We start from the raw sequence: 116,544 nt of genomic DNA on the forward strand, positions 1-116,544 counted from the left end.
CCAGCCCATGTGATCCTTAAAGGGTGTGGGGCTTGGCCACACCTCCTGTTCTGCAGTGATCTCTCTCTCTCTCTCTTTCTCTCTCTCTCTCTCTCTCTCTCTCTCTCTCTCTCTCTCTCTCTCTCTCTCTCTCTCTCTCTTTCTCTTTTACCACACCCCCCCGGTTCTGCAGGGCTCGTGCTCTGTGTGTGTGTGTGTGTGTGTGTGTGTGTGTCGCCACACCTTCCTGTTCTGCAGTGCTCCTCTCTTTTCTCTCTCTCCACACCTCCCTGTTCTGCAGTGAGCTCTCTCTCGCTCTCTCTCTCTCGCTCGCTCGCTCTCTCGCTCTCTCTCTTTCTGGCTCTGTGTGTTGTGGTGTGTGTGTGTGTGTGTGTGTGTGTGTGTCTCACCACACCTCCCTGCTCTGAAGAGCTCTCTGTACCCCTTACCTCACTTGAAGAGGTGACTGGAAAGCAGGATTTAGCCAAGGGGATTTGTTCGGGGCATAACTTCCCTTCATCTTGGCAGAGAAAAAAGTTAAGATGTCCTGGTGGTTTGAGCGATGACACCCAGACCTCAGCCCTGTGTCAGACGCCTCAGCCACACGGCTCCTGCTCTGGAAAAAGGGTTTGCGGAGTTGTTTGCTGTTTCTGTGGCAGGAGTATGTTGTTGCTGTTGTCCCCACTTTCCCATAAGTCAGAGATGGTTTTTATTGTTTTGTTTTTTGGCTGGTGGATCAGTTGGCTTGCTTGTCATTGTTGGTTTGGTTTGGTCTTTGACCCACCATCTCCCTGTGCAGCCCAGGCTAGCCATGAGAACTCGCTGTGTTACTCAGACTAGCCTCTGTCTTCCTGCACGCTGGGGTTGAGGCAAGTGTTGGGATCATAGCATTGCGTTACCGTGTACGTTCAGAATTTATTCTTGACTAATGTGCTAATAGCTTCTGTCATGATTTAGCTTCTGGCAGAAATGAAGATGGAAAAAGATTTCTTTCCTGTTGGAAGAGAAGTTGCTGGAATTGTATTAGATGGTAAGTATCATGTATATTTTCTATAGTAAAAGAAATTAATAATAACTATAAAGTTACCAATACATAAAATAATGTCTTATAATTTATTTTGTTTTGTTTTTTGAGACAGGGTTTCTCTGTGTAGCCTGGCTGTCCTGGAACTCTCTCTGTAGACCAGAGATCTTTTTGATCACCCAAAGTATTTTTTTAAGTAAATAATGATTTTTAGCATATAGAACAGGAACCGTAAGTCTCTGAAAACTTTATTTCTAGAACTAGCCAATATTCACTGACAGGTATTCATGATCAATGTGTGTCTGCCCTTAGTGCACATACATACATGACTGGTGTATGTCTACTCTTAGTGCACATACATACATGACTGGTATGTGTCTACTCTTAGCGCACATACATACATGATCGGTGTGTGTCTACTCTTAGTGCATATACATACATGATCGGTGTGTGTCTACTCTTAGTGCACATACATACATGACTGGTGTGTGTCTGTCCTTGAACTCACAGAGATCCACCTGCCTCTGCCACCTGAGTGCTGGGATCAATGGTGTGTGCCACCATGCCTAGCTATAAATTTATTGAAATTTATTTTTAAAATCAAAACGGGTTTGAGCTTATAATTAAAAAACTTATACTTCAGAAAATATTTAGTTATTAATTCATATGTAATTATATTGACTAAAATGACCAATTTTGTCCTTTTTGTTTTTGTGGTGTGGCAGCTAAATCCCAGAGCCTGGCTTTCCTTAGAGCATTTATCATGATCTACTTACTTTTTGTTTCTGTTTTTCTTATTGATAACTCTGAGGACAGACATTGTCTTATTAAATGTATAATGGGTAAATACATGCTTACTAAGCAGTGAATGAATTTAATGGTCATCTAATTAGACTTTTTCCTACAGTCTGTGTAGATTAAAGGAGGATAAAATGATCATTCAGACAAGTGAAAGAGTATCATTTGTATTATAATTAAAATCATAAGTAGAATTCAAGGATGGCTGACCCCATATTTGTTAACATTCTTAGTATATGCACTAAGAGTAGACACACAACGATCATGTATGTATGTGCACTAAGAGTAGACACACACCGATTATGTATGTATGTTCACTAAGAGTAGACACACACCAATCATGTATGTATGTTCACTAAGAGTAGACACATGTCATGTATGTATATTCACTAAGAGTAGACACACACTAGTCATGTATGTATGTGCGCTAAGAGTAGACACACACTAGTCATCTATGCATGTGCACTAAGAGTAGACACACACCAGTCATGTATGTATATGCACTAAGAGTAGACACACACTAGTCATGTATGTATGTGCACTAAGAGTAGACACACACTAGTCATGTATGTATGTGCACTAAGAGTAGACACACACCGATCATATATGTATATGCACTAAGAGTAGACACATACTAGTCATGTATGTATTGCACTAAGAGTAGACACACACTAGTCATGTATGTATGTGCACTAAGAGTAGATACACACTAGTCATGTATGTATGTGCACTAAGGGCAGACACACACTGATCGTGAATACCTGTCAGTGAATATTGGCTAGTTCTAGAAATAAAGTTTTCAGATACTTAGGGTTCCTGTTCTATATGCTAAAAATCATTATTTACTTAAAAAAATACTTTAGGGTGATCAAAAAGGTCTCACTGGTTACTTCTCCTTGAAACAACAGTTCTGGTTTTAGATGAATGAACCACTCCACTGTTAAATGCCTGACATAAAGCAAACTTGGAAAACTTCATTTAACGTGGTTGCTGATGTTGTGTACATTTTGGTCTACAGCTGACTCACATCGTAAGTTGGACTTGTTTATAAACACTATACAAAGGGATAGTGTTGGGGCTGAGTGTGTAGCTCGGTGGGAAAGTGCTTGCCTAGCATGCTCAAGGCCATGGGTTCTGCCCTTACAGCTGGCAGAAAAATAAAAGGAAAAGTATTCTTCAAATAGAAGAGAATAAAAGATAGTGAACAAAGAATGAATGAACACAGACTTGTTCTCAGAAAGGAAACAAACAGAAGGGTTGACCAAAGCCAACAAGACTCTGGTGTGCATTACAAACGAGGACTGTTAGGGTGGCTGTTAGAGAGTAGATTCAAGGCAAACCTGTTCCTGACAAGAGGACTGGCAGGGTCGTAGACCAGCACACGAGAGTAACAGTGCCCATAAGCTGGGCAGTGAGGGCAGAGCAGAGGGACTGACCGAGGAAAATTGAGGAAATGAAGTCAGCAGGCATTAATAGTTGACCGGCCGTGGGGAATGATAAGAGGCGAGGAGCTGTGGGCGACATCATCGTGATGAGTTCAGGCCTGCCACTGGTTGAGTTCCAGAAAGGAGAATGGTTTTTCAGTTGTCATGTCTAGTAGACAGCTGCTAGGGTTAGCAGTGCTGTGCAGGAAGTGTGTAGAGAAACAGAACACAACCAGAGCTGACGAGCCAGGGAGCCTGTAGACCTAAGAAGGAACCTCTGGAATACCCATGTTCGAGGGATAGTGGAATGAAGAGTGTGAAAGAAGCCAGGAGAAGCAGCTAGGTAATCCCAGGAGAACATAAACCACCCGGAAACAGGAGGAAAAGCTCAGAGAGTCGGAGCCAGAACTGGAGGTAATGGCACAGGAGGGTCCCCAGAGAAAGCAAGCAAGAGGGAGAACAGATTGCATACTTAGAGTTACTTGCTGAGTACCAAAAGATGAGATCTGGGGCCACATATATGTAAGATATTCTGTAAGGTATATTATAAATATACTGTGAGGTGTGCTATAAATATACTGTAAGGTGTACTATAAACATGCTGTAAGGTGTACTATACATATACTATAAGGAGTACTATAAATATACTATAAGGTGTATTATTCATATACTGTAAGGAATAGTATAAATATACTGTAAGGTGTAATATTCATATACTATAAGGAGTACTATAAATATACTATAAGGTATATTATTCATATACTATAAGGAATACTATAAATATATTGTAATGTATATTATTCATATACTATAAGGAATACTATAAATATGCTATAAGGTGTATTATTCGTATACTGTAAGAAATGCTATAAATATACTGTAAGGTGTATTATTCGTATACTATAAAAAAATGCTATAAATATACTATAAGGTGTATTATTCATATACTCTAAGGAATAGTATAAATATACTATAAGGTGTATTATATACTGTAAGGAATGCTATAAATATACTGTAAGGTGTATTCATATACTGTAAGGAATGCTATAAATATACTGTAAGGTGTATTATTCATATACTATAAGGAATGCTATAAATATACTATAAGGTGTATTATTCATATACTGTAAGGAATGCTATAAATATACTGTAAGGTGTATTATTCATATACTATAAGGAATGCTATAAGTATACTGTAAGGTGTTTTATTCATATACTATAAGGAATAGTATAAATATACTATAAGGTGTATTATTCATATACTATAAGGAATGCTAAAAATATAAGGTTACTATAAAGCTTTACAGGAAGACTGAGCACAAGGCAGTCATCAGCATTGGACTGTTTTCTTCCTACTTCATTTTATAGCTCTTAGAAAAAAAAATACTCAGGTGGTGGCGCACACCTTTAATTCCAGCACTCGGGAGGCAGAGGCAGGTGGATCTCTTTTGAGCAGCTGACTTTTGGCAGATGAGCTTGTATGTGTCTGTGTGTGTATACAATATGTATGTGCACACACACACACATCTGGGGCTGGAGATAGAAATAGAATCATATCACCAAAGTTCCAAGTTCCTAGAACGAGGCCAGAGAGGTGGGTCAGCCAGTAAGAGTACTGTACCACACAAGCCTGATGACCCAAGTCCATTCCCTCCCAAAAGTTGTCCTCTGACCACCATGTTTGTCATGACATATACTCATGTATGCACAAAATAATGATAGCAGTAATAAAATGAAAAATAAAGTTGCAGAAACTTTCTGGATGCCAACCAGAACTTATTTACCAAGTCGGAGCAATTTTTTGTTGTTTTTTTTTTTTTATTTACAAAACTATTTGTGTGTGTGTGTGTGTGTGTGTGTGTGTGTGTGTGTGTGTATGTGCATGTATGTGCACTGTGTATGGGCCTGCATGAATGTGTATGTACCCTTAGAAGACAGAGTGAACAGCAGATCCCCTCAGACTGGAGTTACAGACAGTGTGAGCCATCTTGTGGGACTGGGAACCTGATCCAATCCTCTGCAAGAACAGCAAGTGCTCCTAACTGCTGAGCCATCTCTCCTGCCCCATCAAAGTAACACGTGGCTCCCAACAGGAATTCCCCATTGTGGCTGAGATGACAGATGTGCCTAGCACAAGGGGTGGGGTGTAGAGAACAGCCATCAGAAGCCACAGAAGGTATTGGTTCTCTTTGCGCCTGTCTCCTGAAAGTCAGCCACATTGGCAGTGGTACAGAAAGTGTCAGCACCCATGTGACTCAGGTTGTCAAGAGAAACGAGATTGGAAGTGCTCTACCTTACACAAGTTCTTCACCCTTTGACTGAGTGGATTTTTACAATCTTGTGGATGATTTCATTGTCTGGCTTTTCCCTTTGTCTTAATAGCTAAATAAAAATTAAATTTAGGGGGCTGGAGAATTGGCTCAGTTGTTGAGAGCACTGGTTGCCCTTCCGGAGGACCCAGGTTGATTCCCAGCGTCCACATGGTGACTCACAACTGTCTGTAACACTGTTCCAGGAAATCTAATGCCCTCTCTGGCTTCCATGGGCACCAAGCATGCACAAGGTACACAGATATACACAAGGCCAAAATACCCATACACGCAGTAAAATAAAGAGGTTTAATTAGATCAAGTAGTTATATTTAGTAATTTTGTGATGTAATGCTTCCCTTTCTCTGCTCCTCAGTTGGCACCAAGGTATCATTCTTCCGCCCGGATGATGAGGTGGTCGGTAAGCTGCAGCTCACGGGTCCTGTCCCCGCCCTGTGTTTCACTGTCATCTCATCTTTCTTCTGTGTCATTATTAATGTTCATTATGACCTTACTTCATATAAAAATGCTTTCCTTTGGCTGGGGGTATGGCATGTACAGGCCTAAGGTTCAATCCTAACACTCCAAAAATAAAAATATTTTCTTGGCTTTTGAAATTTGCTCTCAAATTATCATTGCTGAAGAAAACTGAGAGCCTGCATGTATCTAGCTATCAAAGTTAGTTTACATAGATAGAAATATGGCCAGACCTCACGCTCACCCTGATGCTCGACTTTACTGCTTGGTCCCTCCTGTTTGGCCAGACTGAAATTTCTAGTCACGAGCCAAGGCTTGAGGATTGCTGATGGAGTGGACCATGTAGAACCTCTGTTCTCCACCCCAGTTTGAACCCGAGAGAGCTCTCTGCTTCTCTTGTAAAACTGAAAATTAACTTGAAGCAGTATGCTTGGTTTTAAAGATTTACTTATTCATATATTTTATGTATATGAATGGTCTGTCTTCATAAACACCAGAAGAGGGCATCAAATCCCATTACAAATGGTTATGAGTCACCATGTGGATGCTGGGAATTGAGCTCAAGGCCTCTAGAAGAGCAGTCAAGTTCTCTTAACCACTGAGCCATCTCTCCAGCCCTGCAGTTTGTTAATCCATAATTATTGAAAGAATGTTATAAACACCTGTTCATGCTCGTGTCCCAGAGTCATGAGAAATATGTAGAATGTCACTTTTGTAATTGCTGTTCCTCATCTTCACGGACAGTGTCCTTCTGAGCCTCGGAGAATGCCATTAAAGATTAGATATGTGAGACGGTGTCTTCGGCTTTCACGGGGCCTCTGACCTGCATTTTCAAGAAGAACTGCTGATTTTATTCCTTTACTTTTCCATCCAAGAAATCAGTAACACTCTGTATTGCTCAAGTTCCTTTTGTAAGAGAGCAGAGTTAGAACCTTTCCAGCCTCCAGGAGCACGGGCCTTTATTGAAGTCACACCAGGGCAACCTGTGAAACAAAACTATGAAGGGCATCAGGGGCCCCGACACTGCAGACTTGAAGTAGGACAGAGGATATGGTCTTTGCTGTCACTGGGGTCCCAGTGCTCATGACAAGACAGGTGTCACAACATCTCTCCCTTCCCTGTGACTTGACGGACAGAATTTACGTGGACACAGTGCATGGGGAATGAATTCCTTTGGGGCGTTTTCCCCCCTTAAACTTCTCATTCTAATTTTTAGGAATTTTGCCCTTGGATTCAGAAGACCCTGGACTCTGTGAAGTTATTCGAGTACATGAGCATTACTTAGGTATGTAGCCGTCCAGTCATCTGAACTTTATCAGTCTTATTTCACTGACCTGTAGTATAATTGCTATACGTGTAGCTTACGTTATTTATAAAATTAATGTTTAGACTAAGCATGTGTGTAAACCTGCGAGGTTTACTAACACTGCCCATGGCTCTGAAATTTTATTCATAATCAGAATCTGAAAATGTCTTGCCCTTGGTTTATCTGAATGTGTGCGTGTGTATGTGTCTCTGTGTCTCTGTGTGTCTGTGTATGTATCTGTTTATGTGTGTGTGTTTGTGTGTGTATGTTTGTATATGTATGTGTCCATGTGTATTGTATCTGTGTGTGTGTGTGTGTTGTGTCTCGTGTGTGTGTATCTCTGTGTTTGTGTTGCTAGAGATGGAAGTTAGGGCCTCCAACCTACTAAGGAAGTGCTATATCACTGAACTCTTCTTTATTAACTAAAACAAAAAAAATGTACAAAATCAGACAGTACTTGTCAAAACTGAGGCAGAAAAGAATTAAGAAAGCCTCTATTTGGTTTCTGTTGCTAATAAACTTTGACATCAATATTCCATTTTATTTTTCATGAGAAACTATATTTTGAGTATTTCCTAAATACGTACACACTTCCTGAAAATAATGACAAGATACTTCATCACCTAAGCAGTTAGAGGAGATGAAGAACACTTAGGAGCTAGGACTGTTAAGGACAATGCTTGCTATAGAAGCTGAAGTGTAGCAGGGCAGTGGTGGCGCACGCCTTTAATCCCAGTACTCAGAAGACAGAAAGAGGCAGATCTCTGAGTTTGAGGCCAGCCTGGTCTATAAGAGCTAGTTCCAGGACAGTCTCCAAAGTTGCAGAGAAACCTTGTCTCAAAAAACCAAAAAAATAAAAAGTAAAGAAGCTGAAGTGTAAAGAGTGGCAGTCGCACAGCTCTGAGGACCTGCACTCAGAACTCCAGAAGCCACACAGAACCCACAGGCAGTGGTGCACACCTGCTGTCAGGAACCACCTTTGTGGGGTGACTTCTGCCGCCATCCTAGCTGCCATCCTAGCTGCAGTGGGTTTGTATCTTCCAGCATAGGAGCGTAAGGATTAGAAATGTTAGGCAGGAAGAACAAAGAGAGAAACACAGACACATGATAGTACCAGGAGGGCAACTCAGTGCATCTCCATACTGAGTTCAGCCACGTTTTTGTTTTCGTACACTTTTATACCCTAATACAAAAGGGGGTTATGTTGACAGGCTGCTCATTCATTTCCTGGCTACTCAGACCCAAAATAATCACACAGAAGCTGTATTAATTACAACACTGCCTGGCCTATAGCTTAGGCATATTCCTGGCTAACTCTTATATTTTAAGTTAACCCATTTCTATTAATCTGTGTATCGCCACATGGTTGCAGCCTACTGGTAAGGTTCTGTTCGGTATCTGTCTCCTGCAGCAGCTACGTGGCATCTCCCTAACTCTGCCTCCTTTCTGCCTCTATCTGCTTGGAATTCCTGCCTTACTTTATTCTGCCCTGCTATAGGCCAAAGCAGTTTTATTCATTAACCAATGAAAGCAACACATATACAGAAGGACTTCCCTCACCAAGGGAAGAAGGCAAAAGACTGCGTTAACACAATACAGAGGACAACTAGAAGTTACTTGCTCCAACACTTAAGATGTGAAGCCATTATTTCCTGATATTTGGGCAGTGAACCCACCAAGTATCCTGAAGGCAGCCACTCCCTAGGTCAAACCTCCTATTTCAAAAGAAGGAGCAGAAATATGCTTAAATTCTTTGACCTTTGGTCAGGGTGGAGTGGATCTACCTCTATGGACTTTCTTAAAGTCCAAAACATTAAGTAACCACACCCTAGGTCAGGGTGTGTAGCCACACTTTTTAACTTTGAGAGAGCAAAATCAGCTCAAACTCTCTGACCTTTAGACTAGGTGGAATAGATTCACGTTTTTGGGTCCTGACAACCCATAACCTCAGTGCTGAGGGAGGCAGGGACAGGAGGATCCCTATGGCTTGCTGACCAGCCAGCCTAACCAATCAGAGAGCACCCAAGTTCAATGAGCGATCCTATCTCAGAAAATAGGATGGAGAATGATTGAGGAAGGCAACCAACATGTAACTCTGGCCTTCTTATCTGCTTGTGCACGGGTATGTCCACCCAAATATACATGAGCACACGTACACAACCAAATGGCTTAACAAAAAATAAACGGCAACAAGACAAAGCCCTGCTGGGCATCAGTCAGCAGTGAAAGGTTCTGTTTGCCTGTTGTAAGGTGCTGGAGATGGAAGCCAGAGGCCTGATGCATGCCAGGCAAGCACTGCCACCGTCCACATCCCAGCTAGCACTGAAGAATGCCAGCACAGATCAGAAGGAAGGAAACAAGGATCCTAACTCTAGAGTTTACCATCCAAATGTCTCTCTTACAGGTTTTATGTCTAAAGCAGAAAGATGGGTTACAGTCTAGAAGTGTACCAAAGTATGTAGGGTAACAACTGCAGACTTCCTGTGTGGAAGAAGCCAGGATCTGATGTTTCCTGGGGAGTCCTTTAATCAAACCAGGTGTGGTAGAACTTGGCCGCAACCTAGCATTTAGGCTGGAGACAGAGGATTTACAGTTCAAGACCTGAGCTAAAAAGTGAGGGCCGATCTCAAAACAGTCCAAGTCCTATAAGAAAGATCGCCATGGGGCTAAAGAGGTGGCTCAGGGTTGAGAACACTCGCTCCTGGCTGCCATGGACATGCACACACGTGGCACACACACACATAGTCAAGGACACATGCATATATAGTTCTTTAAAATATTGACAAATGACCACCAACAGTGTGACCTTTAGGTGAGAATCCTGGTCACATTCACTGTGCACTAATGAGGAGACTCAGCTAGGAAACCATGTTCTGTTTGAAGCTCCACTATTTTATGGGCAGAAGATGACTTCAGTGCGTTCCATGAGACTTTGCATTGGGAAATGTCAGATTCAGCTTGAGTTTCTGTTCATGCTTAGCCTGGTGCCTATTTAACGAGAACTTGGCATTCAGTCGCTTTCAGTTCAAGTAAGTTCTTTCACCAAACCCAAGAATGAGGCTCCACGTTACCTCCCAAATGTGGATAGTCTCACTGCACACTCCTCCCAGCTAGTTTAGCTATTTGTGCTTCTGCTCCCTTTTTAAACATTTAGCTACTTATTGGGAACACAGGTCACCAGACTTGATGGCAAGTGCATTTTAGCACTGAGCTATCTCCCGAGCCCCAATGCTTTGCATTCTGACAAACTTAAAAATAATTTTTATTTTTTTCATTCAAAACTGGACATACGTTTTCATCTGTCTCTAGCTTTTTTTCTGTGCCAAAACTAAAAAGAAATATGTTAATTTTTACTGTTTGTGTAGCTGTTATTGATCCATATTTATTTGTTTATAACATAACGAGCAGCAAGCATCTAATGCAGGCGCTAGACTGGAGCAGGCAGTGGAACCTCGGTTCTGCAGCTGAGAGCACTCTCTGTTCTATCATGGGACCGGGTTCGGATCCCAAAGCCCCATACCTATCACTACAGCCTACAGGTTCCTATCACTCCAGCAACACGGAGTACCTCGCCCTCTTCATGCCTCCTATGGTACATGATGTGTGTGCACACATACATAAATTATAAAAGTAAATCTTAAAGAAAAACCAATTTTTAGAATCTTAAATATAGTTTTATTGCCCTTTATGTTTTTTGAAAGACTGCACGAATGGTGTATACATATGCGTGTGTGGTTAGAATTATATATGTGCACCTTTTACATTTCCTTCAAGTCTTCCTTTTTTTTCTTTTCAGACAAGACTCACTGTGTATCCTAAACTTGTCTCAGATTCTTAATTCTCTTACTACTTCAGCCTTCCAAATGTTGGGATTATGTCAGTTGATAAAATATGCCAGACTAAAATGTTTTGGGGAAATAATACTCAACCTTATTACCTATGAGGCTTTAGGCAAACCAATTATTATTCTAATTTCATAATCAACAAAATTGGATTCTCTCTCTCTCTCTCTCTCTCTCTCTCTCTCTCTCTCTCTCTCTCTCTCTCTCATTTCTTCCTCCTCGATGTGGGGCAGGACCCCTACTAGAATGGAGGTCTTCATATCTGCTACCAGGAAAGGCGTGTCAGAGTTTTATAGGCAGGCCAACTCCAAGACCAAAACAGCAATAGAGTCAAGTGTATAAAGTCAGGGGGACTTTGCTTTCTGGAGTTTGCTTCTGAACTGACATACCCCAGCAATATAAAAGCCATTTTTTTCCTGCATTGATCAGGCAACCAAGGACAAAAGTTCCAAATACTTTAATGAAAGATACACTTATAGTCATTTAGAAAATAAAATGGACAGTGGGAGTTGTGACCAGGAACCAAGGATGAAAGCATATATATAAATCATACTTGTCCTGAAGAGTTTCAGAAAGAAATACTCTATATAGTACTTAGTGTGTTCTTTCTCCGTTCATTCCCAGCTCATTGTTTGGGAATTCTCAGGGTGCCCACTAGGTGGCACTAGTCTGTTGTTAATGCACTGCTGCTTGCTCTGACCAGGTCACAGGAAAAGTGTGACTCACAAAGGGAGGTCAAATCAGAAAGGATTGCTTGTAGGGGTAACAATACCACACTTATTTGAACACAAGAATCAGTCAAAATCTGAAGGAACAGTTTGATGGGAGATAATACACAACTTTTATTTTTATTTTAGTTTATCATCCCATTTTGAGGGGTTTGGGGGAAGGTTTTTTTGTTTAATTTTGAGACAGGGGTTCACTTTGTAGCCCTAGATTGTCTGGAATTCACTCTGTAGACCAGGTTGGTCTCAAACTCACGGAGATCTGCCTGCCTCTGCCCCACCCCCATTCTGGGATTAAATGTGTGTAGATACCCAGGTAACCCAGGTATGTATATACATGCATATATATATATATGAATGTATGTAAACATGTACACACACACATTTGGGTTTTTGTTTGTTCGTTTTTCAGGACAGGGTTTCTCTGAGTAGCTTTGGAGCCTGTCTTGGAACTGACTTTGCAGACCAGGCTGGTCTTGAACTCACAGAGATCTGCCAGACTTTGCCTCTCAAGTGTTGGAAGTAAAGGCATGCGTCGCCATCACCTGGCTACCCAGGCATATTTCATGCTTTATAAACTATATCAGGAGTTTACATTTTCCCCAAGTGCAATGGAAAGGCATTATTGGGATTTTAAGAAAAGGAATGCTAGAATATTATTTATATGTTGTTTGGTTTTGCTTTTACATGTAGTTTGTACATACATGTGTATGCATGCCATGGTCCAGGTGAGATGATGTCAGAGGAGATCTTGCTGAAGTCAGTTCTCTCCTTCCACCATGTGGTCTCTGGGGGATTGAATTCAGGTCATCAGGACCTGAGGAGTGGCAGCATACGCCTTCACCTGCTGAGCCATCTCGCCAGCCCGTTTGGCTTTGAGTCAGGGTCTTGCTATGTAGCTCAGGCTGGTCGTTCACTCATAACCCTGTACAGCTTCCCAGAACTCTGATCGTAGTGCAGTGCCCGGTCCAGCTGCTCTCAGTGTCACCCAGCACTGCTTTCTTCAAGACATTACCAGAGGGCTTGAAAGGCAGAGCAATCAAGTTGAAACGTTGAACAGCTATAGTCTGAAATAAAAAATACTCTAATCTCTAAAACTTGGGAGTACCAGCTTAATGCCACAAGTCAGAAATTCCACACCAAGCTGCATATTACAGGTTACAGACAAAATGAAGGCCCTCTAAAAATACTGAATAAATTACTTTCAAAGACGTGGTCCTGAAGTTAATAGCACTGGCTGCTCTTTTGAAGGACCTGGGTTTGGTTCCCAGCACCTGTGTGGCACTCACAACTGTTTGTAACTCCAGTTTCATGTGACCCAGCGCCCTCTTCTGCCCTCTGTGGGCACTGCACACAAGTGGTGTACAGACGTATGTGGAGACACACCTATACTCACAAAATCGAAATAAATTAATCTTTAAGAGTAAAATAAAGCCGGGCGGTGGTGGCGCATGCCTTTAATCCCAGCACTCGGGAGGCAGAGGCAGGCGGATCTCTGTGAGTTCGAGACCAGCCTGGTCTACAAGAGCTAGTTCCAGGACAGGCTCCAAAGCCACAGAGAAACCCTGTCTCGAAAAACCAAAAAAAAAAAAAAAAAAAAAAGTAAAATAAAATTATTTTCAAGCTATATACATAAAATATATATAAAACAAATAAATTTTCTATTGGGAATTTTGTCCTGTCTGCAACATAGGTCACTGTTTGTATGCAAATATTCTGAAATTCAAAACAACGTCTTGTCTCAAGCAATCTGCAGGATACTCAGCTTATTTATTATTATTTTTATTATTATTCAGGATACTCAGAATATTTGTAGCATATAAACAGATGACTCATCTGAAATACGTTAGAAATTCCCATAAGACAATAATTAAGAAAGTAGGAAGTTTGTCCCAGATGTCTACAATCACTTCATAAGAGGACTCTGAAGGCCGGCAGACACAAGGGGAGAGGTGGTCAGGAAAGCAAATGATGTCACAGTCAGAGCCAGCACCTGAGCTGACATGTGTGACTCTGACAGCGGTGATGGCCGCAGACTCTTCCAGCAGCAGGTGCTTTGCGGGCCTGGTTCTCTCTCTCCAGAGGCAATGCCCTGACATCCTTAGCAGTGCCATTGGAAGCAAGTGTTCATCAGCGAACACGTGGATAAACTAGCAGAGACTTCCACATGGCCCACTCAAGAGTGAAAGCGCCACTGTGGCCTCCCTGTGAGGACAAGGAAATCCCTGTCTAAAATCCAACGCGGAGCTGAGGGAGTCGCCCTTCACAGATGCACTGTGTCACATACATACCTACACAGTGTGTGGCTCTGCATAGCTCACGTTCAGAATCGGGCAGAACTGGGAACTGCAGAGGAACGTAGACATGATGAACTCTGAAGGAGGTGACAAACTGGGTGAGAGCTGCCCAGCACAGCTGGAACACTGACTGCTAACCAGACAGGTCCTGGAGCTGTGCCTTATGTGCTTTCTGGGTGTGTTTATCTCATAACAGAACGGCTTCTCCGTGCAGAATAAAAACGGAAACGCAAGCGATAGAGGAGATTGGAGCAGGGTCATGGCGGTAGAGCTGAGTCTGACTGGATCTAAGAGCTGGCACTAATGAATTGTTTCTTCTTCCCTGTGATAGTTCATAAACCAGAAAAGGTTTCCTGGACGGAAGCCGCTGGAGTCGTTCGGGATGGCGTCCGAGCCTGCACCGCTCTGTATTATCTTTCTCATCTCTCGCCCAGAAAGTCCGTGCTGATCATGGATGGAGCAAGTGTAAGTCCACTTGATTCTTTTTAAGAAAAAAATTTTAGGCCAATACACTGTGAACACAGGACCTGCAGGAAAGCTGTGTTTGCAGATTCCCTTCTGTGTCGTTCAACTGTTGGATTTCATTTCCAGCCTCTCACTTACCCTTATAGGCAGCTTTTATCAACAGCACATTGGAGCTGGGCTTAGTGTGCCAGCTTCTAACTACTCTAGTCCACTGGTGAATTAAAAAGCAAGGCAAGACCTTGGTTTCTCCCTTCTTTTTTGCAGTGGTGGTGACCAACCCAAGGCTTGGTGCATGCTGGGCAAGTGCTCCACCAGTAGGCTATGTCCCAGCCAAACCTTTTTACCCATTTCTATTGGACAGAGTCCGAAATAGCTCATGGGTCTTGGAGTCACTCTAGACATCCCCACCAACTCTGAACTATAGCCCAATGCTTGCTTAGCTATAAGGGTGTTGGCATTTATCAGGTGGGTCATATACAAGCCTAAACTGTGCTCATGTTAAGTGTAATACATGTGGCACCAAAAATACCCATAGGATGCTACTTGATCCATTTTTTAAAAAAGGTGCAGCCAAACGGCGGTGCCTTTATGGGCTACTGTTCCCATGGCCATGTTTCTGAGCACAGACCTCCATCCTTGGACTTCCATGTGTGGTTACAGTCTGACCTTGCAGTTCTGAAGGAATATATCAGATGCTTGCCCTGCTAAGCTTAAGTATATTATTTCTTTGTTCTATTATGTAACATTTTAAAATATATTAAAGCAATGCCAAAGGATTATACATGTTAAGTGGTCTGTGAAGTATATTAGGTATGTCTTCTCACCTGTATCTATGAACCCACTGAAACGTATTTCCACACAGGCATTTGGCACAATAGCCATTCAGTTAGCACACCATAGAGGAGCCAAGGTGATTTCAACAGCATGCAGCCTGGAAGACAAGCAACATCTCGAAAGGATTAGGCCTCCTATAGGTGCGTGTCCTGTTATATTACTCAGTATAGACCATTTAAAACACGAAATTTTGCAGGGAATGCAAAACCAGTAGCCAGGTATGGTGTCTCTTGCCTGGAACCCCAACACTAAGTGGAGCGAGAATCATGAGTTCAAAGCCAACCTGAGCTACCCACTGAGATCCTGTCTCAAAAAGAAAAAATAAAACAACTTATGCTGGTAAAAACAAAGTATAGAATCCAAACTAAAAATAAGTCTTAAAATGTTCTTAGCGTATGTTTCCTAAGCCCAGATTTACTTAACTAATACACTTTTCTCCTGAAGTTTCTTAGGACTGGTATTTGTGTATTTGGCTTACATGGTGCTGGTGATCAAACCCAGACCTCATGCATGCCCGGCAGTGCGCTGTTTAAGGTTCTAAACCTACAGCCTTGTACATCTGTTTTTCTTCTTTGTCCTTTGGTTATCAACTTAACCAACCCTGAATTAAATAAGCTTTGATACAATTTAGAAACACCAGTTGTGTCTCCTATTTCAGCCAGCCAGTCAATGCATTCCTCATCACTTTGTGCATTTCTCAGCCTCTAACACTGCAGTCTTCTGTAAGATGCTGAGAAACAGGTGACCCGTATCCATAGAAACACATCCGATCAGCAGGAGATGCCCAGGCCATGGGTGGAGGATGGCAATCTCTCCACAGATCAAACCTGTCTAAACTGAAGGAAAAGATGGAACTGGAGGAAAGTGGGAAAAAGAATAGGTAGAGGCTGGAGTGGAGACAGCGATGGATGAGAAGCAAAAACAAGCAGAGAGAGAGGAAAGAGCAGTCTGGGAAAAGCCGTGTTAGATACAGCGCTCCTTCTTCATGTCCTTGGAACCTCACTGCACAGCCAGTAAGTAGCTTCCAAAGAGCCGAACTAATTCCTCCAAGAGACAGACAGGACAAAATACTGGAACAAGATTTTAGTCCAGCCCCATGTGACACTACAGCCAAGCTAGCTCCATTGTTACATTTTGCATCTGACAAAGATAAACAAAAATAGAAGGAAGGTAATGAAGAGCTGAAGAAGGAGAAAGGGATGGAGAGTGAAGATTTGAAAACAGAATTGGGACAAGGGAGATGGCACAGTGGTTAAAGCAATTGCCACTCAAACTGGAAGATGAGATTTAGATCCTCAGAATCCTTGTACCTGTAATCAGCACTCAGGAGGCAGAGACCGGATAGGATCTCTGGGGAAGCTGGCTAGCTAACGTAGGTCAAGTCACGAGCCACAGATTCTATGGGAAACCCTCTTTCGATAAACACAGGCGTAGATGGACCAGTGAGATGGCGCAGGGGCAGAGGCGCTTGCCACCAAGTCCTTCCCTGGGGCCCACACCGTGGGAAGAGGAAAATGATCCCCACAAGTTGTCCTCTGAGCTCCACATGTGCTGTGGCACACACATGCACATGTGCACGCAATAAATGTAATGCAAAATAGGTGGGGGTTGTTTGATTTGTTTAATGGGGAACAGTTGAGGAGCATTTCCAGTGTGGACTTTCGGCCTCCACACTAAAGTTCATATATGTGCATGTACAACACCTACATACATCAAGAGATGGTCATCCACACAAAGAGAAAAGAGAATGGAGGTCTCAGCTGTAGCTCACTAAGAACCCTATCTATCGTGTAAGGAACACATTGAATCTCCAGCACAGCTAGATGGGGAGAGGAACTAGAATGGAGGAAGAGCTCTAAGACTGCGTTCTTGGAAATGTTTCCTATTGGCTAATTCTGCCCTTCCTGGATGGCTTCAGTGCCCTTTTTTAGAAGGATTTTAAGATTTACTTATATTTGTGTGTATGTATGTCACCTGTGTGTGCTGCTGCTGGCAGAGTGTAAAATGGTATCAGATGCCCTAGAGCTGGGCTTTGAAGCCATTATTAGTTTTCTGATGGGTGCTGGGAACCTGGAATGCATCTCAGGTGCTCTGGAAGAGCAGTGACTGCCGTAACTTCTGAGCTCCCCGCCTCCGCCTCTGCCTCTGCCCTCCCAGTCCCTGCTCTCCACTCTTGCCTGCCTCACCCCTGAGAGAGTCACAGACTGCAGTTAGAGTGGACATCCAACCTGCACAGCTCAGAAATATAATTATATCCTCATTGGTTCAAATTCTGAGAAACTTTTTTCAACTCTGTTCTGTTGTATATTAACATAATTCATTTTTCTATTGCTATAATTCTTTGAGGAGCTAAAGACACTGCTCAGTAGTAGACTGCTTTCTTGTCAGCCATAGGGCCAGGGTTTGTCCACACCCTCACCTAGCACCACAAAAGAAGTGTGTTTATGTGGATGTCTGTATACTTAATTAATGCAACCAATTAAAATTAGCTTGGTTTTCCCTAACTCTGCCCAAACCAGTCATATTCCTTTTCCTTACTTTCAGGATTGGTCTGTTTTGGGTGAGGGGTCCATGAATAAGAAAGGATGACAAGCTTCTGAGGGAGTGCCGTAGTAACAAGCACACAACACAGCTCTGCATACTATGAAATCTCAAGCATCTTAAGAAAGTGTCTGCTCTCACTGGTCCTGGTGTGTGTGCTGTGTCTGGGCCTGGCCATCTAGCCTGTGCTCATGGACAGCCGGCCTCTGTCAACAGAACAGACTTGGCTCAGTGTCCTCGTGCTCATTTTACTGACTATGTCACCCTCTCCTTTAGACTGATACTTTTCAGTCAATACTGAATCCCTTGAGGAAAAGTTTAAGCAGAATTGACAGTTTCCTTTAAATGTATTAATTGTTGAAGCTGTTTGAGAAGACAGACACTTACTGGCTTTTCTTTCCTTCCTCCTGACTTGTTATGTTCATCACATAGAGAACAGTACAATTGCCTGACTTCCTGTCCTTTACAGCCCGTGTGATTGATGTCTCTAATGGGAAAGGCCATGTGGCTGAAAGCTGTCTGGAGGAAACAGGTGGCCTGGGAGTAGATATTGTCATAGATGCAGGAGGTAGGTACCTATGCAGTGAGCTTTTAGTTGATGATGTGATGCTTTTAGTTGGATGAATTGCAGACAAGGCATAACTGGAACTAATTATTACTGCATTCATAAAATTGGAAGTCTCATTTAAGGGTTTGTTTTTAATTAAAACCTCATCTATTTAAAGTGTATTTCCTTCACTTGATTGCCAACCTCAATGTCCTTAGAAGAGGGAGCTTGCCTTTTCAGCCTTAGGCACTGAAGCTTAAACAGCAAAAGGTGAATGTCACCATGATCAGCATACTCTTCTGGTCCCCATAATACACACCTGCCCCCCATTTCAGAGCCACTTGTAGTGCGTGGCCAATCTTGTTGGATGGGCGACTTCTGTACCCTCTGTTTTCTTGGACGTTTTTAATTTAACTTGGACTTGTCTCACAGCTGTCTGTGCACATCTGGGCAGCACCGCTACTCCCGAAGGGTAGTGCTGAGCCGCACAGCTGTGTTTGTGTTTACTGTGGGTCCGTGTCTCACAGCTGTCTGTGCACATCTGGGCGGCACTGCTACTCCCGAGCCGCACAGCTGTGTTTGTGTTTACTGTGGGTCCGCTGTAGCCATCGTGTGTTTCTTTCTCATGTGTTTTCCATATTTGAAATGGACTCAAAAATCGTCAGTGGAAGTGAATAGTACTTTAGTGTGGTCACTTTTTAGTGTGTGTTTCAGTGTGTGTGACTCGGTGTTTTAAAGAGACAGCCGTTCTCCCACTGTATGAAGCTATGGTTGTTAGAATTAGCATAAGACATAGCTGTGTAGTACATTACCTTGCATGCTTCCAAATCAAAATTTATTTTGTTTGCAATTAATTTTAATTAAGTCTAGAGTACATTTGCTGTAGCTTAAATTAACTTAGTTTGCCTTTTACTAAGAAAAATGTTTCTTGCTATATAAAAAAGACTGATATGCAAAATAAATTTTGTCAGACTTTTATAAAGTATACCTTTTCTCTCTTTTTTAACTATTCACTTGTAAGTGAGATTATATAGTAAAGATGATGAACCAGCTGTAAAATCCCAACTACCACATAAGCACGACATCGTCACACTTCTTGGTGTTGGAGGCCATTGGGTAACAACAGAAGAAAACCTGCAGGTATTGTCAGAAATAATAAAACCTTGCTATTATTAGCAAAGAACAGTTATAAGTTATGTTTAAAGGAATGTAGCGTCTTTTCTATGTTAAGTGCATATTGGTCAAATTCTATTGGGCAGGGAAGTCCATTCAGTTAGAATGAGTTACAATTGTATTTAGTTCATTGTTCACAGTGGCCTCTGGATTTTTAACTGTATTTCAAATTATACTTTTATCTGTGGATACAAGGGAGGCCAGAGATGAATGAATCTCCCTCTGTCATTCTCCACGTTTCCTTCTGAAAGAGGATCTCTCGTTGTGTCTGGGAGCTTGCCAGTTTGGTTAGACTGACTGGCATCAAGACCCAAATGTCCTCCTGTCTCTGCGTTTCCAGCAGTGAGATTACAGATGCGCACTGCTGCATGGTCTTTTGCATGCGTACTGGTATTCAAACTCGGGTCCCTATGTTTGTGCAGCAAGCACATTGGCAACTTGAGCCATCTCTGGGGCCCTAAAAATTTGGGTAACTTAGTAATTGTAATATTTATAAATAATATCATAATTTAATAACCCAAATTGATATTACTGTGTGTGTATAAATGAATCACCTCCCAAGTTTATATTTTAACAGACTTCTAATTGAGTATATGTATCATATTTAATATACAAATACAAATATATACAAATATTTAATATACAAATAATTTAACATACCAGTCTAGACTTTGCAACATACAAAGGTAGCCAGAAGCCACACCATTTTATCCCCGGATTCCAAATGACCCTGCATCTGCCGTGTCCTAGCTCTCTCGTCATGACATAGGAAGGAAACGTTAGCAGTTAATAAACGGCTCTTAAGCTTGTAGCTGAGTTTGTGGCTTCTACAATGTTTAATTTGCATTAAAGGTTTTCTGGTGTGAGCACCTTTATACTGTTCAACTTAATAGTAGTTGTTTTGTCTGTGTTTCCTCTGCCAAAGCTGGACCCTCCAGACAGCCATTGCCTTTTCCTCAAGGGGGCAACGCTGGCTTTCCTTAATGATGAAGTTTGGAATTTGTCAAATGTACAACAGGGAAAATATCTTTATATCCTTTTTCCTACTGACTTGAATTGCTGGCTTGGCCTCTACACACAAGCTCTCCCACTGCGGCGGTGAGAGCACAGCCAGCTGTGGTCTTTCCCGGAGCGTCTGACAGAATGACAGGTACCTACTACATTTATTGAAGCATTAAGTCTTTGAGGTCTGAGTAAAGTAGCTCCATTTCACAGATGGAAAGACTGTGAGAAGGGTACCTGTAGCAAGAGACAGCATCACAATCACACCCCAGGGTCTAACTCCTTCTGAATGGGAGGTAATGAGACAGGCAGAATATTTTCTTTTGTTTTAACCTGGCATTGTATGGCACATTAACTCTTATTATACTTCAATTTTACAAATACAAGTACTGGAAAATTGATTTTTTATATTTTTTTTTTTTTGCCTAATGTGTATATGTCTGTAGATGAGTCAATGCCTGCATGTTGCCTGTGCATCTGGTGCCCAAGGAAACCAGGGTGTCAGGTCCCCTGAAATTCAAGTTACAGACACTTGTGAGTTGCCACGTGAGTGCTGGGAACCGAACCTGGGTCCTCTGCAAACACAGCAGGTGACCTTACAAATGAGCCATCTCTCTAGATTTTTCTTGTTTCTTTTTAGTTTTTCTTCATATGGATATTATTTTGATGGCTGATAGCATAGTATATTAGTGACTTTTCTGTTCCTATGAATAAAACCATGATCAAAAGCAACTTATAGAAGGAAGAGCTTGTTTTGGCTTACAGTTCCAGGGAGAGTCCATAAGGACTGGGAGGCGTGTCTTGACCGCAGGAGCATGCACCTGGGTTAACAAGAGAACCGGAAGCAGAGATGAGGCCATAAAACCATCAAAGCCCACACCCCTCAAAAATACTTCCAACTAAAGGTTCCTTAACTTCCAGACTACAACCAACTAGGCACCAAGAACCAATGGGAGACATTTTTCATTCAAACTACCATAAATAGATACATATTAATTAGCTTTTCTCCATACTTTTTGAAACAAATTTTGAAATAAATTTATGCAAAATAATTTGACCTGATATCAACAAATTAACTGGTATATGTTTACTCCTGTAAGAGATGTAAGTGCTGAAGACCACGCATAATGCAAGAATGAAAGCCATGTATTACTCCATGAACCGTCCCTGGAGGATAGAGTTTCGGTCACTGTTTACTGCCGTTTGCTGCTCTCAACACTTGTCTTTAGAAGCTTGTGCTCCTATAACTCCTCAGTCTCTGAGATCTTTCCTTTGTTTTAGAAGTGACTGACAGTTTCTAGTTGCTGTAATACCACTTTGAATTTCAAAGTACAGAACTTTTTTTAAAAAAGAAAAATAAAAGCGAGGGGGCCAGCACCCTGTGTTTGCCAGATGACTTATTAGTCCCCTCTCTGATAGCTGCCACCTTAACATCCCTCCAGTTACGCATCTTAAGAGACGTGATGGAGAAGTTATCCGCCGGTATTTTCAGGTATGCAGGGGAAAAAAAAAAACTAAATCATTGTTCTTTTCTGTTCTCAAGAAGTAGCCATGTGTTTTACTCCAGTTCTGTGGTATGCCTAGTGCCGCTGTTGTGATTCACGTTGGATAAACAGCTGCCCTTTCACACTGAGCAGTGTGTCTGGTTGTGCACCGGTGTCCCACGGATTTCTACCTTGTGCCTTCTCTCTACAGTTCTAGTCGGTATCTCCATCTCCCTTTCCTTCAGCCCTCTTGCCAGACAATTTGAAATCATTCATGGCTTGACAAGTGGAAAAAGTACCATGTTTGTTTAAATTGGGTTTGGTGTCACTTTAAAGTGAAGAGATAAAATAGTATATTTATCTTTCCAAACTTAAATGTTTTAACCCATTGTTGTGGAACATACCTGTAGTCACAGCCCTGGAGGGCTAAGGCAGGGATCAGAAGTTCTCTCTAACAGGCCAAATCCTGTCTTAAATAAATAAATAAACAGACCCAGGTGTGGTGGCAAACGCCTTTAATGTCAGCACTTCAGAGGCAGAAACAGGTGGCTCTCTGTGAGTTCAAGGCCTGCCTAGTGAGCTCCAAGTCTCCAAAACCCACAGCACGAAGGAAGGAGGGAGGGAGGGAAGTAGAGAGGGAGGGAAGGAGGAAGGAAGGGATTCTTTCGAACCATAAAAATATTAATGGATAAGTTTGTAATTTTGTTTGGATTTCTCTTTTTTTAATTTTCATTTATTTATTTTGATGGCTGACTTACTCAGGCTGATCTGGAACTCAGATTCATCTGTCTCTGCCTCTCCAGTACTGGACTAAAGGCACACACTACCACCAAGCTGTGTGGGTTATTTAGAGTACAGTCAGACTCTAGCCAAATGTGTGATCTGCTGCCTCTTCTGTATTCTGCCCGCCTATGCCTGACATTTCTAATGTCATTCTTCCTCCTCAGACCGCTACTTGATGAACCCATTCCACTGTATGAGGCAAAAGCTTCCATGGAAGTTGTTCAGAAAAATCAAGAAAGAAAAAAGCAAGTTGTTCAATTTTAATTTTCTTTCCCAGATCTCAGTTGGATGCACCCATACCAGCATATGAAGCCAGTTTTCTTTGGAAATTGTTGAGAAAAATCAAGGAAGATCAAACAAGTTTTTCTATTTTTAAGCCTGTTTTCCTGCCATAATAAGATGTTTGGTTATTTGACATATTTGAAAAATACTTGCAAAATTAATGTGCAAACAATCCAGGTATTTTTTAACATCTGAAAGGGATGTGCCAAAAACCATTGTTATTGTAGCTATACATTTGCCTCTGCTATAAAATTCTTTCCATAAAGAAAACTGCTTTCAGCAAAAGCCACACTATCCTGTCAGTACATCCTCACAAGCTTTTGCTAGACCATGAAAATGTTGTTTGATTTTGTATCAACTCCATTCTCAACACCTTTCTTAACAAGCCTTTCCTGCCATTATTTTAGCATTTGAGTGTATTTTCCGATTTCAGAGTAATCATTGGCATGTAGAATTTGTTTTTAAATACTCATTCACTCTGGATTTCTCCAGGATCATACAGAATCATAGTACCTGGTCCTGTTACAGTGGCATAGCATTTGCATAGAGGGCTGGGGTGGCCGGGCACGGGGGACAAGGACGGAAGAGTTGGCTTGAGTCTAGCTTGAAGCTCTGTGGGTGCTCAGAGCAGTGGGGTGCAGCAAGGCCTCGGCCCTCACCGCCTCTCTCAGATTGACACTGCCGCGTCTCTCGGAGAGGCGCTGCCCATCACCACAGTTCAAGTGTGCTGTTTGATTGCACTCGGGCTCCGTAGCCTGGGCTTTCGCCGTCCTCGCTGCAGACTAAAGCAGTGGGACCCCTTTCCGTGCCCTCCGGGGTGATGCGCGCTGGTGACGTTTTCCCGGCTCCACCCCGCCTCGCGGCAGAACTGCTGGGGGTGCGCTCCCGGCCGGAAGCGGCCACCGACAAATCAGTTGGGCGGAGGGGGCGGCCGAGCGCGCATGCTCCAACGGGGCGGGCCCGCGGCGGGGCGGGGCCTTGGGGCCATCCAGTCCGCGAGCAGCGCGGGGCCGGGGCGGGGCTGGGGCGCGCGGGAAGCGCCGGCAGGGCTGCGGGGACTCCGCGCTGCGCCATGGCCGTGTCCGTTCCCGGCTACTCGCCCAGCTTCAAGAGGCCGCCGGAGATTTTGCGGCTCCGCCGGAAAAGGTCTCGGAACCACGGTGCCGCCGTGCCTTCTGCACTTCCGGAGCCCACGCCTCGCCGCGCGGCGCTGGCGGCCGGGCTGCCCCTGCGCTCCTTCCCGAGCTCGGGCGGGAGAGGCGGCGCCGCGACCGTCGCCCGCAGGAACCCTTTCGCCCGCCTGGACAACCGGCCGCGGGTCGCCGACGAGGCTCGCGAGCAGCCGTCTCGGGGTCCGCAGGGAGCTCCGGGCTCGGTGAGTCTCCGCGCCGGGCAGCCGGTGGTCTGGGGTGGGAATGGGCGCGAACAGCTGCCGCAGCCCGGTGTCCTGGGGGGAGGAGGGGGCGGGGGCTGCCCTGGAAGCCACACGGGAAGATAGCTCGAAAAGTCCTCAGAACACCATCCTGCAAGGCAGCTCGCATGGGCAGGCACAAGAATCTGCCTTCTTACCTTTCTTCAGGTCCTCCTTTTTCTCGAGCACTAATAAATGTGGACATGGAGGACTGTTGCGGATGAATCGGGTCAGAATTTACAAGCGTTGATCTCTTTTGGTCTAAGATTAATGAATTATCGGTTATTAAATATGTCGGTCTGTCCCTTCCCCCTGACTTGGAAAAAAAAAAAAAAAACGTTGGTAGTATATGGATTTGAGTCCCCACTCTCAGAGACTGGGGTGCCCGGTGAGGCCTTCTGTTTGTAAAGCAAGTTCCCTCATCGCTTAAATTTTAAAGACAGCTTATTTTTTTAACCTCAGCTTTTAGATTCTAATGGAGAAAATAATTTGCCGTGGGAGGAAGCGTCTCATGAAAGAACTGTCACCGAACTGTCCCAGGTACTTTTTAAAAAAGCTGCGTTTGTTGTGTGTGCCGCAGTTGTGTGTTTGGAGGGCAGCCCTTCCTCTGCACGGGGTACCTGGGTTGAGCTCAGAGCAAGTGCCTCTACCTGCCGAGCCATCTTGATGACCTAGCCCAGGTACTACTTCTTAAATATGATTGAAGTGTCTGTTCTAGGAAACACACTTCTCAATGGCATTTTGCTTGGAAACTTAGTTTCAGTAACAAACCTGAAGTCTGAGACTATACCTTGGTCTGCAAAATGCTTGCCCAGCATGCAGGAACCTCTCAGGGTTGGAGCCCCTGCCTCACATAAATGTGGGACAGGATGGCAGTGAAAGCAAGACTGTCAAAAGTTTGAGATCATGCTCAGCTACACAGACAGTTGAGGCCTGGAACACAGGAGACTCTGGTTCCAAATCAAAAACAGAAATTGGAGAGATCGTTTCCATACTAGTGTTGTGATAATAAGTATGGGCTGTGGTGGCCAAAGCCTGCTTTGTGCGAGGATCAAACCCAGTACGTCCTACATGTTGAGCAAGAGTCTGCGCTCCATTGGTGGCTCCCACGTGTTATAGTCTGTCCTGATGGGAACAGGCTGAAAGAGCTCACAGAATCCATTCCGGCTTTCACACAGCCTTCCAGAGACAACCCCCCTGGTAGGGTGTTTTATTAGGCTGCTCCCTGAGGGGATCCTTAGCATGTGGAGCATATGGACTTGAACAGCGGGTTGTCTGTGCTTTTCTTCCTTCCTTCCTTCTTTTTTTTTTTTTTTTTTTTAATACTTCAGGAGATGTTTTTTAAACCCTTTTTAGCTCTACCAAGGTTGCTTAACCCTTGGTCCTAGTCACTGTGATTCATACTTGTTAAATCCTGGAACATTTCTCCTTCGTGTCTGTAGTACAAGATAGAACTGTAAAACTAAAAAGCGAGATGTGACCCCTCCTCCCCAGCTTCTTGTTTACCTGGTGAGATGTGATCTCCTTCCAGCTCAGATGCTCAGACTGTGGCAGGCGCCATTACCGGGGAGTCATCTCCCTGGCCGGGGTCCTCTCTTAGTAGCTTGGTTTACTTCCTTTCAGAGTTCACAGGTGGAATATATTTTTAATGTTAGACCATCCCTAAATTTTGATATTTAGTGATCAAGAGTAGAATAACTAGGATCTTTGTATTAAGAGAATTTTCTGGAAATTCTAATTTTTGTGTTCATTGTCTTCTAAGAGTCAACATGTACCATTCTCTGAATCAGATACGACTTCTTCAGAAGGTGCTGAGTTACCTGCGGACTGGAGTATTAAAACCCGACTCCTTTTCACCTCTTCTCAACCCTTTTCCTGGGCAGATCATTTGAAAGCACAGGAAGAAGCCCAAGGTCTTGTCCAGCATTGTCGGGCCACAGAAGTCACTCTACCCCAGAGTGTAGAGGTAAAGTCTGAAGTGAAGTAGCCCGGGTGGGAAGGAGTGTGAGTGCATGATCACTCAGGCAGATATCTGCACAAAGGCCAAAGGCGATAGTCCTGTGTCTTCTTCTCTCTTTGGGGCAGGTTTCTATGAGTCTGGAACTCAAATTTTTTAGCTAGCCTGATGACCATCAAGCCCAAGTGCTCCTGTCTCTACTGTCCTCAGTGCTACGGTTAAAGGCATTCACAGAAAAATCCCAACTTGTCGTATGGGTGTCGGGTTCTTTTAACCTCTGAGCGCATTAGTCTATGTTGGTGTTTCAGGCTAAGTGTAGAAGGAGCTATCCTTAAAATCCACACTGCTTTCTGTTCACACGCCCCTTGTCCCATCATCTGAATGCCTCAGGAAAGGCAGAGACAGGATGCCCCATCTGTGCGGATATGCATCTGTCCAGAAAGCAAAGATAGACTACATTTTAACCTCCATGACAGTTGCTAATGCTTCCCCATAAAAAGCATTAAAAATTCTTAGACTGGGCTGAAAAGATGGCTCAGTGGTTAAGGGAATATACTTTCCAGAGAGCCTGTGTTCAAACTGCAGGCACACATACAGTTAAAAATAAAAATCATAGGCGGCAGAGGCAGGCGGATCTCTGAGTTCAAGGCCAGCCTGGTCTGCAGAGTGAGTTCCGGGACAACCAGAGCTGTTACACAGAGAAACACTTGTCTCGAAAAACCAAAAATAAAAATATTTTTTGTGGGGAGGGGGTGTTTAAGACAAGGTCTCCACATAGCCCTGGCTTTTCTGGGGCTCACTGTAGACCAGGCTGGCCTCACAGAGATCTGCCTGAACACCTATTAATGGTGTTTAGACACTACTCCCAGCTAATCTTTTAAAATTAGATTGAATGATATATCAGTGTCTCTCATGAACTTTTATTTTTCTGATGAGTAACAATGCCTACTCTCTGCACTGGAATCTAGGATCCCAAGCTCTCCACTGAGCTCCGTTGTGCCTTCCAGCAAAGCCTTGTCTACTGGCTTCACCCTGCCTTTTCATGGCTGCCACTTTTCCCTCGAATTGGAGCTGATAAGAAGATGTCTGGAAAGCCCAGTCCATGGTCAAATGATGAAACTCTGCAGCAAACTCTAATGAGTGACTGGTAAGACCGGAAGTGTGCATTCCAGAGGTGATGTGCAGTAGCAGGATTCTCTAGTATGACTAGTGGCTCTGTATGCTTCTGGACTTTTATCAGGAGCTGTTAATGACCAGGGCGTACTGCTTTTTTCCCCAGCTTTACCCCTGTCAAAATGTCTAACGTCTGTATCGGATAAGTAGATAGACAGGTCTAAGCCTTCAGTGCTACTCCCTGTCTGTTGATGCTTTTTCCATCAGAAGTAGCTAGGAGTCTGCAGGCAGTTAGGAGTTTTGCTCGAATGAACCTGTGCTCCACCCACCCACACAGTTCTGAGAGTCAGCAGCAGCACCCGCGCCCATGCCGGTTGCAGTCCTCAAACAAGTCTCACGCAGCTGCAGAAGCTCCATTCAGTACTCAGAAAATTTATGTTGGGTTTTTATCTACTTGTCAGAATTAAGTTTAAAATGTTTTAACACGTAAAAGCCTTATTTTGCTTTATAGGTCTGTGAGCTTCACTTCTTTGTATAATCTGCTGAAGACGAAGCTCTGCCCCTTTTTCTACGTCTGCACCTATCAGTTTACTGTCCTGTTCCGGGCTGCGGGATTAGCAGGAAGTGACGCCATCACGGCGCTCATCTCTCCTACAACCAGAGGGCTAAGAGAAGCCATGAAAAGTGAAGGTAACCGTTTAGATTTAAAGTTGGGGTCCCTCTTGACCCAAATGCTGAACTTTGGGGGCTGGAGAGAGAGCTAGGCTCTGGGTTTGAATTTCAGTTCCAGGAGGTCCAGTGCCCTCTGGCCTCTAGGCACCAGACACACAATAGGTACACAGTCATAAGCACCCGGACACAGAAGAGGTTTTTAAAAAACAAAAAAACACTTTTTGTCCTTTACAAACTCTGGTTATCAATATTATTTTAAGAGATATAGTTCATTTTTTTCAGAGTTTTTCTTTTCTGTCCTATTGGTAAAGCTGACTCTTAAATGTAACTGGAAGTCAATTGTGCTGCTTTTTCTGATCTCTGAAGTAATGCACATAATAGGTCCCCAGAGTCATTGTCTTATTGAATTGATTTTGCTTTTTTAAACATTTTTACATGTATTTATTTTGTGTGCATATGTGTTTCTGTGGGTACACACATACTGTGGCACACATGTGGAGGTTAGGACAGCTCATAAGAGTCACACCATGTGAGTGCTAGACAGTGAACTCCACCCACGAAACCATCTCACCCGCTCTCCATTCTCTGACATTTCCAATTAACCTTCCTCTTTAATAATTTTAAAACTGGGTTAGCCCATCCATTATGGATCAGGAAAGGGAGGGAAGGATAAAGAGGAGTCCTGTTTAATAGAGAGCCACATCTGTGTCCCCAGCAGTAGGACACTCGTGGGTGGATTGAAGAAAACTGAGTTGCGCTTAACTTTCCCGACGCAGGTGTTGAATTCTCTCTGCCTTTGCTAGAAGAAAGTGGTCGCAAGAAGAAAGGACGAGAAGCAAACCTGGAGTCTGAAGAGTATGTGCTTATGTAGGCTTTCCACAGTCCCCAATTTCTGAGGGAGCTGTCAAAGCGCCCATTCTGTAAATATATGCTTCTAACCAGCAGTCTCCTAGGGAGCCAGTGGCCAGCGATGAAGATGAAGAGGAAAGCTTTTCTTGGCTGGAAGAGATAGGTGTGCAAGATCAAATTAAAAAGCCAGACATGATCTCTGTCAAGCTGTATCCTTTCTGATGTTACCGAGTTAATGGCTTACCACTGATTTAAGTAAAGACAGTCCACGTTGGTCATGTGCAAAGTTTTTGTTGGCTTCTATCTACCATATTCAAATGGTCAGCATTTCATTCAGACTTGTGAGATGAGACGGGAGCCTCAAACATGGAATCAAGGCAGCTTGATGTGGGATTTTTGTTGTTTTTTTTCGTGTATTTTTTTGTCTTTTTGGTTTTTTTGCTCTTTCCTTGATTGTCGTTTTCAGACTTAGAGAAAAAAATGAAGTACAAATGGACCACAGGCCTGAGTCTGTTGTACTGGTGAAAGGACTCAGCACTTTCACGTTGCTCAACTTTTTGATCAACTGCAAGAGCTTAGTTGCTACCTCCGGTGCACAGGCAGGCCTCCCTCCAACCCTTTTATCCCCAGTGGCCTTCCGAGGGGCTTCAATGCAAATGCTTAAGGTAAGCGCGGGTGTCCTTTGCCTGCAAGCGGTTCTTAGTACAGGGTTTCATTCCTATGTCGCCCTGACTGCCCTGGAACTGCCTCCATAGACCACTCTGTCTCCTGAGTCCTGGGACTGAAGGCATGCGCCACTATGCCTAGCTCAAATTCCCAATTTTGAAAAAGTAATCCTAGGGACTAGGGAGATAGATGGCTCAGTATTTAAGAGCATTTGCTGCTTTTGCAGAAGACCCAACTTGAGTTCCCAGCACCAACATGACCATGGCTCACAGCCATCAGTAAGTCTAGTTCCAAGGGGTCTGATGCCCACTTACCCCCACAGGTACCAGGCACAATGTGGTGGCCACACCTTTAATCCCAGCACTTGAGAGGCAGAGGCAAGCAGATCTCAGTGAGTTCGGGAAAAGCCAGGGCTACATAGTGAGACACACACACCCTGCCTAAAATTTATACTTGGGAATTTTTTAAATTGTTCTAGTATGCTTTGCACTTTGTTTTTTCAGTACTAAGACTGAGCCAGGGTTGGGGGCATATGCTGACCTACATTCCCAGCAGTTTAGCTTTTTGCTTTCCCCATTAGAAATAAATGTTATTTAAGAGCTCGTGTGGTGGAAGGATGATCACCTAGGCTACCTGAGACCCTCTCTCAGAATATGTGTATTTTATATGTATACATGAAAACATGGATTAAGCAGATCTCCTTTATTTGCATCTATCCTATGACTTTATCATATGACATAATCCAGTCTAGCCTCACACTCACTGTAGCAGAGGGTGACCCTGAGTTCTGACCCTCTGCTACCAAGTGCCAGAATTACAGGCCTAAACCACTGTGCTCGCTGAATTTTGGTTTTCTCCCTCCCCCCGCCCCCGTACTGGATAAATTATAATTGGTAACATTTTGGTGTTCCCTTCATTTGTCATTTAAGTCGTCTAATCCCGTTTTATGTATGTACCAATGCAATCACATGCCCAAAAGTAGTTACAGATCTCAAAAACAGGGAAAGTGAAGCAACATGTTAAGTATTATGTAGCCATCTCAGGAAACAAAAGTAGTTCCTGTTTCCTATCAGAAGAAACCCTGAATAAAAATGCACTGGCCACATCTTCAGCTAAGGAACAGATTGGGAAATGATCCTAATTGCCTTTTTCTTTCAATTTTCTGAAGGCACGAAGCATTAATGTAAAGACACAAGATCTTTCTGGGTACAGAGACAAGTTTAGTTTGGAGATCACAGGTCCCATTATGCCTCATGCTCTGCACTCTGTGATCATGCTACTCAGATCTTCACAGAGAGGGTCATTTTCTGCTGGAATGTATGCACATGAGCCAACTGCTGCATTCAATGCCTGCCTGCCACTGGAGAAGGAACCGCCTAGAGTAAGTAGTCTCAATTGTAGCTTGTGTCCTCTTGCTGGGAGAAATGCCACTTATGATAGTTCAGATTTGTATCAAGTTAGAAAGCAAATTATGAATTAAGGAATATCCACATGTACATCATAAAATTTGTGAAATCCGGCAATCCTAAAACTTGCCAAACCTAAAAAGTACTTACTGCCCTCACAACTGGTTTAGTAATGCCTGATTTCTTTGTAGTTTATGGGAATGCAATTTACTAGAGCTATCTTTTCCCTGTTTTTCATGTATGTGCATGTATGTGCAGTTTTGTATGTGCTTTAGGCACAGCAGTGGGGACTGCTCGTAAACACCTGGAACCTGGAACTGTTGGCTCAAGCTATATTTCTTTTCTCCCTTATTAAGGCAGGGCCTTTTCAAAACCAAAATTCACTGACATGCCTAGTCTCAATAGCTAGCTTCCTTCAAGTTCCATCTTCAGAGGTTAGAGTTACAGGTGCACCACCATGTCTGCCCAGCATTTCTGTGGGTTCTGGATACCCCAACTCTGTCTCCCCATCCTACTTAACTGATCTCCTTTGAATTTTAACCATCTTTGGACTTTAACAACACTCCTTAATGGACCTGGTACCTGTCACATTTGAAGGTCTTTTAACCATGATTAAGTGACTTTTACTCACCAGTTTGTATGGTGATTAGTAAAAGCTCAGTGTTGAAGAACTAATGTGTTTATGGATGTGTACTTGTATTTCTGCAGAAAGACGCTCCTAAGAACCTTGCTAACTGTGGGCTGCACCCCAAAACCCTGCAGCAGCTCAGTCAAATACCACTACTGGGGAAGTCATCCTTAAGGAATGTGGAAATGAATGACTACATTTTTAATTGGAGATCCTGAACACCAAAGTAAGCCTAAAGGGAAACTGAGGAAAAGCTTCCTAGCAAGGAAGGAAATTGATGATTCTTAGGTCTCTGGCTCTTTAAAGTTCATTTTGGAAGACTATGTTTTAAAATACTGAAATGTCTTTAAACATTGACTTTTTATATGAACTTTTATTATTAAATGCATTAGTTTTAGGTTTAAAATCAACATTTTGCTTTTGTTATTTTCATACATTTTCAGTTCAGGAGATGCAAGCTGTTTCCTTAAACCTCAAATAACTTGATTGTAAAAGTGTTTCATTACAGATGAGGAATTGAGATTACCTGTATGTATGTATGTATATATATATATATATGTGTGTGTGTGTGTGTACACACATATATACTTATATATATACAGCACTTATTCCATTGAGACTAATGGTCCCAAAAGCATCTACTATGCCTTAGACTAGTAGTGGGTTCTTTGGTGACTTGGGAAATGTAGACACAGCTGCAGCCTTGTCATTAATGACTCCCCCAGTGTGCACTCACACTTGTTCTTCTGTCGAGTCAGACAGAAGTGTTGGGTGGTACTCATTGTGCTTACAGGTAGTCTGTGTGTTTGCATGTGTGTGTAAAATTCAGCATTTCAAATAAACGTGCATAGAAGTCACAAGTATTGGGTAACAAATAATAGTACTTAGTTATATGTGTTCCATAAAGCCAGAAAATAAGACACCACATTTATTCCAGAGAAGGTTGTATTTGGGCCTTAAGCTTTTGAAAATAAAGTTTAGAGACATAGCATATGAATACCACTGTAATACACATGAATATTCTATCAGACCCTAAAAAATTAACATCAACTTAAACTTTCTCATATTCAACAAAATAGTGGCTGATTGCCAATTTTTATTAGATAAGTTGGTTACAGCATTTTTATTTACGTCTATCTAGGTGTAGCTGAAATTCAAAATGCACATCAAAGTAAAACTATATCACAACTCAAGCCATACTAAATATGTACTTGGCCTCTGAAGTAAAATTCTAGTTGGACTTCCATTTACTCCCTTCTAATGATCCAAGTGGCTTTAATGGGAATGCAGGACTTAGTGCTGATCATGTGACACAACAGATCACTTTCTTTTCATAACCTCTACAAAAAATTTAAGGGGGGGATGGTGGCATTAGCCCTGTGGAACAGATCTTGCTTCATTACTTTAATAACACTGGCCCAGTATCTGTCCAGCAGAACCCATTGTGAAATAGTACAAGGTGCACAGCCCTTCACTGATTACAGGCAAGTGTTACAGTAGCCTAGCCATAAGGAAGGGGAGTTACATCATAGTACAAAATACAGTATAAAAGCGTTATTTAACATTCCACACTGAATATTACTGATGCCTTCAAACAATTGTTTTGATGTTAGCCACTTAAACAAATACATCACTAAGGTAAACAATATAAACATACCAAAACCCTGTATGGTTAAATACAATTTCCATGGTACAAAAACCAAAGCCTGGAGATGTTTGTACAGATTGCTTTTTACACAATGTCTTAAATTGTGAAATATTTACAACATTGAGGAGGAAATACATTGTGATGCAGAGTAAAATTATCTGAAATGATTAATATAAAACCTCAATCTATCTACGTGAGGCACTCCTGAAGCAAGTGGCATTAGCCATGAGGTCCTTTGGTACAAGGCCCATTGCTTGAAGAACCACAGTAGCTGCTGTGGCTTTAGCATGCTTCTTATTAGGGCTGGCAAAGCTGGGCTGGTAAGCGCTTCCATTAATCAATACCTATTCAAGAAAAACATACAATTGGGCTGGTAAGGGCTTCCATTTCTCAATACCTATTCAAGAAAAACATACAATAAGAACAGCATCAAACTTTAATATCTATTAGCTTTGTACTTTTTCACTAAATTCTAAAAATAATTTACAAATTATAAACCCCAAATTAAAATTAATCTCAGCCCAGAAGCAGTAAATGATTTTAAAAAGGAAGCTGCAAAATAAGTGCAGGTCTCCGCATCATTTCAAAAGTACTTATTACCCCCCCCCATTCCCCTAGAAAATATCAAATGTTAACCAGATTTTGCCTATACCCCCCATTTAATTTTCTAATTCTTAATTATACATTAAAGTACCCCTCCAAGTTAAAAAACCCACTCTTCCCACATATATGCACATCTGTAACCCGCCCACAGTACATTAACACTGGTTGTATGTACCACACCTATCCCTTAGCCCTCTAATACTGATAATTAGTATATAAGTTCATATTTACCCTAAAGAGAAAATGTTTGCGATGATCTGGGCCACTATCATGGACCAATAGAAATTCAGGTGGTTGCCACCTTCTTTTATTACAGATTTCCATCAAGGCAGACACAGGATGTTTGCCTGTAGAGAGAAAAACAAGTATTATAAATATATCCACCAACTTTGCAACAACTTATGATTTCATGGTATGAGTAAGGGTTTTGTTCTCACCTGATAAGTCTTTCATTGCAGCAGAGAAGTTCCCAGACCTCTTCTGTGCTCTCTCTCCTACTGCAACAAGACCTATAAAAAGGAAGCCAAAATTTACAAGATTAGTATTTTTAAATTATAATAGATGGAAAAAATACCTCCTCCTACTAAAATCAAAATACTCATGCCTTCAAATAAAATACTCAGTAGATTTATATCAAAATGGACTTTAGCTTGGTCACAAAGCACTGTCACAGAGATCTGAGTCTAAACCCCATCAACAAATTCTGAAAAGCCAGCTGTGTTGGAACACACTTGTAATCTCCGCACTTGGGTGGGTCCCTAGGGCTTTCTGCCATCCTGCATACCATCTGGTGGGCTCCAGGCAAGTGAGACCCTGTTTCCAAAGTCAAGGTGGATGGTGCCAGACATCTACCATGGGATATTGATCTCTAACCTCCATGGAAGTGCACACAAGCACACTCAGAGAAGGGCCATTTCACTGCCAGCATCTTTTTTCCTACAAGTTTAAAAAGTGGAAACCACTAACTGCAAGTAACTTTACAAATTCATCTTTTAAAACAGGTTGAAGTTAAAAGTATGGTCCCTGCAAAACAAAGGTACACACAGTGAAAAAGGAAGTGTCCCAAAAATGAGACCCTGCATCTTTAACAAATGCAAGCCCCTCCCTACATACCAAGCAGTGCAATTTCCCACTTTTTGTCTTTAAAAAGCAAACTTTTCAGCCACTCTATTGTTGGAATATAAATCTTCCTCTGTCTAAAAGTTCACACATTATGTTGAATAATTTCAATGTGGATACTCCCTAGAATTATACAAAACCGACTGGAATATGAGCTACCAACCAACATTCAATGCCACTAGCTAGCTGTTAACTTTAGTTACTGTGTGCATATTTCTAAAACAGCTAACAGAAATAGTAATTCCGAGGTAATGAAGAACTATACTGCTGACTGCAGCTCATCTGTAATTTCACCCACAACACAAATACTAAGCTTTAAAAATCAAGTAGAAACTCAAGTAATTAAGAAACTAAAGTGTCTAAGAAAAAAATATCACACCTTAGAAATAAAGCAAACAAATGAACCAAGGACCGTGGTGACACAGGCCTGTAATTCTAGCTCTCAGGAGAGGAGGCAAGAAGATCACTGCAAGTTCAAGGCCACTCAAGACCCAGCAGAGACAGGCAGAAATACAGACTGTCTCAAAAGACAGAGATGGTTCAACAGTTGAGAGCACTGGTCTTCCATGCATCCCTGCAGCTCACAACCATCTCTAATTTTAGTCCCAGGATCCAATGCCCTCTTCTGGGCTTAATGGACACCGGTATATGTTACAAAAACATACACGTAGAAAAAGCAGACCCCTATATATAAATCATTTTAAAAAAATAAAATAGACAACCAAATAATGGACCAAGAGGATGTTTCCACAACAAGGGTGCTTGCCAGTCATGTCTGCACAATAAATAAATGTAGCAAGAATAAAAAGGAAACAACCAACCCAAAAAACCTGGCAAGCGTACCTGGTTATCTCCATTAAGAGCAAAAGAAAAATTTTATTAAATTTAAATATTCAAAATGCACACAGATTTTCATAATAACTACCACAATGCAAGTTATCAAAATAGTATCTTCATCAACAGAAAGAAACTGCTATGTGTGAAAAATGTGTTAAAGGTTTCTCTAGCAAAGAGCTGTTCATTATTTGTCTCCAGTCCATGGTCACTAGGACCAAAATAAGATAAAAACAAAAGAAAATGGGACTCAAAATATTTCAAAAGAACTTACCTTTCCGGTCTGTCTTAAAATCAACGAGGATGGGTTCCTTATTTCCTTCTTTGTTCTTTCCTAACCCTTCTCCTTCTCTCCAGCCCATTTTTCTCATCAAGACAGCACCCATTCCTCCAGTTACTGGGGCTGCTCTTAAAAACTGATCCTATTCAAAGAAAAAAAGGGAAAAGGCCCCCATTTTACAGTTAGAACTGAACTACAACGTTAAATCTTCCTTTACTTCTAGATCAGTAGCATTAAAACTCTACTATGCTTAGTACATTCTGTAGCTTATGTTCTAGTAATAATTACCAACACTTGAAAGTCAAATGGCAATTTTAACAGTTGCCCCTCGGTGCCCCCCTCCAAAAAAAAAACAACAACAAAAAGAGCACTCCTGTTTTCGTCCACTATTTAGGTTCACTGGTATCTCTTCTTAGCTTGTAAAATAAAAAGAAGGCAATGTTAAAACAGTCAATAATATTATCTCAGGTATACCTAGTTTATGAATAAAGCCTAGAAATTATTTTAAAATAGTTTGGACACTGAAGAAGCATACAGTTGTCATCCAGTTTTCTTCCCCATTCTACTATAAAGCAAGTATCAAATTTTTACTTAGAAAATCCCTATAAACGGAATAAATTTACATGTAGTAAGTTATAAGCACATCAGATACCCTGAGTATACCAAATCTGAATTCTTCTAAAACCTGGCTTGATGTTAAGAGACTTAAAAAACTCCTTAAATGTTTACATACCTAGGCCTCGGTAGCAGCAGTGTTGTGAATAGTACGGCTGGCACTGACCGGGGCAAGAAGACAGCTACAAGGATTTGGCCCTGAAACAAGTTTCCATACAGAGGGGTGAAAGTTCACAGGTTATTCTGTGAACAATCATCTCTCTCGTATCCAACCCACTGAACCATAATTTCCATCAAAGCAGCAAACCACTTAATGTCCTGAGCTGCACAACTATGTGCATTAGCAAGGTCAGCAGTCTTGGATCTTCCAGCTGAGAAATGGCCAGTGCCTCTTGAAATAGGTGTCAATGCACATTCTATCAGCAATGAATTCTGTTGCTGATCTATGTGGGGTTTTTTCCTTTTTAATTGAAGCATCTCTAAACGTTTTATTTCAGATTATTATAACATTTTACATTAATGTTCTCTGCCAAATATATACTAAGTCATTACAGAGTCAAATGTTTGGTAGCTCAGCAAGCAGGAATGCATTCTTTTTCCTTCTACCAAGTAAGCTGATACTTAAAAGTTATATTTTTTACACTGCAGTAAAATATATAAGCTTTGTTTCCCAGCTTTATAATTAAATGTTGGGGAGAAAATATGCCAAGGACATGTGACTAGACATTAAGTTCAACAAGGTGCTCTGATGGAAGGAGGCAGCTGTGGAGGTAAAAACATACCCCTGGTTCAGTTCCTTATTTGGTGCAGGCCATGCATTGTGGATGTATAAAGAGAAAAGTTAGCTGATGCTTGGGTTTCCACTGCCTTGATGCTACACACCTAGAATGACTATACTTACTTCAGGTTCATCTCCCCTCTTTTCCAGGTAACACTCCTAAAAAAAAGGGCAACTGTACAGACAGAGTACAATATAAATCCCCACGTAGCCCAGTTTTCCACTTCTGTTTGATATTATATTAGCACCTGCCTCTTTACCCAGTGTAAAAAGCTGTCTTGGTCTAATGAGACCACAATAACCAACATTATTATGAAATTAAAACCCAAATAATTTGAGTACATAAAGGTCCCTTAAAATTAATGAAGTTTTAAATGTCTTTCTGATAAATGAGAATATAAATGAAATATTTCTCTCAATCTAAAAGTATTCTAAAACAAAATAAAGAACACAGGGTATTAGTTGGTATTCCCTATGGTTTTTAATACGTGACAGTGCTGGGCCAAGAAAAGCCAAATGGCCATTTCAACATTTCCTAAACACAATTAATGGGTGTAGAAAGAACGTTTGAAAAATGCCAATGAAATTTTAGTTGCTCATGACTCGTAAACGCACTGCCTGTTTTAATAAAATAATGCTCCTCCAGTTCCCATCCAACAGACACTCTGCCCAGTAATTCACAATACGATCATTTTCCTGTGATCCTTGATTCCTTCTATAATGTAAGAATTTGCTTCCCAGATTATATCCTATATAAAATGTAAAGCTAAATCATTTTCAAGGTTCTAGTAAACAATAACTACTTACAAGCTGAAAAACAGCACAAATCTATTTGTGAGACGGAGTTAGGGAGCCACTTAAGTGCAAACTCACCTTGGAAATTCACTTATGTTTATCTGCTCTTTACACATACACAGAGAGCAGCACATTTCACAATGGAAAACCTTCCAGAAGCTTCTACCTGGCAATGCACATGAACTATTACAAGCATAAATACTCACAAATACCAAACACTGAGCTTCAGGACCAAATAAATAAAGCATGACTGAACGTGTGACTTTCGAAAGCTTGCTTAGTTACTACCTAAAACTGAGGGCCCCGGTTTTAAAGCCCAATGTCAAAAAAAAAGTAAACAATTCCTCCCCACTAAAATGAAATTTACTTTTCAACTATCAACTTCTATAATTTATATGAAGTATTAGTATATAAAATTCATCTAATCATTAAAAATATTGCTAGATTATCCCTTTTTCCCCCAAAACCAATGCCTAGGTATATATATGCGTGCAACTTTCTTAATAGGGGAAATGCAAGCACAATGAAGATGTGTAATACCTTATATTAATTAATAATTAGTTAATAAAACCACAGGGAATGCTAATTATAAAACTGTTATGATATTAAATGTCCAAAGCAACCAAAATTTTCTTTTTTAAAAACTTCAGCTCATCCAATTCTACAAGTAATAAGGTACCCATTTGTTGGAAACATTGATAAGAACCTGTCTCCCACCACTTGACACTTGGGAGACAAAAATTCCAAGGAATTACTTGCCCACGATCACACAAGGAGTCAGGAGTACAGCAGGACAAAGAAACCTTCCCAATCCAAGAGACCACGCAGCCTCCCAGTTTCAGCACTGCTGTTGCCAGTACTCCTGAAACAAATTTCTCATCACCCATCCAACCAAACCACAGCCCGTCACCAAGCGTCATTTTTTCAGAATACCCCCTTTTAACCACCTAAGACTCCCCCAACAATGAGGTAGCCGTAGGTAGCGTTGACAAATCTCATTGCAGGAATCTGAGATCAGGTGCACCTACATCTTCGTAGCATGAGATGTCCGTCCTCTCCCTTGATTTTAGGTCTTACATATCCTGTTTTTTCATGAAGTCAGTGGGTCTCAAATTGAGTCTGTGGATCACCAGAGGCCACCAGGACCTAAATGGTGGTCCACAGATAGTTATCTCCAGCCCAACCCACCCTCTTACCCCCCTTCACAACTGCCCACCCCACATTCCACAGCCATCCTCCTCCCACCTTTCAGTCCCATGGCAAGTTTACCACATGCAGTATTAATTAGGGCCTCCCAACCACTTAATTAGATCTAATAGTTGACCACCATATAGGGACCTGGGGCTAGAAGTCATAACAGGAAGGTAGGAGCAAAGGTATTTATAAGCGGGTGCAGGCACTAATGAGAGGACAAGGATAGAGGAATGGAGTATTAGGGTGGCAAAGGGCTCTTGGGGGTAGTGATCCACCAAAACTAAACCTGTAATAAAGTATCCCGTGATGAAAATGTTTGAGCACACTGCTCTGAAATGATTAGGTTAGTAGTCCAACAGGAACTGCGGAGGATTCTGAACAGCACCTGGTACAGTTAGCATTCAAAACAGTTAAGTAGAACCACCCCCACTAAAACCAACTGCAAAGTCATGAAAAACAACCACCTCCAGATATAAAGTGAGTGGCTCTCGAGCCATATGTGTGCATTTGGCATTGTGTCAGGATTTCAGCCCATCTTCAGTGTCCATCCTGGAGCATATACACATAGTAAACTTACTCAGGAACTTAGGTTAGTCACGTGCCTCTCCATTTTTAAGGTATGATTATCAAAAAAAACAACAACAAAAAACTCAGCTTCTTATTTTTTGATAGTCCGTGTACCTTTTTAATCCAGGCTTGGGCACCAGTATTGGCCAGCTGTTCCTGTGTTAGGACTTGCACTCCTGTACTTCCTGTGAACTGCCCAGGGATAGAGTTCAACTGAGCCCAGGCATCAATCTGAAGAAAAAGAAGCCACCATCTTCATTAAGTAAAAGTACTAATCTGATGAAAGCGCCAAACTGGTAGTTTAATTCACTTAGGAAAAATGGTTTGGTTCCTAAAGTAGCCAAATAATAATAATATATTTAAAGTTCAAGTAAGTTTTACAGCATTCATTGAAATCTATTAATGCAAAAGAAGGTATGAGGTTCGAGATGAAAACTGTAGTTCTTATGGCCAAAGATCTCTGCCTTTGTCATTTGACGTATCATACAAATGCATCCAAATAATTGCCATGATCATCTAAATCTTTTGCGAATCCTGCGAGATAATAACTATTATCTACCCATGGCATAGTACAGAAAAGGCTCAAAAGCAGAAAAAGTAGAGCACATCGCTCACCAACACCTACTATGCTGCAGAATCAGGTATCTTTCGTGTTGCATTTAACGCATACCTGTATTACCAGCAATGTTACTTACTTCCTACCTAAACTGTTCCCATATAGATTTAGCATAAAATGAAAAGCTATTTCCTTCCTGTGCAAAGTAGACTCTGATTCATTATTATTTGGGTAATGAACCCCACTTCTACTTACAAGTTGTGGGTATCAGCTGACTACTGTTTAGCTCAGTTTGCTTAGCTGAAACAAGGAGAGTAATAGTAATACCTCATGGAGTTGTTCTGGGCACTTATGTGCATATCAGACTGTAATCTCTTGAGGGATTTATTTTCTATTTTGTTCTCAAATAGTTCTTGCCATGGTATGCAATAAATATTTTCTTAGTCTAATTAGGTCTAAGTCATTTTTATTTAAAATAAGTCAGCAATTAAGACAGAACAAAGTATAATGAGTATCAAATATAAAACAGCATATGTAGATTGAGTCCAGTAACACACACCTGAAAACAGTAATGGTTTCTCACAACTACTGTTGTAATGAGTCGGATATCTAGATAGTGAAATTCTCATTGAAACATTAAAAAAGTCACATACCCGTTCTTGAGCTCGATTTAACATACTCATGGCTTCAAGGTCAAAAGCATTCTCACTGAGTCTCTTCTGAGCAAGTGCCCGTTCACTCATTGCTGTTGAGATGTCCACAGGCTAAGAAAGAAAACATAGATAATTATCCAAAATTACCACAGTCCCCTAATTCTCTTGGGTGCTTCTATGTCTTTAGATGCTACATGTAAAAAAATAAACCATAGTCTATATATTAAGATTCTTGGAAAATGAGAAGATTCAAAAGGCAAAGAGGACACTCCTGGAAAATAGAAGACAATTAAGGTAAGTTAGTTGTCAAGTAGTATTCAGAGGCAGAACTCAGTCTAAATTCTGATTTCATCAGCATGTTTTCTATAATATCAAACTAGAACCATTGAGTTTCATTATGAACCCATTATCGGTAGCCTTTACTAACAAGCCACTTAAATGGTATCAGTTTTTTACTTGTTTGTTTTTTTTGGGGGGAGGGTGGGGGTTCGAGATAGGGTTTCTCTGTGGCTTTGGAGCCTGTCCTGGAACTAGCTCTTGTAGACCAGGCTGGCCTCGTAGGTTTTTAAAATGGTTATAAATGTTAAACTATTATGATATTCTCTATCAGTTCATCTTATTCTAGTTGATTATTAGTGTAACTTCAGTCCGTGGATAAGCAGCAGAACACCACTACAGTCAATATAACTCTACTCATAGCAGGGTTCCCGGGAGCACAGACAGGAATGGATATGCTTTGATCCTAAGAACCCAGGAGCTTAAAAACTTCTAGTCAGTATGTAGTTATTTTGAAGTACATACATTTATTACCATAATCTAGAAATAACATTGATTTTTAAAAGTGTTTAAGTCTTCCCCCAAAATCTTGTCATCTACCTTTGAAAACTTAGGCTAAGGCTCATGGGGCATAGTTGAATGGTTAGGTAGGTCACCACCATCACAGATCTCTTATATACAATGAAAGCATAGCTTCCTGTGCTAAGCAGGTGACAGATTTAAGGGCTTACCCACTTTATGATGAAAACAAATTGAGTTTTATGAACTCAATATTCTCTTTCAATATCATTTAACATGCTATTATTTTTCCAGTAATTTCACATGATAATTTTTTATAATGTGTTTAATACAAGGGCTTACTGTTTTCACATACATAGGTACTGCATGGATACTGCAAATGAAAGTCAGTGAAGCAGCTTTAAAAAAAATAGAAGCTAGCAATAATCTCACTGTGTACTGTGTATAATTCTTACAAAAGTAAATCTATATACCAAAGTAAGGACCAGGTATCCTTTTCCCAACTTCAAATTTGCTTACGTATCATTCATTCTAAGTTATCTTGACTGAAATTGTCTAAGACTCCTTTCACTAACAAAGTATACTTTTCTGGCTTAAAATGAAAATGAAAATAAATAAATAAATAAACAAACAAACAAACAAACATAATTGATGTCCATTAGACTGTTGTAAATGAAAGCTCTTGCTTAGTTAACAGTATTATCCATGCTTAATATTTAGTTTTAAGGTCTACAAAAATGAAGACAACCTATGTAAAGTCACAACAAAATACTATACTCATTTACTGTGAGTTAATTCCTGGGACTCAAATCTGTTCCAGGTAATTCCTGAGTCTTTCAATGTGAATATAGTTATTTCAGACCAAAATTTATTATTTCTTAGGCCTACCTTAGATGTAAAGTTACCTGAACTGTCAAGTAGAATTATCTTGTAGATATTTTTGTCTGTGCAGACCCACCAAACAACCAAATGAGACACATGCCATTGCATTAGTCTTCATAAACTTACTTTGGTTTCAGAGCAATTTGCAAACCTAAGTGATGGGTGCTAAGTCATAGTATCTTGAAAGACACTGGGGAAAATGTCTACTCATTCCAATCAGAACCTTTCAATATCCAACATAAAGTTCCAGCTTTATAGCCATAAAATACACTGAGCTCTAACTAAATCTAAGTAAAACAAAAAAATTTACCTATGAATTTGTCCTTTACTGGCCTGTTTACCTTACATTTTTCTTGTAAACTTGATTGAGAAATAACTAAAATACTCCTTTTAGAGCCCAAAAGAAACTCCTTTAAGCCTCAGTATTATTTCATATTAAATACTTCATATTAAATTTATATCTCATTATAAAAGGCATGTTTAATATACCAACCTTGATGTTTAAATAAGTGACAACTATTTCCTAATCAACTGCATTTATTTTTTCAAAGGCTTAGCAAATCATTAAGTTTATATTAAAAAAATTCACTTATTTCCTATTTTTATGTTGAAATACATCAAAAATTGAGACAATCTAGATTACCTTGGGTTGGGAATATAGCCCAGCTGTAGAGCACTTGCCTAGCATGTACAGAACTATGAGTTTCATCTCTAGTTTCACAAAAGAAGGGAGGGGGTTTAACATCTACAAGAGTTTTATCCAGCTTTTCAAGGTAATTCATATTATATGCTAAGACGTAAAGCACTAACTAAACTGCAGTCCCCAAAGCATTAATAGTCAAGTATTTGATAAAATGTTACACAGTCTCATTAAAACACATAAACTACAACAGCTAGCTGAGCACAGTGGTACGCAGTTTTATTTCCAGCACTTAGGAGGCAGAGGCACATGGATCTAGGTTCAAGGCCAGCCTGGTCTACATGAGAGAGTTCAGGCAAGCCAGAGCTCTGTAGAGAAAGCCTGTCTTAAGAAAACAACACACACACAGTTAGCACTTGGAATTTGGGAACTTTAGTGCCTAGTGACTGCTACATTAAAAAAATGTTTTATATTCTTAACCAGTCTTTAATGTTGTTCAAAAATAAGAAATATGAGAAAGGTTCCAGGTTTCCCTCTACAAACTAAAAAGAGATATTTGTAAAGTCTGTAAAGCTACTGTCAAATTAACATGTCATTTCTTCTATAAGTAACTGTGGCCACTGCTCTGGGTACTAGAGCAGAAATGCTGAATTTCTTTGCCTAAAATAAAGAAAATCTATATAGTGTCCTGAATTACAATTCTCACATTTCTTTAACTCCTTATCTAGAGCAGACTGCAGCTGCCCTTCAGTCTGGACATGAGGTCACCACCACAATCACACACAGACATTAAAGTTCACTCACTCTCCCTCTGGGAAGCCAAGCAGTTTCTATAAACAACAACAAAAACTTAAAAATTTCACAGAAATTCAGTGACTGATAGGAAAGAGCTTCAGGTGAGTGCGCAGGGCTAAATTGGATTATTTTCTACACAGGTGACTGCAGGTTATCTCAAAAGGCATGCAGCAAACTCTAATAACAGCTAAAGAAAAACATCCAGCCTAAAAACATTTACAGTACTTAACAAAAATGATAAAAATGCATCAGTTCATATGAAATAACAGTAAACTCCAAAAAGGAGAGGCACATCAACATACAGCATCCCTAAGTCACTTTTTTATATGAATTATGAATATTATTTTTATTATACAAAATTCTATACCATAATTGAGTTATAAGGGAATTAATTAATATTTTTCTCCTTCTAAGTTAAGTGCTTCAGAGAAATTCGGGGTCACCAGCCTATAAAGGTCTAGTGAAAAAGGAGTAAGTAACAAGGCTGAATTCACGTCTAGCAATGTTATAATTCAAGAACTATGCTTTAACTAAGCCTAGTTACAATTTTCATCCTTTTCCAAAAAATGAGCTTTGATAAACTTAGTTTCCAATTTCAAGAGAATCTTAGCTACAAGGATGTAGACAGGATCTAATACAAACCTAACACACTGCTTGAGACAAATGCATTAGCAGCGACTACGCTCATCACACCACTTGTGCATGTGTCCTACCTCTAATCTACAGTAAGCCTTTGCTGACCTTATTAAAGAACTGTCCTTGGTGACTGCTTTTCTAACATGAGTTTTCCAACTTTCTTTGTTTATAAATCAGATTCACACAAATATCGTGAAAATTCTGTAGTCACTCCTTTTGAGGATGAAGCTGGCTGGTTTCTGGGAGGAAGACGATGCTATGGCAGAGGGGAACACCATCTTGATGAGTTGTTTTCCATACACATGGATTTATGCAGTTTCGTGCATGTCAGCACACTCACGTGCAAGACAGTGTGGGAGTAGGAATAACAAGGATAATTCAGCCCTTGTGAAGATAAAATTCTGTCATCTTTGCTAAAATGTTTTGTGGTCAAGACTGAAGATCCGTAAACTTCAATTATACTTATTAAAACAAAAAAGACTGATTTTAAAAAATATTACCTTGCCACTTAGAAAAAAATTTTGCATTACTCTTAAAATTTAAAAAAAAAAAACAAAACATTTGGAACCCTACTGAAATCAGGTTAGTGCTCCTCTGGTAGAAAGAACACCAGCTCTACAAATAAAGGAAACTTAGATGGTAAGTAAGTAACAAGTTGAGTATTATCTATTGTCAGCTTTTCTTAGGTGTCTTTAACATTGCTACAGAAATAGATAAATGAAAGCAAAGCAGTCCTGTCCCTTCCTAAAGTTTGGAATTCTTTTCATTGCACCGGAAATGACCTTCTACCTCTGCACCTAGATCTTTGTATAAGTAGCTCCGCTCTCACACTGCATCCCCTTCCCACAGACATCATGATTTATTCACCTGCTCCACTGGCAGAGCCTTCCTTCGGTCTCAGTGATTCTGTCCTCTCCTCAACACTGCCCCCTTAATTAGACTCTAACCTTTGATGGGAGACAAGGCTAGAGCATCACTTCCAATGTTGAGACTGAAAATGGCAGTCATAAATTTCAATAAACTTTCTCATTCAAAGAGCATAATCAACATGCACTAAGCACTTTCCCCATGACTCAACAGAAGCTAAAATTTATCATCATTTTCTCAAGAAAATGTCAGATTTCTACAAAATGTTTAAGTCTTTGCTACAATGGAGATTCTCTCTGGCTGTTCTTCCCAACTGTTTAAAATAATAATCTGAAATAAATTACTAAAAGTGTATGTGTGTATGTATGTATGTGTATATATATATAATATATATATATATTATATAATATGACATCTAATTTTGTACAACCCTCACCTGGTTTATATTCAGCTACTACAAAAAGATTAAATTAGCTGCAGATGTCAGTTAGCTTTCCCTCCTAAGATGTGGCAGTAGCCCGCCCAGTTTGGAGATTAGTAAATGAGCACTAAACTTGTTTCAACTTAAGTCCAAACCAGATACCCTTCTCCTCACTGATGATGTTTTGATTTACTTCAGTTGTTGAACTCTGTGTGACTACAGACCATCACCTTTAACTGTAAATAAGTTAACTACACTAGCCAGTTACGTTCATCAGCATTACTGTTTAGAACTGTTCCCATTCAAAATGCCGCAGGTCAAAAAAACACAGTGAAAATGTCGCCTGTGAATATCTCTGGGAAAAAGTACTACATGAAAAAGTTTCTGATTTGAGTTCTATTTACTTTGACTTTATAAACAAGATTTATTTGTAGAATTGGAAGTGTCTACTGGAAAATGTTTATGGCCAATGTAGGGAACCTCAAGTGAAGAGACGAGGTCTCTCAGACCTACATATCCCAGAACTGCAAGAAAAAGGAGTCCATAAGGGCATCAGGTATCTAAGTCCAATCTTTGGACGAACGTCAAGGCTTTGGAAACCAAGGGCAAGGTGACGACTGTTAGTCTCTAACTCCCACCTCCCCTAGTCAAGTCTCCACCCTCCCAGATCCCCAAGCGTGATTTTGCACAACAAGTTAAATAAAAGTAAACTGTTTATTAAAAGACACAGCAAAGATACAGATACAGAGATACATACAAAGATACAGATATATATATATTTACATATATATACAGTTTTGCTGTTCTCATGTGCACTGTACTTAGCAGCACATTACTTAATCAGGCGGCATTTTAATGGGGTTGTTTTGACATTTGGCATTGTTACTGCGTCATTTTGACAAGATACAACTATTGCCTTGAGAAATTTCAATGTATAAATTTCACTCCTCCAACTTTTAATAGTAGCAAAGAGGGGAAAGAGTAGGGAATGGAGAACCAAGGCTGAACACTAGGTTAAACACAAGAATTCAAAAGGGCTAAGGTAGCACAAGGAAGGGAATATTATTGAAATCAAAGGCTATCTGAAAACCCAGAGAAATATTAAGAAACCATCACTTAAGGGCAATGGGCTATGTACCCACGATGTTCACATCAACCTACAATGACTTTTTCAATCCAGTTCTTGTGTTGAACCTGAGGATCTGCCTTCTCTCCCCTGAATGCCTCCACCCAACATACTTGCTACCACCAAAATCTAGAGCTATAGAGCCTAGAAGCAAAACGGGAAGCTAAATAGTTGTACCTTGGGCTCCCTTCCCACAAGTGCATGGAGGGCCCAATGTTGGGTAGGGATGTGATAACACTTTTCTCTGCAATTCGATGCTTTTCACTTTGTGGCTTCGTTCCACAAAGTGAATTGCATCGAGTTACTGTCAAATGAGAAGCTGCGGGTTGTTTCATCTGTCGTTTAACCCGGCCCTGCCGTTTAACCCGGCCCTAAGAGTGAAACAGAATCCAAATCAGATATAAAGTAACAATAAAATGGGAGATTAGACATAAAAACAAACACATATATTCCTACTACTTACCTCTGAGGGCAAACTGCTGCTGAAAACATTATCGTCATCCTTGTTTTCTTCACCATCTTTCTCCACAGGAACCCATTCTCCATAAACACTATCGGCTTCTTTTTTCCGATGCTGAGATCCAGATGACACGGGAAATTCCTTTGTTAATGTTACTTGGCTTTTTGGTGGAGTTGGTTTTGCTGCAGCAATCTAAAATACAGTATTTATTTAGAATGCATTATAACAGATACCATAAATGGTTTCTAAAAATCTCAATAAAATCTAAAGGAAACGTTTACTTTTTTTTTTTTTTTTGCAGTGCCAGGAATTGAACCTAAGAGTCTCACACATCCTAGGCCCCCACACTACCAGAGCCCTACTCTGAGAAGAGTCGCAGTCACTATTCATCACAGCATGCACACACTCAGTAGACTAAACCCACAAGGGTCTCATCAGTCTGCACGCACTTGACTAATACTCACATTCAGATTGAAAAAGATAGGCTTGGGTTCACTGAGTTTAAAGGGATGGTGATAAAAAGGAGGTTCTTCTTCCTCTTCATCCGAAACATGAGGTTTATTCACTATTACATCATCATCTTCTTTACTCTGTGCAATCTGTTTGCATTTCTTTAAAGTAAAAACAAACAAAAGATGAATATGGCTTACACAAAATAGCATGTAATTTTTTTTTTAAAAAAATCACATAAGATCAATTTCAAATAATCAACATTTATGATAGCTTAAAGACCCATAATTTAGCTTACTAGATATATTATTTAAACACACACTGGCTGCTCAGTCAACAACATTTATTGAGCACCTACTATGTGCAGAGCACTGAACTGGGCACTGTCTTAAGAAAAATACAAAAAAAAGGAAAAAAGAAAAGAGAAAAGAAATAAAGAGAAAGAAATAGGTAAAGACGTGGTCCCTGCTCCAAGGGAGCTTACAATCTAATACAAGACAAGGGTACATATACAAGAAGTAATTGAAGAACCTTTTTACAGAACAACACAATAACAAGTGCAAACTGATATAATACAAACAGGGTACATAAGTGCTAAGAGAACAAAGGCTTAAGAGAGAATATTCAGGCAGGGTTTGGAAATCAAAGAATATTTCTTCAAGAGTTCTAAGCGCAATTTCCATAGTAAAGAAGAATTGGGAAGGAAAAGAAAGTCATCTTGGTCAGGTGGTGGTGAACAAGTCAGGAGAGACTTGTCAGACAGGGCAAGAGCGCTGAAGATGAGACCAACAACAGCAGAACACTAAGTGTTCGGAGACTTTTACATAAAAGCTTGCATTTGGTAAGTAAGCAAGAGGGTTTTTGCTAGGTCTTTCTTTTCTAAGTTATAACTCAAACTATAATGAATCTAAGCAAGGAAACAAGAAACTTTATAATTCCCAAATGTATGGTAAAAGATGTTAAACATTTGTGGCAGGGTAAATAGTAACATGTCTCTCCATGAATGTTTTTTAAAATTTATTTAAGGATTGTAACTTAAGAATGTAAAATAAGGCATGATGGAGAGGGTGCAATTGATGCAGTCCAACATATAAAGTCAATTCCTTCCTCAGAAGCAAAAGGAACATATTCCGTTTATAAAAAGGTTAAGAGTAAATTTTAGTAGACCTGTCTATACAAGCGGAACTTGTCACATCTATTATCAATTGAAAATATTACAATAGAATTAAAAAGCTCAATTAGCCAAAAACACAAGAGTGTATCAAGCATGTAACCAATGAGAACAGAATATGTTGACAGTGGCAGGCTGGCATAAGGCTAGCCAATAACAGGTTTCAGTATATGAAACAGTGTGTTATTCCTGGATCCTAGCAGCAATATTTCAGCGTCTCCCCCCCCACACACACACACAAAAAAAAATTAAAGTAAAACAAAGCTTCCCCAAAAAGCCTTAATTTTAAAAGATCAATTTTTTTTAAAAACAAAAATAAGTATATTTAAAATATGTTACTGCCAAAACCCGAACCGCAGGAAGAACTGATAATGGCCGGCCATTATCGCCAATGGCTGGTACCAAACAGCCAAAACCCGAAATGTTGATGCGAAAGAAGTTCCTTTCAGGCAATGGCCAGCTATTCTCATTAATTTCCAAGCTCCGGTGGCAAAAGATCATTTCTGAAGATTGTCTGTGTCTTTGCGTATATGCAGTACACTCTTGGCGATCAGTGAACACGTCGTGAATGGAAACGAAACTGTAGGCGAGCTTCTGCGTGTTGCTCACTCAACACCTCCTCCATTCAAACGAACCGTTCCACTCCTCAGTCAGTTTGGCTTCTAAAACTGGAAAGCAAAAGTAATGGGAAGTAACTTTTTAGCTAGCGGAGCTTAGCCATCCCGGATAATGGCCTGCTAAACAGAGCTTCTGCCGCTGCCACATCTGTATTTCGGGTTTTGGGCACTCGGTGCCAGCCATTATCAGTTCAGCCCACAATTCAGGTTTTGGCACGCTCCAGAAGTCAACATCCATGGAATAATCCATTTAAGAATGGAAACAAAGTCTGTCTAGCTTACCTCCGTTAGTTCTTCTATGGTAGCTCCTCCAGACTTTTTAGCAACTTTCTCTTCTATTGTAGGTGGAGGGGCAGGCTTTAGGTTTGGTGGTAAAGGAACACCAGCCTTAGCACACATGGCAGCTGCATTAGCTTTGGCTATCTCAAGTAATTGAGCCTTATCTGTAAGAGAAAAAATACAAGAAGCAGTTTTCCTAAATGCTGTATGTTTTTGTTCTGTCTAAATTATCATAGACAATAAAATTAAAGGCATCAGTATTGTGCCCTAAGTTACGGCCACGATCAAGGTGAATGGACCCTTTTCAACAATTAACACTATTCTGTTTCCAATGCAAATACTACACACGATAGCTTACTATGACTCTGTGATCACCTAGCCATAAATTATAGAAGAACAAGTCTACCAAAGGAAACATTATTTCCTAGAATTAACATGACCATAAACCATTCTCATTTTTGTGCTAGGGATGCCGCTTAGTTAAAATGTTTACTGAGCATGTACAGACCCTGTGGTTCAAAGCCCAGTATTCCATAAAACTGGTCACAGAAAACTGCAATCCCAAACAAGCACTGGGGAAGCGGAGGCAGTGGTAGAAGTTCAGGTCAACCTCAACTACATAGTGGGCTAACAAGTTAGTCTCTGTCTCTCTCAGACAAATCTCATTCTAATCTAACAGTACTTAATCCCTTATTAAGTTCCAAGTCCATCTCTTTCAAGAAGCCTTCAACTGAGCAAGAATGAACATTCCTCTCCATTGTGCAAAATGTGCCCCTGCACCATTACTAGGGCAATTACACCTTCTACTCTTTTTAAGTTTTGACCCTTGGTAAAAGTAGTACATTCTAGCAACTTCCTTCACTAATTTACAATCACTGAGAATTACCTACCGTTCCTCAGTTATAAGAAAATGAAATATCAGAAAACTTTTAGTAAACAAAATATCAATTCTGCTGTCTTGTCTTTTTCTTTAGACTGCCCTAACCAAAAAATTACCCACCATGTAAGCATACTTCAAGTTTTAATAAGAAAGAGGTTTTGTTTTTTGTTTTTGTTTTCTGGTTTTTTGAGACAGGATTTCTCTGTGTAGCCCTGGCTGTCTTGGAACTCACTCTGTAGACCAGGCTGGCCTCAAACTCAGATATCCACTTGCCTCTGCCTCCCAAGTGCAGGGATTAAAGGTGTGTGCCATCTCTACACAGCTAGAAAAATATTATTTTTAAAGACAACAGAATATAAAGTGATAATCACTTCACTAAATAAACTGCATCCTCAATCCAGCTCACTCTCAGAACAAGCTTTCCTAAATTCAATAACCTGTTATATTACACAGAGTAACTTTTCCATCTAACAATCCTAGGTCGCCATTTTAAGATATTATAGCTAAGTCTGGCATGGTGGCTTAGCCTGTAATCCCAGTCAACAGGAGCTCGAGGATAACACAGCCACTTGGGCTCGCCACATAGTAAATTCCATGCCAACATGCACTACAGACTAAGACTCTGTCTCAAAAAAAAAAAAAAAAGGAAAGAAAACAATTAAATGAAAATTTTCAAATTCTGCTCATCTGCAAAGCCATGTGCTGAAATATATCCAGCACATAACAATTAATCTGAGTTGTAACAAGGCTTCTCAAGCTACTACTCTTTCAATTAAGGTGAAATAACAAGTCCAGATACATCATGGCTCTGCACACTGCCCACAGGTGGTCTTTTTATCTTTCAAGTGCACTAACTTCCCCTTCATTCTCTAAACACAACTGATTATCTAAACCACACCCCAAAATACCCTTGACTCAGGCTTAGAAATCAAGCTTAACTCATATCTATTACAATATAAAATATGACTTACCCAAATCTGTTAGACGTTTGGGTGATCTGCCTCTTTCAGAAGACCTGGATCTTTTACGACGAAGGGGAGATCTACTAAACCTTCTTCTCAAAGGTGTTCTTGATCGCCTCAATCTGACTGGTGATATACTGAAGCTTCGTCTTCTTACCACAGACCTTGATCTTCTCCTGCGGCTAGGGGTGCGGCTCCTGCGGCTGGGGGTTCGGCTCCTGCGGCTGGGGGTTCGGCTCCTGCGGCTGGGGGTGCGACTCCTGCGGCTGGGGGTTCTGCTCCTGCGGCTGGGGGTGCGGCTCCTGCGGCTGGGGGAAATGCTGAAGCTCCTCCTTCTACCAACAGATCTAGACCTTCTCCGACGACTAGGAGTGTGGCTCCGACTGCGACGACTGGGAGTTCGACTCCTAGCCCGAACTGTTTTGCGGTTGTCCCGGGAGCTTGATCTTTTCCTTTTCCTTTCCCTCGACTTGGACCTGTGCTTTGGAGATCTCTTGCGTTTCTCTTTTGATACAGACCGCCTTCCTCTAGACTTAGATCTTGATCTGCTACTCCTCCTCCTGCGTCTTGAACGTGATCGTGAACGTGTTTGAGAACGATGAGACTTGGACTTAGATGACCTCTTCCTTGCTCTAGAACGAGACTCACTGGTGCGCTTGCGTGACTTATGTTCAGAAGACTTGGAGCGCTTACTCCGAGACCTTAATGAAGAGTCCCTTTTCTTCTCTTTTTCACCTTTGTCACGGTTTTTATTTTTCTTGCTTTTTTCATGTGTGTCCTTAACTTTGACAAAAATTTCATAGTCATCCTTTTCCTCTGAAGATGACTCTGAGGCTCTTTCTGGTATACTAATTACAACTGGACTGGCAGCCAATCTGTCCCGTTCAACTTCACTTGCAAGTAAAGGTCCTTCAATGCCAGCTCTAAGGCTTGTAAGACGTTCCATGTCCTTAGGAAGTAACGGTCTCACTAAGTCAGCTTCGTTAATCTCATCAATGCTGGCAGGATATCCTGAATCAGGAACTGTTTCTTTATTGGGAGGAGGTACTTCTTTATCTTCACTGCTTTCTTTAGGACTAAGAGCAACTGCTACTGTCTGGTCACTCTCTTTTATGGGAAATGAGTCTTCTGTATCCTTACAAACAAGATTTGCTGATGGTAAATCAAGATGAATGTCCTTAGCAGGCAAAGGTCCCTCTATGTCAGCTTCACTGCCACCACTAGGGCTGGTGGAAATTACCATGTCATGTTCAGTATCTTGAGTGGTTAAAGATACATCACCATCATATTTACTATCTAAACTGGGAACAGATGCTGTAACAAATTCCAACCCCTTACTAGTTCCCGTTGTATCTGGTTCCAGAACTAGTTGAGAAGATAGGCTTCTTCCCGCATCAGCTTCACTGACAGCAGGACAGGTATCCAATTCTGTGACTTCCTTAGCCTCAACAGGCATGATTCTCTCTTCACTTGTTTCACCAACAGGACCAATGGCAGCAGAACACACTGTATCATCTTTAGCAATTGAATGACTGTTTACAGTAAGGTTTGTGTTTCTGTCATATTCATTTTCATACAAGTCACTTTTCAAGTGCCCTCCATCATGTGGCTCTTCACCTGAATGCAACAGAATCTCCTGCATGCCAACCTCTTGACCAAAACTTTGATCACCAGAAAGTAAATTCCTTTCTTTGATAACATGTGATGGAAAAACACTGGACTCCACTATTGGTGGTGAAGGCTCTAAAGCCATCTCCGAGGATATTACTTGACTATGCTCTGAAACTGTGACAGCAGGTTCTGAAATGGCCACAGTAGGTTCCTGGACAGGAACACATGGTTCTGAAACAACCATAACAGGTTGAACGACTGATACTGCTGGTTCCAAGATAGGCACAGAAGGCTCCAGGGAAGAAACACCTGACCCTGCAGTTGTAGCATGCTCTGGGTCAGCCAAAGCTGGAACCTCTGGGACAACCACAGGAGGTTCTAAGACAGGCATGGAGGAAAGTTCTGGAGCAGTCATAGCAGAAGGGTCTGGGGCAGTCACAGCAGGAGGTTCTGAGACAGCCACAGTGGGGGTTTCTGGAACAACCATAATGGGAAGTTCTTGGTTGGCCACAGCAGAAAGTTCTGGGACGGCAACAGCAGGAGATTCTGGGGTAGTCATAGTGGGAGGTGCTGGGACAGCCATGGACGGAAGCTCCAGACTGCTCTCTGCTGGCTGTGAAATAGTTACTGCTGGCTCCAAGAGGGACATAGATACCTCTGAAATAGCATGTCCTGATGGTCTCATGGAATCGTATGTTTCCGATGTCTCCGACATAACAGAAGGCTCTGATAGCACAGTTTGTTCAGCTGATATGGTAGTCTCAGAAACCATGTAAGTCACTGGTCTCTCTGTCACCATTTCATGCTCTGCTACAACTGCAGACTCAACTGGTGTTGCTATGACTGAAGACTCTGGGTCCTGTGCAGGTTCTGGAACAGTCATAATAGCCTCTGATGCTAACATTGAAGTCTCAGATTCTGATACTGAATAATTAGCAGGTACTGCCAAAGGCTCTGAAATCTCACTTTGACTCACAGGAGGCTCAGGCTGTGATACAGATTCTTCAGTAGGTAATGTCACCTCTGTAGACCAAGTATTCTCAGCTGTTAATACCGACTGTTCACCGGATAATGCCGGACCCTCTGGTGGTTCCTCAGGAGGCAATGGTGGCGTCATTGGTGGTTCCTCAGGTGGTAATGGTGGCATTGTTGGGGGTTCTTCAGGAGGCAAAGGAGGCACCATATATGCCTCTGTATAGGAATCAGCGTAAGAATCAGTGTAAGAATCAGCTGCCATAGACATCATTGATCGATCAGTGTAAGATGACATCATAGATCGGTCAGCTGCAGAGTAGGATGACATCATAGATCGGTCGGCTGCAGAGTACGATGACATCATGGACCGGTCGGCACCCATGGACATCATAGATCGATCAGCCATAGGGGACATCATGGAGCGTTCGTAAGCTGACATCATAGAGCGTTCATAAGCTGACATCATAGAGCGCTCAGCCATAGGTGACATCATGGAGCGCTCATAAGCTGACATCATAGAGCGCTCATAGGCTGACATCATAGAGCGCTCAGCCATGGGGGACATCATGGAGCGTTCGTAAGACATCATAGAGCGCTCATAAGATGACATCATGGAACGTTCTGCAGCATAGGACATCATCATAGAACGTCTAGATGCTAACATCAAGGGTCTGGGTGCTAATCTGTATGGCCTAGGTGCTATTCTATAGGACCTGGGTGCTATTCTGTATGGTCTGGGTGACATCCTATAGGGATCAGGAGTTAGTCTGTAGGGATCATGGCCTAACCTATAGGGGTCCTGTCCTAACCTGTAAGCATCATGCCCTAACCTATAGGGGTCATGACCCAACCTATAGGGATCCTGAGCTAATCTGTAAGGATCCTGAGCTAACCTATAAGGATCAGGAGATTTTGAACCCATCATAGCAGAATCTTGGGTACTAGATGCTAACATTTGGGCATCCATAGTACCAGATGCTAACATCTGAGCATCCATGGTGCCAGAAGCTAGCATTTGAGAATCCATAGCACCAGATGCTAACATTTGGGAGTCCATGGAACTGGTTGCTAACATCTGGGAGTCCATACTGCTGGTCGCTAACATCTGGGAGTCCATACTGCTGGTCGCTAACATCTGGGAGTCCATACTGCTGGTCGCTAACATCTGGGAGTCCATGGAGCTGGTTGCTAACATCTGGGAGTCCATACTGCTGGTTGCTAACATCTGGGAGTCCATGGAACTGGTTGCTAACATCTGGGAGTCCATACTGCTGGTTGCTAACATCTGGGAGTCCATGGAGCTAGTTGCTAACATCTGGGAGTCCATTGTGCTAGAGGCTAACATCTGGGAGTCCATGGTGCTAGATGCTAACATCTGTGAATCCATGGTATTAGATGCTAGCATCTGAGAATCCATAGTGTTGGATGCTAGCATTTGGGAGTCCATGGTGTTGGATGCTAACATATGGGTATCCATGGTGTTAGAAGCTAACATATGGGATTCTTGGGCCATCAAGGGATCCACTCCTACTGTTACAGAAGTCTCCCCCACCAATGTAGAAGGCAGCTCCTGTGCTACCGTATTATAGGATTCCAGCGCTGTCGTCGAGGGCACCTCCAGAGACTGCGACACGGTCATCGTTGACAGCTCCGATGTTGTCACCACAGACTGAACAGAGATCTCCAGCGCCACAGTTGCCACAGGCTGCCCAGGCAACTCTGGCGCCCCAGGCTGCCCTGGTAACTCCAGCACCCCTGTTGCCAGGGGCTGCCCCAAAAGCTCCAGTGCTCCAGCTGCCCCAGACTGCCCTGAGAACTCCAGTGCCCCAGTTGCCATGAGCTGCCCAGGCAACTCCAGTGCCCCAGTTGCCACAGGCTGCCCTGACAACTCCAGTGCCCTAGTTGCCGAAGGCAGCCCCGACAACTCTGGCACCCCAGTCACTGAAGGCTGCCCAGACAACTCCAGACCTGTGGTTGCCACTGGTTGTCCTGGCAACTCCAGCACCATCGTCTCCGGCTGCCCCAGCAACCCTGTTGCTGTTGTCACCTCAGGATGCCCAGGATGTTCCACCGATGTCATCGCCACGGGCTGCTCGAACTCTGTCGTCGTCACAGGCTGTTCGGTCAACTCCATTGCTACTGTTACTGCAGGCTGCCCTGTCAATTCCATTGCCGCTGACACTGCAGGCACCCCTGGCAACTCCTGTGCCATCACAGGCGGCTCTGGTACCTCCTGTGGTGGCTCCAACCCCAAGGATGGTGCTGGAGGCCCGGGCAATTCCTGCAACAACTGTGGCACTGGTGTCACAGAGGGCCCCGGCAACTCAGGCACTACTGTCGCAGGGGGCCCTGGCAACTCAGGCACTGGGGTGGAAAGGGGCCCTGACAACTCTGCCACCGGGGTGGCAGAGGGCCCAGGCAACTCCAGCACTGGAGTCACAGGGGGCCCCTGCAACTCCAGCATGGAGGTCGCAGGTGGCCCCGGCAACTCCAGGGCTGAGGCCACCAACGACTCCTGCAGATCCACCGCTGTGGTCTTAGGCAGCTCCACTGACTCCTGAGGTCTTGTCACGGATGAATCCGCAATCTCCGATGGTGCTTCTACAGGCTGCTCTGGCAATCTTAGTGCATCAGTTGTAGATGACTCTGGAAAATCCATTGTTGATGGGCTTGGTTCAGGGTGCACCTCAGTAGGTATCTCTGATACTATCATGAGGGTTTCTGGTGGCTCAAGCACTTTTGCTACTATGGGAAGCTCTACCAGCGTGGTCTTTGATATCTCTGGAGGCGCAGTCTCCAAAGATTTCAGCACAGACTTCTGATACTCCACTGACATTGTTACAACGGGCTCAGGTGACTTCAGCACTGCTGTTGACATAGGCACTGGTGCTGCTGCAAAGGAATCCAGACTCTTGGTCGTTGAGGGTTCCATTGTAACTGACACAGGCTGTTCAGGCTGCTCTGAGATTACTGATGTAGATCCAACAGACAGTTCTGCAGTTTTTGTAGGAGGCTTCAGAGTCTCTAAAGCATGTGACTCCTGAGCCTCCACTGATCCTACTGGAGGTTCTAGCACTAAAGGGGTTTCACGGGCCTCAGATAAGCCAAATACTCTTACAGGATGTTCCAGTGCCACTGCTGCTGAAGGTTCAGAATCAAACTTTAAAAAGGAATCAGACTCTAGATCAACATTCCTGTCATGATGAGATTTCAACTTGGACTCAGCTTCTTCTGGTTGATTTTTATATTTTTTTTCCTTTTCTTTCTTCTTTTTCTTCTTTTTGTTTTTGTGCTTTTTATGTTTCTTTGACTTTTTGGTAGGAACTTCATCAGTAGGATCTGTTTGTACAGATACACATCTACTTTTTCTGGAGGCCTCCTTCAAGTCTGAAAGTAATGAAAACTTGTGAGTCATTCCCCAATGTAGATTCATACAAATTGCCACTATTTTCATTTACATGTAGAAATCACTATATAATTAATCATACTGTAAATAAAAATTTACAAAATAACCTATTATCTCTTGACCAATAAGCCTGAAGGCTGCCATTTCTCCAGGATTCATAAAACTAAAGTCTTCAAGATAAATTCTTAGTCTAACACAAAAACCTATTTAGAAGGAAATTATGTTTTAAGGCAGGACATAGCCCCAGGTCAGAGTATTTGCTAAACATGTGCAGAGCCCTGGCTTCAATTTTCACCCTGGTGGGGGAGAATGGGACAGTATTTCACTAAAAATCTAAGGTTAATTTTTTTCCCCTCAGGGTCAATGAGACAGCTCAGCGTGTAAAAATGTTTGCAGGCAAACCTGATGGCCCATATGGCAGAAGAAAATCAACTCCACAAATTAAGTGATTTCCACAAATAAGACAGTCTGCATATACATACATGAGTATACGCAGGGATAGCTATCCAGAAATACACAATATTTTGAAAATCACTCTTTTCTTAGGTTGGGTATGACAATGCATGCCTCTAATACCAACATTCTGTAGACAGAAGCTGGCAGTTCTCTGTGAGTTCAAGGCCAGTTCGGTTTACAAAACTCTAGGCCAGTCAGAATTACAAAGTGAGGCCCTGTCTCAAAATACAATCCCTGCCCCCCAAAAAACTTTGTTCTCAAATTATAGAAGTTTTTACAACTATGTCAATGAGTTTACTTCAAATTTAGTTTCAATTCCTATTTAAGATTAAAAAAAAACTCCAATTACAGAACTACTAAAAGACTAACGTCCAAAGATAAAAATGCTCTCATTCAAATAACTTCTACTAACATTTTATTAGCCATCATTTATACAGGTGATATAGCACCTGCTCACCTTAAAATTTGACAAATCTTAAGAAAATGTTAGTCAAATATACCAGGGATTCCTAGCACAGAAGGAAAAAATACCAACACCAGACACCATATGAAAAGAAAATTAATTTCCTATTATTTCACATAACCATAAAATCGTAGTTTTTACCTAAAATAACAAGATTACCAAGACTATCTATGATCTAAGCAAGACTTGCTATTCTAATGTCTACCAGAGAGAACCATACCACACACCCAATTCCTGTACTTCTGTGGTTAATCACAAATTCTTTTTTTAATTTATTTTTATTTTATTGGTGTTTTTCTGTATGTATATCTGTGAGAGGGAGTAGGACCCTGGAGTTACAGACAGTAGTGAGCTGCCGCGTGGTTGTTGGGAATTGAACCCAGGACTTCTGGAAGAACAGTCATTGCTCTAAATGCTAAGCTACCTCTCCAGCCCCAAATTCATTTTAATCACCCATTATTTAATCAGTTCCAAAAAGGAAATACTATGCAATGACTATGTTTCAACTTGCTTTGTATAAACAAGTCAACTTCTTTTTTGTTTTGTTTTTCGAGACATAGTTTCTCTGTGTACCCTAGGCTGTCCTGGAAAATCCTTCTGCAGAGCAGGCTGGCCTTGAACTCAGATCAGCCTGCCTCTACCTCCCTAGTGTTGGGATTAAAGGGATGCACTACCACCCACCTGGCACAAGTCAACTTCTAAGCATGTGATTTAAACCAAAATCTGGTGTCTTAAAAACCACTAGAAATTTAGTTCAGGCTCTAGCACCTTACAAAATTGACACTTGGGAACTAGAACAATGTGTTTAAGAGAGTGCAAAGGATCCTGATCAGTTCTCAGCAGCCACTTGGCGGCTCACAGCTGTCTAAACTCCAATTACATAGGCTCTAATACCCTCTCCTCTTGCCTTCCTCAGGCACCAGCCACACACAAGCTACACATCCATACACTCCACCATTCATACATGCAAAACAAAAATTAAAAAGAGACACCAAAAGCTACATTAAAAAGAGCTGATATTAATACAATACTTCAAAGACACACAAAAAATCCTGCATTTAGTCACAACAAAACTGAAATAGATATTAAAAACCTTATTTTCCCAGTAAATCAAGGAAGTACTCCAGTGTTCATGCTTGAATATAACTGTTTTCAAAGGAGTTCAAAACACCATGAAAAAAATTAACCTAAAGACAGTGCTGTGGACATCTGAAATGCTTAAAAAGACTTTTGACATAGTTATCCTCAACTTACCTGTTTTATATCGTAGTTCTGTGTCTAAGACCCCAGAAAGGACTTCCTCTATCTTCTGGACTATTTCTTCATTTGGGAGACTCCTTGCAGAGGCAGCTGGGTCACCTGTCTGGCTTCCTTCAATGGGTGCATTTGTTTCACCATTCAGCTGGCCTTCACTCCTTCCGCTTGACAAGAAAAATTTTCAATCTTCATTAATACTTGTATCACACCATGATAAGTAATTCAACATTAATAACCTAATTAACATAGCCTTATATTCATTACATTGCCCACACATCTCAGTGTTCTAGTTCATATGTTTGCCTTTAACATTATACACTCAGATGGAGTGCTTTTATTTTTACACAAAGTTTTCAGAACTATGATAAAGAAATTCCTTAAAATCTAATTTCAAAGGGAGTTTAAAAAATAAACTTAAAGCTTTCAGTTACCAAAGGTCTTTTGGGGGGGGGGGGGAGCAGTGCTTTTTTATTTTCAAGACAAGAATTTTTACAGTTCTAACTGTCATGGAGCTAGTTTTTGTAGACCAGGCTGGCCTCGAACTCACAGAGATCTGCCTGCCTCTGCCTCCTGAGTGTTGGAATTAAAGGTGTGCACCACCACTGCCTGGCTCCAGTTACTTAAATGTTAATGAGCCAATACACAAGGAAAAATAGATGATTCAACATTATGGTAGAAAGTGTGGCCACAAGAGACCCACTCCTGTGCACTGACCACAACCAGCCAAGGCAGACAATGGGTAGAGGTTACTTGTAGCCTCTCCTCAGCTTCAGACTTCGAGTGAAATGCCTTTAAATTTAAAAAGAAAATTGCATCTAGTAATTTATACCTATTAAAAATTCTGTACCTAAACAACTTCTGGAATTCAAGAAATTTACAAAGAACAAATTTATACTACCAGTAAAATGGTATTTGGCTCAACCTATTCCCAGATCACGGGGCCAAAATAATGTTATTATAGATAAAACAAGGTCATTCATGTAAACATTTTTTTTTTACTATTTTTGTGTAAACTTGCAAAAAAATTAATTCAGTTTCAACTGGAGTTTTACTAACTGAATACACATAAAACAACTACCTGCTAACAATTTCATTAAAGAAACAAAAGACTTTAGTGAGGAATGACTGGTTTTCAAACACAGTAAACCTGGCTAGTCTTAATAAAAAAACATTTATAATTACTAACAAGTGCCATTTTTTGTTATTTTGTTTTTAAGACAAAGGTCTCACTATGTAGCCCTGACCTTGCCCACCTCTGTCTAACTGCTGGAACTGAGGGCATGCACCACATCTGGCCTGCCACATATTTTTTTTAAAAACCAAATAATTTTATTAAAACTCTACAATCTGGACTGTTATTGTTACTAAAAATGGAAGAAATATATCTTTATACAATAAATTGTGTTCTTTAGCCATCTAAATGTTAGGCTTACTATCTATACTGATGAATATATAAGCATTTGGAGGAAAAATAGCTTACTGAATTGGCAAAGCAAAAAGAAAATGTCTTAGACTGATCATGCCCTAAAAAGCATGCTGTTTTTCTAATGCTCACTGCGGACTTTATAAAACAATTACTTTACACCTTCTCTGGGCATTTATACATACTTATCTTGTTTGTTATTATTTGAAGGCTGGGTCTTCTGTCTGGCCTGGAACTCGCTAGTTTAGACCAACTCACAAGGATCTTTCTGACTCTGCCTCCACAGCACTAGGATTAAAGGGCTGTTCATTGTGGCAACTCAGCCACTGTGAGTCGGAGGAAGGTGGGTCTGTTGGAAAAAGGGCCCTCCACCTAATATTGTTTTTCAAGACAGGGTTTCTCTGTATAGTCCTAGCTGTCCTACAACTAGCTCTGTAGACCAGGATGGCCTCAAACCGAGAGATCTGCCTGCCTCTGCCTCCCAAGCGCTGGGATTAAAGGTGGTACCACTACCGCCCAGGCAATTTCTTCTGAAAGCTACCTGCGTGTTAATTACATTTATTGAAAAGCGATTAGAATTTCAAACCACTTTGCTCTCCAACGTGTCCTAAAAGGAATTTACAGTTATGAAAAATGTTCAAATTATCAAGGCTTCAAAGGACATATGTCTAAAACACACAAGACAAAATGATCACATTAAGAGATGTGTAGTGGGGGTGGCACAAACCTTTAATCCCAGCACTTGGGAGAAGAGGCAGGTGAATCCCTGTAAATTCAAAGCCATCCTGATCTACAGAATGAGTTCTGGATCAGCCAGAGCTACATATTATGACCCTCAAAACAGCAAGAAGTTTCCAGGAAAATTATATTCCCTTAGTTTATGTTTCAACTCATAAAAAAAACAAAAAACAAAAAAAAAACACCACCACAACAACAAAAAAACCTTGCCTATGCCTGTTAAAAAAAAAAAAAAAAGCCAGGCAGTGCTGGCACACATCTTTAATGCCAGCACTTAGGAGGCAGAGGCAGGTGAATCTCTGAGTTCAAGGCCAACCTGGTCTACAGGGCAAGTTCCAGGACAGCAATCTACACAGAGAAACCCTGTCCCCCCCCCAAAAAAAGAAAACAAAAATAAATAAATAAATAAAATCCAGGCACGTGGTCGTCGCTCAAGCCTGTGATCCCACCCATCACTTGGGAGGTGATGAGTGGGAAGCCAGTTTCAACTACATGACATGACAAGGCTGTAAGCAGTGACATTCGAGCCTGTCCACAAGAGAAAAAAACGACAAAAATTATAAATATCACAACATGAAAAATGAAAATACTAGCAATAAAATAACCCTAGATGCACCAATAACCCTAGCTAATTTGGGGATATAATTTACAACTGCTTATCAGTTGATTTTCTAATTCACATATTCCTGTTCTCAACTTACACCATTCCTAGGAACATTTTTAACTCGGGACATTCAGTTTTCAAAAATTCTTTCTTACGGTATTTTAAAGAAATGGTTATCTTATACAAAACAAACTACTAAATGAAAGCCATTTAACAAAACCCGCACTCTTTTCCGGAGTAAACAACTTCGGGAATTTCTTACACTTGAAATTTTGGGAACCAAGGCTAATCTCTTAAGTTTACTAGCAGTGACGAAAACAGCTCGATGTTCTTCAAATCTGTTCACACAGTCCACATCCTACTTAATAAAATTGAGCAATCACTAGTTTCAAAGCCCCCCTCCAATACTTTGTCGAGTATTTTCTCATGTGTCTTATACTGAACTGAGATGTTTTAGTTTACAACTCTTAAAAGAGTGCTATCCGACCCAAAGCACAGAGCACTAACTGGGGCCCGAATAGTCTAATAAATAGACTCCGGTCGCCAAACGATCTGAAGCGTACAATAATAAAGAAGTTTTAAGATTACCCAAGGAGCGGCCGTTAGAGACCCTTTCCGGCCGTAGACACCGGCCGGCGAAATGCGCGGAGGCGGGGAGGGGGAGGGGAAAGGCGGCGGCGGAGGAGGAGCTGGGGAAAGAACTAGGCCCGTCCCTGGTGAACACTGGGCCTCCGAGTAGCTCAAGGGTAGGGGGTGTCCAACCCAGAGAAAGGTGGATGTCTGAACTCGAAGAAAGAAATGGCGTGTGAGAACACCGCGGGAGGGGCGATCTTCCCCGAAAGGAACGAACGGAAGATCGGGGGGATGGCCCGGAAAATGGATCCCAGGCCCAGGCGGGGCCTGAGCCGAGAAACGACGGCGTCTCCGGGAAAGAGGCCACGGGAGGATGGACGAGGCCCTAACAGCCTGCGAGGACCAGAAAAGTCGGGGGAGAGTTTACCTGGAAAGCTCCTGTTGTATTTCCCGGAATTTACTGACCACGAAAGACCTAAAAACCTGCTCGATGTCGGCCGCCATGGCGTCCGCTCCGTTCTCTCAACTCCTCCTCGCTAGTCCTCCAGGCTCCCAGCATGCATCTGGAGGAGGCGCAGCGGCCAATTCCTTTTATCCCTTTCCTTATTGGCTGGCAGGGGAGCGTCCGTCCGGGCACGCTCCACCCACGAGCCAATCAGCGAGCGCGGCCCCGCTCTCCTCCGCTGTTTCTGAGCCGCTGGGGTAGAGGTGCTGACGTTTGCGCCGCGCACGAACTAGTCCGCCATGTTAGTGTTTGACGCAGGCGCCATTACAGGAGAAGTCGCTCCCGAGACGACCGTGCCAGCTTCAGCAGTTGGTCCCCCTCAGCCCGCGGGGACTTTCCTGAGAGGCTCCCTGTAGCGAGTAAATGCCCGAGATTAGAGGCCATAAAGACAAGGAACCGAAACAATAAAAACAAGGGAGGGGCGGGTGTCGGCACGGAGCTTTAACGCGTTTGGTGCAAGCGCCAAGTTTACTTTGGTCGGGAAGACGAGCATGAGAAAGGAATCCTCATCCCGGGCCCCACGGGGAGCGGCTAGGGACAGTGCCCAGGCTACCTCGTTACCTCCTAGACCCGGCCTCACGGACTGTTTAGCAAAGGCCGGGGCGTCAGCGAGCTGCGTTCTAAGCTGGGCGCCCTGGGGCTCGTCCGGAGCCCGGCCCCGCCGTCCGCCCCGGCGCCCGGCTAGCAGCAGCCACGAGTAGGCGGCCGGGGCTCCGTCCCCAGAGCAGGAGGCCCCGGGGGAGACCTGGCGACCTTACGTGGCACCCCCAGACAAGTGTCAGCCAGAAGCGTGGTACCGGGGACGGTAAAGCCGGCGGGGCAGCGGGCTCGGACCGCACCCTAGGGCGGGAGGAACCCCGCGATGGCCTCGCGGGCGGAGACCGAGGACGGCCGGCCAATGGGCGGCGGAGCCCGCCGGGGGCGGGGCAGAGGCCGGCTCGCGCCGGATTCCCCGGGCCAGCTTCCGGCGGGTGCGTGCGGCGGCAGCGTGGCGGGGCTTGCAGGTGCGTGAACCCCTCTGTTTTTTAGACGGTGCGTGGCCTGCGTTTAGGCTTTGGCTTGTGGATTTAACCTCAGCGAGTGGTGCTGCTATCGAGACTGGTTAGCTAGCGGAAAGAGTCATGTGGTCTGCACGGCCTGGAGCGAGGTCGGCCTTGATCTCATTTCCCGCTTTCTGGTTCTGAGATGAGGCCAGGTTTCCGTGTATCTTTGCCTTTTAAAGACAGATGGGTTTTTATCTTTGTCAATAACGGTTTAGCTAGACCGCTATAGTGTTTGGTTTCTACTTTTCTGACAAATCTTTGGGAATGATTTTACCCGGTTCTTCTGTTCTCTCTTTACCTGACTCTTATTTTCACCATAAGCTGCCTACTAATTAACGCCAAAACAGCCCCTCCTGATGTAGAGAGCAGTACTGTTTCACAGATTATGATATGTATGCTATATTTATATTATATATATAGTCTTCTGCTATTTCTAAGACACAGAGTTGAACTAAAAGCCTTCTTTTACATGTATAAGTCTTTCCCATGCCCCACGTGCTTGCAGTGACCCAAGAAGCCGGAAGAAGGCGTTCCATCTGTGGAACCAGAGTTAGGACGATTGTGAGTCACCATGTAGGTGATGGAGATTAAACCCCAGTCTTTTGCGAGAGTGCCAAATTCTCTTAACTGATGAGCCACTCACCAGACTGTTTGATTTTACTTTAATTTTGCAATCCCAAACTATAGTATATTTAGAATTTACAAACAACAGTTTCCTTTTTCCAGTAACCATCTTCTGCTTAGGTAAATGCCTTGATAATTTCTTTGCACACACACCGTGTTTGGTGCTAGAATTTGAACACAAGACTTTTTTTTTTTTTTTTTTGAGACAGGGATTATCTGTGTGGCCTGGCTGTCCACGAACTCCCAGAGATAGACCTGCCTCTGCCTCCGGAGTGCTGGGATTAAAGGTGTGACTACTGCTGGGTTCTAAGCAACAACTTTTTTGCTAAACGCCACTTCCCGTCTTTGTTATTGTTGCTTCTGTTTGTACAATGACTTGATAAATTGTTTATACCTAAGGTATCAATTTAGGTAAGCAAAGTCGTATAACAAATTAGCATTTCCTATTTCTGGGTACTTTGTTGTATACGATATTTTAATGTTATCTTGGTTCTTTTTTTTAAACAATCTTTTCTCATTTTACATACCAATCCCAGTTCTCATTCCTTCCTCTCCTCCCACTTTCTCTTAGAAAATTAGGAATCAATCTCCGTCAGGACCCAGCAATACCATTCTTGGGCATATACCTAGAGGATACACACTCATAGCACAAAGACATTTGCTCAGCTGTGTTCATAGCAGCATTATTTGGAAACAGCTTAGGTTCATGAGACATGGCATGCATGCTTGCATTTGTTTGATCTCTGTTCCTCTTATACAAAAAACAAAGCAAAAAAATCTTCGGACTCACTCCAGAGGCAGCAGTAGCAATGTGTCTGAATTGTGGGTCACCAGGACTCCATAGTGAAACACTATCTTAAAAACCTTCTTCCATTTAATCATGGGTGCTCCACCCTAGTGCCCTTACCTAAACCTAGTCATTCCCCAGGAGCACATCTCTAAATACATTAGTTCATTGTTTCCACTAATACCTCACAATATGTATTAAGTACAGCACATGAAGCAGGAGGGCGCTCAGCCTAGCAAGAGCTGAATTGCCATTCTTTCCTGAACCTAACTATAAGCATGTCTGCCTCATTATGGTCGTTTCTTTCCAAGTCTAACCTCCAAGTTTCGAGGGCTTTGGTTTTGGTTTTGTTGGGTGTTTAACCTACATGCTTGTTTACCACATGTGTACCTTGTGCCCAAGGAGGCCAGTGAAAGCTGTCGGGTCCCGCCTTCTGTACTGTCTGGAAGTACAGATGTTTGTTAGCCACCTTGTATATGCTAGGAATTGGACCCAGGTCCTCTGGAAGAGCAGCCTGGGCCATCTCTCTAGCTCTTGTTTGGTTCACTGAGGCAGGGTCTTACTGTGCATCCCTGGCTGGCCAGGAACAGTCATCTGACTGCCTCTGCCGCCTGAGTACTGGAAGTAAGTATGAGCCACCATGTCCTGCCATAAATCCCAGTTTCTAAATAATGGACCTCTGGGTGAAAATGTGACTTGTATGAAAACATGATTATGTTAAAATGTTATAAAGTATGATTTCTATAGCCAGGTGTGATAGTACCTGCCTGAATTCCCAACACTTGGAAGATGTCTTAGACCAAAGGTTTACCATGAGTTTGAGGTTAGCTTGAGCAACATAGTGTGACTTTCTCAAAAACAAAAAGAATGACTGACGGCACGGCTCAGCAGTTAAGAGCCTTGCTACTCTTGCAGAAGACGGGTTCAATTACCAGCATCCACATAGTGGTTCACGGCCACCCAAATACCAGTACGAGGGCATCCAACAACTCCTTCTGGCCTGTGTGGACACCAGGCACACCTGTAATACACAGACATACGTACATGGTGACACACAACCTTAATCCTAGAATTTGGAAAGCCAGGCAGATGGATCTCTGTGAGTTCAAAGGCCATTCTGGGCTGTATAAGATCAGTGCAGAAACATTGGTGGATTAAACACCTTTAATCCCAGATATACAGGAAATATAAAATGGGAGGAGACAGAGGCTTAATTTGTGATAGCCCAGCCTTGGCAGAAGTAAGACTTCTCATAGTGGCTTGTCTGCATTGCTTTTCTGGTTGAACCCCAATTTATGTTTCTGGTTTGCATTATTCATGCTACACATGCAGGCAAAACCCTGGCACACAGAAAAGATAACAAAATAAAACAACACCAAAAAAGAAAATTTGTAGTGAGGAGCAGACGGGCTGCTTCCAGCCACTCGGCTCCTGGTCACCCGACTAGCTTTACCCCGAAATAACAACACACCAATTGTATTCTTTTAAACACTGCCTGGCCCTTAGTTTCACACTCTTACTCACATCTTGACTAACCCATATCTAATAATCTGTGTAACACCACGAGTCGTGTCTTACCGGGAAAGATTCAGCACATCTGACCTGGTGGCTGGCTTCATCGCATCTCTCTCCCTGAGGAGAGGCACGGCAGTCTGACTAACTTAGGAGAGGTGTGTCATCTGACTGAGCCATCTACCTCACTTCCTTCTTCCTGTTCTGTCTACTCCACCCACCTAAGGGCTGGCCCATTAAATGAGCCAGGCAGTTTGTTTATTAGCCAATGAGAATCCTCCATCAAAAAATTGTGTTTTCTAAAATATATGCATTTTAAAATGTCAACTGTGGTTTTCTTTCTGCAGGTTTTATTTTGCTCCTGAATCCCTGCTTTGCAGACAGCAATGGCAGCCCGAGTTCTTGTGATTGGCAGTGGAGGAAGGGAACATACTCTGGCCTGGAAACTTGCACAATCTCTTCATGTCAAACAAGTGTTGGTTGCCCCAGGAAATGCAGGCACTGCCTGTTCTGGAAAGATCTCAAATGCTGGTAATTATGTTTCAGAATAGGAGGTGGTGGTTAATATTTATTGATAATAAGTGATAGCTCACATACAGCCTATAATAAGGAAGATTTCTGTTTAAAATGTAACATGAATTGTACCTATGTGTAGTAAATATAGTGTATTTTAAGCCTTATGGACCACTGTGACTGAAAAGATAGCAAGTGCCCCATGTAGGCTTAAGGCATTTTATGTGTTACGTTTGAAAGAGTTCCTGAATACATTCTCTGGGTTTGTCTGTTTACTGTGTAATCAACACTGGTGACAAGAACAGTCACATTGTTGGTGTGGAGGAGTCACTGAACTGGTTGCAGTGATGGTAGGCTACTGAACTTTGTTTAACCTAATGCATTTTTGTAATATCTCATGGTGAAAATTACTCACTGTACCCACAAAAGCAAAACCAATAATTTTAGTTTTTAATTTCTTTACTAAGAATGGTACTTTTTGGGAGCTGGAGAGCTGGCTCAGAGGATAAGAGCACTAGCTGCTCTTCCAGAGGTCCTGAGTTCAATTCCCAGCAACCACATGGTGGCTCACAACCATCTGTAATGAGACCTGGTGCCTTCCTTGCCAGCAGCACATTGTTTGCTTAATAAATAAATCTTTAAAAAAAAAAAAAAAAAAAGAATGGTGCTTGTTTTATTTGGTTAGCTGAAGATATTTCTGCACGTGTGGGTTTATGTTTTCTGTTCACAGCTGTCTCAGTTGATGATCACGCTGTCCTTGCTCAGTTCTGCAAAGATGAAAAGATTGAGTTTGTGGTGGTTGGACCAGAGGCCCCTCTGGCTGCAGGTAAAGTTCATGTCTCAGGGTTACAACATGCTCACTGCTATTAGAAGTTCAGAGAGCATTGGATCAAGGTGTGGGTAGGGATTCGTAATAGCACAATAGAGGAGGATCTTTCAGCCCCTGAAAGTTGGTGGGTTCCAGGTTTTGGTTTTACCCCCAGCCTTCAATAATAAAATGAAATAGGGATCAAATCCTGTATTTCTTCTACTCTATCCTGGTGTCTTTAGTAATCTATATTCAATAGGACAAATCCAGATATTCACATAGAACAATTCACTTTTTGCTAGGTCTTTTTTGTTTGTCTGGATGTTTTGTTTTTTGAAATGAGGTCTAGTTATAGTAATCAAGTTGATCTGCTGTTTGTGGGCTACTACCTTATCCTCTTTGTTAGCTGGGGCTCTGATGCCACATTGCACTGCACTTTTTGCATGCCTAGACTCAATCTTAGTGATATTCTGCTAGAAAATAAAGACGGCATGAAAATCTTAAGCTATTATAACTACTAGTTCGCCTGCTCCTTGACTATAGATTTAATTTAATCATAATTCATATTCAGTATAAATCCCTAGACAGACCGTGAATCACCTGGATTTGTTTGCTTCTGTAGGGATTGTTGGGGACCTGACCTGTGCAGGAGTACGATGCTTTGGCCCCACAGCACAAGCAGCTCAGTTAGAGTCCAGTAAAAAGTTTGCCAAAGAATTTATGGACCGGCATGGAATCCCAACTGCACGGTGGAGAGCATTCACCAAACCTGAAGATGCCTGCAGCTTTATTATGAGGTGGGTGGAAGGGCAGCCTTTGAAGGACAGGTACTTTTCTTGTTTGGTTTGGTTTTGTTTGTTTAGGTTGGGTTTTTGGTGGTGGTAGTGGTTTTTTTCACTGTGTAGCCATGGCTGTCCTAGCACTTGCTCTGTAGACCAGGCTGGCCTCAAACTCACAGAGTTCTACCTGCCTCTGTCTGCTAGGCAGTGGTGACACCCACCTTTAATCCCACTACACAGGAGGCAGAGGCGGGCAAATCTCTGAGTTTGAGGCAAGCCAGGACTATAGGGTTTAGTAAAAGAGAAAAAGATAAAAAGAAAACACAAAGTTAGTTCTTAGGCTTTTACATTGAATCTGTTATGGAAATGATAACGCTCAATAAAAAATAGCTTCTTTTTTCAACACCACAATAAGATGGGGTTCTCTAGCACTTGGGAAACAGGCGCTGAAGGATCAGTTCCAGTCTCAAGCCGAAAGGAAACCAAAGCCTAGGATTCTGTACATGCTTCCCTTAAATAATCTTGTAGATTATTTGCTGCTGTCTTGATACATACTGCCCTGCAACTGACAAGCAATGATACGTTATTACAGCAATAAGATCTTAAACTGATTCCTGCTTCAGCTTCCCAAGTGCTGGGATAACAGGTGTGAGACACCATACCCAGCAGAGTTACTGAATTTCTAAATGGTTTTTTAGATTTATTTGTTATTTTATGTATATGGGTGTTTCACCTTCACGAATGGTCTGGTGTCCAAAAAAAAACTTAGAAGAGGGCTTAGATCCCCTGGGACTGGAGTTACAGACAATTCTGAGCTGCCATGTAGGTGCTGGGAATCGAACCTGGGTATTTTCTCTTCTACATGTGGAAAACGTTTAACCTCTCATTTATTGTGTGTGTCCGACTTGACACATACACAGAATCAGAAGACAACTTGTACAAATCAGTTCTCTCCACCATATGGGTTCTTGGAATCAAACTCAGGTCAGCCACCTTGCTGGCCCAAGTTCATTCTTTGCTCATTCTTCATCCCACAGGGTTTATTAAACACTGAATATTATTATTATCCTAGTAGCCAGATGCCTTGGGTGAGTGACAGCTCTGTTACTTACTTGGTTAACCCTCCTTCCAGATCTCCAATCTTACTTCATTGTTTTGTGTATTTCTGGAAACATTCTGGGGTATCTGCCTGTGTTAGTCTCAAATGGCAGTATCTTTTACTTAAGTGAGACTCTCAGATGCATATCTTACAGATTATTTCATATCTGCTCTGTAAATCTGCTTGCTTTTTTAAAGATTATTGCTTATTTGACCTCACTATATGTGACAAAAGCGAAATTGTATGATCAAAAAATGCTGTACGATCACAGTTATAAAGGGATATATAACTTGGCAAGAAAGACATTAAATGATACTGGGGTAATATTTTTTTCTGTATACCTTTCAATTTTGCTGAAACATACTATTACAAATCACAAAAATATTTAAATGTTTGCATTGTGGGGGTTTTATTGAATGATTAAAAACTGCCCTATCTTTACAGCGCAAACTTTCCTGCTTTGGTTGTGAAGGCCAGTGGCCTTGCAGCTGGGAAAGGGGTGATTGTTGCAAAGAACAAAGAGGAGGCCTGCAAAGCTGTACGTGAGATCATGCAGGTAGGTGGTGCTTCTGAAGGGTTCGCTCTTCGTGTAAATAAGTGTTGTAAGTTCACAAAGTGGGGTCCCACTGTCCCAACACACTGGAAAGTTGGTTTTCATTGTACTGTGTGTTATCCGTTTCTAGAAAATGGCTAGTGCAGAGCTATGCCAATTCCTGGTTCATTCTTTTGAAGTAAGTTCTAACATCCTAGTGTCTGCTACAGAATGATGGAAAGTCTCCGCGCATCCATAACAAGAGGGCATTTGTCCTACGTGTCCCAAGTTCTAACAAAAGTAGCGCAGTGCATGAATACAGTGTCTCTTTCATAATCCATATCAATGATTATGACTTAACCTCTTAGAAAAATCTATTTTCACATACATGGTTTTGTATAATTTTTGTAAACCAAACCATACATGGTTATAACCAGGAATAAAGAGTAAATAGTGATTATGAAAGTTTCGGGAATGTGAGTTCTACCTGCTAGCTAGCACATCAAAGACTAGAACAATTCATACATTAAGTCTTCAGAAAGAAGTTACAGTGCTCGTGTATTTCCTGTCTCAAATAGGGCAGTTCTATACAAGTAATCGGGTAAATGTCAAAAGCTTTAAGATTTATAAAGCCTTTTCTTTCAACTACAATTAGGAAAAGTCTTTTGGAGCAGCTGGAGAAACGGTGGTTGTGGAAGAGTTCCTGGACGGGGAAGAAGTGTCTGTACGTACAGCCGTCTCCTTGTCTTTAACATGCCCCAAAGCAGACTCCACTTCCTCTGTTAGCATCATCTGAGAACAGGAGCGATTTTAAAAGAATTTGTACTCGCTTAGGATTCAGATGCGGAAATGTGTTCTATCTTAATCATCACTCAGACCAGTGGCTCTCAACCTTCCACACGCTGTGACCCTTTAATACAGTTCCTCATGTTATGGTGAACCCCAGCCATAAAGTTATTTTCATTACTACTTCATAACTGTAATTTTGCTTCTTTTATGAGTCATAATGTAAATATTTGTATTTTGCAATGGTCTTAGGAGATCCTGTGGAAGGGCCTTTCGCTCCCTCATCCCATCATCCCTGGGTTCACTTGTTGAGAACCACTGCCCTAGACATTAGTTAGAATGCTTGGACTTATACTGTGGAGCTTCTATACACTCAGGTTTCACATACAGCCTATTACACAGGAAGTGCTAAAATAGCATTGCCTTGTATAAAGTGTGAGTACCTGGCAGTCTCAGCAATAGAACGGTTGGTCTTTGCCCAGGGTAGAAACCCGGATTCTCCCTAGGTTGCTATAAATGACAGCTCCTATACCAGCTGAATATCCAAGATCTGGTTCCTGCCATGTAATGAGGAATTATTATTCAAGTTTTCTTCAGAAATGAGAGCTTTTCCTGAGTCCTGTTTGACTTTTAACATTTAACCTAAGTAATCTACTTTCTCCACAGTGTCTGTGTTTCACTGATGGGAAGACAGTGGCCCCAATGCCTCCAGCCCAGGACCATAAGCGATTGCTGGATGGAGATGAGGGCCCCAATACAGGGGGAATGGGAGCCTATTGCCCAACACCTCAGGTACTTTAGACCATCACTAATGAGCAGTCTGGATGTCTTCCAAGTGAAAAGTCACCTCTTCGGGTCTCTAATAAGCACTTCTGAAAACCTTTGAGGAGCTAACAGCCAGTCTAAGAAATAGGAACTACAATGAGGTCTGACTATATCCTCTCCCAGCTTGTGTGCCCCTGTATTTAATCCCTGAGACCTAGAATTATTCTCTTCCTCTCTGGATCCAGGGCCCAGCACATAAAACAGATAGGTATGTGTAACAAATTGAGATCTAGGACAGGCCAAAATTGCAGTCTCTGTGCATGAAACTGACAGGCGCTGTTCCAAACTCTGGGTGATTTTGTGTGACAAAACCTGCATTGGCCAGATGTAGTGCTGCACGCCTTTAATCCCAGTGCTTGGGAGGCAGAGGCAGGAGAATCTAAGAAAAGAAAACTCCATCGTTGAAGTAGAGTGGATTAGCTCTGTAGAAATCATTTTTATTTGTTCTAGGACAGCCTGGGCTATGTGGTGAGACCCTGTCTCGAGAAAAAGCAAAGCATCTTTTTAATAAGTTTCATTAACAGTGATTTTTGAGATAATTATAAGCTTAATTTCTACAATAAACTTACAAGCTTCTATGCATGACTATGTAGGGTTAAAAATTTGCTTGGAAAATAATATACTAGAAGGATCCAGTAAAGAGCATGAGCATAGAATATACTAGAAGGCTAAAGTAAGGAGCACGAGGAGAGAAGTCCTTACTTAGCATTATAGCCTAGGAAACTTTGAGGTATTGGGAGGTACATGTTTTTAAGCCCTGCTGAGGTAAAACACTGACTGCCACTGATTTACTGACAGGAAGTGAGCAGGCCTGTACTTGACATCATTTGCCGGGCTCAGGGCATTATTATTTTGATGTGTTTGGTGAAGAATTAAGGAGAAATGAAAGTAGTCAGGCACAAACATTTGCAACAAATGTGTTCTTGGGTCTGAAATATTTTATCTCCTAGAGTTCTTTCCTGTTCTGTAAAGATAAAGACCACTATGGCTGGTCTCAAACTCACAATCTACCTGCCTTTGCCTCCCAGGTGTTGGGATTAATGGCGTACACCTCCACACCCAGCCTAAAATGATTTTTGTTAATTACATTTAAGTGTTTCTGTGTGTTCCCCAGGTTCCTAAAGATTTGCTACTAAAAATTAAAGACACTATTCTTCAGAGAACAGTAGACGGCATGCAGCAGGAGGGTGTGCCTTACACAGGTAAGCTGGCTGGCTTGAATCATTGAAGTAACGTTCTCCTGTGGCTGGAACTTGTCCTCTCTTTTTCCACAGCTGTAGTCGTATTCAAACGTTTAGTATTAGGAGGTTATAGTCTAGGGCTGGGGATGTAGCTTGTTGGTGGAATGCCTGCCTAGTATGCGTGAAGCCTTGGGTTCTGTCCTCTAGGATTACACACTTGGGTGTGGTGGGGCACACTTGTAATTCCAGCAGCTGGGATGTGGAGGCAGGAGGATCGGAAGTTCAGGACCATCCTCAACTACAAAATTGGTTCAAGTTCAACCTGAGATACATGAGGCTTCGTCTCAAAAAACAGTTGATAATCTAGGTTTTATAGTTATAATCCACTGTTGTCACTACATCATTACAGATTCTTCTCTCTCTCTCCCAATGAAGGAATTCTCTATGCTGGTATAATGCTGACCAAAGATGGCCCAAAAGTTTTGGAGTTTAATTGCCGTTTTGGTGATCCAGAATGCCAAGTGGGTAACAGTGAATAGAATATTGCCTGGTATGATGCATGTCTTTAATCCCAGTTCTTAGGAGGCAGACGGATCTCTGAGTTCAAGGATGGCCTGGGCTACAGAGAGAAACTGTCTTGGGTAGTAATAATAGTAGTAATAGTAATAAGTTACTAGTTTTTAGAAGAAAAGCATTGTTTTGTTCCCACAGTTTATTAGTCTTGAAATAACTGCTTTTGAGAAACAGTTGGCATCCCAATGAATAAAATATTAAAGTTCATCTCTTCTACCATATTGATTCTGTTTTTCCAGGTAATCCTCCCACTTCTTAAAAGTGACCTTTATGAAGTGATTCGGTCCACCTTAGATGGCCAGCTGAGTGCGTCTCTGCCTGTTTGGCTAGAAAACCACACTGCCATAACCGTTGTCATGGCAAGTAAAGGGTATCCTGGAGCCTACAGCAAGGGTCTGGAGATAACAGGTGAATAGCAGTGATTAGGAGGTTGGGTTACAAAGGAACAGGTGCCTGCTACCACAGCGAGCTCCTCCCATGGGAATGAGTGCCTCTGCCTATTGAGGGCCTGAAGCCATCAGACCCTTGAGAGACTTAGTGCATCTAAAGAGCTGCCATTGATGTCCTTTCCTGCACCAGGAAACGTGAGTAATCTCGTCAGGTTTCCAGAATAATCTCTTTGCAGCCTTGCACTTCCACCTTCCCAGAGTCAGGATGGTAATAGATGTGAGAATCAGCATTGTTAGCAGGAGTCAGATTTTTAAATGCACAAGCTCTACTTGATGCAGTTTGGCTCATTAGTGAGCAGCATGCCAGATTGTGGTTTCTGCGGCAGAATTCAAGTTTGAAAGGTTACCGGTTTTTTTTGTTGTTGTTGTTGTTGTTTTGTGGGTTTTCAAGACAGGGTTTCTCTGTTACGCCCTAGCTGTCCTGCAACTAGCTCTGTAGACCAGGCTGGCCTCAAACACAGAGACCCTCCTGCCTCTGCCTCCACCGCCCATAAGGTATCTGCTTAGATGGCAGTAAGTCTGTTTATAAATGAAAATGAAGTGCCAGCTCAGCTGTGCACACAGTCAAAGGCCTCCATGGTCCCCCAGCACACTGTAGTGCGCCCTTTATTAGTAACCCATAGTGTGTTTGCTTCAAGAACTTTATTCTCCTACCCAGAAAAAATAAGAATCTCAGTAATCTCAGTCAAGAATTGTTTGCTTTTGAAAAGGAATGTAGAAATGAGATTGAACCAAGAGCCCCTGTACTGCTGAAATTTCCCCTAGGAAGTATAATAGTGATTCCAGTAGAGCAGTATTGGACATGCCCAGCGGGCATCAAGTTATGTATGCTGGGAGGCGCTGTTGTCAGACCCCTCAGGGAATCTGGATGACACTTCACCACACCAGGGGCTGTGAGGAGACGGGGATAGGAGACTGCGGTGTGGCGGGCAGCGAGGCTATCTCGCATGTTACAGAGTCTACGGCTCTTTTAAACCTCTTGTGAAGAAAAAGGAGCTCTACCAACTCCCTTCCCTCACTGAATCTATGGCTTTTCTCTTTTTCTCACTCCCCAGAAACAGGAATTTTTAAAATAGGACCACAGCCCAGGATGAAGTGTTTCAAGGTCTTTGTTGCAGGGCATGATGTATGCCTTTAATCCTGGGACTTGAAGGCAGAGCGGAGGCAGGTGGATCACTGAGTTTGAGGCTAGCCTGGTCTATACAGTGAAGACCATCTCAGAAAAACAACACCCATTTTGGTAACTGTGCTTGTTTGCAGGGTTTCCTGAGGCCCAAGCTTTAGGACTCCAGGTATTCCATGCAGGCACTGCTCTTAAAGATGGCAGAGTGGTGACCAGCGGGGGCAGAGTCCTCACGGTAACGGCCGTCCAGGAGAATCTTGTGTCAGCCCGTGACGAAGCCAGGAAAGGCCTTGCTGCCATAAAGTTTGAGGGTGCAGTTTATAGAAAGGACATTGGCTTCCGTGCTGTAGCCTTCCTCCAGCGGCCCAGGTAAATAAGGGGCAAGGTTCAGAACTGGCCTACGTGGCTGGAGAAGAAATTCTCGTAAGCCTATGCTGTCACTCGGTGTTCTGTCAATGGAGCTGACTAGATCTTGGTTTGTATTTGGTTTGAATCTTAATTATTTGTAGGCTGAGACAAGGAGGGCTCAAATTTGAGAGCAGTCTATACTAAGGCTTTTCATATCTGCCCCACCCCGACCCCAAAAACTGATCAAAGCAATACTTGAATAAATAGGAAACTCTTCTTGGCAATTTCTTATCTTTGAAAATTTGTCAAGATTATAATGACGAAGACTGTGAATCCTTGAGTCATTATGTAGTTAAACATTCTTGAGCTTGAATCACAGTTCCTGGTTTATCCCTTTATCTATTAGTTGAATGTATTTTTAATTACTGATTTATTTATTAACAAGTATTTCCTTATAAAATAAATAAACTTGGTTGCCACGTGAGTGTTTCGATTTTTTAAAAACAATTACATAATATCACAATGTTATTTAGTTCTTCAGTGGGTTATGTATGTGTATGGTATGAGTGTTTTGATTTTTTAAAAACAATTACATAGTATCACGTTTTTATTTAATTCTTCAGTGTGTGTGTGTGTATGGTATGAGTGTTTTGCCTACATGTATGTGCACCACATGTGCCTGGTACCCTCAGAGATCGTGGAACTGGGCTTAGAGATGGTTGTGAGCCACCATGTGGATGCTGGGAACCAAGTCCTCATCTGGAAGAGCCACAAACGTTCCTGACCACTGAGCCATCTCAAAAAAAATAAGTTTTAGGAGCTTAAGCTACACCATGAGTGAAAGGCAGGTTTAACCCTGCTTTAAATACATTACACTAAACACTGTGCCGGCTCATGGAAGGTCTCTACCTTAAGAGACTGAAATGTGGTTTGTTTTGGGGTTTGGTTTGGTTTTGTCTTTTTTAACCAAGTCTCACTATGACACCCTGCCTAGCCTAGAATTCACAGAGATCCAATGGCCTGTGCCGCTATGCCTAACAGGGAACTTAAATCTTGGTTGGTTGGTTGGTTTGGTTTTTTTTTTTGAGACAGGGTTTCACTGTGTATCTATTGACTGTCCTGGAACCAGCTCTATAAACCAGGCTAACCTCGAAATCCAGAAATCAGCCTGCCTCTGCCTCCCAAGTTCTGGGATTAAATGCGTGCACCACAACTTAAACCTTAACTGTAGTCTGAGTTCTTCAAGGTAAAGAGAATGAGATGTCATGATGCCAGGCATTACCTGCAGGGCATCGTGTCCTGTGTGAGAGTGTCCCTGGACTGCAGGTGCTCAGCTGGTTAGCAGTCCTCTCAAGTGCCCTAGCAGCTCAGCTTCACCGCAGGGAGTCTAGTAAGTTCACAGTGCCATTCACAAACTTGATTCCTACGAGGCACAGTTTTGTGCATGTTTCTGTGGCCCTCAGCAATGAGAAAACTGATAGCTGATACCCTGGTACAGTAAGAACACTTTCGTTAGGGATATTTTTACAAAATTTTAACAATCCTAATTCCTTTTCTCCTTACTTTGTTTGACATTTCATTCCTACTCAAACTGAAGTTAGCCTGAGAATGGATGTGGTTAAAAAAAAAAACTGTTTAAAAATAGAAGGGGCCAGACAAGGTTTTTGTCTATAATGTCAGCACTGGGGAGGCTAAAGCTGCCATATTGGGAGTTTGAGACCATTTGAGCTGCATAGAGACAGTATGGGATGATGGAGGTTTGCATGTGAGGGCCAGGAATGGAGAGGTCTTGTGTAATGGACACAGAAATTCCCGTTTTACCTGGTGAGCACAAGGGTTGTTAATGATGGCAGTGCCAAATTGTGCCATTCAGTTGAACAATACACTTAAAGATGGCTGTGATGGTAAATTGGGTGCATATTTTATACAGTTGAGAAAAAAGTTCACAGCAGGTGTGGCTGTGCACATCTGTTAACTCCAGGTCAGCTGGGAAGGAGGAGAAGCCATTTCAGTTACCTGCGCCTCCTTAGAACACTTCCATCCGCGTGTGCGGGTGGGTGCAATCTCTGATTTAAAACATTCTGAGCAGGTTACTAGATATGAAAACCAGATGAAATACCTTCTGCTGTTTTTTCTTTAGGAACTCGTGTGTGTGTGTGTGCACGCGCGCGCGTGCGTGCGTGCGTGTGTTTTCCCCCATGTGGTCATATGCAGGTGTGTGCCTACATGTGGTGGCCTGATGATACTGAAGATCATCTTGACTCTTCCACCTCATTCTTTGAGAGAGCATCTGTCAGTCAAACCCGGCTCCCTGGTCTGGCTAGACTAACCTGCTCGTTTGGGGGTTCCCTGTATCCCACTTTCCCAGGCCACAATACAAGCAGGCAACCAAAGCCATCCAGCATTTCTATGGCAAGTGCTGAGCCATTTCCCTAGCCCTTTCGTGTATTGTTTGTTTTGTTTTGTTGGAGATAATATTTTTCCTTCCTGGGTGTGGTGGTGCATGCCTTGAATCCCAGCAGGATTCAAGAGGCAGGGGCAAGCAAATTTGTGAGATACAAGGCAGCCTGAACACAGACCCTCTCAAACAATAATAATTTTCCTGGCATTGAGGAAATTAGTTTTCATTTCATTTCCTTAGGGGCCTGACTTACAAGGAATCTGGGGTAGACATTGCAGCCGGAAATATGCTGGTTAAGAAAATTCAGCCTTTAGCAAAAGCCACCTCCAGACCAGGTAATTAGACCCTGTACTCTGTGAATAGAATAGCAGTATTGGGAATTGATTTGGGCCTTACATTTAGCTGAGGGACGTCTTTCAAATTATTGTTGGACGTCCTCTAAGTCGTTAAGTCTTGGTCGGGTCTGTGGGCACATGGGGCTCTTCTCCCGCTCTCAGCACTAACATGTAGTTTATATCCTAGCCATTGTCAGGAGAACAACTGGATGTTCACATTGAACTCATCAGTTAAAATGCAGCAAGTAACTCGTTTCTTGTCCAACAGGCTGCAGTGTTGACCTTGGAGGCTTTGCTGGTCTTTTTGATTTGAAAGCAGCTGGTTTCAAAGATCCTCTCCTGGCGTCTGGAACAGATGGTGTTGGGACTAAACTGAAGGTAATCGGACACTTGTGATTACAGGATTTGTGAAGGAGAACGGAGAATTTGCCTGCCAAATGGTTTCTCTGTTTATCACATAGCCATTTCTCCCTAACAACATACATGTGCTCAAAAGAGCCCTGGCAACCATTTGTTCTAACCGTATAGCTCAGGTACACATTTTAAACAATAGTGTTTGAGTTCCAGTGGCTGGAAGAAGAAAAAGGCACTGTATAACTTGTCTTTGGCCTGAGGCGTTCTGAGCAGATCCTGGGTGAATTGACAAGATAACAGTGTCAATAAGTTATTCCCCGTGTGGCTGTTTATATCCCGCAGATCGCCCAGCTGTGCAATAAGCATGGCACCATTGGTCAAGATCTGGTCGCAATGTGTGTAAACGACATCCTCGCACAGGGAGCTGAGCCCCTCTTCTTCCTTGATTACTTTTCCTGTGGAAAACTTGACCTCACTACGACTGAAGCGGTTATCGCTGGAATTGCTGGAGCCTGTAGACAAGCTGGCTGTGCTCTCCTGGGTATGGACCCTTTGGCCCACGGGCCCTCGACTGCCTGTGGGTCGTGTAGAACTAAAATGTGATTTCTGCTGTGGCTAGTGAAGGAGACTTTACATCAACAGACAGGAAAACGAGATGTAGATAAAACTCCCTGCATTCATCTCAGACTCTGTTCCCATCTCATACTCCTGAACTGCTAGGAAACCTTCTTTCTCCTCTGTTCATCTCCCTGTTCCTCAAGAGCCTCACTGGGTGGGCTTAGGGCTTTTTCCTCCTAAGTGGGCCTAAAACAGGGGAGATGTGCAGCTGGAATTGCGTATGTCCGACTATGGTTTCCCTCAGAAGTGACATAAAGAATAAAATGTAACTGGGTTTTATAACCAACCATATATGCAGATGGGGGGTTAACCAATCCTTCTAGTGCAGGTAAAGGTTGCACAATCCTGCAATGCCTACAGTCCTAGCACTTGGCAGCTGAAGCAAGATTACTGAGAGTTTGAGCCAGCCTGGGCTACATAGCAAGACTCTTGTCTCAGTGCAAGAACATGCACAACTGTATCTGTAGACAAATCAGATCCCAAGGCCAAAAGTTGCCTTTTACCTGTTGGTTGGTTGGTTTTCCTTTTTTGAGACAGGGTTTCTCTGTATAACAGCTCTGGCTGTCCTAGACCTCTATTTTATAGACCAGGCTGGCCTCGAGCTTATAGTGCTGGAATTAAAAGACATGCCCCACTATCCTTGACCACAGTACAGTCTAGGTTGGAGTCTGCTGCCTCCCTGTGTTCTGTTTCCACGTGATGTGGATGTAGCACTGTGCTGGTGAGGTGGTGTGCAACCACTTGGAGTGGGGCGGTTCTGTGCTATTACTATTATAACTAAGCTGGAGTGAAACTAAGGAGCTGGGGACAGGAAGTTAAGAGCATTTGCTGTTCTTCCAGAGATGTGGGTTTGGTTCTGAGAGCCTACGTGGCAGCTCACTGTAACTCCAGTTCAAGGGGATCCAATGTCCTCTACTGTCCTCTATGGGTACCAGATATATACATGATACATGCAAGCAAAACGTTCATACACATAAAATATTATCTTGAAAGCACTTATGAAATCACACTGTTGTAGACATGTTGTTAAGTCCAGCTGAGCATTGGCATATCAGAGTCGATGTCTGAAGACCATGTGGCCTACAGAGGTGTCCCTCATCTCTGTGCACCATTAGTACTGTCCCTAGATGTCAGCCCCACATCGAGTACGGGATAGAGCTACACATTGGTTGGTGATGGTACGTGTAGCTTCTGTCACTGTTTAGATTTATGAGGATCACAGGATGCCTTTGTCCTTGTCTCACCAGGTGGAGAGACCGCAGAGATGCCCGACATGTACCCTCCTGGCGAGTATGACCTCGCTGGGTTTGCTGTTGGCGCTATGGAGAGGGATCAGAAACTCCCTCAGCTAGAAAGGATTGTCGAAGGGGATGTTGTTGTTGGGATAGCCTCATCTGGTCTTCACAGCAATGGGTTTAGCCTTGTGAGGAAGATTGTGGCGAGGTCTTCCCTCCAGTATTCCTCTCCAGCGCCTTATGGATGTGGTGACCAGACTTTAGGTAAACTGACTCTTGCTGCCCTGCCTGGAAATGTCTGAGCAACTACCGCCGGGGAAATCGATTACCTGAAATGGAAGGATGCAAGGCCACAGTCTTCGTCCATTTCAGAATTGGTTTGTGTTCGGGTTTCGAATGTGTGGGCTGAGTTTCTGTCTTATCTCTCCAATCCCCAGGGGACTTGCTTCTAACTCCAACCAGGATCTACAGCTGTTCACTGTTGCCTGTCATACGGTCAGGACACGTCAAGGCCTTGGCTCACATTACTGGAGGTGGACTGCTGGAAAACATCCCCAGAGTCCTTCCTCAGAAGCTTGGAGTAGATTTAGGTAAGCTAACCAAAGGAAATTTCTGACTTAAAAAAGAAAAAGAAAATGGTGATAGGAAAAAACCTGTACTGTTGGTAGTGAATGCACATGTGATTCTACATGGGAATACTGCGCTGTTTTGGTTTTGAGACAACTATTGGTTTCTCTGTTTAACCCTGCCTGTCCTGGAACTAACTCTGTAGACCAGGCTGACCTTGAACTCACAGGTACCTGCCTGCCTCGGCTAGGATTAAAGGCGGCACCACCACTGTCCAGTGCAGCCTGCTCTCTCTTCACCCAGGACCACCTTCCCACTGCAGTGGCACCGCAGGCACTCGTGATCTGGCCCTCCCACGCCAGTCACTAGGAAGACCTCCCACCAGTTGCTGATAAGCAAGTCTTATGGAGGCGTCGATTACTCTAGCTGATGTCAAGTTGATAACAGTAATCTGACAAAAGCCACATTCTCTTTCTTTATAGACATTCTAAGTAATTCAGTATAGTTTTTGTAAATCAAATCTTATAACCTGTACATTTAAAAAAATTGTCCATGTTACTTTATTATTGAGGAATTCTGTGGCAGTGTTTGTAAATAAGCCTTTACCTGATGCTGGTGTGAGAGTTGTGGTGTGTTGCTTGTGACAAAGGAGGAGCTAAGTCAGCTTAGAACCTATATTTTAGAAGAAATTAAAGGAACCAGGTATATATCAGAAAGCTCCCTCTAGCAGAACTGCCTCTGAGTAGTATTTAAGGGTACAGCTTGTCATCACTAAGACCCAGCTAAACATTTACAAAAGGTGTCGTGCCAGTCTCTATGGTAGTAAGCCATCAGGAGATTCTAAATATCCAGTAAAGTAAGTCTTGGTACTGACAGCCATCTCAGAGGACTGGTTACTCTTCACAGAACAGCAGAGTTCGGATACCACTCACTTTTGTGCTCTCTGTATGGGACAATAGATTGATCGGGCAACTCTTGCTTATTTTGAGATGCCGGCACCTGGAGGATCCCCAAGGTCTTTTCGTGGTTACAGCAGGAAGGACAGCTCTCTGAAGAAGAAATGGCCAGAGCTTTCAACTGTGGGGTTGGAGCTGCCTTGGTGGTGTCTAAGGACCATACAGACCAGATTTTGCATGACATTCAGCAGCGCCAGGAGGAAGCCTGGGTGATAGGCAGTGTTGTGGCATGTCCTAAAGGTAATAAATAACTCCGTGTGGCTTTTTTGTTTCCTGTTGTTGTTGTTGTTGTTGTTATTGTTATTGTTTTTTAAGACAAGGTTTCTCTGTAGCTTTGGAGCCTGTCCTGGAACTAGCTCTTGTAGACCAGGCTGGCCTCAATCACACAGAGATCCGCCTGCCTCTGCCTCCCAAGTGCTGGGATTAAAGGCATGTGCCACCACCGCCTGGCCTTATTGGCTTTTAGGTTTAGCCATTGGCACAGCATCAGATGTATTATGACTCATCTGCCCTGCAGCCAGGATGCAGCCACTTCTGGAACTCTTTGATATCTCTCGGCAGTGTTCACCAATGCTTGCACACCCTGACCAGTTCTGTGTGTTCTTCGGGACCCTGTCAGAAGTGTGAGCATTTGACATGGTGACAGAGATCCACTGAGATAGCTAACAATGATGGTCGGTGCTTGTTGACCTTGCTTTTGCCTTTCTACTCTCTGGTGGGTTTCGTTTTCAAGCAGGTTTCCCAGTGCTGAACACTAACCCCTTAGGTTTACACTGCAGTAAAAAGCCATCCCTTTCTCCAAACAGCAAGCATCTTAGTCTTGCAAAGCCTTCTGGGTCACACGTCTCCCAGGAAGCCAGGGGGTAAATGGGCTCGCTAGTGGGTTGGGTTGGGGAGAACACAGAGAGGAAGCATTTTCTGTGGCTATGCTTCAGTGCACTGGTGTGTTCTCCAGCTCTTAGCTGAAACAGTCATCTCATGTGGCCACCTCCAATATGTTCTTAAAAGTGAGAGATGGTAAATGTTCTTAACCTGGTATTTTAGTTCCTATATGTCTTACTTTCAGAATAAAATATAATAAAGTTTTCTTAAGATATTTTTCTATTATTGCTATTCATCATTTTTTTACCTTTTTATATTTATAATTGAAATGAAGATTCCCCTCGTGTCAGAATCAAGAATTTGATTGAAACCATGAAAGTAAATGGGTCAGTGGTGTCAAATGGCTTCCTGAGAAGTAAGAAGGCAAGAGTGGCTGTCTTAATATCTGGAACAGGTAAAGTATGACTTCTCCATACCATAGAACTTAGAACTCTCCCCCACGACCTCCAGCCACACAGACAAGGGGAGGAGCACCTCACATAGTAAGGAGACAGAAAGGGCAAACTGGTGGCTAGCCTGGCCTCCTAGCACTTGGGAGGCAGAGGCAAGCAGATTCCTAAATTTAATTCCAACCTCTACGTAGGGTGAGTTCCAGGCCAGCCAAGGCTACACAGTGAGACCCTGCCTCAAAAGAGAGAGGGAGAGGGAGAGAGGGAGGAAGAAGAAAAACAACATGCTAGAAAGGTGGTTCAGCAGTTGACATAGTTACAACATCCCTAGCTCTGACTCCTGGGCATCTGACACCCTCTTCTGAGCTGGGTACCAGGCACACACTTGGTACACATACATAATATGCAGACAAAACACTCGTATACAATTTTTTTAATTTTTAATTAAATTTAATTAAAATTTTAATTTTTTTAATAATCTTAAAACATGAGCCAAGCTGTGTTAGCACACACCTTTAATCCCAGCGCTCAGGAGGTAGAGGCAGACGGATCTCTGAGTTCAAAGCCAGCCTGTCTACAGAGTGAGCTCCAGGATCTCACTCTGGGCTGTTGTTGCACAGAGAAACCTTGTCTTGAAGAAAGCAAGGGAAAATGGAAGAAGGAAGAGTTCCCCTCTTGTGTACCATATCTTGATGGGTGAGAAAACTTAAAAGTTAAAATAGTAATTACGGTGTTCACCTTGTGTATGTTCTTAAAGGTGAGAAGTAGTAAATATTTTTAACCTGGTATTTTAGTTCCTGTATGTCTTTCAGAATAAAATGCAGTATTCCAAAGTTGTTTTTAATCTAAAGTAAGAGCCCTGGGTATGAGAGCATTGGACTCTATCAGATGGCTGTAGCGTAACTCTGTTTGCTTTTGGAACTCACCCAGTAGCCCAGCTGGCCTGGCCTCAGCCATTCTAGTGCAGTGTTGAGTAGTGACCCCTCCCACCCTTGAACATACGGATAAACTGTGCTGTTGAAGGCCCCGGAGTGTTTCTTTAGATCCTAGTCCAGTGCCGTGGCTGCTTTGCAGGATCCTTTCAGTTGACTGTAATTTAGGTCCACATTTATGACAAAGCAAAGTGAGGGCATTGTGAGGAGGCCAAGCTTCCAGGCATGTGCTCATCTGTTCCTGGTTTTCAGGGTCGAATCTCCAGGCTCTCATAGACAGCACTCGGGATCCAGAGAGCTCCTCACACATTGTTGTTGTCATCTCCAACAAAGCTGGGGTCGCTGGCTTAGACAAAGCAGAACAGGCTGGCATTCCCACCAGAGTGAGTCGCCACGGAGAACCGCCTGCGCTCCTGCGGGCTGCATCTGGCTGTTGGGTAGTTTGCTGTGTGGTGCGGGCTGTTCCACCTGGAGCCACACCAGCAGCCACTGCACACTCAGCTGAAGTGCATACTCTGCTTCCAGTGTGTGTGTGGTTGTGTAATCCTGGAACTTCCCGTTTGGGGTGGGTGCTGGGTTTGCTCTTGTCCATCCTGCCTGTTCCTCAGCCAGCCCTCCCGTGGGTCCATCTTCACCACTGCCTTGTAGTCTCTGTAAAGGTTGTATTTAAACTTGTTAATTCACTGAAAAAAATTACTTCTCTTTTCCTGTTACAGGTGATTAATCATAAATTATATAAGAATCGTGTTGAATTTGACAATGCTGTTGACCACGTTCTGGAAGAGTTCTCTGTAGACGTGGTCTGTCTTGCCGGATTCATGAGGATTCTCTCTGGCCCTTTTGTCAGAAAATGGGATGGTAAGCAGGAGTCATTGGGCAGTAAATGGACTCCAGAGTAATCAGCTTTCCAAAACTGCCCTCATAATGAAAGACTTTACCCTTTAACGTGGGCTTATTAGCTCCCTCTGCTGTGATTGAGAGATGCCCAGTTCACTCAGCTGTTGGGCTGCTGTCACTAATCACTCCCGATACTGCAGAGACCCACTTCACTGTGAGAGGAGTATCGGGAAGACCTTTTCCTTGTTTAGAGACAAGAGAAAGTGATGCTCAGTCCATCCCTGCAACCTGAGTGTTCTGAGACTGAGTGGGAGGACTGCAAGTTCAAGGCCAGCCTGGTCCTATAGGACCCAATTCTCAAAAGCAAAGTGAAGGAAGAGAAGAGAAAGGAGAAAAAAAAAAAAAAAAACCCTGTGTATCCCAGATGAAGAAAGCTGGGCGGAGATCAGCCTTGATGTAATGCATTTAAGGCCCTGTCCCTAAATACCAAGAGCTAGTGGTGAATGGAGAAATTCTCAGTGGTTGAGAGCACTTGTCACTCTTGCAGAGGACTTGGATACAGTTCCCAGCCCCGTGACAGCTCACAGCCATCTGTACCACCACTTCCAGGGGACCCAACACCCTCTTCGGGCCTCTTCAGGCACCATTCATGATGTACAGACGTTAATTGCAAACTAAACACAAACCAGTAGCTGGGAGTTTGGTTCCCTGGTAAAGCACTTCTCTATCTGGCATGTACAAGGAAGGCCCTGGTTTCAGGCCTTGTACCACAGAGAGGACAATAAAGGTTCATGCTCTCCTATATAACACGCAGACTGAAGATGGCAAGGAAGGCGTTTACAGTCTGTCGTACCTTTATTTACTATGTGTGCATGGGGTGGTAGGGTGATCTCATCATGCTGTGGTAGGTGGAGGACTGTGTAGGACTAGGTGCTCTCCTGCTACTCCGTAGGTCCTGGGGATTGAGCTCAGGTCATCAAGCCTGGTGGCAGCCACCTTTACCCCTTCTCCCTTTAAAGCTCTGACCACATCCTACTGTCATTCTTCTGTACACATCTGGGCCTCTCCCCCAGTTGATTCTCTAAGGTAAATATAGTTGAGCACTTGTTCCTTTAACTTTAGAATAAACAAGAGCTAAAATTTCTGACCACTGTTTTTTGCTTTCTAGGTAAAATGCTCAACATCCACCCATCCTTGCTCCCTTCTTTCAAGGGTTCAAATGCTCATGAGCAAGTCCTGGAAGCTGGAGTCACGATTACTGGGTGTACCGTACACTTTGTGGCCGTGAGTATGCCTTTTCCTACTTTTGCCTCTGCTGTCTGGATGCAAGGTTTGAAAATGTCTGCTTCCTTCTCCAGGAAGATGTAGATGCCGGACAGATCATCCTACAAGAAGCTGTCCCTGTGAAGAGGGGTGACACTGTTGCCACTTTGTCTGAGCGAGTCAAAGTAGCAGAGCATAAAATCTTTCCAGCAGCCCTCCAGCTGGTGGCCAGCGGGGCCGTGCGGCCTGGAGAAGACGGCAAGGTCCACTGGGCCAGGGAGCAGTGACACCGCCTGATTCAGGCCTTTTCGTCTGTTCATTGCGGTCTTGTCCCAAACTAAAATAGCTGCTATCAAAAAGACTTTAACTCTTACCTGTTACCATTTTTTAATAAACAGATTCATTAAAAACAAAAACTTTTTTTTTTTAGCCTTTTTTAAGACATCCAGAAGTGGTAGGGTCTAGGACGTACACAAGAAACCACCCAGCTTAGTGCCTGCCAGTTTTTCTGCTCCTAGAGCTTCCTGAACAAGCAGTGGTCACACCCAGCCCAAAGGCAGCAGCCATCCTTGAACTGCTGAGCAGCTTGTGTGCAGCAACCAGAGTCCGCTCTGCACAGCTGGAGTCTTAAGGTACCTAGGGTACCTAGAGACAGGGTTAAAACACTCCTTTATGCTTAAATTTCAGTTTTTAAAAATACTTATTTTTATGAGTGCTCTATCTGCATGTATGCCTTTATTCCAGAAGAGGGCATCAGATCCCTCTGAGATGGTTGTGAGCCACCATGTGGTTGTTGGTGATTCAAACTCAGAACCTCTGAAAGGGCAGCCAGTGCTCTTAACCACTGAACCATCTCTCCAGCCTCTGCTTTAAATCCAAACAACAACAAAGGCTTCCTAACAGCAGAAGATCATTAAACTGTAACCTAAAGAGTATAAGGCTGAGGGTGCAGCTCAGAGCAACAGGGGACCCTGCACCATCTGTGGTGCAGGTAGGGCACCCCAGGCCTTTACCACTCACCGTCGTGCTGTCCCCTCTGACTAGTAAGAAACCTCCACCCAGGTGCATCAAAGCCTCCCAAAAACAGCGTTGCTGAGGCTGTCCCCACAGGAAGTGTGCCCCTGGGCAAGACTAGCTCTGGAGACTTCCCAGCACAGCTGAGCTCCTGCGCTGTGAGGGGCCGTGGGAAGATGTAAAGGACATGCTGTGGGTGTGTGGAGTTACAGCAGAGACAAGATGAGCTAACTAAACTCAGTCTGGGTTTATAATCTGAGAAGCCGACGTGCTCGGCTTGGTCCTCGGTACCGTAAGCACAGAAAGTGAGGAAGTTAATGGCTTTTTTTCCCTAAGGACTGGCCTCCGTGGAAAGTAGCTGATCCCATGTCTCTAGAGAAGACTCATGTGTCTGCAGTGTCCAGATGCCTGGAAACAATACACCTCAGAATAGCGGAGCTGACTCTGGAAGGCAAAGGAGTCATAGCAAGAGACTCCCCTTGTCCGGCTAGTGACGGCATGGGGAAGAGGTCCCAATCCCAGTTAGTTCACTGTGGGGGACCAGTGAGCTTGCTGGGCGTCCTCACAGCATAGGTGCAGAGGTTCTCAAAGGGTGTGCATGCTCCTCCCCCAACCGGAAAGTTTATTCAGCAGGGCTGCAGCCCCCTCCTCCTGTCTTCCCTGGCCTATATACTCAATCCCCTCCCCAGGCCGCATGCAATCAATCAAGGCAGAGTTTCATACAACAGGTGGGAGCAATGGCTACTCAGGTGACAGTCTGGCACTTCCCTGTGAGGGGCTGTGAACAAGCCCAGATGAGATAACCCTTCACAGGCATCCGCAGCTGAACTCCCAAAATGGAGGTTGCTTGGCCTGGTGATAGTCAAAACAGAATATTCCTTAGACGCTGAATGTGAGCGGCCATTGGAGCACCGTGGTAAAAAGGAAAATTAAACCAGGTGGTGGTGGCGCACACCTTTAATCCCAGCACTCTGGGAGGCAGAGGCTATGAGTTCGAGGGTAGCCTGGTCTACAAGAGCTAGTTCCAGGACAGGCTCCGAAGCTACAGAGAAACTCTGTCTCAAAAAACAAAGGAAAATTAAATTATGAAGACATTATTGAATTAGTAAATATGGGTATTTATCGCTTGCTACGGAGATCATTTGGTTCTATTAGTCTACTCAGAACTGATCCACCTTTGATTACGCACTGTGTTGCGGCAGAAGGCTCTGGTGGGGTAGGAGTGTCAGGCAAAGGAAAAGGATTTAAGTTCCCAAAGGTTAAGTAAGACAGATAGACGTTCTGGAGGGGTGAGAGTCATCTCATGGGAGTTAAATTCTCAGGTTGTTTAGTGACTGTCTTAATTAATCATACAAACATCATGCAGGGGACCAGGGAGATGTCATCTCAGAAAGGCTCATGCCTCCAAACCTGACAACTTGAATTCGGTCCTCAGGTTCCACACGATAGGAGAAAGCAAATATTCCACACGCATGCACCATAACACATGTACTCCCTCCTGAACCACACATACAATCATACAATAAATAAAAAGTGTAAATTTTTCAAAGCCAGACATGGTAGCACACGCCTTTAATCCCAGCACTTAGGAGGCCGAGGCAGGTGGATTTCTGAGTTCAAAGCCAGCCTGGTCTACAGTTTCAGGGCAACCAGGGTTAGAGTGAGATCTGTCTCCAAAAGTAAAGTAAATTATTAAAGTACAATATATAATGTAATAAGAAAATTTAATAGTTCTTCCTAGTTACTTTTTTCTCTGGAAGTGAAAAATAATGCTAAAAAAGAAGGTCCTTAGGTATTATCACTCATTTTTTTAAATATATTTTTGAGATGGGGTGTGGTGGCACTTGCCTTTAATCCCAGCCTTCCAGAGGCAGGGTAATCTCTTGAGTTGAAGGCCAGCCTAGTCTACAGAGCAAGTTCCAGTACAGCCAGGCCTACATAGTGAGATCATGTCTCAAAACAAACAAAAAACTAAATAAAAAATAAAATAAACTTTTACATCAGCTTATATGGTTTCCAGATACATGATTTTGGTTTTGGTTCTCAAATGTGATTCTAGACAGGGTCTCATGTTAGCCAAGCTGACCTCACTTCAGTATATGGAATATAATGAACTTTTCTCAAATGCATTCGTATCTTAGGTTTTTCTGTCGAAGCCTAGATTCACAACCACACCACTCCATCCGCCACACCCCAGAGCTCAGGCGACATCACCAATGCTCTGCAGAGCCTCTGAGTCCTTGTCCTCTGTTGTCCCCTTGGGAGGAGAAGCACTCCTTTGATGTTCTGCCTACTTACCTTTCCAGTAAGATTTCTCTACTTGGTTCAGGGCTGGTTTTACATGCCTTTAAACTGAGGATTATTTGGAAGACAGAGGCAGGTGGATCTCTGTGAGTTTGAGGCCTGCCATGGCTACATAGTGAGAGCCTGTCTCAAATTATATATATTTAAAATAAGCAAGTGATTTAGGGATTTCTGTTTGGAAATAAAGCTGACTGCTTCTAATTGGCTTTGCCTGATTTTATGTGAACTGAAGTTCCCAAAGAAGAGCCACACCTTCATTACATATTCCTTCCACAAGGCGGATGCCCTGCTCTGAATGTCTGACAGGAGAGCTGGAATGTTGTCTCTCCAGAGGGAAATGTTCTTGGGCTAGCTTAGCCCCTTAAATTGCTATGTATTACCCACCTCTATGAGTGATCAAAGACGTTTGAGACTACAATCCTTCTGGAACGAGCAGACTCCTAGCTTTAACACAAGCAGCCTACAACAGATCCCCAGAAGATGTTTCCAATAATGTATTTGAGAGACTTCTTAACTTTGTAATTTTCTTTGTTCTGTTACCATAAAAACAAAATGAAACTGTTACCATGCTGGGATGTCGATTTTGGGGGTAACCTGAGTCTGTTCTTGGCCACTTCTGCTTGCCTTTAGAATAAATAACCTTGTATTCCCTTTGAGCCAAGAGGGTGTGTGTGTGTGTGTGTGTGTGTGTGTGTGTGTGTGTATGTTGGCATCAACATCTGTATAATGGATACCACAAGATATGTGTACACTTTCTGTCTTTAGTTTTGTTGGCTCACATTAATGTAAAATCCATATTATATGTTTTTCTGAATCACAATTCAGTGTGTGAAAACACCAGTTATTCATCCTGCTGATGCCATCTGAGCAGTTCAAGTCTAGTGCTATCATAGTAACTACTGCTGACCTTCGCTTTTCCGCTATGTGCCTAGAAATAGAATTGCTGGGGCACCCAAGTATTGACGTCTTCAGCCTTAGCAGACACCGCCAGTCTTCTGCCAAGTTCTCTGGATAATCCACACTCAAACCAACGGTGTATGAGCAACCACCTATCTGATGTTTCTGCCATAAGATTTGAAAGATGCCTTCATTTCTGCATTCAAGGGAAAGTTAGTGGTCTTAAAAAAATATTGCTTCATGTGCAAGGCTTTGTGCCAAATGATCAGTGTCTGAGGCAATGATTACTTCCTCCGTCCAGAACAATTTATGGAGGGCGGGTGCTCTTCAAATCACAAACACGTTGGAGTCACGAACCCATCACACCGTGCTGCAACTCCTCTGGAGACCCCAATGCCCCAGCGCCGCACCTGCTGTAGAACTACATTTCCCATAATCCCAACCGTCTAAACCCTGCCCTCGGAAACGGGTGGGGGCGGAGTCTGTTGCCCCCTGGGTACAACGGGCGTCCTGGGTGTTTGTCCTCTGCCCCCTGGAGTATGGTTCTGTAAAAAGAGATCGGTGTCCTTGGTGAGGGAGGCCGCTTGTCGCAGCGAGGAATGATGAAGGGCTCCGCAGTGTAGCGCGGCAGAGGCGGCCGGAGGGGGGCGAGCGTGCCAGCGCAGAGACGCAACGGGGGGCCGCGAGCCGCTGAGCCCCGTCGGTCTATGAAGGTGAGTAGGGGGTGCAGCGGCACTGACAGCGCCCTGAGACACCCCTCAGCACGGTGAGCATAACTACCAGCATTTCAGACAGCTCTAAAATCCACTGTCCCCTAACATCGGGGTTCCCATGACTTCTAAAAACGCGCCTTACAATCAAACGTCCAGTAATTCACATCTAGTAATCCTCTAGTACTTCCTTCATTGCCTTATGTCAGTGTTCATTGTCTTTCTCCTCAGGACCATGCGTTTTTTGGCAGGTGCTCACTCACTACCCTCCCCCCCACCCCCACCCCCGCACTTAACAAATTGTGAGGTGCGGAGCTTAAAGTCGGTTGCACACTTGATTCTTTCTGTTCAATCTAGTATTAGTACCTGTCTCCGATGCTCCCTGTTTGATGTGCAGCAAGTTATTCATGACGACCACTGTACAGTATCTGCCAAAAATAAATAAAATGAAATGGTACTTTGGGGAAATTTGAAATTTGCTGAGCATACAATTAAACCAGCTGTGGGACGTGGTGTATCACGCACTCTGGAGGCAGAGGCAAGCTGACCTTGAGTTTGAGGCCAGCCCTGAATACTTAGTGAGTTTCAGGACAGCCAGAACTATGTAGAGAAACCTGTCTCAAACAAACAAACAAAAACCAGTCAAGCCAAGTCCTTTCTGTGCCCCTAATCATTTGTCATATCTTTAACGTGATTTGATTGAGTTGCTTAACCTTCTTTCAGGACCTGCTTTTCTTATAAAATGAGAAAACTGGATTAGGTGAATTCTAAGACCCTTCTAGGTCTAACATTATATGCTTGGTGGGTAGAAGAATTCAGATTGTTTCACAATATGTAATTGCTAAACATCAATGTCCACTTTCTAGCTAACATTAGTAAAATAATAAATATATATATACATATATATATATATGTATATATATATTGCCAGGTGGTAGTGGCACACGCCTTTAATCCCAGCATTTAGGAGGCAGAGGCAGGTGGAGCTCTGTGAATTCAAGGCCAGCCTGGTCTACAAGAGCTAGTTCCAGGACAGGCACCAAAGCTACAGAGAAACCTTGTCTGGAAAAAAAAAACAAGAAAAAAAGTATGTATTTTGCATAGTAAATTTGTTACAAAGACCTAACTTTTTCTTTTTTTATATGCATATGGGTGTTTTGCCTACATGTATGTTTAAGCACCACATGCATCCAACGCCTGAGAAGGCCTGAAGAAGGTGTTAAACTCCCTGGAACTGGAGTTAGGGACATTTGCTAGCTGCCATCTGTGTGTTGGCACCAAACCTCAGTCTACTCACTGCCCCCAACAGCTGACACTTACTAAGAACATGTAACCCACACCTTAATTTACTTTGTTATTGAAAAAAAATAAAATGACTGATAATACAAGTTTGTTGCTCATCGCTGTTTTGTAGGTCATGGTTAGGAAGAATTCTGAATACAATGGTAAACACAGTATTCATGAAGATGGCTCAGATCTTAAGACCACATCTCATAAACGCTTCACTGATTCCTCACGGGGTAAAAATGCTGTCAGATCCTGGATCTAGGATGATCTCAACCCATAAACCCAAGAAGAAGATGAAAGAATATTATAGGCTGCTGAATCTAGATGAAGGATGCTCTGCAGATGACGTCAGGGAGTCTTTTCATAAGCTTGCCAGACAGTATCATCCAGACAGTGGTTCTAATAACGCTGACTCTGCAACATTTATAAAGATCGAAGAAGCTTATCGGAATGTGCTCTCCCATGTGATAGAACAGAGACAGGCCAGACAGAATAAAGCTGAAGACACAGAAGAAGAAGACAAATTCAAATACAATACACCTCAGCACCGGCATTACTTAAGCTTCGAAGGCGTTGGCTTTGGGACACCAAGTCAGCGAGAGAAACAGTACAGACAATTTAGGGCAGACCGTGCAACAGAGCAGGTGATGGAATATCAAAAACAGAAACTTCAGAGGGAGCACTTTGCCAATAGCATAACTGTCAAAGACGTAAGACAGAGCAAAGAACAGAAGATTACTCAAGCCATAGAACGCCTGGTGGAGGACCTCATCCAGGAATCAATGGCCAGAGGAGACTTTGACAACCTCACCGGGAAAGGAAAACCTCTGAAGAAGTTTTCTGGCTGTTCATATATTGATCCCATGACTCACAACTTAAACAGAATATTGATAGATAATGGGTACCAACCAGAGTGGATTCTGATGCAGAAAGAAATCAAGGACACCATTGAGCAACTTCGAGAAGGACTGTTAGTATCTAGAAAGAAACTTGGGAACCCTCTGACACCCGAAGGGCAGAAGCAGTGGAACCAAGCCTGTGAGCAGTTTCAAGACAACATCCAAAAGCTAAACAAGCGAATCAGTGATTTCAACTTGATTGTTCCCATCCTCACCAGACAGAAAGTCCATTTTGATTCCCAGAAGGAAGTGATCAGAGTCCAGAAAATGTTCGAGGCCTTCGTAGACGCAAAAGAAGACACAGGGGAAAAGCCAGCCGATGTTAGCCAGGAAGAAGAGAAAGAGCCCAGAGTCAAGACAGGCTTTCTAAACTGGTTGGCTTTGTGGAAATTCATTAAAATTTGACTTTTTTGACATTCACGGTCATTCCTGCTCTGGTCAGTCTTGAGTTGCTCTGACAACAGCTGTAGAACCTGAGATTGGTTGTTGTACCTCGGGGACCTGAGAGTTGTGTGCCTTTTTAGTGTTTACAGAACTAAGCACACCCCTGGTGATAGATGAAAAAACCATAAGAAACCTACTTGAGAGAAAAATGTATAGCATTGCTATAAATAAGGTTGTGGCAGGAACAAGGTCTGCCTTCTGAAGGGAGGGTTGAGTCAGGCCAGTCTGCAATGCTGGGTAGGACAGACTCAGATCCTCAACGGGCTCAGGCGCTCCTGAAGCCTCTAGGAACTCAAAGGCGGTCGCTGTTGACATTTCTAAACGTAGGTATTTAAACAACAAAACCAAAAGATGTATTTTTGAAACACAAAACTGAAGAAGTTAATGAGACTTAACCAACTAAAGTCTCCAAATGAAATTTAAAAATCTCAAGAAAAAAAGAAGGGATGGAGAAACAACGGGGGGAGGGGGGGCAGGGGTTAAGAGTGCTTAGTCCTTGCTGCTCTTGCAGAGGACCAGAGTTCAATTCCCAGCACCCATGTCAGGTTGCTCACAACTGCCTCGAACTCCAGCTTCAGGGATCCAGTGCTCTCTTTGGCCTCTGTTGACACCTGCCTACGTGTGTGTGTGTGTGTGTGTGTGTGTTTGTGCCTGTGCATACACACATAGATATACATACACATAAATATTATTAAATTAAAAATCTCCAGATGACAGAGTTTTTGCAGGTGTGCTACTGTATGTTTCTGAGCTTTAGCTCCAGACTGTTGAAAAGCTGTTGGATCCCCTGCTGGATGGAGGAAAACAAGGTCAGGAAATAGCTGCTGGGACTCTTGTGTTTACAAAGACCTTCCCTGTGGGCACTAGACAAAGCAGCAGCCAAGCAAGTACAGGAGCTACAGAAGTTACTCTTAAACTAGTTGATTTAAAAGTTCTAAAAATAGTTTCCAATGCTAAAGAGTTTGAATGTATTTTTGTAACTTTTAGAGGGGGCAAAAATCTTTAAGATCAGCCGGGTGGTGGTGGTGCACGCCTTTAATCCCAGCACTCGGGAGGCAGAGGCAGGTGGATCTCTGTGAGTTTGAGGCCAGCCTGGTTTACAAAATGAGTTCCAGGACAGTCATGGCTGTTACACAGAGAAACCCTGTCTCAGAAAACAAAAGTCCTGAAGAGTTCATGACTGGTTTGTTCTCTGGTCACAAGCTGAAAAGGTAAGTTCCCATAAACTCTCCTTAAGTCCCGTGGGGTCCTAACTCAGACTCCCTAGAGACTTTTCAGCAGCATAAGAACCCAGATTACTGCCTTGGGGACCCAACTTCCCATCTTGGGGGCCCTTTGATAATGAGGTATCTGAAGTTTGTTCCTTGGCGGCTTTGGCAGATGACGAGACAGGAGTTGATGAGATTGTCGTTCTCTCCTTCAGAACATCTGGGGCTCTCGGGTTTGGCTAATCACTTTGAGCACAGAGTTGGGCACCTAGGAGAAAGCCAAGGTGGGTGGAGAGGAACAGCAGAGAGGTGGAATTGGAAGAACAGCTCCTGATGCTGATTGGGGCCAAACAAGTCATTCTGGAAAGTTAATGATGATTAAAACAAAGAAACCTACATCCTCAAAGGAAGTTGGGGCCCTTCTGCTTCCCTGAGTCCTAAGAAAGACTTCGGGGCTCTTCTGCTTCACTGCATCCTCAGAAAGAAGTTGGGGCCTTTCTGCTTCAGTGATCGGCCATAGTTAGCACAATAAGCATTTTTTTCTTTTATTGGAGTTATTTGGCTTTTAAGGTGATAGTACTATATATATATATTACTATAAATGAAATTGCCCAACAACATGAAATATAGTTTTGTGATAGAGTATGGCTCCAGAATATTTTAGAAGCCTATTTTTCTGTGACTCATGCTTAAAAATGGGAATTTGGAGTAAACATGAGTGAAATAATTTTCAATATTGTACATGAGAAGGTGAAGTTACCAGAAGACTATTAATTCTACTACCATTCACTTTGTTTGCAAATGTCTATATTAATAAAATTATGTTAATGATTGTCCAGTCGTCCATTGTTCTATAACAAATAGTAAATGATAACCACATTTTAACAACCCGAGTGGATTTTTAAATCTTTTTTTAAATTCTTGTGTTACTATTTTCTTTTAAAGCTTTTCTATTTATTTGTGTATGTGTAGGTGTTTTGCTTGTATGTATGTTTGTGTACCATATGCATGCTAGATGCCCAAGGAGGCCAGAAGTGGGCAGATGTCTTCTGCCTGGAGTTCTAGGCAGTTGTGAGCTACCAGAGAAGTGCTGGGAATTGAACCCAAGTCCTCTGGAAGAGCAGCAGGTACCCTTGACCCCTGAGCCATCTCTCCTGCCCTCCTTTTTCTTTTTTATTGTTTGAAGCAGTTTCGTGTAGTCCTGACTGGCCCCAAACTCACTAAGTGGTGAAGGATGACCTTGACCTTTCGACCTCTGCTTCCCCCTCCCTGGTGCTGGGAGTGCAGGTGTGCGACCCTGCACCCGTTTCTGTAGAGCTGGACTAGAACACGCAGGCTTTCACACACGCTAGGCAAGCACTCGCCCTGCTGAGCTCCCCCAAATCTTTTTGGTGGATGAGACAGACATCTGACTGTGACATCAATCTTCACGTAAAAGATGATTTACGTAAAGACAGCCTCAGTTTAGTGACCTGTCCAGGAAAGGGCGTGCAGGGTTTTAGTCTGCTGAGGCGGAATTGATCCTTGCGCCGTCAGCTCTTCCGCTTACCGATAATCGGTCCACCTTCACGGCTGTGGCTGAGATCAAACACCCTGGCAAAAAGCGGCTTGGGAGGAAGGGTTGATCTCCGCTCACTGTTCCTGGTCAGAGTCTGTTGTTGCAGGGAGAAGTGGAGAGACAGGAACGCATGAGTGCTGCCTGCTCAGCAAGCTTTTTCTATCATACGAGTTAGGACCCAAACGCAGGGAATAGTGTGGGTCCTCTTTTAGGTAAGCCTTCCCACATCAATGGAGGCCAGCGAGAAAACCCCCACCCCTGATCGCAGGCCTGCCCAAGGCTAGTCTGATCCAGTCTGATCTAGGCACTTCCCATAGAAACTCTTCTCCAGTGACTCTGAGGTCACACCAAGTAGACAAAACTGCCATCGCAATTTCAGAGCGCATTGATAGACACGTGGGGAGTTCTGCCTTTTTCTCAGCCCCCTTTGCGGCTGCTTCTTTCTCTAGACCAGGACTGGCCCAGTGACCTGAGGCTGGAGCCTCGGATCCATAGGCCCAGTCTCAGCCCTAAAGCTGAACCCCAGGAGAACAGCCACCGTCCGAAGTCGGAAGGAGAGACAATAGTTCCAGGAACAAGCAAATGTGCATTATTCAGTCATAAAGGGGTCACAAATGTCCCAAAAGGTGAGGGCAACCCAGTGAGGGTACCCAGCAGCTGGAAACAGGAAGTGCATCTGAAAATAATATGCCAGAATTTGGGAGGCCTTTAATTCCAGCACTGGGGAGGCCTTTAACCCCAGCACTGGGGAGGCCTTTAACCCCAGCACTGGGGAGGCAAAGGCAGGTAGATGGCTGTGATTTTGAGGCAAATCTGACAGTGAATTCCAAGGCCAGCCAGGACTACATAGTGAGACACTGTCTCAAATTAATGGGGAAAAAACCTAAAACTCAAGCTAAGAGGCATGGTTAAGAGGAGCCCATGCCGAGGAGGGAGTATTGCCATGCCCCCGGGCCAACTAATGGTTTCCCTGTTCTTAGAAATTCCATCCTTCCATTTAGACAGTGTTTGGTCTTCCGCTGTCTGTTGATGTCAAGACTTTTACTAACACTCCATCTGAATTCTCAGAGAGCTATAATTGAGGGGACCAAATGGACTCCTCACCCTTAAATGTAATCCAGGAATACAGACTACCTGGTGTGTCTGTCATCACTGCCACCCTGGCCTTAGGCAGAGGACAATGGACCCCTCTACATCGTGTTTAAAGACAACACAAATGTAATAGCCCGCCGGGCGGTGGTGGCGCACGCCTTTAATCCTAGCACTCGGGAGGCAGAGGCAGGCGGATCTCTGTGAGTTCGAGACCAGCCTGGTCTACAAGAGCTAGTTCCAGGACAGGCTCCAAAGCTACAGAGAAACCCTGTCTCGAAAAACAAACAAACAAACAAACAAACAAACAAAAAAAAACACAAATGTAATAGCCCGGCACCAACAGCTGACACTAGAATGGACCATACAGTCCTTTTTCACTTAAGGCTCAGGCATCAGGCGAGGGGAAACAGTCTTTAGAATGGGACAGCCTCTCCTATTGCTTTCTCCAGTTTGCCGCTGAGCCTGGTTCCCAGCCTGCTGGAGAGTGACACAGTCCTCTCACCTTAGAGGCCCAAACCGAGTCTCTAGTCATCCAAATCTACAGTAGGGCCTAGGGAGGATGGGATTTTCTTTGCCACCAATGACAATTTCAAAGATCGGGCTTCCTGTGGGAGGGCCCAGTCTTCACAGGTGGCTGACAGGAACACGGGCATTTCCCAGCACCCTTAGGAGACAACAGACCAGATGCATCCAGACACCTCAGTGAGCTTACAGATGTTCTCAGAGAGACCCACAGCTGCCGGGGGGTTCCTACCTGGGGTTCACAGGTAAAGGGGACATCTGTGGTGCTGAAACGTTGCCATGAGCATTTACCCACTGGTGTTGATGGTTGGTTCTGCCTCCTGTTGCCGGTAAGGTTGGCTCTGTCCACTCCCTCATCCAGCTACAGTGTGTTAATCCATCTGGTATTACTATATGTAAATGGCCAGGGAGGGCTATCTTTAAGAGAGACCTACACGTAGCCGACAGCACTGGAGGCTGGGGTGCAGCCCTGCCACCAGCCCTGGCCTGAGTTCCCTTGGTTGCATCATGGCTGGAGCCTGACTACAGAGAGATTGTATCTGCAAACAGGAAGCCAGAGAGAAACTGGGTAGGGCCAGGCTCATGCTTTTGCAATAACCGTTCGGGAAGAACCAATTAGAGTCCTGGGTAATATACCCTGATCGCTTCCTGGAATGTGTCCCCAGTTAAACTAGCCCCCCACACACTGAACTGCACCTCCAATACTGGTGGGATTGTTTATTGAAACAGGTCTCTAGTCCAGGCTGACCTATACTCGCAGCATCAGGAGCTGGGATTACAGGCATGCAACACTACCCTAGGCTCTAGACCCCACTTGATGTGTTTTTTATTAACACTTAGTAATTATTCATAATTATGGACTTCATTATAGAATTTTCATACATGTATTTTTATCATATTCACCCCACTACCCTTTCTTGCTCCCTATCAACTCCTGATGATTATCTATCTGTCTGTCTGTCTGTCTGTCTGTCTATCTACCTGTCTATCTATCTTTTTATTTATTTATTTGAGACAGGATCTCACTATGTATGTATGTATGTAGACCAGGCTGGCCAGGAAATTTTAGAGATCTTCCTGCCTTTGCCTCCCTGGTGCAAAGGCATAAGCCACAGCACCAGGCTTGCTTATCTGTTTATTTTTGAACCTGTCTCACGTACCCCAAAACTGGCCTCAAGTTTGCTATGTAGCTGAGGTTGACCTTGAACCTGCCTATGGGTTGAGAGTGTTGGGGTTGCAGGCATGCATCACTACGCTGGGTTTATGTAGTGCTGGGCATTGAACCCAGGGCTTCAAGCATGCGAGGCAAGCAGGTTACCAAGTAAGCTACATCTCTAGCCCTAGAGACCACCGTCCCCGCCCTTTAAGACTCCATCCGTACCACTCCCAATAGTACTACCCTATGGACCAAAATGCTAACCCCTGAAACTGACACCATCCAAACCTGACGGTACATATCTGTGCCAGTGGGCATTTTCTTAATTGATGATTGGTGTGGAAGGACCCAGCCCACACTGGGAGGTGCTGTCCTGGGCAGGTGGCCCTGGGCTATGTAAGAAAGAAAACTGAGCAAACCAGAGGAGCAAACCAGTAAGCAGAATTCTCCTGTGGTCTCTGCTTGGGGTCCTGCCCTGGCTGCCCTACCAACTCCTAGGAGCTGAAGGAAACCCACCCCTTCCCAAGCTGCTTTGGCCGTGGTGTTCATCAGAGAAACAGGAACAAAGCCAAGACCATGGTTTGCCCTGGGAGTCTCGGAGCTTTGCTGAAAGAAAGAGTGGCAGCCATTGTGGCTTTGGTGGGGAGTCTTTTGCTAACTGTCGTCCAGCGGGCCTTGACCTCAGGGGTCCTCTGACCTCGGTCTCCCAGCTCTGTCTTCTTTCAGGTGGTCCATACTGATGGTGGCCTGCACCACTCATCCGAGGAAGACGGGCCTCTTCCAGCAGGAAGCCAGGCCTTTTGAGTTGGTCTTGGTAGAAGATAAATTTCCAAGTTTGAAGCCAGCAAGACGGTTCAACCAGTGAGGCTCCTGCCGCTATACCAGTTTCCTTTCTGGATCCACACAGTGGGAGGAAGAACTGACTCCCGCAGGCTGCATGTCAAGACAAGTGTCCCCACCGTGCCCACCCCGCTACATCTTCTAATTTCTGTTTTAAATATACTGAGAAAATGAGGACCCAGCAGGTTCTGTTGATGGGTGGCATCTTCAGGAAACACAAATTCAGAATAAGACATGGTGGGCAATGGATGATGTGGATGCAGGAGGGGGTGGCTGCCAGGTGGAGTTACTGGCACAGAAAACAAATGTGTGGTTGGCAGTGGCCATCAAGTTCATGGCATCCAGAGTGTGATGCTCACATGAGGCTTTCACCAAGCCTGTTCTGTTCTGTTGGGCCTCTGGAGCAATGGGGACTGCCTTCCACAACTAAGAATTGTGATTGAAAGACGACATCATGAGGCTCTCTCACAGTGTCAGGGAGACAGGAGCTGTATGCTGCATTATAGTAGGTGAGGAGCACAGGCTCTGGCTGGAATCTGTGTGTGTTGTGTGTGTGTGTGTGTGTGTGTGTGTGTGCGTATGCCATGCGTGTGCGTGTGTGTCTGTGTCTGTGCCGTGTGCCGTGTGTGTGTGTGTGTGTGTGTGTGTGTGACAGGAGCTGTATGCTGCATTATAGTAGGTGAGGAACATGGGCTCCTGCTGGAATCTCTGTGCCGTGTGTGTGTGTGTGTGTGTGTGTGTGTGTGTGTGTGTGTGTGTGGCAGGGGGGTCTGAATCAGAAGTCAGCCTTGGGTGTTGTTCCTCAGGTATTATCCATCTTGTTCTTTGAGGCAGAGTCTCTCATTGACCTGGGGCTCACCAAGTAAGCTGGGCTGACTGGCCAGCAAACCTCCAGGCATCCTCCTGTCTCTGCCTTCCCACTGCTGGGGCTATAAGTGGGAACTACCACACCTGACTTTTCATGTGCCTTTGAGCGCTCACTCAGGTCCTCACGCTTGTCTGACAAGCACTTTACCGGCTGAGCTAACGCCCCCTCTGGCTAGAATCCCAGCTCTGGCATTCCGTAGGCATGAGCTTTGGGGAAGACGATTGAATGTCACTGTCCTACAGATTCACACAGAAGGAATCATGAAGTGCCTTGTGGGGGCTGAAGAGCTGTGCCTTTTAAATAATCCAATACAAAGACCAGACCAGGTGCGGCGGCGCACACCTTTAATCCCAGCAGGCTCCAGGAAGAGGCAGGTGGATCTCTCTGAGTTTGTAGGCCAGCCTGGTCTACATAACAAGTTCCAGAACAGCCAGGACTACATAGGAAGACCCTGTCCCAAAACAGGCCACAGACAAACAAACAGAAACAAGGATAAGCTCTAAGTTGTATCCACTTACTCTCTGCAGTTTATGGGAATTGCTGTCCTGCCCTTGGCTTAAAAGAGGCTTTTACAGTTTTAAAGAAAACATCACACGATTATCTCATTCAGTCAGATAAAAGGGCACGCCTGTCACTCCGGAACTTGGGAAGTTCTCTCTCTCTGTCTCTGTCTCTCTCTGTCTCTCTGTCTCTCTCTGTCTCTCTCTCTGTCTCTCTCTCTGTCTCTCTCTGTCTCTCTCTCTCTCTCTCTCTTACACACACACACACACACACACACACACACCCCTATAGGAAAAGGGCCAAGATGTGGCTGTGTTGGTAGAGTGCTAACGGAGTCCCCATGGGACCCTGGCTTTGACCTTCAGCACTGCATAAACTGAGCCTGGTAGTGCCTACCAGTAATCTCAGCACTCTGGGGGCAGAGGGGTTAGGAGTTCAAGGTTTCCGGGGGAAACCGCAAATTTAAAGACAGTCTGGGCTACATGAGATCCTGTCTTGAAAGGAAGGGAGAGGGAAAGGAATAAGCGGTCTGTTTATATGTGACGTCCAGAATGGGCGATCCAGAGAAAGGACACAGATTAATGGCTGTGCTTGAGGCTGTGGGCACCGGAGGACTGGAGCGATAGCAACGCTCCTACACGGGTTGTGGCGATGCTGCAGTTAAGAAGCCACACTAAAAACTGCAGAATTATGCATTTGAAGTGAGTGGTTTTATGGTTCATAGAAAACTTTTCCCCCCAATTATACATCTCTGCACTCCCAGCCCTCTGGAGGCAGAAGCAGGAGAATCTGCAGTTCAAGGCTCACCTGGGCTAATGTAGAACTCTAAAGTAACTCTAAAGCCATTTCTGACAACTCTGAGGCCAGTTCTGAGGCCTCTCAGCAGTAGTGCTCCCCCTCCCTGGGAACCAAGGACCTAACAACTACACATGCACGTACTGAAATGTTGGGAACTTTCCATCTCCCTGAGTCCTTGTGAGTGTTTTCCAAATAGAGCTCCATTCCTGAAGTTGGGATAAGATAACCCACAGATGTCCGCAGATGTTTTGACTCAGTCCCTGGGAAGGGGGCAAAGTAACCTTCAAATGTTTCCTCTTACCTCATGTGATCTGGCAACCGCTCTCCAGCCAATTATTGGTAATAACCCCTTTGAATAAGCCAATCATAATAGTTAAGAAACAAACCCCAGACTCCCCCTTTGTTTCTGTGGCTTTTTGCTTTAAGAGTAGCCTGTACCAGACATTCGGGATCTTTCTGGCTCCTCGAATGCTGAAAGACCCTGTCACGACAGAATTAATAAAGATCCTCATGCTTTTACATCAACTGTGGTGTGAGAGATGGTCTCTTAGGGCGACTCCTCCTGGTAGTTGGTCTTCAGGGTCCAACACTACCTAGTAAACAAGCAACAAAAATTAGCCAGCCCTGGCATTGTATGCCTGTAATCCCATCACTCAGGGTGCAGAAACAAGAGAATCAGGAGTTCAAGGACATCCTTCATCAGCCTGGGATACTGACACATGAGACCTTGTCTAAAAACATAAAATTTAAAAAATTCAATGCTCCATTATATATCATGTTGCTCCATGTCTTTGGGAAAGAATGAGTCTGAAGATCCGTCCAACCTGCTCTCCCTTCTCCTTCTTTAATTTTGGAAAAAGTGGTCCAAGAGGTTGTGACCCATGGCTGGAGAGATGCCGGAGAGATGCCTCAGTGGGTTAAAGTCCGTTTTGCTCTTGCAGAGGACCCAGGCTCGGTTCCCAACATCTATGTGGTGGCTCATAACTGTCTGTTGTATCCAGGGGATCTGATGCCCTCTTCTGACTTCCGTGGGCCTTGCATACAAGTGGTGTGCACGCATATGGGTAGGCAAAAACATGCCTACACTAAAAAATGTTCTTTAAAAAAGTTGTGACATTGTGGTTTTTTGAAATGAATTGTTCCTGAGTGTCAGTGATCTGTCAGATGGAGGGGGGTGTCTGATAGTGAGCTGGAGTTCCAGTCTTACATGTCTGAGTATGTGGAAGAGTTGAGGGGTTTTCTGTTATAGGCATCTGCCTAACCATGGCTGCATAGCAGCTAAAAGCTTAGACAAAGGACAGCAGACACCTTGACTGGTCAGTGAAGTATTACATGGAACAAGGTAAGCTGATAAATCAGGTTGCTTCAGGGAAGGACTTGTAAAATTACACATATAGTAAACATTTTAATCAGCACAGAAGAACCCTTTGTCCTTCAGAATGTCCCCATCCAGACCTCCTGTGGCCACCTCCTGGATCCAGTCCCCATGCATAGACTCTTCTGGGCCTCTGGTGATGTTCCTTGTCCGTTACATACAGGTTCTGTAACTTAAGCGACTCCACACAGAGGTGGTATGTTACAGTCTGCAAGGCAGAGGCCCCGAGTGGCCTTTCTGGCCTGAAATCAGGATTTTAGAGACGCTTTAGCGGAATAATCCAATCTCTTCCACCTTGTAGATGCTGCCTGACCTTGATTTGCCATCTCCAGCTTCAAAGTCAGGAAGGGCAGGCCAACCCCAGCCCTTGCTGCAACTGTAAGTTTCTCTCCCACCCACCCGCTCCCAAGTAACCACTCAGAGGCTTCATATTAATAATAATAGTTTGTCTGATGGCGCAGGCTTATTCCTACCTAGCTCTTATGTTTAAATTAACCCATTTTTATTAGTTTATATTTTACCATGAGGGGCGTGGTTTGTTACCTCACATCTTGCTTCTCAGGTGGCTGCTGGCATTTCCCTCAACCCTGCCTTCTTTCTCCCTGTCTCTCTGCTTGGATTTCCCACCTTCCTATATTCTGCCCTGCCACAGGCCAAAGCAGCTTAATTCATCAACCAATAAAAGCAACATATATTTGCAGGGTACAGAAGGACCGTCCACATCACCTTGTTAGATCGCTCTGACTTCTGCCTCCCTCGTAACTGTGCTGGATCTACCCACATAAGCCAACCTCCATCCCACTTGAAGTTACTTTATTATATTGGTATTTGAATAAGCGATGTCCCCCATTGGCCTGGGTATTTGGGTCCCTGGATGGTGGTGCTGTTTGGGGAGGTGGTATAGGCCTGTTGGAAGAACTTGGTGATGAGGGGTGGGCTCTGAGAGCTCACGGCCTCTCCCCACTGCCCACTACCAGTTCACCAACTCTGCTTTGAGGGTGTGATTTCTTGGCTTCCTGCTCATGCCAGTGCCTGCCACTTGCTGCCATGCCTTCGGGCCACAATGGACTCGTCCCTCTGAGACGGTAAGACCAAATAGATTCTTTGTTCCATAAATTGGTTTTGGCAGTGGTGTTTTATCTCAGTGACAGTAGAGTAACTGATATAGTAAGCTGGCACGGACCGCATGGCGACCTTTGCTGTTTGATAAAGTTCCAGAGTTTCAACATTTCAGACCACACTTCACAAGCACGGTTTTACTTTCATTCTTAATGATTCTCAATATTAATGTCTTTCCTTTTGGGAGATTTTGTGTGGGCTTTGGTAAAGGATAAAAATGTGTACACTGGTAGCCTCTCTAAACAAAATAATTCTTTTTTTAACTTTTTAATATTTATTTATTTATTTATTTATTATGTATACAATATTCTGTCTGTGTGTATGCCTGCAGGCCAGAAGAGGGCACCAGACCCCATTACAGATGGTTGTGAGCCACCATGTGGCTGCTGGGAATTGAACTCAGGACCTTTGGAAGAGCAGGCAATGCTCTTAACCGCTGAGCCTTCTCTCCAGCCCCTAAACAAAATAATTATTTGGGAAAAAAAAAACCCACTATCTTGGCACCAGGAATCCCACTGTGCCCTCCTAATTACAGGACAGTTAGAAATTTATCAGACACACCTGATCTCAAGGATAAAATTCCTTCAGTTCAGGTCCAGAGCCTGAGGACATTAAAGGCAAGAGTTCAGTTAATAAACACAGAGAAGCTAGGCCGTGGTTGCGCACGCCTTTAATCCCAGCACTCGGGGAGGCAGAAGCAGGCAGATCTCTGTGAGTTCGAGGCCAGTCTGGTCTACATAGAGCTAGTTCCAGGACAGGCTACAGAGTTCAATCCCTGTCTCAAAAAACAAAAATAAACACAGAGAAATCAGAATGGTACAATACAATAGAAAAAGAGTGAGACATCAGGACCTCCCTTTAGGAAGTGTTACAAAGGGAACAGACCTATATAGCAAGACTAGGAAACTGTAGTATAGTGTCTGGTCCCCAGAAGATGTTCCTTTTCTGAGGTCAGGCATTTGGATAAGGGTCCCTTGGGGGCTTGAGGAAAGCTCCTGCTTGATAAAAATTCTAATCTCTAGCAAGAGGAGCTTGTGGCCCTTCCAGTAATAGTGACTGGTGCCTACTGTCAGGGCCAATGCTCGATTCCTCACCCCAACTCACACGTCCCTCGTCTCTTTAGTTCTACATGCAACTATATAGAATAAAAGGCATAACCTCCTCCCTAGCATGCTGGGAACCAACATGATTCACCCTCAGATCACTTCCTTCCCCTACCTCCACCACCACTCCTCCGCCAACCTCACACACCCTCTCTGGGACCTGACGCCCTGCCGAAGCATGTCTTCAGCAGTAATAGAACATATTTACAGATTCTGTGGATTAGGAAATGGACATATTGGGAGTCTATTATCCTGGTTCTGCAATATTCTTTCAAAAACTTATCATTTGTATGCAGAATTTATATACACAGTCTTTCTCTAATGTGGCCACATTGTAGACATTCTTCCATATCTTTCTTCGCCTGGTTATTACTAGATTTTTAGCTCTATGTCATTATTTACTGAGCCTGCATGGTATTGTATGCATTTCTGGGAATTAGAACTCTTTACTACCAAGCAAAGACATAATAGTACTTCCAGCAGCGCTTGATTCCACAGGGAGGAGGCATGAGGCACAGAGGAGAAAGGAAGCTGAGGTTTATCATGAACCAGGAACCAGATGTGGCAGAATGAGGAAGCATAAGTCAGAAGGTGAGGGGCGATGACGACAATCAGGAGTCAGGCATAAGATGCGGCTGGTAAGCAGAGGGAAGATCCAAGGCACAGAAAAGGTGAACCTGGCACCCTTTGAAAAAAATATCCTCTAGTCCTAGCACTCAGCAGGCAGAGGCAGGAGAATTGCCACAAGCTCAAAGCCTGCCTGATAAATGTAGTAAGCTTTAGGCCAGACAGGGCTAAAGAGTGAAATCCTGCATCTGAGAGGGAGGAGGGGAGAGGAGGAGGAGGAGGCCCACGGAGATTAAGTGACACACTGGGGGAGGTAGAATCTGATCCCAGGGCACCTGCAGTTGGTCTGATTCCAGAACTCTGTTCCTGTCCTACTCTTGGGAGCCGTGGAGACATGGGAACCCCATCCACTAGAGTGTTGTCTGCATGAGCCGACATTCTTGTCCTCAATTTCCCATGAGGGCCTTGACTCCTTGAGTGTTGTAGCACAAATTCTAATAGGTATTAATAATAAGAACCTGGAGTCAGATATTAGGGGTGAAAGCTGAGAGATCAGAGAAGCCATGAAGCCAGCTGCTAGAAAGACCTCAGACAGCATCCTCTGACTACTTCAGACAGCATCTCCAGATCGCACTGAGTCTTGTCTCCTTCTGTCTTATAGTCCTCTCTCTGCCCAGCCATATCCTTTCCGGTCTCCACCTCCCTAGTGCTGGGATTGAAGGCATGGAACTCCCAAATACTGGGATTAAAGGTGTGAGCCACCACTCCCTAGCCTCTCTTGGCTTAGCTCCGTACTCTGATCTTCAGGCAAGCTTTATTTGCTAAAACACAAACAACCTGACACTAAAGAGTGTCTATACACAATACTGACGAGTGGAGGCATCATAGTGTGGTAGAGAAGGAACTTTGAAATAGAGAGATTTCAGCGTGGATCCGGGATTTTCATTCATTAGCCATGTGACTTTGAGGAGAAATAACACAGTCAGTGAGTGCTGGCCACACAGGCATGAGACTTGAACTCAATGCCCAAAGTCCACATAGAAAAGCCAGGCATGATTACAGCTGGGAGGAGAAAGGCAAGTGGATCCGAGGCTTACTGGCCCTCTAGCCTCATTGAGTTGCAAGTCCCAGGTCCCAGTGAGAGATCATGTCTCAAACAAAACAAAGCCCCCAAATCAAAGCAGAATAAAAACAAGTGAAGGAGCCGGTAGGTGGTGGCACACATCTTTAATCCCAGCACTAGGGAGGCAGAGGCAGATGGAGCTCTGTGAGTTCGAGGCCAGCCTGGTCTACAAGAGCTAGTTCCAGGACAGGCTCCAAAACTACAAAGAAACCCTGTCTCGAAAAACAAAACAAAACAAAACAAAACAAAACCAAAAAAAAAAAAAAGAAGGTAAAGAAAAAAAAAGTGAAGGGCAATCAAGGATGACACCCTCTGGTTTCTACATGCTTGCACATACTCTTGAATACATACACACATTCATGCACACACAGAGAGATATAAAGCCCACCAGGCAGGACTGAGGTGTTCCTGGGTTACAAAATGCTGGCTGCAGGGTAGAGTCCTGGTTAGCAAATCACTGGTTCTCAGGGGAAGCTGCTCTTCTCCAGGGGGGCCCTTTGAAGAGGAATCCTTAGTTGCTACAATGATAGGACGTTGCCACCAGCAGACTTTCTGTTTAACAGAGTTGAGCTGGTGTGCTCCGTTGGCCAGCACTCCTTTCAAGTGACTTCTGAGTCCATGTCATTCTGCTTGATAGGTATTTCAAGCATCATGTCTGACCACAGGCAGGATGCCAGGTGTTTTTCAGTGTTCAGGGCAATTAAGCATAACCAGGAATTTTTCCTTGCTTCACCTGACTTGCAAATGTCCCACTAAACAGTCACATGATTGAAAAGCCTGCTCGTTATCCAAGCCTACCATGGAATTATATATTACACATAATGGCAGCATATTATTTGCTTGCTATTAATTAGCTAACACATACACAATACAACCACTGTGAACTTGGTTAAAAAAAAACAAAACCGTGCTCCATTTTCTTGGGAGTTTTAGTATGAGTGGTAACCAGAAAGACATATTAAAATATGTGTTTGTTTGTGCATGTTCATGTTATGTGTGCATACGTGTTCATGTGTGTTAGTGTATGTGGAGGTCAGAGGTCAATGTCAAGGGTGTTCTTCAATCACGTTTACCTTAATTTTTGAGGCAGGGTGTTTCACTGAACCTGGAACTTGGTGATTTGCTAGTCTAGTTGGACAATGAGCCCCAGAATCCTCTTGTCTCTGCCTCATTCAGTGCTGGATGTACACTGTGTGCCCAGCTTCTCACGTGGGTGCTGGGTATCTGAACTCGGGTCCTCATGCTTGTGCAGTGAGCACTTTACCCACTGAGCCATCTGCCTAGCCTCTGCTATCCGAGTCGCCTATAATACATAACTATTACAGTCTACATTTGTGGCGCTCAGTGAAGATACCCTTTTAATAAAATATTATTAGAATAGAATATTATATTATTAGAATAAAATATTACTAGCCAGCCTTCAAGATGATTCTCAATGATCCCCATCTTCTGATATTCATGGTTTTGAGCAATACCCTCGAACATTGTATTATTGATCATGTGACCAGTAGAATATAGCAAAGTCATAATACATCACTTCTGACACACTCTCTCTCCTCTCTCCTTTCCTCTGTGTGTGCGCGTATGTGTGTGACATGGATCTTGGCGTGCAGGTGTGTGGTTCCATATGTGTATATATGGAGGCCAGAGGAAGACACTAGGTGTCTTTCTGTTGTGGAATAATCCTCTGTATACTGTGAATGTGTTGATAATAAAAGTCTCATTGGTTGATAATAAAAGCTGCTTTGGCCTATAGCAAGGCAGAATAAAGCTAGGCAGTAATGCCAAATGGGGAGAGAGAGAGAGAGAGAGAGAGAGAGAGAGAGAGAGAGAGAGAGAGAGAGAGGGACGACCCACCCAAAATCCAAAATGCTAGCAGACCGGTAAAAACCACAGTGACATGGCAATGCATAGATGAATAGAAATGGCTTAATTTAAATGTAAGAGCTAGTTAATAATAAAGCTGAGCTATAGGCCAAATATTTTATAATTTTTATAATTAACATTAAGTCTCTGAGTGATTATTTAAAAGCAGCTGTGGGATGGAGCAAGACAGAGAACCCTCCATGTGTGTATATGTGGAGGACACTGGGTGTCTTTCTCTATTGGTCTCTGATTTGCCTTGAGACAGAGTCTAGCACTGAGCCAGAAGCTGACCCTTTCTGCTAGGCTAGCCAGGAAGCTCTCAGGATCCTTCTGTCTTCACCCACCAATGCTGGGGTCACAGACATATTCAGCCATGCTTGGTTTCTTATGTTTGTGCTGGGGCTTTGAACTCCCTGCTCACGGAGGCTCTTAGTGAGCCATCTCTTCAACCTCTTAAAAAAATATTTTTAAAAAGATTAACCTTTGTCCCAGGGATTGGTCTATGTAACTGAACCTGACCCAGTTATTACTTAGCATTTCACGTGTCCAGGGATTGGTTTATAGGTTGTCCAATCAGGAGTAGGGGGACTCCTTTCCAGGCTCAGGAGAAAGCAGTTCTGTGTTGGTAAAATGACAGTGGGACCAAGCTGAGCTGCTGTAACAAAAAACCCTATGCTGAGCGTTTTGGAATGGAAATTTATTTCCTGTGATCTCGGGGCCCAGAGTTCTGGGATCAAGATGTCTGCAGATTCAGTTCCTGGTGTGGGGTCCACCACCTCATAGAGTGGTGGAAGGAATGATGATCTCTTTGAAACTATCATTTTACGTTTTTACATATATTTAGTTGATTGTGTAGGTGTGCACACACATGTGCATGTGGAGGCCAGAGGACAATTGGAAGGACCTGGTCTTCTCCTTCTGCCGCTTGAGTCCCAGTGATCCTATGAGGCCTTCAGCTTTGTCAGCAAGCCCTTTTTCCCACTGAGCCAGCTCTCTTTTTATAAGGGCCGTTAATCTCATTCAGGAGAGCATCATCCTGGAGACCAATCACAATTAGCATTCAACACATGAATTCCGAGGAGACATAAAATTTCAGCTCGTATCCTCTATCATACTCCCCCCACAACTTTCCTAGTCCCATTATCTTATTATTTAAGTCATTTGGAAGTGAATTTTTCTGTTCCTTGTCTACTGTGTCTAGAATCTCCACCACAGAAAGAAATGCTTCCTCTTCCACCAGGAGCAAATGACCTCCCAGGCAATGGTTGTGTTCTAGGTTCATTTCTGTTCATGAAATAAAACACTCTGACAAAAGTCATCTTAGGGGAGTGAGGGCTTATTTCACTTATAGTTTCAGGTTGTATGGTCCACCAGAGAAGTCAAGGCTGCAGGAACTTAAAATGGCTCGTCGTAGGGCCCACAGAGGTGAGCCTGTCCCACCTTGACTCAGTGTCAGAGAGTTTGAGCTTATTTTTGCTCTTTCAAAGTTGTTGACAACAGGTGTGAGTACAAACAAGCGCTCCTGACCAAGGGTGTGGTTAATTAGTATTTTGAGTATAGAGGTGGGTCAGCTCCACCTTGCTATTACTGCTCCTTCAAAGAGAATTGGCAGAAGGATCCACAGAGTAGCTGCCTGCAGGATACTTGGTCTATTCCTTATATTGTGTTAATGTAGTCTATTGCCTCACCTCTCCCCTTCTGGAGTAAAGTATATAAGCACATGGAAAATAATCGCAGGCAGGTTCAGTATTCACTGAATGTCTCTGTTCCCTTTGCTTAGCAATTCTAATCCTCATACTCCTACCCTGAAACATGCAAACCTAGTTGGGGTTGGATCCCGGCGGATGTCGCCCCAACATGTGACCTATGACAGATGGCAGTCAACGTGTGGCTTATGACAGCTAGTCACATCATATCTAAAGCCAACTGTGTTATAGCTGAAGGGAAAGGCGTCCCCAGTGGAAGTGTTGCAACTCTGAGATTCCAGAAAGGTACCCTGGCAGTACGGAATCAAGGGATACCATGAAGTCGCATTGCACAGCAAACCTTAGACAAGAAATGTATTGGGGAGGACATAGAAGGTGGCTGCTTCTGCTCAGCTGAGAAGCATCAGGGAGTTGAGCAGGAGGTGGGTTTTATATAGGGTTTCTTGGAGGCAGGGTTTTCCAGAGTAGCTATTTCCAAGGCGGGGATTGATGGGATTTCAAGGCAAGCCCAAGGATTGGTGTTTTTTGAGCCCAGAGAAATGGATTTTCAAGCTCAGGGAATGGTGGTTTTTTGAGCTCAGGAACTGGTGGGTTTTGGTGAGTTTTCAAACCCAGAAGTAGACTTGAACCTTTTAGCCTACACCAAGAGCAGAGAGAAATGAATGCATGCATACTTCTTCCTCAATGTGTTTTCTCTTACATTGTCCAGGGCTCCAAACCAGGGAATGTCTCCCTCTCTCAGGCTGAGTCTGCCCACATCAGCTAAGGCAGTTAAGACAATCTCCTACAAACATGTCTGCACACGTGTAATAAATGTTCATGACCTTTTACGAAGCATGTTAAGGAAATGGTAGCATTAGTGTGATCGAGGGTAAAGTCTTCAGTACGTTGTCATCAAAGTGTCCCCTGTCGGGCTCTTACACAAGCTTAAGTGAAGGGGTAGGCATTTTCTCTTTCTTTTCCCTCCCTCCCTTCCTTCCTTCCTTCCTTCCTTCCTTTCTTTTTTCCTGTTTTGTTTTATTTTTCAAGACAGGGTTTCTCTGTGTAACAGCCCTAGCTATCCTGGAACTTGCTCTATGGACTAGGTTGGCCTCAAACTCACAGAGATCTGCCTACCTCTGCCTCCTAAGTGCTGGGATTAAAGGTGAGTGCCATCACAACCTGATGTGGGAAGTGATGTATGCTGTGAATATGTTTTATTGCCATTGGTTAATAAAGAAGCTGCTTTTGGCTAATAGTTTAAAAGAGTAAAGCAAGGCTGAAAGAGATTTATAGAGAGAGTAGGCAGAGTCAGAGAGAAGCCATATAGCTACCAGCAGGAGATAGATACACTAGAATCTTGCTGGTAAGCCATAGCCACGTGGCGATACACAGATGAATAGAGACGGGTTAATTTAAGATATAAGAGCTAGCCAGAAATATGCTTAAGCTATTGGCCAAACAGTATTTCAAATAATATAGTTTCTGTGTGGTTATTTCAAGTCAGGGCGGTTGGGAAATGGAGAAGCAGCCTCCGCCTACAACCACCACTGCCTGGCAGGGGTTAGGTGTTTTAAACAGAAGTGGCCATCAGAGCTCTGAAGAATAACCTTAACAACTGTCACCTTGAGCCACATGCCAGGGGTGTTTCTAAAACAAAGCTGTGGGTGACTAATACTGTATTGGTCAGTCACATGGCTTCCAAAATTAGTTTAAGTTAACTAAAAGCAGAAAATTAAAAGCTTTAGAGTTTACTTAGATTTGCCCTTGACTTTAGTATTTTCACCAAATGATTAATGCCACACAGACCTTCCTTCAGAAAAGGGCCACCACCATCTTAACAAGGAGCCCGCTTCAGCTCAAGGCAGTCTTCTGAGGATACAATGTAACAGCATTTGAAGTCCTTTTGTTGCTCAACACAGTAAACTTACTGAAGGAGAGACAGTGTTTGAGGATGTTTACACATCCGTGTTTACAAAGCTCATTTCGGTCTTTTAGTTGTGGTGCCTGTGTTTGTTTTGCACTCTTAGATGGTGGGGGCATGAACTGCACGTTAGAAGTAGTTCATGGAAATCCTAACAGGGCCAAATCAGAACTTATGGAGCCCCATGTGAACAGCCCTGGTGTCCTGAATTGCTCTCCTCTCCCTGGCCAGCTTCTTTCAGTCTATTTGCTGTTTTAGGTGAAATGGGTCCTTAGTCCTGGTCCTAGGGAGAAAAGTATCCTAAAGTTTCAAGATCTCCCCAGTCCAAGATCTCTGCAGGAGCTTAGGCAAAGAGAATTTAAGAAAATCCATGGGCTGGGCGTGGTGTCATACACCTTTAGCCCCAGCACTCAGGAGGTAGAGGCAAGCGGATATCTGTGAGTTCGAGACCAGCCTGGTCTACAGAGTGACTTCCAGGACAGCCAGGGCTGTTACACAAAGAAACTCTGTCTCAAAAAGCAAAACAAACAAACAAACAACAACAACAACAAAAAAAACCAAAAAAAGCCCAAAACAAACAAACAAAACCCAAAGCACATGATTACATATGTGGTGGCAGAGTTCCAATTAAAATAGAAAACATGTATGTAGGTTTGATTTTTTTTATATTTTAATTTATTTTATGTGTATGAATGTATGAGTGTTTTGCCTACATGTATGCATGTGTACCATTTGCATATTTGGTGCCCAGGGAAGCCAAAAGAGGGAAGCAGATTCCCTGGATCTAGAGTTACAGGTGGTTGTGAGCCTCCATGTGGGTGCTGGCTCCTCTGTAAGAGCATCTTTGACATCTGAGCCATCTCTCCAGTCCCATTTTCTAAAAAAAACTGATGGTGAGTGGAACCAAGTTGCACCTAGTTCTACATCCTAGATCCTCAGTTATTTTGAGACAGGGTCTCACTTCAGGCTGGTCTTGAATTTACTATGTAATTCAATCTGGCTGGAAGTAGGAATCCTTCTGCTTGGAACCATGGGTATGTCCTATCATACTCAAAGCAAAGCTGGGACATTTTGGAATGTAGGCATTACAGGTATGTACCACTACACCTGCTTCACGTGAGGCCGGGGGTACCATGCAGAGCCTTGCATATTCAAGGCTAATAATACTATACCAGCTGAGCTACATCCCTTAGTCCTGGACCAGGTGCTTACAGAGCTGTTCCCCTCTGTGTCCTCCTGCCTGCTTGCAAGGGCGCATGCATAATCCCATACTTCATAAAGGAATTTATGCTGCAAATGTTAATC

At 43.2% G+C, this 116,544-nt stretch overlaps 5 protein-coding genes across 28 annotated transcripts; 4 read left to right on the forward strand and 1 right to left on the reverse strand.

Annotated features, from left to right (window-relative positions):
* Positions 1–915: 915 nt before the first annotated feature.
* Positions 916–23,693, forward strand: Cryzl1 (crystallin zeta like 1). 11 transcript variants are annotated; one of them, XM_038346489.2, is made up of 11 exons: positions 935–1,009; positions 2,710–2,831; positions 5,911–5,955; positions 7,228–7,296; positions 14,513–14,646; positions 15,509–15,620; positions 18,491–18,589; positions 19,590–19,708; positions 20,667–20,772; positions 22,190–22,235; positions 23,288–23,693. In XM_038346489.2, exons 2-11 carry the CDS (start codon positions 2,795–2,797, stop codon positions 23,403–23,405), a joined length of 885 nt encoding a protein of 294 aa, XP_038202417.1. In that variant the 5' UTR covers positions 935–1,009; positions 2,710–2,794; the 3' UTR covers positions 23,406–23,693. The 11 variants fall into 11 exon arrangements, 9 of the variants coding, with proteins under 9 accessions (XP_038202421.1, XP_038202418.1, XP_038202416.1 ...); XR_005287234.1 differs by lacking the exons at positions 2,710–2,831; positions 23,288–23,693 and adding an exon at positions 23,175–23,238 and having other exon boundaries at positions 916–1,009; positions 20,667–20,891; positions 22,186–22,235; XM_038346493.2 differs by lacking the exon at positions 2,710–2,831 and having other exon boundaries at positions 916–1,009; positions 22,186–22,235; positions 23,175–23,693.
* A 619-nt stretch (positions 23,694–24,312) lies between these two features.
* Positions 24,313–45,934, forward strand: Donson (DNA replication fork stabilization factor DONSON). Of its 3 annotated transcripts, XR_005287233.2 has the most exons (12): positions 24,313–24,667; positions 25,166–25,243; positions 26,466–26,669; positions 27,629–27,807; positions 28,285–28,463; positions 29,222–29,300; positions 29,399–29,503; positions 29,761–29,959; positions 31,129–31,341; positions 32,075–32,220; positions 41,824–41,930; positions 45,562–45,931. XR_005287233.2 is itself a non-coding variant. In XM_038346485.1 (11 exons), exons 1-10 carry the CDS (start codon positions 24,365–24,367, stop codon positions 32,210–32,212), a joined length of 1,677 nt encoding a protein of 558 aa, XP_038202413.1. In that variant the 5' UTR covers positions 24,313–24,364; the 3' UTR covers positions 32,213–32,220; positions 41,824–45,934. The 3 variants fall into 3 exon arrangements, 2 of the variants coding, with proteins under 2 accessions (XP_038202413.1, XP_038202412.1); XM_038346485.1 differs by having other exon boundaries at positions 41,824–45,934; XM_038346484.2 differs by lacking the exons at positions 41,824–41,930; positions 45,562–45,931 and having other exon boundaries at positions 32,075–32,404.
* Positions 32,922–65,487, reverse strand: Son (SON DNA and RNA binding protein). Of its 11 annotated transcripts, none has more exons than XM_038346471.1 (13): positions 65,190–65,486; positions 64,551–64,978; positions 60,783–60,949; positions 52,627–58,590; positions 50,779–50,939; positions 48,723–48,869; positions 48,262–48,450; positions 41,637–41,747; positions 40,542–40,658; positions 36,473–36,620; positions 34,683–34,754; positions 34,477–34,592; positions 32,922–33,986 (listed from the first exon to the last, which is right to left on the reverse strand). In XM_038346471.1, exons 2-13 carry the CDS (start codon positions 64,625–64,627, stop codon positions 33,828–33,830), a joined length of 7,428 nt encoding a protein of 2,475 aa, XP_038202399.1. In that variant the 5' UTR covers positions 64,628–64,978; positions 65,190–65,486; the 3' UTR covers positions 32,922–33,827. The 11 variants fall into 11 exon arrangements, 9 of the variants coding, with proteins under 9 accessions (XP_038202399.1, XP_038202400.1, XP_038202403.1 ...); XM_038346472.1 differs by having other exon boundaries at positions 33,844–34,039; XM_038346475.1 differs by lacking the exons at positions 32,922–33,986; positions 34,477–34,592; positions 34,683–34,754 and adding an exon at positions 37,212–37,291 and having other exon boundaries at positions 36,474–36,620.
* On the forward strand, positions 64,914–88,795 carry Gart (phosphoribosylglycinamide formyltransferase, phosphoribosylglycinamide synthetase, phosphoribosylaminoimidazole synthetase). Of its 2 annotated transcripts, XM_038346482.1 has the most exons (22): positions 64,914–65,632; positions 68,942–69,125; positions 69,838–69,933; positions 70,538–70,712; positions 72,238–72,349; positions 72,981–73,049; positions 73,778–73,903; positions 75,051–75,138; positions 75,553–75,638; positions 75,930–76,098; positions 77,400–77,631; positions 80,252–80,346; positions 80,615–80,724; positions 81,043–81,241; positions 82,566–82,817; positions 82,991–83,143; positions 84,110–84,316; positions 85,233–85,352; positions 86,532–86,662; positions 86,996–87,137; positions 88,285–88,400; positions 88,475–88,795. In XM_038346482.1, exons 2-22 carry the CDS (start codon positions 68,981–68,983, stop codon positions 88,664–88,666), a joined length of 3,015 nt encoding a protein of 1,004 aa, XP_038202410.1. In that variant the 5' UTR covers positions 64,914–65,632; positions 68,942–68,980; the 3' UTR covers positions 88,667–88,795. The 2 variants fall into 2 exon arrangements, with proteins under 2 accessions (XP_038202410.1, XP_038202411.1); XM_038346483.1 differs by lacking the exons at positions 64,914–65,632; positions 68,942–69,125; positions 69,838–69,933 and adding an exon at positions 71,732–71,782 and having other exon boundaries at positions 70,575–70,712.
* Positions 88,796–93,080: 4,285 nt separating this feature from the next.
* Positions 93,081–95,910, forward strand: Dnajc28 (DnaJ heat shock protein family (Hsp40) member C28). The gene is made up of 2 exons (XM_038345495.1): positions 93,081–93,307; positions 94,719–95,910. The coding sequence occupies exon 2, from the start codon at positions 94,747–94,749 to the stop codon at positions 95,893–95,895; it is 1,149 nt and encodes a 382-aa protein (XP_038201423.1). The 5' UTR covers positions 93,081–93,307; positions 94,719–94,746; the 3' UTR covers positions 95,896–95,910.
* The last annotated feature ends 20,634 nt before the right edge of the window (positions 95,911–116,544 follow it).

This window comes from Arvicola amphibius, chromosome 10 (assembly GCF_903992535.2).
Source record: "Arvicola amphibius chromosome 10, mArvAmp1.2, whole genome shotgun sequence".
Classification (NCBI taxonomy): Eukaryota; Metazoa; Chordata; class Mammalia; order Rodentia; family Cricetidae; genus Arvicola; species Arvicola amphibius.

Excerpts from the sequence above, each read along its gene's own strand:
- Cryzl1 (XM_038346487.2), top strand. The coding sequence starts at position 949 with ATGAAGATGGAAAAAGATTTCTTTCCTGTTGGAAGAGAAGTTGCTGGA. Across the intron at positions 18,590-19,589 it reads TATTGTCATAGATGCAGGAG|TGAGATTATATAGTAAAGAT; the intron begins GTAGGTACCTAT and ends TTCACTTGTAAG. Across the intron at positions 20,773-22,189 it reads ACAACAGGGAAAATATCTTT|GCATCTTAAGAGACGTGATG; the intron begins ATATCCTTTTTC and ends CCCTCCAGTTAC.
- Donson (XM_038346485.1), top strand. The coding sequence starts at position 24,365 with ATGGCCGTGTCCGTTCCCGGCTACTCGCCCAGCTTCAAGAGGCCGCCG. Across the intron at positions 26,670-27,628 it reads CTCTACCCCAGAGTGTAGAG|GATCCCAAGCTCTCCACTGA; the intron begins GTAAAGTCTGAA and ends ACTGGAATCTAG. Across the intron at positions 29,301-29,398 it reads GCAAACCTGGAGTCTGAAGA|GGAGCCAGTGGCCAGCGATG; the intron begins GTATGTGCTTAT and ends GCAGTCTCCTAG.
- Son (XM_038346471.1), bottom strand. The coding sequence starts at position 64,627 with ATGGCGGCCGACATCGAGCAGGTTTTTAGGTCTTTCGTGGTCAGTAAA. Across the intron at positions 58,591-60,782 it reads AGAACTACGATATAAAACAG|ACTTGAAGGAGGCCTCCAGA; the intron begins GTAAGTTGAGGA and ends CATTACTTTCAG. Across the intron at positions 48,870-50,778 it reads CCATAGAAGAACTAACGGAG|AAATGCAAACAGATTGCACA; the intron begins GTAAGCTAGACA and ends TTTACTTTAAAG.
- Gart (XM_038346482.1), top strand. The coding sequence starts at position 68,981 with ATGGCAGCCCGAGTTCTTGTGATTGGCAGTGGAGGAAGGGAACATACT. Across the intron at positions 69,126-69,837 it reads TGGAAAGATCTCAAATGCTG|CTGTCTCAGTTGATGATCAC; the intron begins GTAATTATGTTT and ends TTCTGTTCACAG. Across the intron at positions 83,144-84,109 it reads GAAGCTTGGAGTAGATTTAG|ATGCCGGCACCTGGAGGATC; the intron begins GTAAGCTAACCA and ends GCTTATTTTGAG.
- Dnajc28 (XM_038345495.1), top strand. The coding sequence starts at position 94,747 with ATGGTAAACACAGTATTCATGAAGATGGCTCAGATCTTAAGACCACAT.